General features: G+C 36.9%; 1 long non-coding RNA gene across 1 annotated transcript; it reads left to right on the top strand.

Moving 5' to 3' along the window:
* Positions 1-32938: 32938 nt before the first annotated feature.
* On the top strand, positions 32939-111553 carry LOC118148539 (uncharacterized). The gene is made up of 3 exons (XR_004735370.3): positions 32939-33082; positions 90255-90315; positions 111205-111553. It is a non-coding gene; the product is annotated as an uncharacterized LOC118148539 (long non-coding RNA).
* Positions 111554-144179: the final 32626 nt, after the last annotated feature.

Here is a 144179-nt window from a genome sequence, read left to right as displayed (position 1 = left end):
GAACCTCTGCATGGAATCTCTTGTGGGAAGTCAGAGAATATCAGGGTTTCCCAAGCCTGCACTAAACTCTCTGTCTTTGAAATAAATTATTGTTAAATAGGCAGAAGGCCTGTTTCCATTTAGGGTCAAACCAAAGAACAGAACAAAAGGATGATAATACTCTAACGCTGATTAAGTAATAGAAAAACATACACAGTCAAAATAAAATGCAGCAAAGTACAAGCATGGTTCTCTTATGAATTCCTACAACAGATTGTGATGTGATCACAATGATGAACTGTGTTACTTCAGTGAGAGTTTCCTGTGAGACTTTGAGAATACAATGAGTTAAATTTAATGTGGACTTGAGTAAGAAAAGTTGGCTATTAAAAGTAGTTACAAGCATCAAAATAGAATTTGGAGAATGCCAAAACATCAAAAGCCATGTTATCATAAACGTCTACTAAACACACTAATCAATTGACTAATTTTTACACAAAGAGAATTTGAAAAGATTGTTTTATATATCCCATTTTTATTCAGAAGATAATTTGTGTTGCCACCCAAATCTCATTCTGAAATGTAGCTCCCATAATTCCCAGATGTTCTGGGAGGGACCTGTTGGGAAATAATTGAATCACAGGGGCTGTTTCCCCACACTGTTCTTGTAGTAGTGAGTAAGTCTCATGAGATCTGATGTTTTTATAAGAAGAAACTCCTTTCACTTGTCTCTTATTTTCTCTTTTGCCTATGGCCATGTAAGACATGTCTTTTGCCTTCTGCCATGATTGTGAGGCCTCTGGAGCCTCTTTAATGGAACTGTGAGTCCATTAAACCTCTTTTTTTTTTTTTTTTTATAAATTACCCAGTCTCGGTTATGTCTTTATCAGCAGTGTGGGAATAGACTGATACAATAACTATGTGTAACGGGTAATACCAACCACACATTTTCATAGATATGTAATTATTACAAAAGCTTATGAAGCAATACTAATATCTTCCTCATTCTCAGACATGGACAAGGCAAAAAGGGGTAAAATACATTGAACAAGATCACACAGTGAGTGAGTGAGGTGAAATTCTAAGCCATGCAGTCTGAATTCAGAGTCTGAGCCCTAATTCTTAAGTGTAAAGGCTGCATTACATCATTGTCTGGAGGCTTGCTATTCAAAGTGTGGTCCATAGTCCGGCATCATCACCACCAATTAAGAGCTTGGTAAAATGCAGAGTCTCAGGCAACAACCTAGATCTACTGTACTGAAATATGCATTTTCACAAAATCCCCTGGGGATTCGTGTATGCATTAAAGTTTGAGAAGCATTACTACAGAGAAGTTCAGAACACTAATATTTTTGCACTAGGTCATGAAATATGTCTACTGAGGGATAACAATCTTTGTTGGAAAAGCTCCAAAGATATTTTCAGGTTTAATTCTCTGCTTCCAAGCTTATCTTGTCAAGTTGATCATTCCATGGTGTTCTTAAATCCCTTTAGAGATTATAATTCTTCACTCAATTTTTAAAGCGTTGCTTGAAGGTGATCCTGTCTCCACTCCTAAATGGGTTTCAAGAAAAGAACCATCCTGGCACATGCTACAAAGTTCCGTGTCTCAGAGAATGAGTAGATGCAAAGTAACAAAAGCAGAAGTCACAGGCTCAGACTTCCCCAGTAGTTTCTTTCCTGCTTAAAAAAACTATAACTAATATTTGCACTGTGCTTTACAGTTTACAATAAAATTTTGTGCACATGCGTGTGCACAAACACACACACACACACACATAATTTGAGGTTGAAATACTTCAGATTGGAATATTTACCAAGGAATACAAAGTTTCTTAGCTATCTGTAAAGTCGTGTGTTTGCTTATGAATCACTTCACTGCCCCTCTGTAAACTAACTGGCAATGAGCTTGTTCAAGGCATTTTATGTGACTGTGATCTTCAAGAAACTGTTTCAGAAGTCAAAGAAAAGCAGGCTAAAATCAAAGAAAAGAAAGCTGTATCTGTGTTTCCAGTTTTCAGAGTTCAGAATAAACTATAGGTCATACACTGAATGAGTATATTCATTAAACAACATATAAATATGGGTATACTTAAAAAGGTAAGTGAATGTTTTAGGATGTCTGCAGACATCCCTGCGGGGAATTCAGGGAGTATGTGCCAGACACAGAAGGCCAAGAGGAATTTTTTGCTAATGAGTGAGGCAGCTTCTTACAAATATTAGTTGGGGATTTCCTTCTATTATGTAAATTGAAATGCTTCTTATTGAAGGTGAAGTTCATATTTACCAAGTTTATCCTGAGTGAGTCTTATAAGATCAGAGGTTAATAGTGTGAAACAAACCTACCCTAGCGCCCTAGTTCTACATTTTATTAACTTAGATGGCCTTAGTAGTCTGCTTAATATTTCTAAGCTTCAATTTCATCATCTGTAAGATGAAGATACTAAGAGCACATACCTTCTATGTTTACTGTGAACAAAAATATAATTTAATGCACCATGGCTTGTATATAGGGAGACCTCATTAAAAAAATTTAGTAAACAGGCCGGGAGCAATGGCTTGTGCCTGTAATCCCAACACTTGGGGAGGCCAAGGCAGGTGGATCACAAGGTCAGGCGTTCGAGACCAGCCTGACCAACATGGTGAAACCCCGTCTCTACTAAAAATGCAAAAATTAGCCAGAAGTTGTGGCGCATGCCTGTATTCGCAGCTACTCAGGAGGCTGAGGCAGGAGAATCTCTTGAACCCAAGAGGCAGAAGTCGCAGTGAGTGGAGATTGTGCCACTGTACTCCAGCCTGGGCAACAGAGCAAGACTCTGTCTCAAAAAAAAAAAAAATTCAGTAAACATTTTTTGAGCATCTACACTGTAGCAGATCCAAGCACTACAAACATAAGGCACAATACCATTCCAATTCTCACAGGGCTTGTGCTCCAGCAGAGGTCATTACTGACATAATTGGATCAGCAGCTGTAAAATTGTTCTGAGAGCTTACAAAAGTATGAATCAGGCTGAACAATCTCAGAAATATTTGCCACTTCACAATACCCCTGCCTCGTGCATACACGGCAAGTGAGGAAGTGCCAGAGATGAAAGGTGGAAGAAAGTATCTTGAATACCATTCATGTGAGTTCTGGCCATTTTTTTGGCGGAAGCTTGCTTCATTTGTGAGCTAGGCACCTAAACTGTTACCAAATAATAAAGGAAGCATGAGTTTTTGCCAAAATATAGGTGCAATTTGAAGGTGGCGTAGGACCTCTTATGACCGTCTTCAGATGTGTGGGCAGGAGGAAGGGACTGCTGTCAAAGTGTTTTCTATCCCACTCAAAGAAAAGAACATTTTACCATGTCTGCTTTCTCAGAGGATATAATCTGGTAGCTATCATCTTTTTTTTCTTTTATTTTTATGCTTTTTTTTTCAGTAGAAATGAGGACAGGAAGACTGTCCTTCTGAACCTCCTCTCTGTCAAAGGACTTCTGGGGTTTCCAGCACATGGAAGAAGATCAGAAAGTCTCCATGGAACCTCTGCCAAGCTGCTAGAGTCAGAGACTTCCCACACTCTCCTGGGTCTCATCAATTCTTATCAAAGAAGCAGGGGTGGCAGGAGCCGCTTTTCAACTTCAGAGAAGGAAGCAAGTGGTTCACAAGAAAACCAACGTGGGGAAGCACAAGACTGCCGTCAAGTGACACTTATTCTGTTTCTGGGCATTGAAGAGGCTTAGGCTTGTGTGGAAATAGGTGTCAAGACCAGCAGCTCTCGGCAAAATGAGAGCCATGGGAAGAAATGTTTATTTCTGCATATACTTTGCAAAAGTTGGGTGGTTGGGGTCCAGAAATTAAGGGAAATATGTTGGGTCAGATTTTCAAGCCACTCAATCTTCCTTAGTTCTGTCTTTAAAACCTAGCCCCATTCATTCAACATATTAGATGGCCGAATGGCAAGCAAAGCCCAACCTCTGGGATCAATGCACTGAAGGCTTCTTGGAGGGCTTACAAAGCATTGCGAAGAGTTAAATGTAAATGATTCAGGAACACATGGATTCAATTTCCCTGGAAATTCACATGTGCTTAGAAATGAAGGGGGGTAGTGTCTGGCCAAATGTGCTTTGATTTATCTGACCTCACAATATACCCCTCCACTCTCTTTTCCTCCTCTCAAAATCATTCAAAACTTTGGTTAATGTCAAACCATAGCTGAGTTCTTTAGAATCTTAAAGCCCAGAGTGGTTTGAGTTCCTGAAATGCTCCACTGAGTTAAAAAGGGCATTTGGAGAGCTTTCTCCTCTTCCTCCCAGCCTTCCCTCCCCAACCAAAGGATCTCACATGATTTTCTTCTACTTAATAGGGGCGAATTAAGGCAAGGATGTGATGATGTTAGTTCAATCACAACACTAACCACCTATTGCAATGTGTGGAAGCCCTCACTTTCTGCAACGTACTTTTTCATTTACAAGATGTTGGCATTAAAAGAAAAGATTCTGCCAGTGCAAATCAGCTTTTTAATTTTTTTTTTAAGAAAACCACCACTTGGATGAAGGAGTAGAATTATGCAGGCATCATCCTCATCATCCTCATTACCATCATCAACAAACTCGCATTTATTTCGTGTTTTAGAATTTCAGAACACCGTTGTTAATCGTCCCATCTACTAGTCGTAACATACCCCTGGACGGAGTATCCAAGATGGAATCATTTAGAGCTACTTAAGGTTGTCAGGCAGAAGGATACCTTAGTGTAAGAGCTGGGGCCAGGACATCAGAAATAGAAAGCCTCAACGTCTCCTAATTTTGACTGACGGTGATAATAAAGGTTATAAGGGCTTATAAAGGTGATAAAAAATATTTGGGTAATAAAGCAGCTGGATGAAGCAGCCGCACTTTTGGTTCTTTGCCAGCATTAACTGGCTTTACCTTTGTCTTTCTGCTCCTTCTTGGGCCAGTTGGTGACTACAAACTATCTTGGGCCTGTCCTCACTCTTCCTGGCTCCCACCTGGCTAACATTTTCTTGGTATCTTTCATTTCTTCCATAGATTTCCACAGGTTATGATTTTTGTCCTAGGAGAATGTGTGCACATGGTGGCCACCAGAGGGAGCCGCTGAGCGACAGAGGATGAGAGCTGCAAGGGCTCCTGCTGGAAAACTTCAGTAGTTAATATCATGAGCCATTCTTAGCCCCTCTTTATATGCCTCAGCCATACTTGCTCCTTTCTTTTCCCGTCCTTTTTATAATTCAACCTACACTCTTTTCCCCCAGCATGTCGGATGACTGACTTCTAGAATCCTCAAAGTTCTAGTTTATCACCTTTTCGAAGAGGCCAATCTATGATCCCTAGATCACTTCCACAGATCCTTTTATGTTTTTCTTTTGTTTTGTTTGAGACAGAGTCTTACTCTGTCACCCAGGCTGGAGTGCAGTGCACTTCGATCTCGGCTCACTGCAATATCCACCTCCAGAGTTCAAGTGATTCTCTTGCCTCAGCCTCCCGAGTAGCTGAGATTACAGGTGCCCACCATCACACCCAGCTAATTTTTGTATTTTTAGTAGAGATGGGGTTTCACCATATTGGTTAAGCTGGTCTCGAACTCCTGACCTCAGATGATCCACTTGCCTTGGCCTCCCAAAGTGCTGGGATCATAGATCGTTTTATGAAATGAAGGTCCCATACTCCCTTTCACCTACAATAAACAATTCTGTTTACTTCCTTTATAACATGTTGTGATCTGCAGTGATGCTATTTATTTGTTTGCTTGCTGATGCTCTTTCTCTCTTGCTAGTACTGAGCTCTCTCGTGGCTAGTGATGGCTTTTGACTTGTGCATCACTTATTTTCTCAATGCCTATAAAATCTTTGGCATATAGTAGTTGATAAATTAAAAAAAATTACTGTTGATGGATTATTCTAGTGAGAAGTCCAAATGCTGAAGATGCTGTCTTTTTAGAGGACAGATTCTATTCATAGTATTGTCATTGAACATGCCAGCCAGTGAAGAATTCACATATCACAAGTATGATGTGTGTTACAAGAGGGGAAGTATTAAAACAGTACCATCTGCCATAATGGAAAAGTCGTGTCTTAAGTAAATGATCACAAGTCATGTCAACCAAGATTTGTTGGGCTCTGTGAGAGTGTGTTAAGTATGTAATTAGTTATTTAATTCATAACTATTTATACCCTAGGTGAATACATGTTTTTGAAGATAAATGAAAAATAAGATTTTTCCCCTATGGGTATATGAAGAGATAAAGAGAAATCAAAGCAAGAAAAATAAGGAAAAAGACAGGTGGAGGTGATTTCACCCCTTAAAATATACACCATGAATGCTCTGATATTGTGTTAAAGGTGGGTTGTAAGTTTGGTTCTGGCGTTCCTAGCAGCTTTTGTAATGAGTAAAATATGATTTAGTATGTGATTTATAGGCAGAGCCAGCCACATAATTTGCTGACCCCGGTGCAAAATGAAAATGCGGGGCCCCTTATTCAAAAAGCTGGAAAAATGCCACTAAATGTGACAAAACATGAGAGTTTTTTTCTTTTTTCCATGCTTTCACTCTCAACCTGTCATGGTGTGCGTTGTTTGTTATTTAATGGTGCACTCTCTCGGCTGTGGGGACACCGGCTGGGTGAATGCAGACTCTCACAGGCACTGGGAGACTCACTTCTGACTTGGCTCATGTGGCCCAAGTATTGCCAAGTTCTCCTCCCTGCTGGCCACCAGACCTACACCCTGTGCCTCTCTGAGGCAGGCAGGAAGCCAGTTTGCCCTTTCCGTGGCCCTTTGTCTCAACCCATAATGAATGGGAAACCTTCTAGGGACTGAAAATCCTGAACTGGAAATGAGTAATAGGCTTGCCTTACCAAATACACATAGTGCTGTCAGCCAGGGACACAGACCACCAGTGCCTTGCCCCACCCTGAGATGCCACAGGGTACACACCACCCGACCCCGACCATCCCCATGACTTATGCCCATGCACAAACCCTCCCAGTGTAAAGCAGTCACTGGCCCAGGAGAAACAAGCCAGGAAGTGCCTGGGATGCAAAGGGTCAAGAGGCATCAGCACCGTGTGGTGGGGCTGGGATGGAGGAGGTCAGGTACAGCCAGAGCAACAGAAACCAAGGCAATAAGAAGGCTCTGATCCATTCCGGGGAAACCCTAGGACATAAAGCTGTGAGATGAGGCTTTCAGCCCGCATACATCCTCCACTGTCCCATGCTACTCTACTTACGGAATACAAACTGAAAGATAAAAACCATTAAGAATTTCCAAACAGTGGCTAGTGAGCATTAAACTTCAAGCAAGGGAACTTTTTGCGGGCAAGGCCTTATGGAACTGCACAGCTCGTACACCGAAGAAGCTGGCCCTGTTTACAGTGCCTGTAGGCTAGAAACAAAACATAACACCCTAGTTAAAAGAAGCATATCTGACCTTGATGCTAGAAACTGAAAACTCAGAGAAATTTCTTCTGGAAGTCAGCATAAAGAAGACTCTCTGCTTCCAATGGTCCGAATGTTTATGTCCCTCTGAAATGTGTATGTGGACACCTCAGCTCCGACGCAATACTGTTAGAAGCCAGGGCCTTTGGAACGTGATTAGGTCATGAGAATGAAGCCCTCATGATAGAATTGGTGCCCTTATAAAAGAGACACCAGAGAGCTGCCTTGCTGTCTCACCATGTGAGGACACAATGAGAAAACACTATCTCTGGACCAGGAAGAAGGTTCTCAGTCAACTTTGAATCTCCTGGCCACTTGATCTTAGACTTTCAAGATTCCAGAACTGTGTGAAATAAATTTCTATTGTCTGTAAACTATTTAGTTTATGCATTTTGTGAGAGCCCAATGGGCTACAACAGTGATGTAATTGGCCATGTCTTTGGAATCTTTCCCTAACGCTGTAACATTACCATTTTTAAATACCTGCATACAACATCATGATACTCCTTTTCAGTAGGAAGGGACAATAGTAAACACAGAAGCCAATAAAATAAAAATCATCGGATAGTGAGTCCGCAAACTGTAGAAAACACTGGAGTAGTTTTTCATACTGTGGTCATGCCTTTCTTATCCTGCACCTACCTGCATGCCATTCACTCAACATCTTTCCATCCTTTATGTTTCGGCTTCAAGTCTCCTCTCTTAGCAAGGCGCCCCTAAGACTCCTTTCACCCTCTACTTTTCCTTCACACTAGTCACAGAATTTATGACGAATTTGTTTACATTAACACTTTACTGACCTCTCTCTAAACCAGAAGCTCAAAAGAGCAGGGTATGTTTTGTCCCGACCTTTATTTATGCTCCTGGTAGTTAACACAGTTATCCTAGCTTTTGTAGAAGGCTTGTCTCCCTGTAATGCGTAATTTTAAATTTTTAAAAATGTCTTGAACACACACGATGTGCCAGAAATATTGCAAAATCTCTGCGATAACATGATGAACAAGACTCAAGATCCATGCCAGCGGGGAGGATTCTGTTTATTTCCAGACTCGCAATCAACTTCTGTGTACCAGCTCCCTGTTCCAATCACGTACTATACCTGTCGTTCTTAAGCATATTCTGTCTATCCAACCTGCAATACTTTTTGATCAAAATATGTCATCCTTCTAGATATTTTCTTTTCTTCCTTCCTTTCCCTACAATTTTGTTTGAATTCCATGTCGTAGCGGATTTCTAGCAGTCCCTGAGATGATTTCGTCTCTTCCAGTTATAGATTTTAGTAGGGTGCATGACATTCTACCAGAAGGCTCGCCATCTGTTGGGTGTGGCTCTGTCCTACACTCTTGCCCCTGGGTAGGTGTGATGGTGCAACTTCCATATCATGTGCTCAGAAGGAAATTGTTTGCATTCTACTTCAAATCTGTTGGACTCTTTGACCTAGAACGTGAACGATTATGGTGGAAATTCAGCTTCAACCTTGCAGGCAAAAACAAGTCCCCAGGGAAGAGCCGAAAACGAAAATAAAGTTAGGACTTGGTTATCTCCCAACCTTGTCTGCTGACCTTCGTTGGGCTCTCTGGTGAGATAAAAATACAATTCCATCTTATTTAAGCCATTGTATTTTGGGTTCCTTTTTCTGGTAGTTAAATCCATACCCTAAGTAATACATATGTTTTCACAGCACGTTAGTCTGGACATAATCCATTCTCAGCTCCCTGCGGTAGGCAGAATGCTCTCCTCCCCACCCAAAGATGTCCGTGGAACATATGAATGTTGTATTACATGCCAAAAGGGACTTGGCAAATGTAATTAAAATTAGGAACCTTGACATAGGAATATTAACTTGGATTATTTGAGTGTGCACAATATAATCTCATGAGCCCTTAAAATCCAAGAATTTACAGCCTTGAAGCAGAAGACATGCAGCTGAAGGAGAAGCCAGAGAGGTTAGAGAACTGGGAAAGACTCAAATGTGCTATGGCTGGTTTGAAGATGGAGAGGTCACGTGACAAGGAGGCCATATGACAAGCTTGAAGGAACTGTGAGAGGCTCCTAGCTGAAACAGGGACCTCAGCCCTATAATCACAAGGAACTGAATTCTGCCAAGAACTCTGAATGCTCTTGGAAGAAAATCCTTCTTCAGAGCCTGCAGATGGAAGGCCAGGCAAGCTGACACCTTGAGTTCAGCCTCAGGGGACTTGAAGCAGAGGAACTAGCTGAGCCCACCTGGACTCATTTCAGATTTCTGTGAGATAACACATTTATGTTGTTTTAAGCTGCTCAATTTGTGGTGATTTGTTATGACAATGCGTGAGTTTCCTAAGGCTGCTGTAAGAAATAACAAAAACCTTGGAGGCTTAAAATAACAAAAACTTATTTTCTCACAGTTCTGCAGGCCAGAAGTTCAAAATCCAGGGGCCGGCAGAGCTGCACTCCCTCTGGAGGCTGTGGGGGAGAATTCACGTCTGGACTCTTCTGGCTTCTTGTGGCTCTCCTGCATTTCTTGGTGTTCCTTGTCTTGTGACCTTATCACTAATCTCTGCCTTTCACTTCACATAGTCTTCTCCTCTGTGTATGTCTGAGTCTGATCTCCCTCTGCCTCTCTCCTCTGAGCCCCAGGTGATTGTATTTAAGGCCCGCTCAGATAATCCTGGATAAACTCCTCTTCTCAATATCCATAACTTCATCACTTCTTTTGAAATATTAGGTAATCTGATAGGTTCTAGGGATTAGGGAGTGCATCTACCTTTGTGGAACAATTTTGTTTTCAGCCTACCACAGGTATCAGCAGAAAACTAGCACTCTGCTCATTTTAAAGACTAGGGAAGCAATGACTGAAGATGTCACATGGCCTGTCACATGGCTTGCACAGTCTGTGATGTGACTTCTTAGGGAAAAAAAAACATAGGATGGGTTTGAATACTGGTCCCATCACCTGCTCTAGGCAAATACTTGACCAGTTTTTGCCTATAAAATAGAGATAATGGTGTCTATGTTGCATGAGTATGAGTAAATTATATGGGATACTATAAAGTATCAGAGCATGCTAAGCATATAGTAGATGCTCAACAGATGGCTGCTATAATATCATTATCATTCAGTATAAAATAAGAAAGCAGTTTCTTTGTAACTTCCTGTTCCTCTGATCACTTGTAGAATTTGTCAGCTCTCTTCATCACAATTTACTGTTTTTGTCTATAAGATACGAATTAGTGTATTTACACTTTAAATAGAGCCAGATTGTAAGACGCTTGAGTCAAGAACTAGGCTTTATTTTGGCTCCAGCTTTCTCTGCTTGGTAGATAGTTAAGCAATGCTTGTGGATCGTCTTTATTTAACACAAACCCAGGTTGGGGAACAGTCTCAACACATCACACTCAATAGAAACAGATTCCATTGTGAAAGTACTGAAAGACAAGGTAGATTTTTTGAGAACTGAGTTAAACTGTAAGACTTCCCCCAAAACACCTTTGGCTTATTTATCTCTCCAAAAGTCTTTATCTCATGATAACTTATTTTTTTGTCTCTCATTTCCCTAAGTTTTGTCTTTCCTCTTTCCCAGTTTCTTCTGCTGCTGCTTCTCTCTCACCGAGATCTTCTTCTCGAAAAGCCTCACAGCCTTTACTTTTATGTACTTTGATTTAGTATCTTTTGGATTTTCCCAATACAGGTCTTCACCACTGACCATGAGCAACATGTAAATGGACTGAGTAAAGCCAACAAATAATTCTTTAGAAGGAAGATGAGTCAAAATGACAATTTTTCCCCTATTGTTCTCATTATTGTCTTAAATTTTTTTTTTTTTAAATCAGAGATAAGGAACAGAAACTCACGGCAAAAACACGAATCTAGAGGTTATTGAACTGCAAACACAATTCAAAAAACCTTATTTTGGAGCATGTTCTACTCTGGGGAAAGAAGTGCCCTGAAGTAAGTTTGTTGTTCCTTCCTGAAACTCTAAAATCCATGGAATACATGATAAATCCACCACTACCATACAGAGTCCACAGCTTGAATTTTGGAATAAGCGTATGTGCAATATCCTTCATATTTTTTTAAAAGAAAGTCACAGGCAGGCAGTTAAAAACCAATACATTTCCGGCAATTGTAAAATCCCATGTGTGGTTTTACAAACTATGGAAGACACGAGAATGGAGCAGACAGAGTGATGACCCCCAAGGCGCCCGTGTCTTAATCTCTGGAACCTGTGAATACATGGCAGAGAAGGATAAAAGTTGCAGATGGAACTAAGGCTGCTGATCAGTGACACAGAGAGCATCCTCAGTAACCAGGTGGCCCCAGTGGAATCAGAAGGGCTCCTAAATGTAGAAGGAGACATAAGAAGGAGATGTGAATACTCAAGAATGGTCAGAGAAATGCAGAGTTTCTGGCTTTGAGGATGGAAAGATGGGGCTGTGAGCCAAGGTATCTGGGTGACCTCTAGATGCTGAAAAACGCAAGTGAATGGATTCATTGCTAGAGCTTCCAAGAAACACAGCCCTGCTGACATCTTGATTTTTTTAACCTAGTATCTGTATTGGTATCAGTATCTGAGATCTGAATCTGATTTAAAACCAACAAAACTGTAAAATAAAAAATGCATAATCTTCGAATCCACCAAGTGTGTGGAAATTTTTTATGGCAGTCATTAAAACCTCATACTGAGTACTCAGTCTAAATTGTATTACTTAACTTGAAAATGCCAATGTGCTATCTTATTTATGGATGTCTTGTCTTTACACTAATTCTTCTTATCCTACTCTCTGCCCCTAGTAATCATATTTTTCTATGTATAACATTTTAGACTAGTAACAATATAAAATGTCATTTTTTTTAGAAAAAATGATAATTAACTTACAGTTGCAATTGTAAAAAACACAAATCAATGGAAATTATCCTGAAGATATGGAGTCATTTCTCTTTTCTTTAACCTAAGAAGTGGAGATGAGAATTTGATAGAAATCTGAGGTTTTTCTACGGCAAAAAAATTTGACCAATATGCATGAACCTGTTTTAAGACCCTCAAACAGTGTCTTTTATCATGAATGAGTCACAAAGAATGAAAGAGAAAGCTTTATTGATAAAGCGGCGAAGCCTTCAGAAACTCTCTTTTCCCTTTCCAATCTCCAAAAAAGGACCTGACTCATTCTATTATGAAACCCATATTTGCCTTTCATCATCATCCATAAAAAACACTAGATCACGTTTAGCTTGGGTATAGCAATTCTAAAATGTTTTACACTTAGATTTGAACTACTCTTTTTCAAAGTAGGGAAATGACGGAGAGAGGAGACAGCATCTTTCTTTCTTTCTTTTTTTTGCTTGTTTGCTTTGATGATTTTTTTTTTGCTTTTGCTTTTTAACATATCAATTTTATTTAGTAGAATAACCATTTCATCATCATTCCACAGAAGTACAACCAACAATGAATCCGTAGTTATTTCAATTGAAGAGAGAGATCCCCTTAAGACCATTGGCTGAAAAATTATTTATTGATGAAATATAAGATAAATTTTAAAATGCTGTGTCACGTGAAAGACAAAAGAAAGTATAGGGATACTTTCAACTGAGAATCCCAGTAAAGGAGCTCTGCAAGGATAAACTGGAGGCTCTAAGTTGAGAACTTCTGCCCGGTTTTAAAATCTCTTCCAAGACTTAAAAATAGATGCACAGGCCGGGTGCAGTGGCTTACACCTGTAATCCCAGCACTTCGAGAGGCCAAGGTGGCAGATCACGAGGTCAGGAGATTGAGAGGATACTGGCTAACACAGTGAAACCTATCTTTACTAAAAATGCAAAAAATTAGCTAGGCGTGGTTGCATGCACCTGTAGTCACAGCTACTTTGGAGGTTGAGGCAGGAGAATTGCTTGAACTTGGGAGGTGGAGGTGACGGTTGAGCTGAGATCATGCCACTGCACTTCAGCCTGGTGATAGAGCAAGACTCCGTTTCAAACGGAAAAAAAAAAAACGATGCATTTTCCCCTGTCTCATGCTCCTCTGTCTTCTGTTATACCGCTTCGGAAAATGCTAGTGTTTCCTTGTACACTGACTCCTTTCTCTCAACCAGCCTCTGATCTCTGTTCATTATCTGCCACTTCTCACTGCATTCACAATCTGCCAGTCTCCCAAGGAAATCCAGGATTTCCACGGTGACTTTCTTCCATGGCAGTTTATTCAAATGTGCATTTCTCTCATCTGGAAGACTCAGAGGCAACCCCTCTCCCTACCTAGTACTTTGGCTTCAAAACCTCTTTCTGGCAGTCTGATTTGTTCTCCAAATCTTAGTTCTTCCTGATATTGTCGCTGCCCTTCCTGCTTGATCCAGATCCTCTCCCCATGTTCTCTGTACCTTTGACGGTCTTGTCCTAGATGCTCTTCTGTCGTATGAAATGCAGCCATTTGTGTACCGGCCTGAAGCCTATTATGGACACTGAGTAAACTGATAGCTGGGTTGTGGCAGATCCATCTTTTTATATCACTAAAGCTGCAGAATAGTGCCTTCACAGATAACAGATGTTCAGCAAATGCTGAATTAGTAGATCGACAGGTGAAACAAAATCTGACATAATATTTTTACATTTCTCTAATTATAGACTTAAGTCCTTGGCAAATGGCAGCCTGTGGAAGGAAAATGAGGATCAAGCCCATTGAAGCCAAGTACTTCTCTTCCCCAAATACTTTCAAAGTGCTCTTAAAAGATTAATTAGCAGCTCTTTACTACATCAGCACCATAATCCCCTTTCCTAAAAGTGCCAGAGGTCACCTCAGAATTGAATGGCTGAGCAAGATTAAAACATAAGAATAAGGGACTTTGGTTAAGTTAACGGGATCACTGCTTCCTTGTCCTTGTTAAATACGGTTTCTGGACCATGACAAGAAAGCATGGTAGGGTCGGGGGTGGGTGGTCATGGGTTGAAGAGGTTAAGGGGAAAAGAAGATTTAGAGATTGATAGTAATCAGTTCATCTTATAATATGCTTCTCTTCCGATTGCCTTGCTTGAATTTTTCAACATGACTTCCTTCATTAATGATAAATGAGAGTTGCTTATCTTCAGACTTTGTGATGCTTATTTTTTTTACAAAGACACCCTTATGTGGACCTTTTAAACACTGGCAATCTCCATGCAAATAAAAGATCCCCGGAGTATTTGAGAGAAGTGGAGAAACTTTAAATTTTCTTGAATAGAAGGTGATATGAAATACATGGTTCTTCTTTGGAATTAACCATTTGCCTCTTCCAAAAGTGTCGTTACCTATAGTCCATGAATTTCCCCTTCATTTGTAGACTGAAATCTCCAAAAAAAGCCAACAAAATCATTTCTCTAGTTTATTGTTGGCTAATCGTGGTGGACTGGGAGGCTGTGGTGGGTGTTTTAAAGGTAACAACCTAGGTTTATATCCTGAGGACTCTCAACAGACCTCAGTCAAAGAAGAGAACTAGGCTGTAGGCATGAGTACTCTGTGTAGTATATACCACGGGAAATTCAGGATGAAACTGTGGGGTGTTGAGACAGAAGGAGTAGCTTGCCTGATGACAAGATTCGTATTTACATTTAGTCCTGGCTATACTGTTTGTCGGGGTCCATGACGTCCCCAGCAGCATCAAATAGAACCTCCATTTTCTTGAACCTTCTTCAGTGAGTGGTTATAAACAAATAGCAAAATAATTTAGTATGCTAAACAATTTTCTTACATCCTGAGGAGAAAATTAATACTTACTAAACCTTTACTGTGTGCCAGCTTATAAGTTTGGAACATTGCATTTTATGTAGATATAAGATTAATATTACAATGTGTGTAATGCATTTCTAAAATGTTTAAAATTTTTTATAAGGTTACTTAACAGATTTAAAAAAAACACTAAAAAATACTAAGTTACTTGCTCAAGGTATTCTACATAGTAATTATTGGAGATAAAATTCAAATATTTTGATAACACAAAGAGTTTGTGAAGGTTTCCACCACTTTATATATGAAAAAAATATATAAAGGAGTATAAAAAGTAGAGAAATTTTAAAATAAGCACTGAGAAAAATTAAGCCTACTCTTCTAGATGTAAAACAGACCAAAATTTTAAGTGTGATTCAGAGATGGGTGTGAGACGATGGGGAAGAAGAAGAAGGAGGAAGATGGAGAAACAAGAAGGGTTCCATAGTGGGACCTTTTTAAAACACAAGTACCGAAGGGGATTCCCAAAGCTGAATTTTTTTTGAAACATACCCTTTGACTTTGAGAACAATTAGTACAAGAATGCCTCTTCCACTGTCAGTAAGACCACAACTTAAGATGCCTAACATTCTGCCTTTTCTTTATTAAACTTTATGAAGCAAAACATGATTCTCTGACCGACTGAATCCTTACAGGAATTACTTAAATTACATCCGGCCTTGTTGTGATTGTCATATCTCATTTCTTTCATAGTGTTTTCTTATTTTAAGGTCCGCACAACTTCTAAGTCCAAGTTTTCAGGTGTTCCTTGTTTGCCTTGAACTTGCTTCAAGATCAATGCTACCAAATTTATTTTCACAGATGTAGCCTGGTAGGGGTTTATCGAACACATAGGAGCTTTGATTATTTGTGCTGGGAAAATTTGAAGTTTAGCAAAGCTAAACAATTTTTATTTTTTCTTTAATTATTCAGTGACAGTACTTCTCTGAACACATTCCGAATCTTCACATGCAGGATTCTCAAATATTTTTGATCCCACCTTCTTCTTACAAAGAAAAAGATCATATACTAGTGTTTTGGGAAAGACATAATGGGACCTCAGTTCTTGATCATGAGTCTAGTATACAAAGGCCTGGAAATATCACTCGATCTTCAAGCCTTACCTAGATATCTACTGGTGCTTATTTTCTGTGTGTTTTTTAGGGTTAATTTCCAGTTGAAAGAGAGGTGTGGCTAACCATTATCCCTTTTCAGACATTAGGAACCTGCTCTTTGAGAACATCCCCCTTTTCTTTCCTAGAGGATCTGAAATACCAGGATATCAAAAGTATCTTCTCTTCATTAAAAGTTTGAGTACTTCTCTTTTGAAGCCAATGAAATACAATAGGAAGACTTTTATTTGAAACATGTCGCATCAGTTGGTAACACTGTAACATCCAGTGTGTCAATCACTCTTTCTATCTATAAAGTGAAGATTATAGCTACCACATAGGGATACAGTAGGATCTATGATTAATGAATTATTTTATAATAAACAGAGACACTGCTAGTTCAATAGAGATAGCGTTTCCTTCCCTTTTCTCTTGCTCAGTATCAATGTCTCAGGACGGTATGTCCGGACCAGCCCTCCAGGAATCTGTGTCACACCAGAAACGTGAATTCACCGTGGGCTAATGCCGCTCTTTGCAAGGATTGCTTCACCAAGTTGTGTGCAGAGAAAATATTCCATCAGCCATCAAAACTAAATAATTTAAACATTCAAAAGAAGGTAACTGTTCCCAAGAAATTTATATTATAGTTGCAAACACTTGATAAATTTACATATAAAGAATATTAACAGCACAAGGCAGCTTATAATACTCAAAGAAACTTCTATCAAATCTCAGAAGATGGAGAAAATGAGGGGGTAAGACTTGAACTGTGATTTCTTCAAAAAGTAGAGCCGTCTGTAGAATCCATAAGGTTATTGAGAAGTTTAGGGGTGAAGTAGAGATTGTTTTCATGCTTCTGTGACCACTTCCATGTGTACTATTTTGTGTAGAGGTTTTGCCCCTAAAGACTCTGGTGTTTCCCGGTGGTCTGTATATGAGTTCTAAATCTGGATGTCGTCATAGATGACAGCTGGGGAGAGAAAGATTGTGGGAGACAGGGCAGAGACACAATAATGTCATGCCGGAAAGATCCCTAAGATTAAAACTGTATACCAGCACCTCTTCCAGGAAAGAAGGAAAAGTGGCTTCAGAGATCCTAACCACTCCTTCCATGGTAATTGTTTTGCTTATCTGGTTTCTAAATGCAAGACACAGGCGGCCACAGACAAGAGCTTAGCTTAAGCCAGAAACGTGGATATTTTCTAGGTTTCGTTTAAAATATGATAACAAAACAAAACCTTGGAAAGTAAGAATTAAACCCATAATAATGAAGTTTTAGAAGGCTCCTCAAAAATAAGTCATGCTAATTTGATATAGCAATATTATGCTTTTGGAGTTAAGACCGTAACATACAGCGGGGAGAGCTTGATGCCAAAACACACTATGAAAAGCCCTGCCATTCACCACATCATCACTAGAGGGGGCAGTTGCATGCAGATAGCGTTCATTCCTGGGCAAGAAGCATGCCCTTCCACAGTGCAGATTTCCCACCTCCACTAGTGGTAACAGCTTTTCGTTGCCATGGGAATCCCTAAACAAGGGGTAAATATGTCGACAATAGCCATAGACAATTTTATTTTTTATCCTTTTTTAATGCATGGCAGTCTCAGAGCCCTCCATCTGCAGCCTGATGTTGCTCACTGGCCTGTTAAGTCTGGGCAGCACAAGTCATCCATTATTACTAAATGGTATCACAGCACGCAGCTCTGTTCACACACTGTGGTGCATTGTAAAGGCCCCTGCTCTGTGGAGAGAGAGAGAAAAAAAAAACACAACTCTCTGTGCTCTTCCTTTTTTCCCTAGCCTGCTCTTCCTTCCAAGAGCAGCTGAATCTTCAAATGAGGATATGTTCTGAGTCTTTCTGTGTTGGGCTAGTAATTACTTACCACGATCAAATGTGGAGAGAACCAATTTAATTTGGGGCAAAGAAGAACTGAAAACGAGGCAAAAGGCTTCTGTGGGGCTCAAAGATAGATGTTTGAGGTGACTGGAATATAGTTAAAATAATTTGACTTATTAAAACATACACCTTTCAGCGGAGTCTGGCAGAATTAAGGTGAACAACATTGATGTCTGTGTCATAACTGCATGTATCAAGATAGCCTAGTTTGTAGGAGATACAGCTCTACGTCTAAGTCATTAGGAAGTTGCCTAGCCAGGGAGGCAAACTAAGCAGAGAATGGATCTATTCTGCCTGTGGCAAATGACCTCAACATCTTTGCCTTGATTTCCTTAGGTGTGCGCATCATTTATTATATATCTTCTTGGTGTTAGGTGCTCTGCTGGATATGAGTATTAAGTAGAGATGACCCCTGAACTTGAGATACTTACAGTCAGAAGAACTTTCACTCCCAGAGAGCTGGACCTGATCCAACAGGAAACGACGGTCGCTATGGCAGTAACACGGATGCCTAACTCACAATTAGAGAGTCCTCCTCTCCAAAAGGTCCTCTTCTAGTGCTAAATGGAGGAAGAGCTCCTTCACACAATGGGAGGAGGAGCAGGGCTTTAGACATGGCTTCAGGAGGTCAGGAATCAAGTCAGTTGGTTTGTGAAAGTACCCTTTGTGGATATGCCTGCATGTGGTCATAAAAGAACTTCAATATATATGTGCTCACTAAATGAAAACATAGATAAATGAATGGATGGTGAAATAATGAGATGGCTGATGCACTTTGAGGATTCTTGGTGGATATGTTTAGAGTAGAAAATATTGAATAGTCACTACTATATCACAGAACAGCAAATCTGGATAAAAAAATTAAAAAATTCAACACTGAGCCTTTCATGTTAGCTTACTCTCCTAAGTTTTACCTTTCATTGAGCTAAAATTTCTTTTATCACTCTAAACTTCAGAATATTTAAATCATAGCATCGATAAATATCCATCTTTAGGATGGTAAAAAACATCCATGTGAAATTTACTAGGGAGGGGAAAGGAAATGAAATAACTGGCTGTACAGTTTCTGGGAGTGGTGTTTCAAATGCCGTTTGTGTAGAGAATTGCTGGCCTTTCCTCGAAACTTCCATTGATAATCTGGGTTCCTGGCACATGGAAAATTCCCTAGTCTCCGTCTGAAATTTCCCCGAGATTGTATCCCTGGGAGCTTCAAGGACATAAAACTAAGAAGGGTGGAGGGATCCTTGGATTATGTGCCATTATCATTCAGCCCTTAGTGATGCTACTCTGATGATGTTGGCCAGTGCTGGCTTCTTCTCAAAGAGGCCTCGGGATGTCAACTTAACTGGAAACACACTCTGCAGTTACAGCCAAGAGGGGCGACCTTTCCCCAAATGGTTCTTGTTTTGTGATTCAACATGTGAGTCATTTGGTTAATAACAACTTCCTGTGTGTCCCAGACACCCCCTGGAAAATTTGGATCTTTTCTGAATTGGGGAGAAATTCTTGGGTCAGTTGCTACGGCTGCTGATTTGAGATTACTTGTCAGTGAAGTGGAGATTCTGGAGATTTTCTACGCCTATAGAGCTACAGAGGAACTGATAGTATTACAATAAGACAGCAGACGGCAGCATCAGGATATTGACTGTCAGCTATCATTGTCCAGTAAACAATTTTGAAATGTTAGTAGAAGGATGTCAGGTTACTACACTACTGCTGTGGTTTAAATGTCCCTCCCAAACTTGTATTTAAATGTAATTGCCATTGTAACAGTATTAAGAGGTGGGAATTTTAAAGGGTGATTAGGTCATGAGGGCTCTGCCCTTGTGAATAGATTGATAGGTTTGTTTTTGCCAGAGTAGTTTCCTTATAAAAGGATGAGTTTGGGCCGGGCGCGGTGGCTCACGCCTGTAATCCCAGCACTTTGGGAGGCCAAGGCGGGTGGATCACAAGGTCAAGAGATCAAGACCATCCTGGTCAACATGGTGAAACGCCGTCTCTACTAAAAATACAAAAAATTAGCTGGGCACGGTGGTGCGTGCCTGTAATCCCAGCTACTCAGGAGGCTGAGGCAGGAGAATTGCCTGAGCCCAGGAGGCGGAGGTTGTGGTGAGCCGAGATCACGCCATTGCACTCCAGCCTGGGTAACAAGAGCTAAACTCCATCTCAAAAAAAAAAAAAAAGGATTAGTTTGGCCCCCTTTTATCTCTCTCGCTTTCTGGATCCTTGCACCTTTCACCATGGGGTGATACAGCAAGAGGTTCTTGCCAGATGCTGGTCCCTTGATCTTAGACTTCCCATCCTCTAGAAGAGTAAGAAGTAAATTTCTGTTCATAATAAATTACCCAGTGTCAGGTATTGTGTTATAGCAGTATAAATGGACTAAGACGACTATTAAAAATTAGCATATGCAATTTTTCAGAGTAGAGAAATTCATTCATGCATGCCATAGACTTTGACTGCCCCCCTGCATCCATTCCACCCCTTCCTCATTATATAGTAACCACACAGTAGGGTAGGTTACTTACCCATACTTACTCATAGGAAGGACTCACCACTGGTTCTGGGGGTGGGTCTTAAGCACATAAACTGATCCCATCTCCCTTGGTACAATGCTTAGGTTAGGATTGGACATTTTGAGCAGGCTTAAGTCAACTAGAACAAAGCATTAGGAATTCTGTTACTTGAGCTAATAAAACATGCTATTTTTTTCTGGATACACAAAAGCATGTATGTTTTTCTGAAAATTATAGACAGCCATACTGTGACTACTTGGAGAGGTCAGCCGTAGGTTGAAGTTGACAACATCCAAAGAAAAGGAAAGAGAGCTGGAAATGAACTGGCAATGTCAACTAGCTCCTGGATGAAACCGAAGACCCCTTTTCTGCCATATGCTTTTGATATGAACTGAAATATTTTCTTTTTCTTTTCTTTTTTTTTTTTTTTTTTTTTTTTGAGACAGAGTTTCACTCTTGTTACCCAGGCTGGAGTGCAATGGTGCGATCTTGGCTCACTGCAACCTCCACCTCCTGGGTTCAGGCAATTCTTCTGCCTTAGCCTCCTGAGTAGCTGGGATTACAGGCATGCGCCACCATGCCCAGCTAATTCTTTTGTATTTTTAGTAGAGACGGGGTTCCACCATGTTGACCAGGATGGTCTCGATCTCTTGACCTCGTGATCCACCTGCCTCAGCCTCCCAAAGTGCTGGGATTACAGGCATGAGCCACCACGCCCGGCCAATATTTTCTTTATTATTTAAGGCAGTTTGAATTGGGTTTTCTGTTACTATTGGCAGAAAGAATGCTTACTGGTATAATTTATCAATTGATTATTCCATCATGTATTTATAAATATTTACTAGCTGTCTACTTTCTGCAAGGCATACAGACAGAGATAGTCCTTCCCCTCAGGGAGGACAGGGTATACTGAAAAGGCAGACATGTAAATGGAAAATGAATGTATGGCATGGTAAATGCTAAATTCAGGTAATATACACAAGGCACGATGGGAGCATGGAAAAAGGAACCCCTAAATATGCCTTGACGGAGGCAGTCAGGGGGACTTAGTACAGGCAAAGGCATTTGAGATAACTGCCATAGGAAGATCTGCAAATAAGGCACATAGTTGAGGCTGAATAAATGGCCAGTGCTACATTTTAAAGAATCTTTCATTTAAGATAGGAAATATTTTTTCCTTGTTGCAATGGGAAGTTATTAAATAATTTTGACCAGAGTTTTCCTTTTGAAGCCACGTATATCATGAGTTTGTAGCTTCTAAATGTGGCAAATCGTAATTCGCTGTGGTTAAGAACATGGGCATTAGACTCCTTGGTCTTACATTTTAATTCTGCTATTTCCCAGTGCTTCTGTTTTCTTATCTGAAAAAAAAAATAGATGGAATGATTTTGTTGTGAGATTCAAATAAGAACTTTTTAATACAGTGGCAGGCATATGGCATATTTACTTACTTTTTACCCACTTCCCCTTCAAAGAAAGCGGATTTTAGCTTCTAATAATAGTGTGAATGAATTCCCTTTGGCATGATGAACAAACTAAGGTTTGGAGAAAGCTGCGCTGGCTGCTTTGCCATTCAGTGTATTGCCAAAAACCTGTGACTTCATTTACAATGCTGGGCATCCACTGTTTAATGTAGCTTGGTAAATTTTTGGCCCATGCAGTTTGGCTATTTATTTACTTTTGAGAAAGAGTGTCACTTTTGTTGCCCCAGCTGGAGTGCAGTGGTTTGATCTCGGGTCACTGCAACCTCCGCCTCCCGGGTTCAAGCTATTCTCCTGCCTCAGCCTCCCTAGTAGCCAGGATTCCAGGCCTGCACCACCATGCCCAGATAATCCTTTTCTATTTTTAGTAGAGATGGGGTTTCTCCATGTTGGTCAGGCTGGTATCGAACTCCTGACCTCAGGTAATTCACCTGCCTCAGCCTCCCAAAGTGTTGGGATTATAGGCATGAGCCACTGCACCCAGACTCAGTTTGGCTATTTTTATGTTTCTGGAGCAACTTGTGCATACCCATAGATGGGGTAGCCCATTTAAGATAAATATATTCCCCCCCACCCCAAAATCTCCATATATTTAAGATAACATAAAGATATGATAAGAGGTGTATGCTTGGAGGTCTGTAATAGCTCATATGGTTTAATGAAATAGCCAAAGTGAGATGTCTGTGTAAGATGTTTCCCAAATAGAAAATGTAACCTTAATATAGATGTGTACCAGGCATGGTTGCCATTGAGCTGATGTTTATGTGAGAATGGCCGCACTGGTTGTTTATTGTTATTGTCTCTTCTGATTGATCAGGCATTCTTCGGATTAAGTGTTGAGCCGTAGCACATATTAAGTATTCTGAATATCATTTTTGCAACTAAGATTACCATTCTTTATATCTAAAACTCACATATAAAAATGAGGGGTGTTGGCAGGCAAAAACAGTGAGCTAAGTCTGTCCTAGTTGTACGTAAAGTGAGTTCAGGAAAATAGAAATCACCAAATCCTTGATGGAGAGTGTGGAAGAGGCTGGGACAGCAGCAACATCACACTGTGGGGTGTCGGCATCAGCTCATCAGAGAACCAGATTGACAGACATTTGCACCCTGTCTTCCTTCTTTCTAACTAAGCTTTTGCAAGTTGCTTAACTTCTCTGAGTCTCAGCTTAGATGGAGAATGCAGACAATAATTCTTAGCACAAATAAATGTTGGTAATTATTATTATCTAGCATGGACTCTGGCATAAAGAGTACCTGCAGATGGTATTCCTTATTCTTATTGATCTCTGACTAGCAGTATTGAGAAGACGACCCACTTTATATTGTGGCCTGTTTACAAAAGGGGTACAGATTATGGATCTCTACTAAAGTTTACTTGCTTTCCAACAGCTAGAATTTTAAAGAATGTTTAAGAAATAGTTCCATGATAGCTCATCCCATGTTAGATGTACTATATTAGTCAGGGCCATTTTATCAAAATTTTAAGAAACTATTGAGATTATACTTTGCCCCAGATGGGAAAAAAATGCTGATTCTAGTGCATGTTATTTTACTCTAACTTTATGACATCTGTAGGTTTGGCAGGGCAACCTGTACATTCTACCTGCTCGGTGAATGTTGTTGTGTATATGAATATGTGGGTAGCCTTATAACTAGTGATTAATACTAGAAATCAAACATTACTTATAAGATACAACATTTTTTTTCTTGGGATGGTTTTGCTTTTAACTTCTACACTCTTGTAATTTCCTTATTCAGTTCTGCTTTATAATATGATTATTTGTTCTTATCTTAGTTCCCTTCCTGAGCTATTAGCTCCTTGAAATCATACCCTGCATCTTACTGCTTACTGTCTCTTATCTAAAATTTCTAGTGAATAATTGATTTTCAAGAAATATCAGCTGGATCTTGAAGCAGTCTACGAAATATCATATTCAGTTTCAAGGTGACTTGTCCTTTGATGAGTGTATACATCAGTTACATGTTACCTTATTTGAGGCATGACACCGGCTCTCAGTTTCAATGATTCTCTACTGGGGCACAAGTGCTATGTCTCCTGAACTGGCACAGACAGCAAGAGAATTGCAAGTCTCATAGTCACACATCCCATACTTCTGATTATGGCAGTTGTCTGATCTAAATCACTCTAGCCTTGGCTGCCTCTCCATGGTCAGTGTCAGTAGTGTGACAACGATCAAGGCTTAGTAGGCAGGACCTAGTGCAATATTTGCCTCATCTTGTGAACTGTCCTCTCTACATCATACAGAGCAACTCTTGCCTGCTTCCATTTGCACTGATGAAGGCTTCCTATGCAGCCTCCTATGAAGTGCTTCCTGTGAAGCACTCCCTGATGAAGGAGTGCCAGCTATTGTGAATCACATAGCATGGCAAAGGGCATACAGAGATGTAGGAGTGCCAGATGAGACAGAAAGCACTTCACTTAGCTGGCGTGACCTCCCGATCTGTGCTTGCTGTGGCCTTGCCCATTCCTCTTCTTGGTATGTGCATTTGATAAAACATATTAGCCCAGAGCTGTGATGAATGGAAAGGGTCCTACATCCAAATACAGCAGGATCTTGTGAGTTGTTGATATTTAGTTCACACAGACACCAACTTCCCGGTAGTTATTTAACTCAAGGTCCCACAGAAACAAATAGGATAAGTCAAAGCAAGTATTTGACCTCAAGTCACTCCTTGTTCATTCTCATGTCTTCTACATCTCCATTTTTCTGTTTCTTTCTGGACACTGCCTATTTCCAGCTAGGAACAGTATGTTTCCAGTTAATCTGAATTATACACAAGGAAAACCTAATATAGCTTTAAAGATGTAAACCAAGAAAGACTTGGATGCTGAGTAGATTAGCTGTATTTTTAGATGATGTTTTATTTTTAAAAATTGTGTTATCCTTTTGCTATACCCTTATCATGCTTTTCTGTTCCCATAAGTAAGATAGCTTATTATTGTCAAACACATTTTGTAATATAGGGAAAAACAACAAGATCAGCAAAAGCGTAACAGGGGTTTGTGTCTTAGAAGGGTATATTCAACTTTTTTGGTTATTAATAGCTCTGAGTTCTGAGTTGACAGGTAGAAAATTTCAGGCTATGATAATCCTTAATCATCAACTTATCAATAACAGGGAATAGTATTTGAGTAGGGAAAGCTGTGTTTTGAAACAGTGAAAGTTCTTGTACAAGTTTTATTATTACACTGAGTCCTTTCTTAATGCATAAGAGGAGTTCTGGGGTATAGGACAGAACCTGATCAGACAACATAAAGTTGAATAGTATGTTTCTCCGACTAGATGGTCAAACACATAATTTTCCATGATGTTGGAAAGCAGAGGGGTCAGTGTATCTCCTGGGACACTTGGACTGTGTTTACCCAGAAAAACAATTCAAAAAATCTTTGTGCAAAAAGTTATTTGATATTATCTTATAATAGATTCCTCTGAAACATGATGTTTTGTGCAAAAGTTGATTGGGGAGTGATCTTGGGAGACATACCTATAAGGCAATAAGGTAAGAAAGTAAGGTAAGAAGAAACAGAAAAAAACTGGCCACAACACAATTAAAACTGTGCTGTCGGCTGATCCTATAGTGAGCTCTGTTGCTGGCTCAACGCTTTAGATGATCTCAAATTGAAGTGAGTTGGCAAAGCCTTCGTATCCCTCCTTCAGTCAGTAGTTTGCTGCATGGTAAGCTCTGGGAAGGGTTATAACCTTGGAAGAGGTCATTCACTGAGCCTGAGAGCAATTTCCAATAAGCATCACAGCTGTGAGTGGCCAGCAGCCAATATTACCAGCACCTGGGGGATGAAGGATGGGTGCATTGGCCTTGAAGAAGGGATTTAGAGCACCAGAATATTTATGTTAAAAAAATAGCTCTCAGAGTTTGGGTACGGAGACAAGCAGCATCAGCGTCACCTGGAAATGTGTTAAAAATGGAAATTCCCAAGACCAACCCCAGTTCTGAATCAGAAATTCTTGTGGTCGGACAAAACCATCTGTGATTTAACAAGGCCTCAAGTTATTACTGATGTACACTGAAGTTTGAGAACTACTGCACTGTATTATCTATTGCATGCACCCAACAAACAAAATTTGTTAGAATAACGTGTGTGTGTGTGTGTTTAGAACTTTTTTTCTGATAATAATATACTGATTTCTGCATCTGATTACTTGTGTTATCTCACAGACTGGAAAATCAGACATAATTTAAAGTTTTAGTCAGGTTGGCTTACAGTGGCCAATTTTCACAATCCCCAGTCAGGAGAATGTGGAATGAGATTTTCTTTTATGCTATAGGAGCATAACAGAGAAAAATAGCTAAGAGGAGAGGAGTAAGTGAACAAGATACATAGAGATGCAGGCATCATCTGTGTTCTTTCTTTGTAAGGGATTGTGAAAGTTTAATATTGTGAAAACCTCTGACTTCCACCAGGGTGAATTTAGATGGGTACCAAATGTCTGCCGTTTTGCTTTTGAGAAAAAAAAACAAATACAGTCTTCCTGTTCTTATGGAAAATTTATACAAACACTGATTGACCATAAAGATAACACCAATAGCAAACACAAAAAAATAGTACCGCCAAATGGTAGATGATGTGGTATTACAAAGTGTGGATTTTCTATAGACCATGAAAATCAGAACATACTTGTAAAATGAAGAAAACAGGAAGCCAAAGATGAAAGTGCTTGTTTATTAGATCCTGTTTCTGAGTTCAGTTATGTAGTTTATTGCAAAGTTGGTATCCTTGCCTTTAAATATGAATCAGAATACCCATGTTTTAGAAACCCCTGCAACTTTGCAGTACTTCCACACCACTTCAGTTTATCCAGTCTGGGTTTCCATCGTTTGCCTGTAAGAACTATTCGAAAATAATTAGATTCAGAGGGCAAAGGCGCTGCTTAGCCTGTCCACGCCATCTTGATCACCAATTTACTATTTGTACTGACGCTTATCTGTGTTGTTTACCTTACTCACTTTCTTTGGAGTGGTGAATGTCTCAACGTGGTCAATAACTATGGGCTTAATCCTCTCCTTTCCAAATAGCATTTGGACTTAATTTATTTTTCCAAGTACAAGCCAATTATTGGCCATTGAAGCTTCCAAAATCCACTTTTATTGTGTGAGTGGGAGGCTTAGATAACCAGAATACTTAATTAAATATAATAGTTTTTTCCAATGAATCCTCCATGGTGCATTCATGGGTAATAGCGTCCTAACCTTCTTTAACTCTTGGACAACTGGTCTGGAATTTACTAACAGGCAGGTTTAGCATGGGGACACGTTAACTCTGGTAAGTCCAAAGATGCTCTTGAGTGGCTCTTCTCATCTGTTACTATATTTTGTAGGTTCAGTTTTAGAACATTGGGAAGCATAAAAAGATTCTCACTGCTTGGAGGCTATGTTATAAACTTCAGTCTAAAGACATGCTCAGTTTATTTCATGGAAGTCCCTTTGGAATACCAAATTCTGAAATCCTCTACTAAAGAGAAAACTCACATTCTAAAGACTCTTTTTCTCCTTAAGACTTTTAAATTAAAGGATTAACCTCAAAATACATTTGAAGGACTTTCTAAAAGACAAGATGATCAAACTTAAAGAAAAGTTGTTTGAGAATCTGCTTATTTAGTGTCTCATGTTTCACTGACTGAAAGAAAACTACCCATTCATTACCAGTAATAGCAAAAATAATAATAGTAAGTTATTCGAGACTTATTGTTAGTTATCATTGGTCCAACCCCAGCAAGGAGTTGGATATTCTGAGCAACACTAGATGATAGCCCCATTAGTTCATTATGAAATAAAATAATTTAAATATTACAAAAAGTATGCCAAAGTAACAAAAAGAATACATTTCAAATGTTTCATCATTATAAAAAAAGATAAGTGGCCTGGTGCAGTGGCTCACACCTGTAATCCCAGCACTTTGGGAGGCCGAGGTGGGCAGATCATGGGTTCGGGAGTTCGAGACCAGACTGACCAACATGGTGAAACCCCGTCTCTACTAAAACACAAAAACTAGCTGGGCATGGTGGCACACACCTGTAATTTCAGCTACTCAGGAGGCTGAGGCAGGAGAATTGCTTGAGCCCTGGAGGCAGAGGTTGCAGTGAGCCAAGATAGCACCACTGCACTCCAGCCTGGGCAACAGAGTGAGACTCTGTCTCAAAAAAAAAAAAAAATAGGTAAGCAAGGTGATGAATATATTAACTTGGCTTAGTCATTTCATATTGTGCATATATATCAAAATATTACATTGTACCCATAAATATATACAATTATTATCTGTCCACTAAAAATAACGTTAAAAAATAATAAATTGCTTAGAAGAAAGAGCAATACGACATACATAAAAATTTGAATAGAGATGTTAAATACAATAGAATATATAAATAATGTACTTATTAACATAATTTATGAATAGTTTTTTGTTCATTGTTAAGAATAACAACATGCATGATAAATATACACTAGAACTTTTTCCTACATTAAATGATACAACATAGCTTAGGCCAATAGCACTGGCGGTGTAAACAGACTATACCACTTACTGGCTTGTGTGACATTGGAAAAGTTACTTTGTCTCTCTATATCAGTGTTTATTCTTTGAAAAATGGGAAATGAAAAAATACCTACCTCATTAGATTGTTGTAAAAAATTAAATGAATTGGAAAGTAAGAAGGAGTTAGACCAGTGCTTGGCACATTTTCATTATCATATAAGTGTTAGCTTTTATTAATTACATTATTATTTCATTGTGGCAGAAGCAATGCTCTGTGTTCTCTATACCACTTTGTCTTCCAGAACACTAAGTATGTGATATTTTCTAGCATCTTTTGTAGGGAGGATATTATCATACGACAGAATTCTGGCAAATGAAACAGAGTGAAATTGTATATTGTTTCTATTCTATGGCACTTAGAAGGGAGCATGCCTTTTGGATTCCTCTCTTTTCTCATCAAGGAAACTGTATTAAGATGGTTCAATAAAAAAGCTGAGTCCCATCTGTCACCGGCACATCTGTTGATAAGATACATCTGACTTTATTGCTTACTCCCATTGGGGAGATAACCTCACAATCACAATAATATAGTCCAGGATTGGTGAAAATAACCAAGGTAAGGATTTTGTCACAAAGAATTCAAAGAATCTTAGGACACAGCCTACTGATTATTTCCATTGAATAGTTGATTGGATTTTTTGGAGGTTCCTATAAGCAACAATCAAAACATTTGCTCTCTCAGGACAATAGTGGAAAAGTAAAGAAATACTAATGAAGACAGTGAAATATCAAAATCATGTTAATGTAGGTAATTAGTTGTGGTTCAGTTCTCAGGGTCCAGATTGATTATATAATTATATGATTTTGCTTTTCAATAACATCATAGATTGAACGTACCTGGATCCCTGAGTCACTAGATGGAGGAGAGATTCTACTAATTGGCATCAAACTTAAAGTGAACAATGAGTAAGCTTTTATTTTGTTAAAATGATTGAGATTTGAGAGTCCAGTGTAGATTAAATTATCCTGATGAATACATGTCAATTACATAAAATAATACATGTGAGTTATGAAATCAAAATGAAAACAAAAAAAACAAGTATTGTTATTTAGTGGATACTGTTATTTGCTGAAGAGTGAATGTGCCTCTTCAGAAGATAGGAGTAAATTTTAGCACAGTAAAACTTTGGCATACTCATAAAATTGATGGCATTCACATTATCTAAATATCTTTTTATTTGCAAACTTTTGAAGGCATATTGAGAGAACAAATCTGATTTCTATAATTTTTTTGTTTCTTAATTGATAGCCTTGGCATGCAAAGATGCGAATTTAAATTATAGAAAAACAGAAAAAGAAACAAAGACTAAATTAAAAAAAAAAAACAATAGAAGTCATAGGAAAATGGCAATAAATCTGACTTCTGCCATTGTTTATGACAAGACAACCTCAAGCCCCACCTCTTATGTTAGTATAGATTTTTATGTGGGAATTGTAACAATAGATGCTATGTTAATAGCTGCCCCACATACCGTTCCTCAAAGATTCATTTAGTCAGGTGGTGACAAATCTATATAACTACAAATAAATTCAGATTAGGTTTACAATCCAAAGGCTTAGATATATTATGTATTATAGGGTCAGTAATTCTCTAAGATGTGATCTTCTTCTTTGAGGATGGAGACATTAAAGCATGGTTGAATAACAGACACTGCCTGCTACCCAATGCTACCTTATAGCCATTTTCTGAGCAATCAAGGATATTTGACAAGACTGGTCATTTTGTGCAGGCAAATTTTTTACAATAATGCTAACTTCATGACTAATCGGGTCGCTGAGGTTTTTCCAAATGTGGGTCGGTGGTTCAGCTGCAGAGTTATTTCAATGGGGTCCTAACCCAAGAATACTTGGCAGCCTGTACAATTTTGAAATGTAGTAGTTGCCTATGATTAATGGCATCCAACTCATTTTTAAATATTATTGCAACCAAAGGAGGTTTTTTTTAAATTATGGGATTTCCTAGGTGATTGATATTGAAGTGTTTCTTTCTACTGTGTCTGAAGAGAATGCCTGAAGAAATTATGTAAATAAACTATTCAGATAATTTAAAGAAAAACTCAGGGCTGGGAACATCGTGTGTTTTCCTTGTAGCCAGCACCCAGAAATTGTATCCTATATCCAGAGCCTGTTGTAAAGCAGAAATGTCATATCTCAGTGTTTATGGAGGTATCGTATAATAAGCCTAAGGATAACTTTTAGAGTGTGAAGTAAAATATGAGGTAACAAATGATATACTAAATAGTAGAAGCTATTATTATTTTTATAAACATCCAATATACATATATTGAGTAAAAATGAAACAAACCCATACATGCCACTCTGCAGCTGCATAATCCCTGCTCCATTTGTAGGTGCTCTGAACACTAACTAACAGTGTATGATTCAATACTAAGATGAGATTCTGGATAAACACTGTGGACCTAAGCCTTTGCCTAAACCTAAATGCTTTGTTTGTTTTCTTCTTTCTGTTTCAGTATTTTTAATGAGCTCAGTTTCTTGTACTTCCAAAGAATAGGATGGTAGTAGATGACCTGATAAAATGCAGTGTTTCATCAGATCTCAAATTAGTCAAATCTGAATGCCATCCGGTATCTTACATAATGCCTGATGCTTTTTTCTTTTGACATTAATAGCTTTTTAAGCCTTTGAGCTAGAGTGTAATGGGGTAAATTAGGTTCTTCAAAAAAAAAATGGAATTAATAGGATATATAGATAGATAAGAATTTTATTATGGGAATCGACTTATGCAATTATGGAGATTAAGAAGTCCCGAGAGCTGCTGTCTGAAAACTGGAGGGTGAGCCTCTGGTGTAAGTCCTGGAGTCCTCAGGTATGAGAACCAAGACATCTAATGTCCAAAGAGAGGAGGAGATGGATGTCACAGCTCAGAGAGAGCGCGACAATTCACCCTTCATATGTCTTTTTGTTCTATTCAGGCCCTCAGTGACTTGGATGATGCCTGCCCACATTGGTGAGAACACATCTTTACTCACTTTACTGATTCACATTGCTAAACTCTTCCAGAAGTGTCCTCACAGACACACCCGGAAATAATGTTCAACCAGCTATCTGGGCATCCCTTAAGCCAATCAAGTTGACATTAATCATCACAAGTAGTGAACTTTAAGTCTGTCTGTCATAGTTGCTTGTGTGTTTCTGACACCTGTCTTAAACTGGGAAAGTCTGAAGGAAAAGAATTACATCTTATTCCTCCTCTGTTTCTCCATAGAGCTCTATATAGCTGCAGTTGCAAAGAGATGCATGGGCAGAGAGTAGAGTAGAGTGCTGCAGAAAGCAGATATTGAGGGGAAGCTCTCCTGAGGGTCCTGAAATTTATAGTTGATTTTCAGCAGATTCCTGAGGATCATGCACATGGGCTCCACAGGCATCTGAGAATATCAGCCACGTCTTCTCTTACATCTGATACTTCTTGATGTCAGGAAATCAGGCAGCAGCTTCCCCAGCCATCCCATGTTTGTATAAGCTTTTCATTTCCTGTATTATGTGTTGTCACTTGGAATACAATGAATGAGTTTTGTTTTATTAATAAAAACTCTGTTCAATATACTGAGGGAGAGAGAACCAAATGAACAGAAAAAATAAGTTGGAGATTCTCCAATGCTATATGCCCCAACATCATGTAAGATTAAAACAAGTTCTTGATAGATTCTTGCCTTTTAGTTGTAATAAATATCTGGAAGCTAAAAACTGATGATTTTAAGATTAGGTACTCAAACTACCTATGGGTACTATGCTCACTGACTAGGTGACAAATGATTTTATAGTACCCAATAGGTAGTTTGGGTACTCCTCCTACCTTCCACTCTCAAGTAGGCCCCAATATTCATTGTTCCCCTGTTTGAGTCCATGTGTACTCAACATTTAGCTCCCACTTGTAATATCAAAATAGACAAAGAAATGCAGAGCTAAATACAGTGATTCTTGCCTTTATACCGGCAACTCCAATACAAAGATCGATATGCTTTTGATTTAAACACTTTCTTAGTTACTGGTTAACTGGGGAAAGATTCACAGAGAAAAATAAAAAAAGGCATTACATAACCTTGCCATTCAAAGTCATTGTCATTGGCATCACCTGCGTGTTTGTTAAAACTAGAGACCCTGAATATCTTTAACAAGATCCTGAAGTGATTAGCACAGGCATTAATAATGAGAACCATTAAGAGGGAGGACTTGTTAAAACAGAGATCACGCAGTCGCACCCCAGCGTTTCAGATTTAATTTGTCTGGAGTGTAGCCTAGGCGTTGAGATATTTAAGAGCTCCTCAAGGAATTCCACTGTGAAGGGAAGTTTCAGAGACAGCAATACGGAGCTCTTCTGCTATACGGAGTACCTGCAGGAGATTTAGCAAGTTTGGTAAGTTAACAATAATGACTCAGAATTTTTTTTCCAGGTGCATTTTATCTTAAATAGCTCCATTAAATCCAGGTCCTGAGCTTTTCTGCAGTGACTAGGATGTTTGGACGTTCGCCAGCATTTTATAGGGTTGCCTGGCAAAACTCACTAACTATTGTCTATTTCCTCCCGAGCATTGTGCTTGCAATTAAATTATTAGCTACAAAGTAGGTGGATGCTTTTTTGAAAGTATAGAGATAGCTTTGTTGTCCGCAAAGAGCTAGTCTTTCTAAAGGCTTCCTATGATACCTGTAAGAAAGCACCACAAACCTTGCAGCTTAAAACAACACATTTATTATCTTAGACTTTTGTTGATCAGAAGTCCAAAATGAGTCTTACAGGGCTAAATTCAAGGTGTCAGTAGGGCTGCATCCCTTTTAAAGGCTCCGGCAGAGAATCCATTTTCTTGCCTTTTTCAGCTTCTAGAGGCCACCTGCATTCGATGGACGTGCAGTCCTTCCTCTGCTTTGAGAGGTGCCACTCTAACCCCTGCTTTCATCATCACCTCTCTTTTTCTGGCTCTGACTTGCTTGTCACCTTCATGCAAAGACAAGCATTTGGCCCACCCAGATAATCCTGAATAATCTCTATATGTTAAAATACTTAATCACATCTACAGAGTCCTTTTTGCCATGTAAGAAAACATGCTCACAGGTTCTAGGGATGAGACATGGATATCTTGGGGACAGAAGAGGTGTTATTGTATCTGCCACTTACAGTTAAATGTGTCAAAAAATATTGCACTCAGTAGCAATAACTTTTTAAAGAAGAATGTATTAAAACAATCATGTATGTGTGAACCAAATAATCATTGTGGTTATTTAAAATACATAGAGGAAGATTTGCATTAATCACTGCATTTTCATGCAGCTAAGATTTCTTTATTTTAATTGTTCTCACATTATTTTGCAGAAACTTCCCTCTCTATCCTCCCCTTTCTTTTTTCTTTTTGAGACGGAGTTTCACTCTTGTTACCCAGGGTGGAGTGCAATGGCGAAATCTTGGCTCACTGCAACCTCTGCCTCCTGGGTTCAGGCAATTCTCCTGCCTCAGCCTCCCGAGTAGCGGGGATTACAGGCACATGCCACCATGCCCAGCTAATTTTTTGTAATTTTAGTAGAGACAGGGTTTCACCATGCTGACCAGGATGGTCTTGATCTCTTGACCTCATGATCCACCCGCCTCAGCCTCCCAAAGTGCTGGGATTACAGGCGTGAGCCACCGTGCCTGGCCTCCTCCTCTTTCTTTACTGGACCTTACTCGCTGCCTAAATCTCTCATCCGTTTAAACAAGTTAAAGTTGTCTTCTGCTGCAGGTATTCATTATTTATTCCAGATCAGGGATTTTCAGTCTTGGTTACCCACAGCAATGACCTAGGGAGTTCTGAAAGAAATCCAGGCTCCAAGCCACGTTAATGACCAATTAAATCAGAATCTTTGGGGAGAAAACTCAAGTAGTACTGTATTTCTTTTCTTTTTCAACTTTCATTGTACATTCGGGGGTACACATGCAGGTTTGCTACATGGGTAAATTGCAGGTCACTGGGGTTTGGTGTACAAATGCTTTTGTCACCTAGTCAGTGAGCATAGTCCCCAATAGGTAGTTTGGTTACTCCTCCCATCTTCCACTCTCAAGTGGGCCCCAATGTTCATTGTTCCCCTGTTTGTGTCCGTGTGTACTCAACATTTAGTTCCCACTTATAAGTGAGAACATGTGGCATGTAATTTTCTGTTCCTGCTTTATTCACTTAGAATAATGGCCTCCCACTGCATCCGTGTTGCTGCAAAGGACATAATTCCATTCCTTTTTTTATATATAGAGTCTCACTCTGTCACCCAGGCTGGAGTGCAGTGGCATGATCTCAGCTCACTGCAACCTCCACCTCCTGGGTTCAGGTGATTCTTTTGCCTCAGCCTCTGTGTAGCTGGGACTACAGGCATACACCACCATGCCCGACTAATTTTTTTGTATTTTTCGTAGAGACAGGGTTTCACCATCTTGGCCAGGCTGGTTTTGAACTCCTGACCTTGTGATCCACCTGCCTCTGCCTCCCAAAGTGGTGGGATTACTGGTGTGAGCCACCATGACCGGCCCATAATTCCATTCTTTTCAGAACTGCATAGTATTCCATAGTATGTATATACCACATTTCTTTATCTAGTCCATCACTAATGATCATCTAGGTTAATTATTGTCTTTGCTATTATCAATAATACTGTAATGAACATAGGTGTCCATATGTCTTTTTGGAGGACTAATTTATATTTTTTGGATACATATTCTGTAATGGGATTGCTTAGTCTAATGCTATTTCTGTATACAATCTTTGAAAAAGAGTTCACAAACTTGGAGAAATCACAAATTTGGGGAAATCTCCATACTGCTTTCTATAGTGGCTGAACTAATTTAAAGTTGCCTTGATTATGTCAGTGTGTATCTCAGTTTGAAAACTACTCCTTCAGAGTTTCTGTTTCCTCCTTCAAGCTGTATGCTCTCTTCCTAATTACTGAAAGAAAGAAGAAATCTACTTGGCACCCTGTTTGCTGAGCAACCCTCTGATGTTTTGTTTTTGTTGTTGTTTTCCAGCAGCCCCAAAACAAGTTTGTAGTCAGAAGTTAACCTAGCAGTATGTACACCCTCTTGAGAGTATAAGAACTTGGGAAATGCCATCAAGATACCTTTACCCGGTGCCCCAACACTGACAAAGCCAGTAGGAGTAGCTTGCTGGAGAGGTGAGCTTTGCCCAGGTGAATGTCCCGTCTTTCTTCTCTTCTCTCTAATACTGTCCAAGGATAACTTTGGAAATTAAGAACTCTTAATCTGAGAACACTCAGGGGCCAGCTTTTTGAAAAATGGACCTGAGTCACTCCTGGAAGGAGTCTTCTCTGAACCCAGATGAAAGGCATAAGCCACTCTCTGCACAGTGTTATTTTGTTTGTTTGTTTATATGTCCTGGAATCAGTGGCATCATAAGGTTATCGATGTACTTCCGTGTGGCAAATTTGAAACAGGCATTTCTATTCTTAATTACAATAACATTTGCTAATTTTACTATGATAGGCACCCTGTTAATTTCATTACCTATGCTGCTGTACTTTTTCATGTCTTACCCCTTTCCTGCTTAAATCTTCTCCATTAATACCACCTATTGACATCTAATACACTATATATTGTATTTATTTTATTTACTATATTCCTGCTACCATTAAAAAGGAGAACAGAATCTAAGAATCTTAGTTGTTTTCCTTTCTTCTGGCTACCACTTTATCCCTAGTATCTAAAGTAGTTCCTCACACACAATAGGTGCTTAGTAAAATATATTCAACTATATGCCAAAAATAAATTTATTCATTTGACATATATTTGAACATATGATTTTCATTCATATGAATGAAGGAATGAATTTTATCCTCATAACAGCCCTATGAGAAAAGTACATCATTAGGCCTGTTTTACAAGATGGTGAAATTGAAGCACTGGAAATTAAATTCTCAACTAGAAAATGGCAAAGAAGATTCCAAATCCAGGCAGTCTGACTCTCAGTCTATCCCCTTGACCACTGCTTTATAATGATTCTTTTCTTTATCAGCTACACAATTAAACATAATTCCCTTAAAAACAGTGCTGTGGGGAGAAGCTATTCGTCCCAGTCTGGCATGGTCCAAATATTGCCTCTGACAGCTCCTAAGTAGATGTTTTCTGGCAGGTAACATGCCATCTCCGAGTTCTTAGTTCATATGTAAAACAGGAATCTACCTCTCAGGCTTATAGAAATGACTGAGTGAGAGATGGTACATTTTCTTCTTCACTTCAACAGGCAAAGCTTCCCCCACCACATGGTAGCTTCCAGTGAGGCAGGCGAATGCAGGCACTTACTAAAGCTTTCAGGTCTCCCTACATTCTGACCATGTCAGAGCCTTGGACCAAGGAAATGGTATATGACATTTGGGGCTGAGAAAGATGTTTCAGGAGACACAAGTTGACTCATCCCCATATTTTGGAATATTTTCATGCAAAGGCGAAAGAAGTGCCCTTTTTGTCCCCAAAGATGCTACTCCTATCCGCTTTTGCTATGCATGATTTTATTTAGTTTTAAATGACTCTGTGATTTGAGAGATAATCTATGGCTTTGCAGAATATATATATGGATAAAAAACTAATAACTATATATTTTTTTCTGATGGATTTGTTTAAAAATGAAATTTTAAGAAATACCTGTTGTTGCATGGTTTTTGAGTCCCCTGGCCTGCTCTGTTGAATGAAGATTTCAAAATGATTATTTGCTGTGAATATTAATAATATTCACCATAAACAACATATGGTTCCATAGATCTGAGGTGTGATCAGAACATTTTCATCACCTAAGAAAGAAATCCTGACCCACTGGCATTCACTTTCTACTTGCCCCTTGACAGCTGCTAATCTACTTTCTATCTCTATCATTTGCCTATTCTGGACATTACATGCAAATGGAATCATACAATATGTGGCCTTTTGAGCCTGTTCTTTTATGCAGCATAATATTGTCAGAGTTTATCTATGTTGTGGCATGTTTCAGTACTTCATATTTTTATTACTAAAAAATACTCTACTGTATGAATATACTGTATTTTATTTATCCATTCATCAGTTGATGGACATTTGAGTTTCTCCTGCTTTTTGACTATTATTAATAATGTATGAATGTTTCCATATGTTTTCCTGTGAAAATACTATTATTTTGGATATACACCTAGCACTGGAATTTTTGAGTCACATGGTAACTCTATGTTTAATGGTATTTATTCATTTTAGCAAAATAAGCATTGTAAAAAATTAAATTCATTACATAATTTGAGTGGCAGAATGAAAGGGAGGGTCCCAAAGGCAGACAGTTTATATTTATTATCCAATTTAATCTTCACAATTGCGGTGAGATAGACATTTATATTTATGTTTTGTAGATGAAGAGACAATCTCGGAGAGATAAATGATTTATCCATTGTCCCACACAGACATAAATGGGAACGCAGTAATTTAATCCAGGTCGGAGGGACTCCAAATACTTCCATTATTGTGTTGCTTATTATAGCACAGCATACAGCTGGTTTACTCTTATTATTTTTTGGTGGTGGTGGTGGTAGTTTTCTGCTTCATTTTTATTTACCCCTATTAGACAAATTTGAAGATTTTAAAATTTGTAACTTTTAAGCTATGTTTTCTTTACTAAAAAGAAATATGAAGTTATGTTGTAGCCAGTCTTTCTTTTTTTAGGGGGGAGGGTCAGAGTCTTGCTCTGTTACCCAGGCAATGGTACAATCTCGGCTCACTACAACCTCCACCTCCCAGGTTCAAGCTATTCTCCTGTCTCAGCCTCCCAAGTAGCTGGGATTACAGGCACACGCCACCACGCCCAGCTAATTTTTATATTTTTAGAAAAGACAGGGTCTCACCATGTCAGCCAGGCTGGTCTTGAACTCCTGACCTCAGCTTACCCACTCACCTCGGCCTCCCCAAGTGCTGAGATTACAAACATGAGCCACCATTCCCAGTCTTTCTAGGCAGTCTGTCATGTCCATGGTTTACATCATTGAGCTTCTATGCCAGACAGACAGCAAATATTTTTTTAAAAAGAAACTGATAAATAATACATGCCATCTAATAAATTATAATAAATATATGCCTATATATGATAAACATAATACAATTGGTTTTAAAACATAGCCTTGTGGCAAATATACTAGAATGCAATTGTATTCTAGAGAGGTACTTTCTCTGCATGTCAGTGTTGCACTTTAACATTTCCTCAAATTCTCCAAAATAGATGTTGACATTACCAGAGATTTTTTTTCTGCAAATGAAAATAAATGGTACACCAAAATAGTAAAATCTATTGATAATGTTTACTTATTTTATTTATAATGGTTATAAATAGCCTTAAGATGTGCTTATGTTAATAAAGTTTGCAGATTTCCACAAAGCATAAAATTTTATTTTCTCTGATACTAACCATAGTATTATAGCTCATGTTTATGAAGTGGAATTCATCAAATAAAGTCATATTTTAATTTTTTCAAACATAAGTGATAATGCTAAAAGTGAAACTTAGTGACTAGGGAAAGCTTGATATGGATCAGGCAAAGTAGCAATTAATTAATAGTGTCTATTGCTTGCATCACTCAATGCTGTTCATTTGAATATTCCTACAAATAATAAACATGTGCCATGCATTAATGTATACATTAGCATGTTAGCAAAAACTTTTTGATCCTATAAAAAATAAAGGTATTAATGATGGCAACTCATGTAGTTATATTTGAAACATGGAATAATACTTTTAGTAATTGTTTGCTTTAAGTATTTCAGAAAAAAAAATTTCAAGGAAGCATAATTGATGGGAGATTATATTGAGAAAACGTATGTCTTTGTGTTTTCTCTCTTAAAAATGTCAATTAGAAGAAGATGAATTGAGAGTTGGGAACAAAAAGAAATGGAGTAAAAAAAGGTTTTGCTGATTCACAACATAGATAACCAGTAATTACTTAAATGTTTTAAAACTATTGCTTTACAAAATCAATTTCTTTAAATATACTTTGTTATTTAAAAAATTCAGGTTCTATGTCATTCATTTATTCATTAAATCATATAAAATTTTATTTAGCATCTACTTTTTAGCAAGAATGATGCTATTGGTGATGAATACAAACATAATTCCTGCCTTTTTGGACTTTGTGGTCTGTTAGAAAATTTTTGTATCAAGGGAAAAATTAATGGAGAAGATACTTCCTCCTATTCTATGACTCTTAAAAGCATAGTTCCTTATATCCTACCTTTGAAAGCCCTTCGCTATAATGTAATTGTTCCTCTATACAAGATTTTGTTTTTTCAAATAACTGTTTCTTCTACTGAGTGGTAATTAATGACAGGATAAAGCACCTATAGTGTTCTACAGTGGTAAAGGAAAATTAAAATATAAAAAAATTGGAATAGGTCATTCCAAATGGAAAAAAATGGCCATCAAAAGCTTGCTAAGTTGTCTTTATTTGTAATCACATAAAAATATCCCTAATGATAACAATCATGTCAAGAGGAACCAAAGCAATCCACTGAAAGGCATGGGCAGGAGCCGGTAAACAGAACGCAGAGCTTAGAGGGCAAAGAGGGAAGTTGAGGGAGCAAGGTCTTCAAAAACTGATCATTCTTACAGTAAGCATTTCTACCCACTGTCACTTTCAAAGACCCTATTGCATGGTTGTACCCAACCATTTAAGTGATTCTTTTCTTAGAATCAAGGAGCTAGAAGAGCCTGAAAGAATCACAGAGATCACCTCAGCATTTATCTACCAAGGAGAGTTTACTAATAAAAACAGGGAACTAAAATGCCAAAGGGTGTGTTTTATCTTACAATTTAATTATACCATATTCTCCCTTTTACTTTTAAATTTAAGGTGCATAACTCAATTGAATGCATATTTTATTATAAATTTGATGATAGTTTTGGCATTTATAAATTATTGTCTGAAAGAGCACCAGGCGATGTCTGGTTTATTTCCTTTGGTAATTTTGCCTGCTTCTGTTTGACAGAGGCATATTCATCTCAGGTTTCTGCTTCTTGCCCCTCACAATGAATGACCTTTTTTTTTTTCAGACATTTCCATTTCCAAATGCGATATTAAGTAACTTCAATAACGTAGAGGCAAATGTTAAAAGATAAACCTCACAAAAGAGTGTTCTTTTCAACAAATATCTTTCTTAGTGACAACTTTGGAAAGATCTCTTTAGTCTTTTTCATATGCTCACACACACATATGCACACTTTTAGTTTATAGGATAGTTTAAATGACATGTGCAAATAGCATTTAGTGAATCTTTTTGACATAGCAGTTTATGGCCTATGACGTGGCTAATGGGTCTCTGCTTTCATTGTTATGTATAAAATAAAGAAATATGAACATTTCACTGCTCACTAGGTGTCATTTTTAAAGAATATAATTGCCCCTGCATTCTAGGAGTACATTTTTTTCATCAGTCTTAGTCATGATTACCAATTCAGGGGCAAAGGTATGAGATAATCTCCAATTTTGTTTGTATTGCTCACAAGTAATCAATTTCATGGGCAATATCTTTTGCATGTCAAGTCTCTCCTTATTCCTTCTTCTTTCAACCCTCTAATCAATGCAGATGGTTTTATCCCACAGGATAGAGGCTAAAAAACTATACATGTAGTTAAGAAACTGAACACAGAGTAGAGTGCTACATTTTTATTCATATTGAAATATGGGATACTGTAGCTTCTGAAATAACTTCTATGCAATACTCATGCCACACAATTTATGGAAAAAAAATAAGTCTCATGGTTAAAGAAATTTGGAAAAATCTATATACTTTCTTGCAGGCTGGATTCTTTCTATATACAGAGATGGCTCAAAGACGGGGTTTCAGATCTTTGTGTTTGTGATGAAATAGAATACTCTGTTTCATATTTGGAAAAAAAAGAAAGTAGGATGCTAAGATTTAGCAAATAAAAATATAGGACACTTGGTTAAGTTAGAATTTCAGATTAACAGGAAATACTTAGTGTAATCCTATGCAATATTTGGAACACACTTTACCAAAAAGTTATTTGGGTATCTTGTAGCTTGTCCAGTAACACTATTAGAAAGTCAGTTACATGTTAGCATTTTAACTTTTTTGTTTAATCCCTAATTTATCATTGACAAATTTAGGATTTCAGAGAAAGCAGCATAAAGAAAGGAAACACTGACAGAAGGTGATGGAGAACAATGGATGCTCTTGTTTGGCTTGACCCCGCCCCCCACAGTAAGTATGAGGTACAGTTGGAGGAAAGAAAGATAGAAAAACATAACGGATATCTGTTGGTTTTTCTTGACCAAGACCCATATTCTTTATAATGTCAACAGTACTTCATTGGAAAGCCATTCCTAGCTACTCTCAGCCCTTCTAATGTGGGTGAGGTTGATCCAAAACCAGTCGATAAAGATGAGTAACTGATTTAGGCCTGAACATCTGGTGTGCTTCTACTCCCGGGCAACAGTAATTGGTTCAGGGAAGGACTACCAGCCTTGAGATTTTGTTGGCATGTTTTTAAAAGAGACATCACTACCCCTTGGGTTGCTGTATGGGTGGGATCTGGAGCCGAGGGGGCTGGAAGCCATTTTCTTCTCTCTTTGGAGAGGCTTCCTGCAAACAAAGCCAGGACAGATGAAGAAGCCTCACCGAAGGAAAGAGGGCAAGGTCATCCATGACATCACTAAAGCACTTAGACCTGGCTGTGGCTGAGGCCAACACTGAAATTAATAAACTAAATGAACTCCCTTTTTTCTTCCTTCCTAAACTAAATGAACTCCCTTTTTTCTTCCTTCCTTCCTTCCTTCCTTCCTTCCTTCCTTCCTTCCTTCCTTCCTTCCTTCCTTTTTTCCTTTTTTCCTTCCTTCCTTCCTTCCTTCCTTCCTTCCTTCCTTCCTTCCTTCCTTCCTTCCTTCCTTCCTTCTTTCCTTCCTTCCCTCCCTTCCTCCCTCCTTTCCTGCACCTCTCCTTCTCTCCCTTCTTTCTTCCTCCCCTCTCTCTCTTTCGTCTTAAGCCACTTTGAAGTAGGCCTCTCATAACCTAAGGATTCCTAATTTCCCCATAAAAATAGTTTAGAGTTGGATTATGAAAGACATTTTATTTCAGACTAAGGATTTAGAATTTTAATCTGTCTTAAATGGCAATTGCTGAGCAGAGAAGAAATGGGATTAGAGACTTAACCTGGGAAGGCTAACAAGAGGATGCATTAGGAGAAGGATTTAAGAAAGGAGTGTATTCATGGAGGCTGCTATCGTAGGCGAATTAACACTGGAACAGAATATCAAATACCCCATGTTCTCATGTATAAGTGGGAACTAAACATTGGGCACACATGGACATAAAGATGGCAACTATACACACTGGCGACTACTAGAGAGGAGAGGAAGCAGGGGAAAGGACTCAAAATCTAATTTTGGGGTATTGATGCTTACAACCTGGATGACAGGATCATTTATAACCCAAATCTCAGCATTGTGGGACATACCCAGGTAGCAAAACTGCACATGTACTTCCTGAATCTAAAACTTGAAAATAAATAAGAAGAAAGGAGTGTATCAATTACAAGACTATCAAAAAATTCTTTGGTGAACAGGTACAGGACACTAATCTGGTATATTAGACATACATGGATACAAGAGTAATTATAGGAAGGGAATTTAGATGTGACAGCTGATTAAATGATGGCAAGGGGGAGACATATTTTTTTATTCAATACTTATTTATTAAACTTCTAAGGCAGTGAAACTTATTATTAGGGGAACATCTTAAATTGGGTCCAGCAGAGATATGAAACACTCTTTTAAAAACTATATCCCAGAGGAGTTAAAGGGGCAGAATAAGCAACTGGAGGTTTGTGGTTTTATTATTTGATTATTATAAGGTTGTTATAGCTATTGCCAGAAGCTGAGAGACTTCCTCTCTGGACCTAGGTCCTATTTATCTTGCTGAATAAGCATCCATTTTAAAAAGCACAATCATTAATAACTGGTTCATTTGTATATTTTCCTAAACCACTATAATTTCCCAGCTAACATGTATGGCAGTTAAGCTTTTAATGGCCATTTATTTATTTCTGCAATATGTTCATTTTAATGTTTTCATTGAACAGCCAGACATTTATTAGTCATTTGTTTACCATTACACAAATTTATGGAACCGTTAAATGCACCATCTTGGTGAGCTGTCAGAGAAGAGTTATTGTGCAAAGAAGCATATTGTTTGGAATTTGTTAGAAGCTCATCCCAATACTATTAATTCTGTTTATTAGAGAACTGAGACTATGCAAGTAATCTCACACAGACATAAAAACCTGACTTGAAAAACATACTCCCATTCAAATTGAGAGGCTATCTCTTAGAGAAAAAAAAGGCTGAAAGAAGGTGGTTGTTTAGTGTTGAAACCCACATAGAAAAGGAATAATAGCTAAATAGCTGAGAGTTTAATAATATGCAAGACTCTAGATATAATATTGTCTTCGGTTCCATGTTTCTGAATGGCCAGTGGCAGGTCTTTCTGATAATTTAGTCATAATTCTATCTTGGGTGACTTCTAAGAAAATTCTTCATACTGAAAATTCTGTGTGCTGAAAATTCTCTCAGCATTTCGGTAAGTTTTTGAGCTATTTCCTTGATATTCATGATTGCTAAAACATGGCATTTTGGAAACAAGTGAAAGAAATAAAGTTACAAACATTTTAAGTGAGATAAATGTGTATTTGCATCCTGTCTCTGACTCTTCCTGCTGTGTGACCCTGGAGATCAGTGTCTTGAACTCTCTGTCTCAAGATCCTCATGTTTATGTTGGAGATAGTAATATTGACTCCATATAGTGATCAGAAAAACTGATATAACACACATAAAATATTTAGAACAAGGGCTACCACAGGAAGGATTTGGGGAATATTAGGTGTTAATACTATTATTATTCTCACAATATTATTATTATTCTCATTGTTTCTCTTTAACATTATCTTATCAGAGTGATGCTTCAGGACTAATGATTTATGCATTGCTTTGATTGATTTACCACTCGATACCTACATAGCATCAAAAAACATTTCTCCAGCCATAGTTAGAACACGATGACAACAGAAATGAATTTCTGCTTTTACTCAAGAGTTAAGTTAAAACTCTTGTTCTTAATTTAAATTCAAAAGTGGGATTTCTCTGCTGAGACTCTGAGTACTGTGTTTAAAGGCCGCATACAAGGAAAGCTATTTAAATGCAGGTATCCCTCCCTGCCCACGCATGGCTCATAGGTCAAGTCTGGAACATTAGTGAATTTCCCTCTTGGTTGAGTTCCAGCCCTTGCAGCTGAGCAAGGACCGAGAATCGCTGCCTCCTGCACATTCTCACCACCCACTGCCCTTCCATTCACTGAACACAATCTTCTTGCTTTCTTTGCTAAGAAGGAAGAAGCTGTTGAGTTCTACTTCAAGAATGAACTAACATCTTTTCCTTATCGCAGAGCATCCAGGGTATTTTAAGATGATGAAGAAAAATGGAAATAAGAGTGACAGGAGCTAACCAGATGACGTCAACAGCTGACAAATTAGGCCAAATGACCTCTAATAAGAATATAAATTAAATCGTATACATGGACTTTACTTCCAGATTCTAATTCATATAAGAATAAGACTACATATTTTTTTATAATAGATAGTTATAAAACTATATATTTCATGAAGTATTCATCAGCCCTCAACTTCACGTAGGCATCAGAATTACTATTGATTCTTTTGAAACTGTAACAGGCACCTCTAAACTCAATAGGTCTGGTAGCTCTGGGATGGGCCCAATAATTGTTTTTGTTTTTAAATTTCTGCAGATCATTCTGATGCAGAGCTAGGAGTACACACTACTGAATTATGAGGATTCTTGTGAGTAAAGTTTTGACAGTGGATGGCAAACGAACCTGCCAACTAGCCTAAACTATTATAAAACAAGACTTAGGGGTTCATGAGCTAATAAAGTATAGAAGTTTTTTGCAACAACTCAAAAGAAAACCAGATTCCCCCTGAAGGGTTTCACTAAAATATGTACTCATGTCCTTCGAACAGTGTGACCATTTCTTAACCATTTAAAATTACAGAGCCAAAATGATTTCTTGGCCTGTTGTTACCTGGCAATTCTTTTCGTTAGGTCTGACAGCTAAAGTGTGGCTGAGAGAGGAGAGGCAGTTCTATGATAAAAAGGTATCTTGGCGATTCAAGGTTTCTATGTTTGTTATAAGCAACCTTAGGATTGACTGCAGTCTGCTTTTAGTATTAATGTAATAAAACCCGAATTCAAATTCTATCTCTGAGTTTTCTCACCTGCAAAATAGGATTAATAATATGTAGTTTTTAGTTATAATACAAAGATAAGAGATATAGTCTGTTGGAAATCTATTCACCCAAAATCCTAGTGTTATTATCTAGAAATCCTAAATGTACTTTGCTTAGTTTTTGGATAGGTGATAACTACTTCCATGATCATTAATACTATACAGAAACTAAGCTTAGAGAACCAGGTACTAGAAGACGCAACGAGGTATTATCACTGGTTCTAGATAAAAGTCTGGAGGTAAGGTTATAGGAAGCCACCTAAATGTGCCCAGTGAAATCCCGTTCTGTGGCTGAATCTTTCTTAATAAGGGAAAAGCAGCATTTATTTTAGCAGTTATAAATGTTACCCAGAGTTTCTGACCTTTGTGTGTCAGTTTCTCATTTTACATATGAAAAAATGCAACAGGAAAATAAAATAGGCATGTTGATGAAGACAGTAGCATTTTCCAATAGAACAGTCAAATAGAATTACCTTCTAGTTATAAACTAAAACCAAAATGAATTGTATAGTTACTCAAGTAAGCATTTATTCTACATTTCAGCTTTCTGATGCCTTATTTGGGACAAATTCTCATAGCTACATTAACTTGGCCTTCAATTTTTAAGTTTTACAAAGCAAAGATGCTACCCTTATGGATTTTGGTGAACAAGTATCCTAGTTTGCCCAGGCCAAGGAGGTTCTCAGGATGCTAGACTTTCAGTTTTAAAACCAGGACAATCCTGGGCAAATGGTAACAAGTTGGTCACCCAATTTTTCATCCAATTCCCAGTTTCAGTTCCAGTTTATTTCACATTAAAGCCTCTCCTACAGCGTAATGTACAGATAATGATGAACTAAACAACAATGTGTGCAACTGCCGCATATGTAATACATCACCCCTCAATCTCAGCATGTGCTGAGGTGAGGTTAGAAAGACAAGGCATTCCACCAAAAGAAAAAGAATGGGAAGCCTACAGATTGAATTATCAACAATCATTTGTACTTGAATATTTATGAAAATTGTTATATAATAGGTATATGTTCAAAAGTACTATTGTGTGTGGAAGTGCCTTGAAAACTATTAACCCCATATACATATTGTGTATTTTTATGATTATCACTGAAAATTTTTTAAATGTCTATTGTGAGCATTATAATTTCTGTTATTTAGCAAGTACCTATAGTGAAGTAGCTGTTACTTAACATCTAAAGTATATGTTGATGCAGAGATCATCTATTTCCAAAGTGACAGGGATTAGTCGTTTAAGAAAATGTTTACAACTGATTTTCCTATCAGTATCTAAAAAGAAAAGAGGAAATTTCACAGAGAAAGGATAAGAGCTATTGAAATGAGTTTCCTTTTAATAGCTATAGTGAAAAAGACGTCACAAACCTCTGATGTTCCTGAATCAGCAATGGAAGGGTTAATTTTATTATAGATTTCACAGTACTGGGAAGTGTCAATTGATTAAGAGTTTGCAGTTAGAGGGTTTTAGCCAGTTACCCATCTGCTTCACAGAGGTTTGTTAACACAGCTGGAAAAGATGGAGTTGCCAAAGCTTTCTTATGCCTTTCAAGTCTCATCTTTTTTTTTCTCTCTCTCTCCCAGTAAAAGAGCTAAAAAAGTTAGAATGTCTTCTCCAAGGAATTAAGCAAGGGAAAAAAAAAAGGCATTTCTTCTCTATTCCTTTACCATTGCTAGATATTATTCATACTTAAATTATTAAAATATAGATAAAATGGAATTTCTTGCAGTTTTGAATTTGCCTGTTGCGCGCTCGCTCTCTCTCTCTCTCTCTCTCTCTCTCTCTCTCTCTCTCTCTCTCTCTCTCTCTCGTAAATTAAGTCTCTTCTGCTGGTTTTCAAGAAAACGTCATCACAAATTATCAAGAGATTGCAATCCCCACCCAAAAATTCTCTCTGCAGTGGAATCTTCCCAGCCCCAGTCTTAGATTTCAAATCCTATCTTTTGCACATTGATGAGTTTTAAACCATGTATATTCCTAAAATGGAGATATTCAAGAAGACACATTCTGCCAATTCAAGTTCTGGACTGGATTCGTTACATTTTAAAATTCAATTAAGACCTGCATTACTTCCTAAACATTACTAAGAATGATGACTAAAGGGTAAAGAGATGCTGAGTACTTGCCAAAGTGTTCCCTGGTTGTTTTTAAAACAATTTGCTTAAACCAAGGAATCACGCAGGAAAACACTATCATTCATTGACTGGAATGCAAGGTCTATGTTTGTATTTTCTTATGTTAATCATGCACTCACAATTATGCTTTAATGTAGCTATTATTTTTATCAATGAAAATGCTGGTACTAAAACTCAAATTACTAAGTCACATAGCTAGTGAGTGTCAGAATCAGGTCCACAGGGTTGAAAAATCAATTTATTTCCCACTATATTATCTTGACCAAACCCCAGGATTTTCAGCTTAGAAGGTTCTAAGTCATTTTACATGTGGTAAAGTGTATCTATAAGAAAGCCTCTTTATTTTTAGGTTTAAAGATGTGTGCAATTGCAATATGCTTCAATTCCTTGTCTTTCAGTTTCTCCATAAAAAGAATAATTGTCTTTTGGATACTAAAATTTTTATTTTATTTACTTAAAAAGGATTTATTATGAGCTTGTTATGTTCCAGGCACTGGAGTAATAGAGTTCAGCACAACTATTATGACTTGTGCCCTCAGAAAGCTTAAGTTTTATTAAATGATTTGTAAACTTTAGTGTCAATTTTAAAATGCCTGGGAAAATCTCTTGATATGATGATTCTGAACTCCTAGTATAGCACCCCGGAATTTTTATTTTAGAAAGCTTTCCAGATATGTTTATTTGTGGAAAAGTTTTCAGGGCAATAGTGGAAAAGATCTATTTTATTTTATTTATTTTTATTTTTATTTTTTGAGACAGTCACCCAGGCCGAAGTGTAGTGGTAGAATCTTGGCTCACTGCAGCCTCCACATCTCAGGTTCAGTACAGGAGCATGCCACCTTGCCTGGCTGTTTTGTATTTTTAGTAGAGACAGGGTTTCACCATGTTGGCCAGGCTGGTCTTGAACTCCTGACCTCATGTGATCCACCTGCCTCAGCCTCCCAAAGTGCTGGGATTACAGGTATGAGCCACAATGCCAGAAAAGACAGATTTTAAACAAACAACCAGATTACAAATTTAATTACAAATTGTAATTACATTTTAGGAGTAGACAGGATGATTTGGAAAACATTAAAAGAGATAAAGAACTTTAACTGGGATCAGAACAGGGAACTGATTTTTATTGAGGAAGGTTGGAATTAGCTAGGATAATGCCAGGATTGGGAGAAGAATGTGGACAAAATAGCAAGTAATGAAGAATTACTGCAGATTCTGTACACAAATCTGAGTTGCAATAATCTTCAAAAATACCATCATTCTCTTTGATTTGTGCAGATATTCAGCTTTACACAGTTAAGAAGCTTCATTTCCAACGGTATCAGAACAACAAAGGAATATGTTTTCTAACTGATGGGCTTTCATAGGCTTGCTTGCATTCCTGAACAAGGCCACAACTCTGGAATTTGCTTTCAAAGATTCCCAATGTTAAACAATATCAAAAGGCCAGATAGCTCACTGTAAATCCACCAAACTCGATCCATTCTCATCGTTTTGATGTGCTGAGGAACTTGCCTGATGACTACTTCCTGTGAGAAGAGTCTGACTGATCCTCAAGTTTCTATTATGAAGTGTCTAAAAGGCTATAAATCAAATGCTTAAGATCCAGGTGGGGGTGAGCTCTCAGACTCAAACAAGTAAGATTGTGTGGTCCTCATGAATATGATCATTTTGTGTGGCCTGTTGTGTCAGGGGGAGTTCTATGCTCTGTAGAGGACCAGTCTCTTTAGTATAATCCGTTCCTCTGAGGCTCTGGAATGGCTGTGGGACCCACACAGTGGAGATGTTGTCAGAGACCTCAGATGGCTCACTATGTCCGTAGGTTTTGCACAACCCTAATATAGAGTTCATTGTGTCATGATGATACTGTCCAGCTGAATGCATGATTTGTACAGTAGAGAAATGACAGGCCTTCACAGCCAAGCCTTCTCAGTAGGTGGCTTTGAGAGGCTCAGGACAGATTGGGGCTCTAAGACACTGGGTGGAAATAGGTAACCAGATTAACTTTACAGACTGTTAAATTCTCCCCCATCCCAAGGGAAAAAAGAACACAAAACCCTACAAATATTTTATCGTCTTTCCTTCCCTCCTTCCTTCCTTCCCTCCTTCCCCACTTCCCTCCTTCCTCCCTTCCCTCCTTCCTTTCTTCCTTCCCTCCCTCCCTCCCTCTTTTCTTCCTTCCTTCCTTCCTGCTAAGGATACATTCTCAGAACACCTACTATGTGCCAGGTACTCTGCTACCCGGTGGGGAAATGGAAAACAAAGAATCCCAGCTTGATTGACCCCCACAATTTAGTCAGGGGAAACAGATGTGTAAATTAACTCAATTAAAATGACAGGCGTAATAACTGAATTAGTATAATTCAAATTAAATAAGACATATATATATATATATATATATATATATATATATATATATAAATCGGGCACTATTTAAAATGATTTATAATAGTTGATACACGTCATCCTCACGTGAATCCTAAAAGATAGTCTATAGTTGGCCTAATTTTTGAGAATAGGAAATGGAGGTATAGACAATAAAAGAAAATTGAGAGATTCTGTATTTAAACACAGGCAATTTGATTCTATAGCCAGCATTTGATCCACTTTGGTACACAACTACTATGCAAATATGAACAGAACATAGAGGAAACAGAGGAGGAAGATACTCACTCATTGGGTATCTGTGAAAGCTTCCAAAATAAGATTCCAGTCATTTGAGACTCAAATACTAGATTTAGGGTTGTGGTGGAAGAATGTAGAGTGGTGTTACCAGTATGAATAAGTTACCCTTCCTCATTTCAAGAACTTATAGGAGAGCAGGAAAGACAAACTTCAAAGAAAGGAAACTTCTGTATTATATATTCCAGACTTCACAACAGAAGACATTGTAGTAAAAGCACATTTTCACACACGATTCCTTTTTTATTATGGAGGAAACCTTTAAGTAAGTCCTCTTCACTCCCACAGCAGTCCTCTCCTTCATTTTCATTTACCAGAGTTGGGCCACATGGCATTCACCACACCAGTCGCTAATCTAGTCCACTGAATTAACGATGACTGAATTAGAGTGGCCATGATTCAACACCTGTGCAAGTATACCTTTCCAAGTTCAAGGGGGAAGAGCTGTGTGATCAGTACTGGCTTTCTGCAAGTAAGGAAGAAGGCAGGGTAAAAAGCAGTTTGGTGACCAATGGAACTGTCACCCTGTAACTCTGATACAAGTAAAATAATGCTGTGAAGATATTTATAATCCAATATAAAAATGAGTATTGGGAACTCCCAGATTGTATTGAGAGTTTCATTTATTTTATATTTCACAGAATAAAAGGATGAATGAAAGGATATTACTAAGTAAAGGGGGCAATAATTATAAAAATAATGAAATATTTAGTCACCTTTATATACTGTTGACCTTGTGCCACATGCTGTTGAAGTTTTATATATATATATATACATATACATAGATACATACATACATGCATGTAATCTATATTATATATACACACATATAAAATGCATTTGCAATATATGTGTTACTTGAATCCACACCAGTCCTATGAGCTGGGTAATATTATTGTCCTATTTTTGAAGTCAGCAACATTGAGCACAATGAGGTGGGCAAATTAACTAAAGTCATATAGCACATAAGAGGTAACTATGTTAGAGTCAGTTTCACTGTTATGCCTTATCACACCATTGAGAAACATGTCAACGCCTATTTTTAGATGTTATCTAAATAGCCTAAGACTTCAGTCAGTTAATAATTAAAGTTAAATTTGTCCTATGCTTCCACCTTAGTCAAATTCAATTTATATACTCTTACAAGGGTTAGAACACATTTGCTGAGAAAAGAGAAATATGTTAAAATATTTTATGTCTAAAATAAGGCTTAAAGCCAAGTCTGTATCACTACATTTCAGAGAGCTGAAGTTCTTTATAATGTTACCTAGGACCAAGATTCAGTCTAAGTGGAAGGATTCTCTACTGTTATTTTGACCTAGAAGAGGGAGGGGCACAAATGGGCAGGGAGAGTTTTAGAGTGTGGGGATATATTCTTAGTCTTAAACCCGCAGCTACAACCTGATGTTCTTGTGAGGAAGTTCAACAAACACACAACGCAGATCTGTCAAGTGTTCTGCCCAATGCATCTCATTCTGGGGTTCTTTGGGGTATATTTTGGACACTAAGATATGTCATTAACTGACCCTGTCACTTGTCCCCCAGCAGTCAATATCTGTGACTTGAAATAAGTATTAAGATGATGGAAACACTATACATCTACATTTCTTAGGTTATATTAAAGTAAATATATATATATATTTAAAAGAAATGAAATATGCAAAATGATAATCATTCTTTTGTCTCAAATGGTGTGATTATAAGTGATATTTTTTCACAAGGTTCTATATTTTATCTGAAGTGTGATGTTGATAATTACAAAAATAAATTTTCATTTTTAGAAATAGGTAGCATTCAGAGAGAATTTATAGGTGATTCTTACTGTGTGCTTATGATTTTCCAGGTGCTACAGTTTAAATATCATATCTCATTGGAAAGAAATGGTGTTAAAATGACACAGCTACCTAGGGTTTTATCTTTTATTCTCTTATCTTTTTTAATGCTTCCTTTCCCTGGTTCCCCCATTTCTATCCAGCCTTGACAGTAGTGTAGGTATTCCATCTTTTCTATATGAACATTAGAAGTATACAGTTGTAGTTATACAAGAAAGCCAAACTGTTATGATATATTCTTGTATTAATTCATTCTGAGGAGCCAGAGTCTGAATGCCACAGAAGAGAAAAAATTGTTAGTTGAATTTGAGACAGTTGGTGCAAACTAGTCCCAGATCTCACACCTAATGGCTCCAACCATGTTCGATTACTTGGTGATTGCATATGAAATCTGACAGTGTTTCATATGTATTTTCCCATCTAATGATTTGCCGAAGCAAATCATTAGATGGGAATAATACATTTATTTTTTAAATTAAAACTGTCTCATAAACAGATAGGTGTAGGCCTCCAGGTGAGGGATAAGTAGTAACAAGCTGCAGGGGAAGATAATACACAATTCTCTAAGGATTATAGTTAGTGAGGATCAGATACTTAGTGTGGTATAGGTATGTGGAGTGTGGGAAAAGGAGGGTAACAATAATTAGCAAATTATAAGTAATGTAGAAATATCTTTGGTTAATAAGAAGCCCACAGTTCAAAAGATTGACATTAAGCAAGTCCTCACCAGTTTGGGGATGGGGTAAGCCAGACTGGAAAGTATTTGTAGGCTATGAGAAAGAACATAGGGTTTGTGGTCATAATTATGTTTCCAGTTCTTAGATCTGCTATTTCTAGACTGTGTGGTTGGAATCAAGTCAGTGTTTAGCTCAATACCTGGAACAGAATAAAATGTATGGATTTTTAAAAATGACTTGAGCTGTGATATCAAACGATGAAAAATACTATAACATTTTTATTACAGTATGATTCTAACTATGTAAATATGGGCATGTATGCACATTTATGTGTAGATGTGCTTGTATATTTAAGGGCTCTATATATTTTTCCTTACACAAAAATATAGAAAAATATACCCAATTATTCAGAGCAGATTATGGGCATTTTAATTTTTCTTCTTTATGTTTTCCTGTTTTCAAATTTTTTTGAGCAAAGCTTTTATAACAGAAGAAATTCGTATATTTATATATGTGTATGTATATGAAAAAACAGAACAAACACACACTTGTGTAAAGAGATAGCTTTATTTTTATTATTCTTAGCTTCATCATCTTAAAAATGGTGGGAAAATTTTTAACTCATAGGGTTATTTTAAATCATTTTATAACACATTATATAACACAATATGTTTTATAAGAGGGCAGTGAGAATTAATCAGGTGTTTGGATACCAGGTCTTAGGATTATATGTTAGACTGTGAATCAGCCCTGTGATAACTCTATATACCAGTTTATCCATCTCTCCTTTCATGTATAGTTGCCTTCTTTCTCTTTTGGACCTACTCTCGTAAAAAAGTCAATGGGAAGTATCAAGTCACTCTTTGCACACAAATTGAAATATTGATGAACAGTTAAGAATGTTAGGTTTGATTTAATTGCTAAATACCTGGGTAAAAATCAAGCAACAAATAGACCATCTTTGGATTCATTGTTAGTTCTTTCCTCTCATTGCTAACCACGTTCTCTCATAATGACCGCTCATTAATTACTTCACTCACCACTTAGTCTGCAGTTTTGTGGTTACTACTCTTTCCCTGATCTATGGAACAATTAGCTAGAATTTTTATTTTTATATTAAAATTATTGTTGGCATTGCTCTTCTTCTTTAGCGGTGCTCCTATATACCATACCATCCTTAAACATCCTAAAGCATGATTTGTATCATGTCATATCCATATTCTGGTGGCTCCCATTGTCATTAGAATGATAAGAATGGAATTAAGACATAACCAATATACCATCAGGGTCTCAACAGGAAGCAGAATAAGGGGCTTCAATGAAATGACTTATTCTAAAGTATGGACAAGATAAGAAAAACAATGAAAGATAATGAAACAACTAGAGACTAGCATCGAGAGAAACTGCCTGTGTAGAAAGAATAAATTATGTTACCAGAGCCCAGTGAGATCTGAAGCCATGGAAAAGCTCCCTGCACTACAGGAACTGATGTCATGGAAGGATATAACCAACGAGTGCCCTAACAGGGAGGAAGTGGGGAAGAAATACCATGGATTATACTTCTTCCCACCCTCGAATCTTCCACCAGTTCCTTCCATTGGCCAAGCCCAACCAGAAACCAGAGGCTGTGGGACCCAGGTGATGAAGTCCATAGAAGCCAGGCTCCTTGGGCACAGAGAAAATCAAGGAAGAGAAAATAGGTTTGGGGCATGAATTAGCGGAGGCCCTACATTAAACAACCGATATAGTCAGCATATAATGTGAGGAAAATATTGCATTTTCAAAATTCTTTCAGCAGTTTTGAAAGTTTATTATCATTTTTATTTTACTACTGAGGCAGGGTCTTTCTCTGTTGCCAGGCTGGAGTGCAATAGAGTGATCAAGGCTCACTGCAGCCTCAAACTCCTCAGCTCAAGTGATCCTCCCACCTCAGCCTCCCAAGTAATTGGGACAACAGGTACATGCCACCATACCCAGATAACTTTTTAAAAACTTTGTACAGACATGGTCTCAATATTTTGCCTAGTTGGCCTCAAACTCCTTGGCTTAAGCAATCCTTTTGTCTTGGCATCCCAAAGTGTTGGGGTTATAGGCAGGAGCCACTGCACCCAGCCTGAAAATTATTATCCTTATGCTTCAGCTTGAGAAACTGATACTCATATTGGCTGAATAACTCATGTAAGTTTAGGTCTTTGGAAATTGGCAAAGCCAGTATCCAAATTAAGGTATTTCTGAATTTAAAGTCTATGTTCTTTATGAACAAAATCGTAATATTTCTAGCCTAAGATTAAAAAGTTCAAATGCCTTTCCAATCTCTTGAACTCACGTCATTAGCCAGCCAGAGTTTGTTTCAACTGAGCTTTACTTTCACTCTGTCTTCTCTTTTCCAGTGATCAAATCTATTCCTTTTTTTCTTTCCAAACCCCACTCAGATCCCTCCCTCTTTTTGAAATCTTCTCAAAGTGCATTAGCAGATTGTAATCCCTCTTTTGCCTACTTCTGTTCTTCTTAGAGTTCTCATTTAGCACTCACCCCAATGCTGCCTTGAAGTGTTGTCTGATGGCTCATCAAAAAATAAGGAAAATAAAACTCAGATTGGGCAAATAGATTGATCATGATCATGTCGCTACTAGAAAGTAGAGATGAACTTCAATACAAAGTCTTCTTAATTGAGCATAATCAGAATTGTTTTCACAATAGGATTGTAATTATAGGGATATTATGGTAATATTTTCCTAGTTATCTAATACATAAAAAGCTGCAAGTCAATTTTTGAATGAGTTATGGGAGAGAGAAAAAATTAGTGCTAAATGGGAGACTTTCAAAGTTTGTAAGCAACAGAGTAACATAAAGGAAATATGACTGGGCGCAGTGGTTCACATCTGTAATCACAGCTCTTTGGGAGGCCGAGATGAGCAGATCACATGAGGTCAGGAGTTCGAGACCAGACTGACCAACATAGAGAAACCTTGCCCCTACTAAAAATACAAAAACAAAAACAAAAAAACAAAAAATTAGCTGGGCGTGGTAGCCCATGCCTGTAATCCCAGCTACTCAGGAGGCTGATACTTGAACCCAGGAGAAAGAGGTTGCAGTGAGCTGAGATTGCACCATTGCACGCCAGCCTGGGCAACAAAAGCTAAAACTCGATCTCAAAGAAAAAGAGAAAGAAAAACAAATGTGACATAATCTCAAATATATCTCAAACCAAGATATTTTTGCACTTGCTAATTGAGGAACATATTAAACTCTGTTTGGCTGAAACTTATTGTTTAAAAGTTGAGAATACAGGATCTTACTATCTGAAAGTTGAGAATTACGGGATCCTTGCAAGGGGTTATTTGAACTGGTGTCTCTCCAGTTTTTCAGTTGTGCAAAGCATTTCTTACAGCCTCTGTAATGATGCAGCCGTGGATGTAAGTGTGAGCTAATTTTCCAACAGAGCAAACTCATCACTGCATTCGTAATGAGCCAACCCTTGAAAATTGAAGACACCAGTTTCTTTCTTCCATATCCTGCTTGGTCAGGCTGCAGACATATACAAGGCAAGAAATCACCATCTTTGCGTTCATTCAATTCCACAGTGGAAAACAAACAATGTGGCATTTTCAGGGCAAAGATGTTGTTATTGGTCCACAAAAGATCTGGGCATTAAAAAGTCTTTGAGTCCTGTCTCAAATATTCTTAGGAAACAGTAATAAACTTATAAATAAACCAATAACAAACTTTAGTTGCTTTTTAAATGTTTCATTTTTCAGGACAGATTTGCTGCAGTCTATTGATGGGAAAAAAGAACTTTTTCTAAACATTTCCACTTTGACAAAATGATTTTTAAATTAAGACCAGACGCAAGGTAATTCATTTCATTTTTTTTCATGTTTTGCTTTTATTTTCATAACAAAGCCAATTGAAAACCTCATGGACTTACTCAAAAAAATAGAGAAGGAAATATGCAAATAAGTATTTAGGAAATCTACAGATATAGAGAGAGACAGAGAATGCAAGAGAGAGCATACAACAAATTCACCTGTTTTCAGTTCCAACAGGGTTTATGGCTGCATTGAGTATCTCTTTTATGAGAGTATATCTAGGAATCAGTTAACTGGTAATAGTAACAGTGATGAACACATGATTTGAGTCTATTTATGAAGTTTCTACTAGATTTCAGATACTGTGTTAAGTACTGACATGTATTTTCTACTGTAATCATAACAGCTATCCAGTAATGTAAGTGTTATCATTCCATTGTCTATATGAAGAAACTTGAGGCTCAAAAAGGTCATAGCTTTGCTATGATCACTTGTTTTCCTAAAAAGAGCAGTCAGAGTTCAAACCCAGCTTTTTGTAATGAGCATCTCATGTTCCTAAGTCTAATATATACTTCATACTATGTAAAGCATTGTGCTAAATGTTATGAAAAGTTCAAGAGATTGATATAGAAATAGATGTGTTGGTAGATATACAGATAATTGATATGTGCAATAAATACACCAAAATGAGTAACTAACAACAGAATGTATATAGGAAGAAGTGAGATGTGTGATATAATATCCTGAGTATTACGACAGTTCACACAAGTGCAAACTAGATATGGGCTGAAAAAATCAAGATGACATTATGAAGAAGGTAAGATTTGAAGTGGCTTCTACTGGATATATATGCCTTAAATAGGAGCAAAAGAAAGGTTTGCTTGTTTGTTTTTGCTTGTTTGAGGAGGGGACAGGGAGGAGGGATAGGAGAGAGTGGTAACACAACCATGGAAGCAAGAATAAGAGCAATGTGAGGAAGGAGACGGATGATGAGTGAAGAGATAATCAGACACTCTGTTTTTGCAGTAATAATAAATATGATTACTAAATAAGTCTCAGATACTGTGCCAATTGTTATGTATCATATTTTAAGTATTAAGTAACTCTGTGAGTTAGCTATTAATTGCCCATCTTTACAAATGAGAAAAATAAGGCACATCAAGATTAAATAACTTGTTTAAGCTATGCAATGAGTGATGAAGCCAGAAAAAATTTACAATTTATTTTTTATTTACAAAACTTGGATTCTTAGCCACTCTGTAGTTATTGTCTTTCAGGATATGTGAATTGGGATGTTGTGATATTTACTCAACAGTGAGGCATTAACACTAATTTTAAAATGAGCATAATATAAAGTGAATGAGTTACAAGATATTTTATATTTTTTCTATTCAACAAACATTCACAGAGAGCCCAAGTATGAGACGTTGCACCAGTTGCTGTAAGGAGTCCAAAACAAAAGCAGTGCCTCTGACCTTGAGGAAGTTCTAGTGTATTACGGTGGGTAAGACACGTAAACTAATAAATAGCATGCCCATTATTACGTGAAAGTATCTTTAGGGAGGCAAAACAAACCCAGAAGATTGTTTCTAAAGAAATGAGGCAAATCCAAGGAGGTTTCATGAAGCTGGTAAAATCAGATATGTGTAAGGTTCTTACAGGATAGAGAGAAGCAGATTCTATTACCCAGAGAATGAATTCAGAGAGATATGGGACAACATTAATCATTCATGGGCTTATTCTGCTTTGACGAGTACATGAACACAGAAAGGGCTTCAATGGGAATGAAGGGCCTGAAAGTTTAATGAGGTCAGATTGTGGAGAGTTTTGATGTCAATGTGGTAGACTAGTCACTATGTACACAATGAGGGGTTTTAAAGACTAATGAGGTAGAAATATAAGCTTCACAAAGGAAGAGCCTGTTCAGTCTCTTCAATCCTCGCCTGGCATATATCACAGAGTAAAAAATGTTATTAACGTAGTTGGCCCAAAATCAGCTACCAATTAAGAAAGTGTTCAAGCTTGACACCTAACTGTCTTTAATTCTACTCTACTGAACTCCTAACATCACATTGGACTAACCTATTACTTGATAGGAGCAATAATTTTTTTTAACATTGTCAGTAGTTCTGTATTTAATTTTTGAGAAACCTCCATACTGGTTTCCATAATGATGGTACCAATCTATATCCTCACCAACAGTGAACACAGTATTTCTTTTCTCCACACCCGCTACAATACTTACCTCCTGTCTAGAAGCAATAATATTAATATCAGTAACATGAAAATATTCTCCATTGCACGAGCTTACATCAGACCAGAATATCCACTGACAGTTAACAGCCTAATATTAATGTGGTATATAGTAAGCACCTTATAATCTATATGGTAATCCAACACAGGCATGCTCTAAGGAAAGAGTACAAAAAGTAAAAGGAGTTCGGCAAATGTTACCCCGCCTGTTTACCAAAAACTTCACCTCTAGCGTTACCAGTATTAGAGGCACTGCCTGCCCGGTGACATATGTTCAACGGCCGTGGTATCCTGACCGTGCAAAGGTAGCGTCATCACTTGTTCCCTAAATAGGGACTTGTATGAAGTCCCAATTTGTAAGACTTTGTATGTATAGGCTTGTATGAAGTCTAACTCTTAATAAATACTTGTTGAAGAAATTAATGAGTTGCCATCACGTGGCCAAGGCTATATTTTAGGAAAGCAATATAATATCAAATGAGATATGAAAAAGGAAGACTAGAGAAAAGGAAACCAGGTAGGATGCTACGGTGTTCAATCACAGAAATGAATGGAAAGTTAAGTTGGCTTCTGGCAGTACACATAGAATTCAAAGAAAGGCTGTGAGAGTCATTGGTGAAGCAAAGTTAGAACCTAATGATCATAGGAGATGGGGAGAGAAATGAAAAAGTAATTAGATCTAGAACCCAAACATTGAGCCTAATGAGACAATAAAAGATGTAACCAAAATATTAATAGTTGGCTCTGAAGTTAATGTTGATATGTTTCTGTATTCCAAGAATACTTTTGAGGACCTCCTGTGTGCCAGGGACTTTTCTAGACACTCTACATCAGCTGCGAAACAGACAAGACAGACAAAAGTAGAATTTTGGTAAATGTATATATTTAACAGCTTAAAGGCTGAAGAACAGCTATGAAGGAACAAATGAAAGGACTTTTTACTCACTTAGAAATGGAAAAACTATTTTTAAAATCTGATTTAAAATGTCTACCTGCCTAGAATGAGATCTAGGTCTGTAAAGCTCCATTCAGCATCTTACAGTTTCTCCCTAGATTGGTCGGGAAGAACTAATCAGCCAGCATGAGCCTTCTATGAACCTTCAATTCACATGTTATAGAATTCTCATAATAGAGAAAAACTCAAAAGATGAAACTGCAATTGTAAATATTCCTTGGGAATCGATTTCTCAATTTTGCTATATTCTTTCTTATACTTACCAGTATTTTAATCATAGAACTTAGCATACAGAAAGTATCAGAATGTGGCCGGGCGCGGTGGCTCAGGCCTGTAATCCCAGCACTTTGGGAGGCTGAGGCGGGTGGATCACGAGGTCAACAGATCGAGACCATCCTGGTCACCATGTTGAAACCCCGTCTCTACTAAAAATACAAAAAATTAGCTGGGCATGGTGGTGCGTGCCTGTAATCCCAGCTACTCGGGAGGCTGAGGGAGGAGAATTGCCTGAACCCAGGAGGTGGAGGTTGCGATGAGCCGAGATCGTGCCATTGCACTCCAGCCTGGGTAAGAATAGCAAAACTCTGTCTCAAAAAAAAAAAAAAGAAAAATAAAATAAAAAAAAAAAGTATCAGAATGTGCTCATTGAATTAAAATTGAGCAATCAATGCCTGAACGTTGGAGACATGTATAGATGACTTAGGTGATGTAACTACCATTTAGCAAAATAGACTTGAATGATGAACTATACCAGCTTTCACTTAGGGGCTCAGTCTAGCGTTGACACAATCTGCTGATTACAGGACCTGCTTGACCTTCCCACACAGAGTCCCCAGAAGGTCATTGGGTTCAGTTCCCTTTTCTAGGTAGTTGAAATTTAAAACATTAAAGCTAGTGATTATCTATTCTCTTTCATGAATGTATGTTTGAAAACATCATATACATTTAAGACAAGAGTACAATAAGAACCACACCTCTACTGGTGAAATTGAGGTTTATTTTCAATTATTCTCATGCTGTGTTTGAGTATGTAAGAGAGTTTAACATTGAGACGCTTTTGGACTATAATCCTAACAGAAACCATCCATGTGCTTTTCCATTGTAGGTAATGAAATGCTGCACTTTCAGACAGGTTCATTTAGAACAGCCTTAAATTTTAAGTTTGAAAATTTGGTTTTCAAGAATTATACAGCTTGTGGGATTTAAACTTCAGATTAGGTTCTTAGAAATGTTCTCTTTTGGTTCTTCAAGAAGTGAGCTGTACGAAGACAGCACTAGCAATAGAATTTGGGTTCTGTGTCAAGTGAGAATAAAATAAAAACTGCTCTTGATTTTTTACTGAGATGTAAAAGATCTCACTGAATGTTTTCTTTATTTAGACAAGGGAGCCAAAGGCTATGTGAGCAACTTGTCTGGATTAGAAGGTTGATTGTTTGCACTCTTGTTTAGTTTTGTTCTTAATGTGGACCAGAGTGTCGGGGGGTCTTCTGTGAGTGAAGCTGAGAAGAGCAGAGTTGAAGGGTGGGACCTGGAGGAAGAAGCTGTGAGGTATGTGTGAGGGCAGTGTGTGGGGGCAAGCAGAGATCAAAGAATCATAAGCTCCTCAGCCTTCCACAGCAGAAAACCCTTTAGCAACTCTTTGATGTGCAATTTGCCCTCTGCTCCCAATCAAGTGTGTGTCTAGGGACTTGAGTGAGGAAGGATTTGGCAGGGCCATTTTAGGTCTCTGTTAGGCAGACAGTATCTTTTCAGCACCTTCTAAAAGAGGTGTGCAGAAAAATTACTATAATTCCTGACCTACAGGAGCTTACATTCTAATTGGTAGATGAAATCTGTGTGACTTCACCATTTCACTCGGCCAAGGACCTTTGACAAACAGAATTTTTAAATTGTGTCATGGTTGTCATTTCTCTACTTAACACAGTACTTTACTAAATGAATTATTAGGAATCATAAAGTACCTGAACACAGTGTTATTTTTTCCAGTAGGGTGTCCACTCTCAGTTATGTTCCTATATTGACTCTCTTTTCCTTTTCTATGATCCATTTTTGGTGCTTCATGTTTCACATTCAAAGTTGGTGTGAGTCGTGTAAGATGTTATGGTCATACTTTTTTTTCTTACTGTAAACAAAATAATTAAATCTGAATTGCCCTCTGGAAAATGCAGGTTTTGGTAGGAGAGCTTACTGCCAAATTAACTTTAAATTTGAAACCCTCGAAAGGACAAATTTGAGATTATATCACTGAAAATTTGGAACTAATAAATACCGTAACAACTTAAATGACAACGTAAGTAATGGCTGAATGGAAAAGACAAATAATTAATGTTCTCTTTTCTGAAGTAAAACAGGATTCCTGAAGATTTGCAGATATACAAATTTTAAAAGTAATACGTGGTTTCGTTTAAATCAATGTCCTTCTTCCATGAAGTTAGCTTCACATGGAGCTTATATCTAATATAGAGATGGCCCTGCAGAGAAGTTAACAAATAAATAGACACTTTTCCTCAATCAAACGAGGTCGGTCAATCTTAATTTCTTTGTTCTGACCTCCTTGATTTCCACTAGTGATATCTCCACCTACTAGGACTGCAAACACATTAATTTGCCTTTTCATCTTAATTAGGCAGTAGGACAAGCAGAGATCTTCAGGGAAAAATCTTCTAAAACTACTAGTAGCCTTAGAAGGCTGCTGAAATTAGGTATTATGACCGGTTTGGCATGCTTGTTCAGCCAGAACCATGTTCACAAGAAAGGCCTAGTCTTCAAGAGAATACTATCATTTGTCTCTGGATTAAAATGCAAAACAAAATGAAGTTACGTTCTTCACAAGGAAGTTCTACTAAGTATCATAGTTTCAAACATCTTGCAACCCATCCGCTTCTAAAACTATTTCCACTCTGACTTTAGTTCTTTCCTGGATCTTTAAGGACAAAAATTTTAATATAAGACAAAAGTCATATAAAAGCATAAGTTAATATTACTTTGTTTAGTGTATTGCACTTTAGATTTTAAAATTCCATGTATTTAATTTAAGAAATTTCAATTTTGAGAGATAAGCCAGTAATAGAAATGTACTATGAAAACAACAAAATAAATGTTATCATTCTGGTATTCTTCCATTTTTCAGTCTTAAAAGGAAAATGCTGAGGGCGTGTGTGTGTGTGTGTGTTGGGGGAGATGTCTGTGCAGATTAAAGAATTTTGAAAATAATCTCTTTTGAATGATTTTATAGTCCTCTCAGTAACTCTAATGATAATTTTATATTTCTCTTAGTAACTTAGTAACTCTGACTAATAACAAAATACCTCATATATATAATGAAAATGAGGTGAGCCATGTGAAAGAATAATAAGTTAGAAGGATTAGAATATCATTAGATTCAGAACTTATATCAAACATTTCATCAAAGACATTGTTTCAGATAGAAAGGGCTAAATTGAGATGATAATAAACTGGAGATCAAACTGAATATTAGATTGAAGAAATTGGTTGTAAGCCAAGTTTGTGGTGTGTATATATTTAGTATCTTTGTAAGAAAAGCCTATGAAAGGCAAGGTATTCCTTTGACACCAAGGAAAGATGGTATCGGTGAAGAACTGTGCCTAGGTATTTTGATGACATACTTTGAACCTTACAAACCATGTAAAACCAAAAAACTGTGTGTGTGTGTGTGTGTGTGTTGATGGGTATATGAAAATATAGGAGAGCAAGAAGGGGAACTGGTAGGCTTCAATGTGCATTCAATTTCAAACACTGAAACCCAGCCAAGAGGCCAATATGCTTAGATTGCTGGTATCAGCAATCATTCTGGGGCTTTTAAGAAATGTAACAGTCTTTAAAAAGGAACATTGGGCAATCTGTAAAAATAATCAAAGGGATGTTAAAAAAAAAGACTTGCTTTTTATCCCAATATTTACAACCAATCACTAAGCATCCTTTTTGCCCCAAGTTTTATGGACTTAAGAGAGATGGAGTGGGTTGAAGAGAAATGGAGTGTTCTAGAAAAACGTGGATGGATAGAGTCTGGGGATTAGGAGAGGAGATTAATTAATCATTTCTTTTCTTCAAAAAAAAGTGAGTTAGAGAGGTCCACCTCAATGTGGTCATACTTTAGTGTGTAACTGAAGAGCCTTCATTTTATGATACTGAAGTTCAAAAGAAAAGCGAATCTAGCCTTTAAACACTGTATGGCAAAGAAGATACACACACCAAGACCATAGTATTAAAACCAACTGAATAGAAAAACAAATCATAGTATAGGAGACTACATTTACCCTTGGATTTACTGTGAAAAAATGGCATGTGGGATCTGACGTTGAAGGCCAACAGAGAACAGATGCACTAAAGTCTGGGTTATATTACACTAATTTAAGGTTCTCTTATCTAATCATTTTCTGACAATTGCTAAGTGCCAGGGATATGATTGCCACTATATAAATATAAGAGATTATCTCAGCTTTGAGGAGAAATCTATCTATTAGACATCAAAACCAGCTTAGGCATTCCATGCCCCCTTAACTTTTGTAGAAACAGGGACAAAGGCAAATCAAATCTTTCTTAACAGAAGACCTGTATTTACCAATTTCTAAGCATTTTTACTTTACATTCCTGTAAATACAGTAGCATTTTTGAATGCTAAATTGTCTAAAAACAAAATAACAGTAGACAATAGTTTCTTTTCATTTTTTACGAGATGGAATCTCGCTCTATTGCCCAGACTGGAGTGCAGTGGCATGATCTCAGCCCACTGCAACCTTCGCCTTCCAGGTTCAAGCAATTCTCCTGCCTCAGCCTCCTGAATAGCTGGGATTACAGGAGCACACCACCACATCCAGTTAATATTTTTGTATTTTTGGTAGAGATTGGGTTTCACGATGTTGGCCAGGCTGGTCGTGAACTCCTGACCTCAAGTGATCCACCTGCCTTGGCCTCCCAAAGTGCTGGGATTACAGGTGTGCGTTTCCAGACAATATTTAGTTTCTTGACTCCTAAATGAAATAGTCATGCAAATTAACTCAATCTATAGGCCCTGTCAGGCAGAAATGAGTAAAAACAACAAAAAGATGTCATGAGGTGGAGAAGTTAACATTGCAGTAAAATTATAAGACATCTACACTCTCAAAGTTTTCATCTTTACACAGTAGAATAACAATGGGCTTTGGAGTTCAACACACATGGGTCTGAGGACCATCTCTGCCATGTGATTATAGTAAGATGTTTCCCGAGTTATTAATAACTTTGAGCCTACAGGTTTCCTAATCTGTAGAATAAAGAAAATGCATACCTCACAGAGTTGTGAAAACTGGAGCAGGCCACTTATATAAAATGCTCAGCATAGCACCTGACACTCAGTAAACACTCAGTAAAGTGCAGCTGTCTTGTTACCTTTATTTGTGACCAGTAAATCATGTAAAAGACTGAGAACTGCAAAAAATGGGCTTTTTGGCAAGGAAAGGAACACATGCTGTCTTACATGTCTTAAAAAAATATAATGTGTCTTATTTCCCTAACAAATACTTATGGAGCAAAGTGTCAAATCAGACATGTTATAGTAATAAGGGGGTGAATTTATTTTTAGATCTTGACAACTCTGAGTCCCAGCTCCCCAATTCCTCCTTTATCAGAATACAGCCGATGTGGATATATGAATCTATTTTGATTTTACTCTTTTATGATAAAATGTATCATACATTTTTCCATGTGTCTCCCTTAATGCTTAACAAAATGCGTGAAATACAGTTATTCAATATGTATTTGATCAACTGCATTTATACAAGCACTACAATATATTTAGTGCTTTTTAAATTCAATAATCATTAGGTAATTTGGTTTCTTGAAGAGAAATTGGAGAATTGGAGATCAAATTGGAGATCGTGTAAGAGAAACTGTTGTAAACTAGATTGTATGGTGCATATATATTTACTATCTGTAAGAAAATTCTACGGAAGATAATGCTTTCCTTTTGACACCACAAGGGGTGGTAGTAGTTAAGAAATGTGCATAATTGGCTGCATGCATGCATGCGTGTGTGTGTGTGTGTGTGTGTGTGTGTTTCTCAATGTTCTTCCCTTTAGCTTACACAGATTTAGTTAATACACAGGTCTAAAACACTGTGTGGCTGAACATTGAGACTATTTTTGTTTTTATGTTTATACAAATTAAAAAAGACCAAAAATTAAATTGACTTTTATTGTATATCTTCAATGATTAGTACTGGGAAAGTAAACTGCTGAGGAGTTAACCTAGAGATTTGCTTGTAATTGTCCTGTGACTGCTCCTGCACTACACCACTGCAATCTTTTGTGTATCACTTGCTTAATATGTGCACTTGTCTTTCCATCCCACTAAGTTGTAAATCTTGGGGGACAGGATTACTTTATTCATTTGTTTCCCCTTGGCTTCTTGCCTGGGTCCCCCACACCTTCATTTGTTCTTGCTTAGCTTTTTAAGCCCCTTTCTCACTAGCTTTTCCACTGACTAAAGAAAGTACAGGCTCTATTTTGTTGACATTTTTTTTTTCTCCTATAGTTTTCTTATCCAGAGAAATGGAATCATCAAATGGAAAGCGCATTTAAGTGTGAGAGCTCAGATAGGCTCAAACTGGCTCATACTTGCCTGAGTTTTTATCTTTTTTATACAGGACGTGATAAACCAAAATTCTGTTTGAAAAGAATATCATTCTACACTCGTGAGTTTATTTTCTGAAAAAGAAAGTTTCCAGAACTGGAATGCTAGATCAAATGATATGCATACTTATGGTTTAATAAATGTAGGGAGATTTACATTCCAAAATGTGTAGAAATTTCCAGACTCATCATTAGTGTATGAGAGTGCTGTTTCCTTACAATCTTTTGGGCATTTTGTGTTAACCTGATCTTAAATGTTTGACCATCTGAAGGGGCAAATGTTTGATTGTGTTGTTGCTTTTAATATTTATTGCTTGATTGTTTATTTAATTTTAAATTGACAGAAATAGTACATAGTTATGGTATCTTAACATGATGTTTTGATATGTGTATACATTGTGGATGGGCTGAATCAAGCTATTTACTATATGTATTAATTCAAATAATGTTTTTTTTTTTTTTGAGACGGAGTTTCACTCTTGTTACCCAGGCTGGAGTGCAATGGCGTGATCTCGGCTCACCACAACCTCCGCCTCCTGGGTTCAGGCAATTCTCCTGCCTCAGCCTCCTGAATAGCTGGGATTACAGGCACGTGCCACCATGCCCAGCTAATTTTTTGTATTTTTAGTAGAGACTGGGTTTCACCATGTTGACCAGGATGGTCTCAATCTCTTGACCTCATGATCCACCTGCCTCAGCCTCCCAAAGTGCTGGGATTACAGGTGTGAGCCACCGTGTCCGGCCTTCAAATAATGTTTTTTTCCTGTGGTGAGACATTTAAAATTTACTCTCTTAGCAATTACCAAATGTACAATATATTATTTGTCACCATGATGTACAATAGTTTTCTTAAACTTATTTCTCTAGTGTAACTGAAATTTTGTGTTCTTTGACCAATATCTCTCCAATACTCCCATTCCCCGGCCTCTAGTAATCACTTTTTTTCATCTGTTTCTGTGAGTTCAAGTGTTTAGATTGCACATATAAATGAGGTTATATAATATTTGCTTTCCTATGCCTGACTTATTTCACTTAATGTAATGTCTACTAAGTTTATTCATGTCATCACAAATGACAGGATTTCCTTCTCTTTAAAGGCTTAATGGTGGTAGTCTATTGTATATGTATACTATATTTTCTTTGTTCATCTGTACATGGACACTTAGGTTGATTTCATATCTTGACTGTAGTAAATAATGTTGCAGTGAACATGGGAGAGCAGGTATCTGCATCTCTTCAACATACTGATTTCATATCCTTTGGATATATGCCCATTAGTGGGAGTGCTGAATTATATGCTAGTTCCCTTTTTAGTTTTCTGAGGAGGCTTCAGGCTGTTTTTCATAGTGGCGGTGATACTTTACATTTTCACCAACAGACTGCAAGGGTTCCTTTTGTTCCACATCCTTGCCAACACTTATCTTTCTTTTTTTTTTTTTCTGGAAAACAGCTGTTCTAACAGGTATGAGGTGATATCTCATTGTTATTTTAACTTGTATTTCCCTGACAAGTAGTAATGTTGAACACTTTGTCATACAACTGATGGCTTTTTGTATGTCTTCTTTTGAGGAATGTCTATTCAATTGCTTTATTTTTTAATTGGGTTGTTTGTTTTCTTACTATTGAATTGAATTCCACATACATTTTGATATATATTAGATATATAATCTGAAAATATATTCTGTTATTCCATAGGCTATATCTTCACTCTGTTGTTTGCTTCTCAGAAGCTTTTTAGTTGAGGTAATCCCTTTTGTCTATTTTTTCCTTTTGTTGTCCCTGCCTTTGGGATCGTATCTAAAAAAATCATTGCCCAGACCATGCCATGGAGATTTACCCTAACTTTTCTTCTAGTAGTTTTACTATTTCAGGGCTTATACTTACTCTTTATCTATTTTGAGTTGATTTTTTTATACAGTATGAGATGAAGGTTTATTTTTTTCCATTACATGTGAATATACAGTTATCCCAGAACTACTTGAAGAGATTGTTTTTTTGCCATTTTGTGTTTTTGAAAATCTTCATCAAAACACAATTATCATAAATGTGTGGATTTATTTCTGGGCTTTCTATTCTCTTCCATTGGCCGATATGTCTTTTTCTAGGGCAGTAGTAGACTGTTTTGATTACTACAGCTTTGTAATAGGTTTTGAAATCAGGTAGTGTGATCCTCTGGCTGTGCTCTTTTTACTCAAGATTGCTTTGTATATTGGGGATTGTATTTTTCTAGTTCTCTGAAAAATGTCATTGGAATTTTGGTGGAGATCCTGTAAATTTTCCTCATTGAAAACGTATATACCTTTGGGTAGTACAGACATTTTAACAATAGTAATTCTTTCAATCCATCAACCCAGGATATCTTCCCATTTATTTGTGTCTTCTTCAATTTCTTTCATCAATGTTTTATAGTTTTCAGCATACAGATTTTTTACTTCCTTTGTTAAATTTATTTCTAAATATTGTGTGTGTTTGTTGCTATTTTAAATGAGATTATTTTCTTGATTTCTGTTTTAGAGAGTTCATTGTTAGTGTGTAGAAAATCTACTGAGGTTTGTTGTTGTTGTTGTTGTTCAGGGATACATGTCCAGGTTTGTTACACAGGTAAACTTGTGTCATGGAGATTTGTTGAAGAGATTATTTCACCACCCAGCTATTAAACCTAGTATCTATTAGTCATTTTTCCTGATCCTCTCCTTCCTCCCAGCTCCACCGTCTGATAGGCTACAGTTTGTACTATTCTCCTTTATGTGTCCATGTGTTCTCAGTTGATGTTCAGTTAACATCATGAAAAAAATATACTGATTTGTGTGTGTGATGTTCTATGTGTGCTTAAAAGGGAAGTGTACTCTGTTGCTATTGAATGGCATATCTGTATATTTTTGTTAGTTCTGTTTGGTTCAAATTGTAGTTCATATCCAATTTTTTAAATTGATTTTCTGCCAAGATTATCTGTCCATTGTTGAAAGTGGGCTATTGAAGTCCTCTTGTAATGTTGTATTATAGCCTTTATTCCTCCTCAGATATCTTAATACTTGATTTATTTGTTTAGGTGCTCCAAGGTTGGGTGCATATGTTTAAAATGGTTATAGCATCCTGATGAGTAGACCCTTTTATCATGATATAATATATGTTCATAATAACTTTTTTTTCTCATTTTAGTTTTTGACTTAAAGTCCATTTTATTCAATATAAGTATAGGTATTTCTTCCCTTTTGGTTTCTACTTGCATAGAATATCTTTATCCATTCTTTCACTTTTAATTTATATGTGTCCCTGAATGAGAAGTGAGTCTCATGTAGGCAGCATAGAGTTGGGTCTTGGTTTTTGGTCCATTCAGCTCTATGTCTTTTGATTGAATAATTTAATTCATTTATATTCAAGGTAATTATTGAAAGGTAAGAACTTACTACTGCCATTTGTTAGTTCTTTTCTAGCTGTTTCATAGATCCTTTGCTCCTTTATTCCTCCTTTGCCATCTTCCTTTGTGACTAGATGATTTTCTCTAGGGGTATGCTTTCATTCTTTACTTTAAAAAAATCATTCATGTATCATTATAGGTTTTGCTTTATGGTTTCCATGATAATTATATACAATATCTTGTACTTACGACAAGCTATTTTAAGCTTATAACAAATTAACTTTTATTGAGTAAAGTAACTACAGTTTTTCACCCATATTTTATGTTTTGTTGTCAAAATTTACATTTGTTTGCATTGTGTATCCTTTAATCAGTTATCTATTATTATTTTAATAATTTTGTCTTTTAGTCTTCATACTAAAGATATAAGCAATTTACACACCACTATTATACTATCAGATAATTCTGAATGTTGCTGTGTACTTACTTTTCATAGTGAGTTTATACTTTACTATGTTTTAGTGTTACTACTCTTTCTTTCAGCTTGAAGAACTCCCTTTATTTTTTCTTTTTAAACATGTCTGATGGTCATAAATTCCTTCAGCTTTTATTTGTCTGGAAAGATCATTTCTCTCTTTTATTTCTGAAGGACAGCCTTTCCAGGTATAGTGTTTTCTTTGGAGGTAGGGTCTTGCTGTGTTGTCCAGGCTGGAGTGCATGGCTCACTGCATCTGCAACCTCCTGGTCTCAATTGATCTTCCCACCTTGGCCTTCCTAGTAGCTGGGACTACAGGCAGTTACCACCACACCTGGCTAATTTTTGTCTTTTTTGTATAGATGTGGTTTTTCCATGTTACTCAGACTTGTCTCCAACTCCTGGGCTCAAGCAATCTGCCAACTATTTTTAATTGGCAGTTGTTTTTCTCCTTCATTGCTTTAAATATATTATCCTACTTTCTCCAGCATTAAGGTATCTGTGGAATAATCTGCTGCTAGCCTTATTAAAATTCCTGTTTATGGATTTGCTTCTTTTCTCTTGATGCTTTAGAAGCATTAAAACTATTTTTTAATTTTGTATAGTTTTACTTTCTTTTTTATAGTTTCCTTATATCTTGGTGTAGTTTTGTTTGAATTGAATCTGATTGGAGACCTTTGACTTTCCTGTACCTGGATATTTATCTTTCCTCCAAATTGAAAAGTTTTCAGTTATTTTTTTAATCAGCTTTCTGTCTTTTTGTCTTTCTCTTCTTTTTCTTAAGCTCCTACAATTTGAATATTTGTTTTTTAATGCTGTTCCATAAATCCTGTAAACTTTCTTTATTCCTATTCATTGTTTTTCCTCCTCTGACAATGTATTTTCAAATAACCTGTCTTCAAGTTTTTAGATGTTTTTCTTCTGCTTGATCAATTCTACTATCAAGTTCTCTATGGCATTTCTTATTACATTTATTGTATTTTTAAAATCCAGAATTTCTGTTTTTTTCTCATAATTTGAATCTTTCTTTTAATTTTATAATTTTGATAGTTTACTGTTTTTCTGAATTTATAAAATTGTTTCTCTGTGTTTTCTTAAAGTTTGCTGAGCTTCCTTAAACAATTATTTTCAGGTTTTTATTTGTCGAGTATGTTGTATATTTTCATTCCTTAGAATCAGCTACTGGGAGACTGTGTTTTTTGTGGGTGTGGTGTTATGTCTCCTTGTGCTTTTTTTTTTTTTTTCATGTTTCTTGTTACCTTACATCGATGTCTGCTCATTTGGTATAGCAGTCAACTCTTGCAGACTTTAAAAACTGGTCTGACTGTGGAAGATATTCCCCTACAGTGGTGTCCAAGGGCACTCCTTGTTGAGATGCAAAAGTTCTGGAACCACTGAGTGTGCCTACTATGTAGTCTCTGTGTGGATCTGTCTGCTAAGGTTGCTGTTGACAAACATCACAGGAATTCTCAGCATCAACACTGTGGATGTCTGCAGTCGCAGCAAAAAATTGTTGGGTTCTTTGAAGATAATAGCAATTAGACCTTTTGTTCTTTTTCTTCCACTGGGGAAGTTCTGACTGAGTGGTCAGTCTTGGAACTGGGTTCTGCTGTAGGCCTGCTTATATTGGCAGTAGTCTGATGAGTGGCACCTATGGAGCAGCTATGAGGCTGAGGCTCGAAGCATGGGTGTGTGTGGAGGAACTAATGCTCTGGAATTGGGGCAGTATTGTCACTGGTGCCCTAGTGTAGGCACCTGGCTACTGTTTTGATAACTGTATGTTATATGTGAGTGCTTATAAAGTGGCCAGGGAGCCAAGAACTGGAGTACAGGCATGTACAGATTTACAGTGGCTCCAGGATCAGGGTGGGGCCTAGCTCTCTATGTTAGCTGAGCTGGTTCCTGCAGGTACTCAGATAGACCTTCGGGGCCTTCAGGACCCAGATTGTGGACTGACTTTTTTGTGGCTCCACTGTCTGAGATGTGAGTAGGTTCAGTGCAGCCATAGAGCCTGTTTGGAGTGTGAGCACTCTCGAGGTGGCCAAGATTTGGGAATTACAGCATGCATGAGGTTGGGAGAGGGGCTTACTCTGTTTCTGAAGTAGCTTGATACTGGCTGCTTCTTGGTGAGGGAAGAATGTGCAACTATCTCTCTCTCTCTCTCTCTCTCTCTCTCACACACACACACACATTCAACAGTGGGAAAGGCTGTTAGTTAACTCCGTGGCAAAAGATGCTCCTCTGTGGAGCAGGTCACTGGGCACCATGTTGATCTCTACTACATGGCTGATACTAATATTCTCCACCTTTGTCCTTTGTTCCTAAATGTCTACTGGCATCTCAGACATGCTACTTTCATCAGAAATCCTTCGTATGTGAATATTCTGCATGTTTTTTGTCTCCACTATGTTGCTGGAGATTCTTAGTTGAGCCCTGAGCCCTCTCAGTGTTATTTTGGTTTGCGATGGCTAGCTCTGTTTGTTTTATTGTGCAGTGATAAAGGCTGGCATCTCCTAGTCTGTTCTCTTGGTAACCTCATCTCTTGTTGCTTTTATTGATATTTATTTCCCTAAATACCAAATTATTTTGAGTTGTATGTTCTCCTTACTAATTTGAAGAGCTATTTCTATCTTGAGAGTATTAATCATGTTTTATTTGTGTAGAAAATATTTTATTTTAACCTGTATTTTTTTTATAAATTTTATTAAGTTGCTTCTTCCCAAAGTTTTTTTTGTTTCATTGCCTTGTAAGTTCTTCTGATATTTTATTTTTCCTTTATATCTTTTTGTTTTCATCTCCTTTACTGAACTTCCCTCTTCCCCAAGTTAACATACATAGGATTTTTTTATTTTAATACTTTTATTTTTATGTTTAGAACTTTTGTCTTGAATTCATGTTGGTCTGTGGGCATATAATTGATTACATTTATTTTCTTCTAATAAATAATCATTCCCAAAACCAATTTTTGGTAAACCTATCATTTCATCATTGACTTGTAGGGCTCAGATTTTTCATCTATTAAATTCTACAGACAGAATGTTTTTTCTGGTTTTTAATCTTATTACTTGATTTATTTGTATATGCCTGAAAAAGTGCTTTATTATTTTGAACATAGTAACCTTATATTAAGTATAACAAGCAAAAAAGTCCTCACCATATCACCATTGTCGTGTTTTAAGACTTTTCTATAATTCCTGCATTTTTTTCTACATGAACTTTAGAATCAGTTTATTACATTCGAAAAATAATTGCAGAATGTTTAAATTGTAGGAAATGTCAAACAATACCAATGTCCATACATAGGAAAAATGGTTGAATAGTTTAGTGCACAGAGCTAAATATACATAGAACACATGTGCTGACAGATGGGGAGAAACGTATGAAAGTGGAGTTGTATCCAACTCTTGCTTATATTATTCCCAGAAAGAATATTCACTCCTTACCAGGTAGCCTGTCCTTTCCCTAGCAGCTCTGACTGTAACATAGGGAAACTGTACTCTGACTTCCCCTTCCCCTTCTCACTTTCTTAGCTCCACCATCTGGGGTCACTTAGGAGGCATTTGTTCAAGGTTCCTCTCAGTGGCCACTCTGTCCAACCTCGCCCTTCACCCCAGCTCTAGTCAGGAAGCATTTGCTTGTTTACTTATAGTTATTCAAAAGAGCCTAGAGGTTAAAAGCCTGGGTCCTGCAGCCTGACAAACCTACAATCAAATAATAGTTGTGTTATTTCGTACAAATCACTAAATATCCGTGAGCTTCCCTTGCTCCTCTATAGAATATAATAAAGGCACTGACCTCCAGAGTTATAAAAATTAAATGGTAATGACTATAAAGAGTTTAGCATGGAGTTCAGCACTTAGTAAGTGCTTGTCTAAAGTGGTGTAAATGTTCAAATGCTGTAATGAAGACTTAATTTCTCTACATCTGGAAAAGGGGCCTATGTAGTTCATTTGGAGAGTCATATAGATATTAAGCACTAATAAAGTTTGTGTCAAATTAGTTTGAGAACATAAATTATGTCGTCTTAGTCTATTCCTCTGACAAATCTGATCAGAGCCTGTTCCAGCCATGGAATCTTCCTGTGGCATCTTCACATGCTGGAAAAGGTGGAAAGGCAAAAGGACCAGACAGGCTATCTCTGTTTCTTTTATAAGGGCACCAATTCCATTCATGAGGACCCCTTATGACCTAGTTATCTCCTAAAGGCCCCACCTCTTGATACTATTGCGCTGAGGATTAATTTTCAACAAATATTGGAGGGGCACAAACATTTAAACCACAGTACATGCTTAATTGAATAGATTTACTTCGTGAAAAACTACTCAAAGTCTTTTTCATTTGTTTGTTTGTTTTGAGATAGGGTCTTACTCTTTTGCCCAGGCTGGAGGGCAGTGATACAATCAAAGTTCACTGTAACCTCAAAATCCCAGGCTCAAGCAATCTTCCTACTTCAGCTTCCTGAGTCATTGGGATTACAGCCTTGAGCCTCTGGGCCTGCCTTCAGAATCTTTAATAAGCTATTATGTGTTATTTTTTCTAAGAAGGGATATAGTAAGCAGTATGTCCTATATTTTATTTTTATCCAAGGGATCATTTTACAAAAGAGTGTTTTGAAGGATTATTATACCTAAGAACAACAGTTTTGGCTGGGCGTGGTGCCTCAATCATGTAATCCCAGCACTTTTGGAGGTCAGCATGGGTGGATCATAAAGTCAAGAGATTGAGACCATCCTGGCCAACATGGTTAAACCCTGTCTCTACTAAAAATACAAAAATTAGCTGGGTGTGGTGGCATGCACCTATAGCCCCAGCTACTTGGGAGACTCAGTCAGGAGAATCGCTTAAGCCCAGGAGGCCAAGGATGCAGTGAGCCAAGATCACACCATTGCACTCCATCCTGGGTGACCGAGGGAGACTTCCTTTTATTTAAAAAAAAAAAAAAAGCAGTTTGGGAAATGATGACCTATCGCATGTGACATCTCAATCTTCTGTATTTTGATGAAAAAAATCAAGAAATAAAACATGTCAAGGACTGGAGTTTTAGTTTTCCCTCTACAATTTACTTTGGGAAATTTATTTTATTACTTAATAATAATAACATTATTAATGTAAGGACATGGATTTGTATGGGACCTATTATATTTCAGACCTTGCTTCAAGTACTTTAAATATATTAACACATTTAAGTACTTCACTGGTAAAATGAGTGTAAGAATATTTTATTTGCTTAAAAACAGATGTAGACTCCAGGAACTAAGAATTGAAAGTCCATCTACTTCGACATGCCTATCATTTGAAAATCACAGTAGCTGGTAAATGGTAGACTAAAGTGAATGCCCTCTTAGACAATTGGAATTGTGTCCCAGTCTCTGATTCTATGACAACCACCTGGCCTTTTTTCCAGGGATCTAAATATTTAGAAGAGTTGAGAGAGGTCACTTTGCTAAGCTATACATTTCTATCCTTATGAAGTCTTCTAAAATTCCACACCATAATTTATTATTGTCCCAACTTAATGATTTCAAAATAGGTCCTACAAACTTAAACAAAATTCAGCTGTTCAAAATTTTCCCTACTAAAAATATCTTCTAAATAATTTGATTTAAGAGCAAGACATTAGAAATGTTGCCTTTTCCTATCTAAAATCAAAAGGGAAATGACAGAGCAAGAGGCTTTACAATTTTTTCCCCCTCTGGTGCTCTTTTGAACTCTTGACTCCAGGATCTTTGAGAAAAGCATTACACTAGAAATTAAAGTTCTCTAATCGGAACAAGTGGCAAAACAAGATTTTCCTTTTCAGCTCTCTTCTGGAGGGACCACTGAGGTGAGATGTGTATTAATCTCTGGGCAGATTATTATCTTGGCCTTTCTGCCAAAACTGTCAACAAACAAGGGTGCTAATGACTGCTAACTGTTATGGAAAGAAATAGAACATTCAGGATTGAGCTGAGCTAACTACATTTCATTCAGAGCATTAAATCATCTTCTGCCAGCAGCTTTCCTTTACTCTCAGCGTAAGCCAGGTTGAACCAGTGACCCATGGGATAAAATGCTTTGCATCACATTACCAAGCCAGGCAAAGTCTGAGGTGAGTCACATGGACTGGTTTCCAGCTCTTCACCTACACACCATTAATGAATGGACTCTCTCACACTTGAATGGACCTTTTTCTTTTTGGCTTTTAGGTTTAGCATCACCTTTCACTATTGTGTCCCTTGTAAACGTGGAGTCTACCAATACAAACCATAGTGGTTTATCATGGTCTACATTGCAGCATATTGTATAAATTAGGAATCTATTGTCTTCATTGTATCCTTTTTCTTACAATAAGTTGACTACTTGATATATACAGGTAGAGACAGGTTTCATTTAGATGCTTAAAGCCTCTTAGTTTGAACATCAGCCAGAATTTCCTGGGAATTGTCACTTTAAAGTATTTGTATTCAAAAGGTATTACTCATATCACCTATTAATTTTTTAAAATTCAGTGAGCCTATATTATATCATTGTTGTATATTACATAAATTTGGGGTTTCCTTATATGATCTAACTCATTCAGGAAAACATTTTTTACTTCTGTTTTAATACTCATGCCCCATGGCAGTAGTATGATTTATTTAGTAACTGATTATGTGGGGGGGGAATAAATGCTCTGAATGCCATTTAGGTGGTGTAAATAATCCTCCCATGGCCAATTTCATGCTACTAACATGACATCACTAAAGGCAGAGTGGGAGAAGATGTCTCATATCATACCAATCAATACATAGTGTTCTGATCATACAGATACAATAGACATAATTTCCTGAGTCCAGGTAATAGTAAAATGTAGTACAATAGTTAGGATTTAGAGATGTGGTAAAATAATACAGAGTATACAGTGTTAGTAATATTAATGATATTGGTATTATTAGTATTATTTATTAATTTTATTACTAATGCTGTTAACATGATTAGTATTGCGAATAACATGACTCACAAAGGTAAAAAAGAACATTATTTTTAATGTAATGTATTTAGTCCTTAATTTATACAATATAGGTTTAAATAATAGCTATGTTTGACCACCAATTCACAGAATTTCTGAAAATTGAACAATTGGTCTGAGGTTGCTACAGCACATCCCTAAAGAGAAAATGGAAACTATTTTCTATTTTATAGGTTATCTAGGAAACGATAACCTATAAGGGCATTGAACGAGAGGTGTTACTTAAATTATTCACGTTACTTAACTTCTCTGAATTTTTGTTTCCTGTGTAGTAAAAACGATGTTCTGGGGAACTTAATTTACTTGGATACTGGGGCTGTAAATAAGATCATATTTGCATCGTGACTATGCACAGTTCAACAGGCAATTAGTCTTGGCTGCTATTATTATTATTAGCAAATTTTAGTTAGACCAATAAATGCTAAGTAATCATGGGCAGTTTTTCTTCCTTATTGTGTCCTGGTTTCTTCATATGTAAAATAAGTTATATACATAATGGCATATAAAATTCCTTTTAGCTCAAATGCACAATGATTAAGAATGAAGGCTTTTTTTTTTGAGACAGAGTTTCACTCTTGTTACCCAGGCCGGAGTGCAATGGTGCGATCTCGGCTCACCGCAACCACCGCCTCCTGGGTTCAGGCAGTTCTCCTGCCTCAGCGTCCTGAGTAGCTGAGATTACAGGCACCCGCCACCATGCCCAGCTAATTTTTCGTATTTTTAGTAGAGATGGGGTTTCACCATGTTGACCAGGATGGTCTCGATCTCTTGACCTCGTGATCTACCTGCCTTGGCCTCCCAAAGTGCTGGCATTACAGGCTCGAGCCACCACGCCCGGCCAAGAACTAAGACTTTAAAGTTAGAGGGCCAATATTCAAATCTTATAAGCTATATAGCTTATATAATTCATCTCTCTTATCCTTTGTTTCTTTATTTGTAAATCAGGAAGTAACACAAGAATTTGTTGCACAGAGATTTTAAAGGCTGAAATGAGGTAAACACTGAAAAAGATATTAGCCTACTGCTTGGTATACAGTAGGTACTTTAAGCTATTTCATTAATAGTATTAGTGTTGTTATAGTATGTAATAGTGTTAATAGTAGTATTTTTAGTATATCACATTAAATTAATATAATATATAGTACTGATGCACTATATACTAATGTAATATAGTATATCTTAGTAACATTATTAATGATATTATTAACATTATTTTAATATTATTAACAATACTATTAGTATTTTTTTTTGAGATGGAGTCTTGCTCTGTCACCCAGGCTGGAGCAGTGTCATGCTCTCAGCTCACTGCAACCTCTGCAACTAGGGTTCAAATAGTTCTCTGCCTCAGCCTCCTGCATAGCTGGGATAACAGGCGCCTGTCACCATGCCCGGCTAATTTTTGTATTTTTAGTAGAGACGGGGTTTCACCATCTTGGCCAGGCTGGTCTTGAACTCCTAACTTTGTGATCCACCCACCTCAGCCTCCCAATGTGTTGGGATTACAGGTGTGAGCCACCACACCGGCCACTATTAGTGTTATTAATAAAATGGTCCTCAAAAGTACAAACATTAATTTTTTTATATATGGCATACCTTTCCTAGCCAAATCTCCATCCAAAACACATGTCCCATGGCTTCCCAAAATTAATATTAATAGTAAAATGTGTAACATTTTCAATAAATAAGTACTATTGGGCATTTTCTAGGTGTCAACCAATGTAATAAGTGCTTCATATATAAGTTAATTCACCTCTTTGAAAATTAGTTTCATCGTTTATAAAATTACTCTAATACCTGTCATGTAGAGCTGATGAGAAGGTTATAAACATTATTATGGGACAAAGTAGGCCTAAAATAAATAGTAACTAGTAATAATAACTATAATCCTGATAGAATTACTTTATAGATTGTAAAAATATATTTGTAATTCCTAAAAATTACTACCAATAATGCCTACTGTGTATTAAATGCAAATTAATGGTGACTGTCATATAATAAAATTAAACAATGGACATTTGTCATGAGTAATAATTTACCATTGAGAATAGCTTGGTGGTTTAGGGTGGAGTTGGAAAGAAATTCAGAATGCTGAGCTGAAAAGCATTTTTGGAAGATGCTGATGCTGTGCTTTGATTTCTTGCTCCTGAAATGGAGGGTCTGAAACGGAATCCACCCTTGAAGTGTGAGAAATGGGATTGAATGCTTATAACAAGCAGAAAGAGTCCACCCAGGGTCCTGCAACTGGGAAAGGCTTAGACATTCTCAACACTGGGCTTGCAGGTGCTACTACTGTAAGGAAGAGGAGTTAGCCTAGCATTGGTACATGTTGACAACGCTAACAGTCTCTCTAGACTATTGGTACTGAATTGGGACAGCTGGGTCTTTGGGAGAATCTGTTGAAAGCTGTGAGATTTTTCTTGTCATTTGTTTGATGGTACCATGTCGTCTGCTATTTCAAAACACTTTTGCTTCTTCTTTGGTATCTCTATGTGTATTATTAGCTGTAGCTCTGTCCAAAACATTATCAAATTTTTAAGGGTCCAAGTTTTCATGTCTTTGTGTTTATCCATTGTACTTACTATGACTCATTTTAATAATTCCTTTCAAAAATCACCCCCAAGTCAGTCCATATGGCCTTCTGATCTCATACTTAGCAATAAACAAGGGGGCACATGGCTATCAAGTGAAGTCTTTCAGGATGCTCCAGTTCCTTATCCTACTGCCCCTAGAAGGAACATACATCACTTATCCAAAAGTCCAGTTAGGAAATGGGAGTGATCTCATCCTCTCTTGGCATTGGCTGACACCTCCTTGGAGAAAAATTAACTAATAAACTCTGGCTTTCCCTTTCAATGGCTCCGTAAATCATGGGTTTGCTTTTTAGAACAAATTTACAGTAAATGCTGTGCATACCTGAGAACAGAGAGGCCAAATAGATCTATTTCTAGTGTGTGCTGTTAGGAATCAGATTCTTGAGGGATCATTTATCTGGCCTATTTGAACCTGGCTTCAAATACAGGGTAATGTTCTCTGCCAAATCAAAGATTGTGATTACATTCATGGAAATATAAGTCCTAAAGGAAGTCTCAGAAAGATAAATAAATTTACCACACAAGAGACATAATCACATCTATATTATGCAAGTTGGTACACACTGATAAACATAAACATATTAATATAAATGTGCATGTGTAACATACCCATATTAAATTTCAACAACTCTGTTAATCAAAAAAGCCAAATAGAACAATAAGAACATTACATTTGCTCATCATATTGAAAGGTAAAACAAATAATGCCCTGTGTGTTCTCAAATGTGGTAAGAGGGATTGTTCATGAGTACTGTATGTGAGAAAGTAAATTTTTACTATCTTTTAAAAGGCTACTTAGAAAAGGAAGTCAACTACTTCAAATTACATATAATATATAGCCTTTGATACAGCAATTCCTCATCTTTGACTCAGTGCTCAGGAAAAGTACAAAAACAAATGACTGCATAATTTGTAGTAGTAAAAAATTTGAAAACCCATCTTAAAATCTGACATTAGCAATAAACATAATGTGTTTAAAGACAATTTAATAATATAAATTACTCAAGGTAAAAATAATAAGGGTGAAAAATATAGAGAGAGCTTTATAATCTTAACTACATTAAAATATGTGAACAAAATGAGAAGAAAGTTATTTCTAGCTAGTGGGATAAGTCATTTTTATTTGAGAATTTCTTTAATGTTCTTCATAATGTATGTATATAATCAGAAAAATGAAGGTAAAAAAGAATAGTTAGTGTTCCTTTGGACAAATATCTGGAAATATATGTAGAGAGACATAATAGAGAAAACTAAGGCATAAAAAAGATATAAATATTTGTGTAAATTGGGCTGACTCTCTCAGAATTGATAGCAAAATTGCCCCCTTTTTGTGTGTGTTTTCATTTCAAAAACCCAGGGAGCCCTGTCTGAGTTATATTGAGTCTAAGGGGAAAATGTTAAATAAGAAAAGATGTCATTTTTAAGGAGAGTAGTTTCAAATAGTTTTGCCACAATTAAAAATGTGTCTTTGAAATGTTTAATTTTTCAAGACAAGGAAGAACTGTCACCTCACATTGCTTGTGAGTCACTGCACATCTGGTACTTTTTCCCTAGGATAAGAACTACAGTGAGAAAAAAGAGACAGAAGAGGATGAACGTTGCTTTGGAGTCAAATTGCAGATTTTTTTTTCCATGTTTACTGTGTTTGAAAAAAAAAAGGGAATCAAGTTCCCCCATTCATGATTACGAGGCATTGCATCCTGCCATATTTTCCTTAGTACTTATGTTCAATCACCTCTCTATGGAGGTGGTTGTGCTTTGGGTAATATATCAACTTTATAAAATAAACTAATCCAATTAGCCTGCATCTTAATTTCTTTGAAGGTTCCCCTGACTTATTTGAGTGCTAAAATCTAGAATTGGGCATCCTCCTTGCAGTTGAAATGCCACAGTTTAGACCAACTAACCTTAATAAGTAAATAAGTAGGTAAATGAATGAATAATGAATGGCTCAGAACAGCAGTTTTATGTCATCATAAATTGCTGAGTTAGCTAAGATTTAGGCTTATTTTTGTTTTCATTCTCATGAGGCATTTTTGTAGTCATAGTAAACTCTTTTTCTTATGTCATAGGCAACATATTCAGTGATTTTCTGCTAGAGATAGAAGTGTTCCATGATACTCAGGGCAATGATATCTGCTGGCACAAGGAAAAGGAAGGTGGGATGGAAAAAAGGGTTTGAATGATGGATTTTTTTCATTTTTCTTTCTAATTCCAACTTTTTTTTCTCCCTACTGTTGGGTATCTTTCACACATGCACTGTACCTTTATACAACTTTACTCATGTCAAAAATAACTTTTTTTCTTGAATCTTTCAAGATGAAAAACATAACTTGTTTTTCTAAAAAATAAACGCTATGACTTTCCTGTCATCTTTCCTCCCTCCCTCCCTTCCCCTTCCTTCCCTCCTTCCCTCCCTGCTTCCTTCCTTCCCTCCCTCCCTCCTTCCCTCCCTCCCTCCCTCCTTCCTCCCTTCCTTCCTTCAATTTTTAAATCACTTATAATGGTTAATATGCTTATTAACCTATTATATGCCTTAGCAAACAGTTAGTAAATAAAATTGAACAAGACAAACCCCTAAGCCTTGAAGAGTTTATAGTGAGTTACAGATCACAAAAAATTAAAGGGGTATTTACCAAAGAGTAATATTTACCACTATCACTTTTAGTAGAAGTAAAGTGTGCTCTGGAAGTACTCAGGCAAGGACACTTAACACAGACTTGACACAGAGAGAAGTAGTAATATTTATCATCATTTAAAATGTTGAGTCAATGGCACTTGGGTTTCGAAAAGAAAGAGAAAAGAAATCAAGGATGCCTCATGCTATTCAGAGACAAGAGGAAGAGACAGAGTACCAGCGATAGAGAGATAAAGAGAGGGGGTGGGCAAGAAAGCACGTGTGGCTCGGTTAATAACCAAAAGTAAATTCAGTTTGACTACGCCTTTCACACAGTTTATGCCATATTAAAGAATTTGGAATTTAGCTTGAAGTTTATAGACAGGAAATTTTAACCAGGAAAAAGCCATGCCCACATTATCACTTTATTTCACTCTAAGAATGAATCCGAGAGAGATGAGATTGAATATAGAAAGTTCAACTTGAATTTTTTTGTCGTTGTTGTTATACTCCAAGCAAGAGGTGATTGTGGCCTGAACAATAAAAGTAGTAGAAATCATGAACAAATTACAAAAGTATTTAGAAGAGAGCATTGTGAGGATGTGGTAATTGGTTGTAGGTGTTGAGAAAGGAGCAAAAGGTAGTAATGAAAATGGCAAGATTTATGGCTTAGGCAACTGAAAGATTGATAGATGGCATTCACTGATATTCAGAACATAGAAGAGACAGTTTGTGGGGGATGGTAATGAGTTCAATTTTGCATATATTGAATATGAGATTCTTAACAGATATCCAAATGGAGATATATAACATACATCTGAATATAAAGGTCTTATGCTCAGGAGGGATATCTGGAGAATAAATTTGGAGAAATATACATGATTGAAGTGAAAGGAATCATGAAGTTGCCTGGGTAGAATTTATAAACTGTAAAGAAAACCTAAGACAGAAGCCTGAAAAATACTGAAGAGAGAGTTTATTTCATGAGAAGATAGCCACCACTTGCCAAAAGTCTGTTGATGACTTTGACAAAATCCATTTTAGGGCACAGATGGCTGGATGTTGAGAACCAATAAGCCCAGTAAGATGTGGTATCCATGGGTTGATTTATGTAGATGTTTTGGACAAATTTAATCTTAAGTAACGAAATTCTCCAAGTTGTTTTGGGACAGGTTAGCCAATATAATTTGTATTTAAAGCAAAAATGTCATTCTCTCCTTTTCGATTATAGTTCATTAAGGTCACGTTATTTTAATTATTTGAACATTTTCTTTCTTTCTTTTTTTTTTTTTTTTTTTGAGACGGAGTTTCGCGCTTGTTACCCAGGCTGGAGTGCAATGGCGCGATCTGGGCTCACGGCAACCTCCGCCTCCCGGGTTCAGGCAATTCTCCTGCCTCAGCCTCCCGAGTAGCTGGGATTACAGGCATGCGCCACCATGCCCAGCTAATCTCCTGTATATTTTTTAGTAGAGACGGGGTTTCACCATGCTGCCCAGGATGGTCTCGATCTCTTGACCTTGTGATCCACTCGCCTCGGCCTCCCAAAGTGCTAGGACTACAGGCTTGAGCCACCGTGCCCGGCCTATTTGAACATTTTCTAATACAATCTGGTGATGACCATAGGCTAGCTAATTAAGAACTACGCTATGGTTTTTAATGTGGGTATTTGCTAAATTCCACCTTGCGTAAAATGATTTGTTTCTAGGCCTCTGGATTATTTTCCTGAGAAAAAAAATAAATGGTTATTTTTTTCTATTAAAGATAAATATTTTCCTCTAACTAAAACGTTTAATTCTGAAGTGCAATAACCAATGTGAAGTTTACTCTAACAAAATAAACATACATATATTCAGTCCCTGGAGATTGACAAAGATTAGTAAACAAAACTAAACACACAATTAGATTTCCACTCATAAATTTAAAAAACACAGTGCTTCTGAAAGAAGAAAGAATATTTAGTGGTTATTTGTTATTTTTCTTTGAGTAATAAGTGTTAATACAACATGGTTGAAGCATATTTTAGTATTTGGTTTTCCAAAGATGGCGTGGGAATGCGTAGTTAAATGGAGAGCACGGCCAGCTGTTTCCTCAAGATACAAATATCCCAAAAGAAATTTGGAAATGCTTCTTACGTTTACTTGGGAAAATTTTGGAGGCAAACTCACTTTATGATTATATTTTAAATTTCATGGATATTGAAATTGTTTCAATATTGCCTACAAGATTTTGAGGAAGAACATTTGCATTCCTTCTTGAATCTAGACGCCATCATTCTTCAAATATTGGTTAATAATTCAGAAGAAAAAAGAAGCCCCTTTTCTTTGCTTATGCAACAGATTTTTATACCAGAATCTCAGAGTGTTTCACACAAATTAATTCATGATCCAGTCCCTTTAAAATTCTGAATGAGGATTAACAAGATTTCTACTCCGCACTTTGGAACATGGAGTTTCTGGAACCTGGATGTAGTGAATGAAACGTGCCATGGCTGCCAGCAAATTTGCAGATGAGCCAAGAAGAGAAAACAAGATTTCTGCTTTACTGTTTTAACCACCAGACACACAAAAATTTATCGACATTAAACAATTTAAAAAACAGACGAAAATGTTGTCTAAAAGAAAACGCTCTTTACTAAATTCGGCCTGTGTGAGAACTGGAACAAATTTCTATACTTCGAAACTTTTGGTGGTCTCAGTTCCCCATCGAGGGTAAATTGTTTTCTAAGATTCCCTCTAGATCTGATATTCTAAGTGTCTATGGACCTTATTTTAGAAAATGGGTCCTGTCTGAAAATAAGAACAGTTCAAAATATTTACAGAAATCGCGTAGCAGGATGTCCTTGCATGTCTCTTCACTCGTCCTCTGGCAATATTTACAGAGTTCTGTTTCTTCCTCTGTAACCCTCAAAACAAATTCTTTTTCCTTTCAAATTGCAATTTCCCTAACTCCTTTTCAACATACACTATGAATAAAATTAGTTACTTAATCTAGATCACCATATAATTCGCCACACTTTTTATCCCTTTCTCTAGGGATAAAGAACATAGGAAAAAGCAAAAGGATGAAGAATGCAGATCTTAAAATCATGTTTCCCAGGAATAAAATGTAGCTCTATAACTTATTTAGTGTGAGACTTTGGACAAATTAATCAAGTTCTAGTTTCCTCATCTGTGAAAAGGAGAAGATAATATACTTACCAACAATAAAACACTTTTTAGCGCAAAACTCAATGCATAATATGTTTAGAATTTAACACAATGCCCAGTGCATAATAAACAGTCTTGTTTGTCCTTCAGTTATTTTCTTCCCTTTCTCTGATACATGTCTACACAGACTCCATCCTATGCCATCTTTGTCTCACAGGATCTGGAAGCCTAGAAACTACAATACCCAGAATCCCTTGGTTCCTGTTCTCTTGTTTAAATTCCTTTATTGAGAATCATTTGCATTAAATTTTGAAGGTAGAAGAAAAGTTAATATAACCCCTTCCCCAGGGGCAAGTAGGAGCACTTACTACTCATGCATTTACTGCCTACTACTACCGTGGACAAATATGAGATTTTGCCAGTGACTTCTAGGAATTCTCTCTAAAATTATCATTTTGGGAAGTTGGGCAGCCAAGATCCATTGGCAGTGGCTTCTAGAAAATCTTGTCATATGTTAATTTCTTGGGGGGGGGGAACCACAGTAATTTAACTTAAACTTCACTTCTTCATTCCCGGAAGTGGTTTTGTAATCTCCTAATTAGTTCTCTGAATTAAGTGCCTTCGAGCTTGAGTGGTTTCTGTTTTCTTGACTAATCGTAGATGATATATTTTTCTCCTTCTAGTTCTAATTATTGGATTCTATTGTAGTTTAGTAAATAAAAAGGAGAAAGGAGCATAATAGTATTAATAGTAACTGTGAACATTTAGTTCTTTCCTCAAATGACATCTTTTTAGTAAGTGCCTTCTGACTATTTTATCTTTGCCTCCATTTCTCTGCTTTTAAAAAGCCTCCATTAGCATTTTTTAGTATTTTATATAATAGTAATCTTACTTACCTTGTTTATAGTATTTCTATATAGGAAATTATTATACTTATATAGATAAAGATCCTTTTTTACTGTTTCACTGTTTAATACCCATTTCTTAAAAAATTATCTCACATGTAGTAGGCACTTAATAAACATTTGTTGAGTTAATGAATAGAGTACTTATTATGTACCAGCTTTCTTCTAAGTGTTGCATGTATATTATACTAATTAATATTTCTTTTTTTTTTTTTTTTTTTGAGACGGAGTTTCGCTCTTGTTACCCAGGCTGGAGTGCAATGGCGCGATCTCGGCTCACCGCAACCTCCGCCCCCTGGGTTCAGGCAATTCTCCTGCCTCAGCCTCCTGAGTAGCTGGGATTACAGGCACACGCCACCGTGCCCAGCTAATTTTTTGTAATTTTAAGTAGAGACGGGGTTTCACCATGTTGACCAGGTTGGTCTCGATCTGCTGACCTCGTGATCCACCTGCCTCGGCCTCCCAAAGTGCTGGGATTACAGGCTTGAGCCACCGTGCCCGGCCCACTAATTAATATTTCTAATAAAACCTATTCAATGACTATTACTAGTATGCCCAATTTATAAAATCAAAGATTTAGACACACGTATAGTGGAACAAGTCTTTTAACTTGAACTGGCTACCAAACCTTTGCTATTTACCATGATACCACATTGAATACCTACTATTTTTCTAGTACTGAGCTAGGTAGTTGATATTGCCTAAAGTCTTATAAAAATGCCATGTGGTATGTATGATAAAATGAGAAAACTATGTCCCACAGAAATTAAATAATTTTGTACACAATGATATAGCAACTAAATGTGCAGTTCAAATCCTCACCAAGCTCTGTCTGCCACTAAAAACTATAGGTTCCTTCCAAACTAGGGGACATTTTCAGAGGTCCTCAGATGCTTTGTTCTTGATTTTGGATGAAACATATGAAAAAAAGTGATGGTATATATACTGCCCAGGAGTAAAACCAGAAAAACTAGAATGAAATTTGCATATACTTGTATTAGAATAGACGCATTTTAGTATAAGGTACATCTGATTGCCAGATACTAATATAGCCTTGGCTAGAACATATTACTTTCATTAAGAAAACTGTTTCCAGAGTGTGAGCCTATTTAGCTCATAATAGGACACAGTGTCAGTACCAGGCCCCCAATTCCAAAGCTCAGCAAAAGCAAAACAAATTTCTAATATGAGGCATTTTTATAGGATGAATGAACAGCTCATATTGTTATGGTAAGGCCAATTTTATAAAACTTGGAAAAGCAATGTGGGCCCTGACTTACTCTCCTTTCTTTTGTTAGGCACAAAAAAAATTATAAGATGTAGATAGTAATGCCTCTTTGAAAATCTCTAATGGATGCTTCTTTGTAAGACAATCTGTTCTTTATTCAGTGATTATAGACACATAGGAGAAATAGTTCAGTATAAAGGAGGAATAAGATGCTTGAGATTGCCACTGGAATTTTTATTAAGCAAGACAAAACAAAACAAAAAACCTTATTATATAAAGCGGTAACTGCAGATGGGCATTACTCATTGACGGTAGTCATTCATTTGCATGGAAGAGGATTATATTAGGAAATGAAGGGTCCTTTCTCACCAGTATTCCATTCCTTCCCAGATAGCCAGTATTTTCACACTCCAGTCATTAGAATGTGCTAACTTGGAACTTATGAATAAGAAAATTATTTTTATTCTTCTTTAAATATATTCCTTACTTTTACAGTTCTAAGAGAATCCAGTAGGCGTTTACACTCTCTCATATAATATTTACTTCTGCTATAAGCTTATTTTTTGCTTGACAATTATTTCATTTGTAGGGACCAAAAAATTCATTATGCAAGGAAATACTTTTTCCTTTATGTGATAGTACTGTTGTTCAATATAGCCATGTCTTTTGAGAGGTTTTAGAAGATTGAAGTCATTAGGAGTACAAAACATAGCTTAGTACTTGATCTGTAGAAAGATTTCTAAGCCGGCAATCAGAAGACCTACAACTTGACTCTGGTTGTTCTGCTAATTAAGAATGTAACCTCAGACAATGTCTTTAATTTTGGTCTTCAAAAATGCATTCAACTTTTTTGGTCTTCTTTTTTAAAAGATGGAGGAGACTCTTTAAGTTCTTAGAGTGTATTAGCTTACCACAAAAGAAAGAGAAAACAAAACATATGGCAGAGGAAAAAAATTCAAGATTGGGGAAGTTAAAAGGTTTATTTAACACATCAGATTTTTATATGTTCCCAAAACAATTTCTTTTTTCATTTCTGCCAGGCCAATAATGACCAAATAAAGCCAAGGATGGTGCAGTTCATCCAATAAATAATAATATCTGAGCTTAATTATGAGGACAGTTCTGTAAAATATTGAGTTTGAGGCTTTGTAGATTGTACTGTTGTCATCTTATTTATAACTTCATACAGGCTTCATGATGCATGGTCTATATATTTACCTATGATAATGTAGAACCAGGATCTTCATTTGGTCTTATAAAGAACTTGGCAGCATGTGTGCATTTTCCTGGGAAAACAGCATTGTAATAATGGCATAAAATTTAACAGACCACAGCCAAGTGATACATAAGATGTTCCCCACTGGAATAGTGAGTTAGTTCAGGTCAATTTGGGAGTCCTACCATTATGTTAAATTTTTAAAACCAGTAAAACCATTCAAGTCAATTATTCTTATAAGAGACAACTGGTTGGTAAAACTGACCATATAATGGCTTTGAGAAGGAAAGATTACATCTCTCCCTTCCCTGTTTCTGCTTTATCCAATAAGCACAGTGGGTTTGAGCTCAAATAAATATCTACAAGAATAAATGACATTGAAACAAGCACTGTATGTACTATGCTTTTTGTAAACTGCCCTCTTTGAATTTGTGAAATAGCTTGGAACAAGTAGGTGGCATGTGATGCTAAAATGCTTTCTCATGCTTTGGCATTAAGGAGTTTCCACAGTTCTCAATTGGTGATAATCATAGGGTGTGTTTGCACAGTTCAGACTTCACTAGAACACTTTCTTTGGAGGAAAACTTTGGGTGATTTCCCAGGTTCAATTTTTTTTAAATCACTAAACTGTGGTTTTTACTTGCAAATTAACGTGTGTTATTGTGTTACAATTAAATGTTTACAGCTTGGAAATTATTTTCCTTTTCATTGAAAAACACTTCTGTTTATTTTTTCTCTGTAGGTCAGAGGAAACCCAATCCACATTGGAACAAGGCTTCTTAAGACATGGATATAATTTGGTGGTAAGATGGATTCGAGGTTATTCCCCTGAACTTTCTCACTTTCGCCTCCTCCTTCATGCACTCATTTCATCATAGAGGTAGAAATGTTAAGCAATACAGTCAATTATGTGTTAGTGATCTCAAAGAAACCTACACTAGGTACTTCTTTAAAATCTAAATTGGCAACATAATAATGGGCTGACTTCAGGGTTGCTAAAATTTACCACCACCACATGGTAAAAGAAAAATACTATAATCCTAGCAAACGGGTAAATTACATTTTTTAGGAAAGCATTTTAAATAATCTGAGAAAGGCTGTGGTAAACTCAAAATGAAATCTAGAAATAAATATGTCATTAAGTGATTCCAATAGCTTTATAACTTTACTTTCACGTGGTTTATTTTACATTATCAGAATAGCCTTATGTAAGCCAAAATATGCCTGAAGGCTAATTCAAGAAATTTTTTATTTTTTATTTTTTGGGACTATCTAGCTCTGTCACCCAGGCCAGAGTGCAGTGGCGCAACCTCAACTCACTACAACCTCCGCCTCATGAGTTCAAGCAATTCTCCTGCCTCAGCTTTGCGAGTAGCTGTGATTACAGGCATTCGCCACTATGCCCAGCTAATTTTTGTATTTTTAGTAGAGACCTGATTTCTCCATGTTGGCCTGGCTGGTCTCGAACTTCTGACCTCAGGTGATCCACCTGCCTTCGTCTCTCAAAGTGCTGGGATTACAGGCATGAGCCACTGAGCCTGGCCAACTCCAGGAAATTTTAACTAAGTTGTAGTAGGGTGTTCTTAGTCTTTGCTGTTTTACAGAGGAACACAGTGGGAAGTGGGAGAGAAAAATCTTCTAATAGAGAACTTACAGTGAGTTATCCATCATACTTATCTTTTGTTGTTGTTCTAATACTACCTTTAATTTTAATCCTTTCAACGAATTTACTTACCACCTACAACATCTGAATTCCTCGTGACATGTAGCCTCAGGCTGCCTATTCTTTAGAATGAGGCCACCTGAGGGAGGGAGAACTATCTGTGTACAGACTTTGGAGAGGTCATCATCTACTTGAATAGTCTGTAAAATTGGGAGCATGTGTGCATTTTCCTGGGGAAACAGCTGAAGGTTTTCGTAGTCCTCAAAAACATAGCTTAGAAAAGGTTAAGAACTCTTGCTTAGGTAGAGTTAAGCACTAGTTTGACACCTAGTTCAAAGTCCTCAAATTTTATATGTTGAGTTACCTCTTCACCCCACATCTAATAAGTTGCTTAGATTGTGTGCCATAGAAGTACTTGCCAATTGAGAAATATTAGTGGGATGGCAAAGAATATCAACCACTCAAAACAAAGGCTTGTATACCACTGTCTGTTCATGTTTAATGTCTATGACTTTTCAAATTTTTTGACATGTAGGAAAACCTCCAGGATACAAAGAAAAGTAGAGTAGGAATCAGCAGTTTTCACTACAGAATCCTCTCCCTTTTCTAAGTGTCCACCAAAGCAGAGGTTTATGAACCCCTGGGAAAAGGAAGAAAGCTATTGCCAGAGTATACCTTGTTCTCTCAGCCTATCAGAATGTCAAGGGCCTGTGACTCCATTAGACAAACAGAACTGCAATGGTGTCATTGAGATAATATGGCTTCAAATATTGCTTTCTAAGTGGCCCTAGCCTTGCTTTTTGTAGTATATAGTCTTCTACATGCACCAAGGACAGAGAAGTTGTTCTTTTCAACACATAATCTTGACTTAGATGATCATCCAGGTCAGTTACAATTAAGGAACAGATGCTGTACATATACCTAATTTAAGATATATCAAAATACTGGGGACGCACCACAGTTGGTCCTTCAGGCCCACTTTACTAACAGACTTTGATTCAGCAAACCATTTACTTTGCTAGTCTTTTATCTTTTATAAAGCATCTTGTGTCTTTTTTGTTTTATTGTTTTTTTTTTTTGTAACAGGGTCTCACTCTGTTGCCCAGGTTGGAGTACAGTGGCACAATCAGAGCTCACTGCAGCCTTGACCTCCGAGGTTCAAGCAATTCCCTCCACCTGGGCCTCCCACAGTGTTGGCATTACAGGCATGAGCCACTGCACCCAGCCCCTTGTGTCTTTATGTACCATTTTTTTCCTACTATAAATGCTCTCCTGGGCCTATCTCTGTTACCACACAATTGACCTCAAAGTTTATCTATACCTCCTAGGTGGGAGTTCTCTCATAGAGAAAAAAACAGGACTGGTTAGAAGATTAATTACTTCTAACATTATTTTTTCAGTAACCATTTCTGCCCTTGAGATAAAATCTTACACGAAGGCCCAATAAAAAGAGTTAAATAAATTTTTTAAAGCAGCTTTGTTTTAAGGATACAGTGGCTTCCAAGTGGGTAAGAATGGCGAGCTTAAATTAGGGTTCTGGAGGACCTAGTTAGAAAAGAAAGCATTAGCAGAAATGTTACATGTGTAAATTATTTTAAAGTACGTCAGCAGATCTTATGTGGAAGAACATGCATAGTATTTAGTTTAGCCTATAACTCAATGATTCTAGTATTTAATGAAGAATGCACAATCCAGAGATTGTCTATGAATGTGCTCCTCAAGACCCAGAACTGAATCCTGGCCCTCAGGAAGCCCGTCCTCCAAAAGTGGCTACTTCAACTGCTTTCCTTGTATCTGGGTCAATAACTACTCCTTCACTAATTAACAGACTGGGTGTTGGAAATGGGACATTTATTGGTAAAAAACTGTGGATTGTTGCCCAGAATGATAAATGTCAAAACAATAGGTCCTCTTTAGGGAAATAAAAAATATTCAATCTATGTGTACTGGCTAGCCTATTTAGAAGATACTTCCCATATATGCATGAACAATAGAAATGGAGGGAGGGTTTGTGACCTACACCCTTGGAAAAGATGTCCTAATCTAAATCCGCAAAGATTCCCGTGTTCAGCCTTGGATTCTGGAGGATTCCGGTTGTCTGATTCAGCTGTCACAGTGACAGAGTCCTGCCTCTGGAATGTTGTTATGTCTGCTTCTAGAATATTGCTGTCTGCTTTAAGGGAACTTTCCTTGCAATTTGCAATCATAGTGCCTAAAAGGACAGTGAGCTGAGATTTCCCTTAGACAACAGAATAGGTTATATGAGTAGTTTTTGTTCTTGTTTTGTAAGGATTGTTTTGTATGTGAGGCAGAATTTAGACTGAGACCCTGTTTCTTCATAACTGGAGTAAGGTTATAGGTGGAGTAGCTAGCTCTGACTCACCTCATATTCATAGTTAGTCACTAGCAGAGACCGACGCATCATAATCAAGTTGGCTAAAGTTCATCTTCTAAACTTCTTTGATTCAAAGAATAAGAGCACAGAAGCACAGTATTTATAAACTACAAAATGATATTATTTGACTTTGATCCCAGTTTGATCATTCATGCCTGCCATTATCCTGCAATAATTGTTTTGATGGCAAGAGTACTTCCAGCATCACCTGATAGTTACTTTAAAGCATTTACTAGACATTAGAAAAAAGTACGTGATCTTCCTTCATAAATCTAATATTTATTGATGAGATAAGATATTTATGCCAAAAAAGTGCTTACAAAATGTAAGGAGGTATATAGTGAATGAAAAAAATAGTAAATACAGTAATGATTCAAAGAGAGAGATGAATCTGTGACTATTTGACCAAGGAAGCTATAAATATTGAAGCAGGTTTGTCACATACTTGGGATTTAGACAGGACTTAATAGAGATAAGAAATCACTTTTAACCAGCCTTTGGTGACAAAGATGGGTTAGGTTGAGCTTATGAAGTGCCCTGAGATGCCAGCTAAAGAGTTCAGATTCTAGAGTATTTTTTGGTTTCAAGAAATGTGCCTTGTTTTGGGTGGGATGCAACTTAAACTTTTTGAAATGGTAGCAACCCAGTCTCAGTAAAATGTTACTGGGGGGATATTACACTTGTAATAAGTCTAGTCAACAGAAGGAAAATGAGCCTTCACACTCTAAGAGGTGGCAGGAAGTTAGTCCCCTCCTCCTATTTAGATATCTACTAGGAAATAACTTTTGGTCATTTTCCCAGAACAAAGTACAGGCTGTGATTTTTAAGTTAACCTGACCAGTGTTTTCCCAAGATAGGAAATTAGCACTGAAGTTAATGAAAGGTCAGAGGTTAGAACTGTAAAGCATCTTCCCCTGAAAGACACTAAAATTTCAAATGTTTGTGAAGCTTGCCTATTTTCTCCTCCCTGTAACTCATCTCCTTCTTCCACCTCTCCCTAACCTTTGTTTTCCTATCTCATTAATCTTTTATGAGCCTGTCTTAAATAGATGGAGCAAGGATGGAGCAAGGTTGTAAATTCCCCTACACTGCAATCAAATATATAAAGGAAATGTGGGTTTAAATTTTCTGCATGACTAGTCTGATCTCCAAGAGTCTGAATTCTGTTGAGTAGATGACTTGGACATATCAACTTATTCCAGGTAGATGTATTCCAGCCAGGTATTCTCAGTCTGAATAGTGCAAAAATAAACTATTTATCTACTAAGATGATTCAAGTAATATACAATATGTTAGTGTTCTTCCTCTCTTTCTCTCCCTGAAGTCAATTGTGATTATAAGAGGATGAAAATTTAAATAGCATCACAGCAAATAACATGATTGTGTTAGTTGAAACCTTTGGAAAGTAGATGCTGAACCAGAGTGGGAGTTCAAGGGATTTATTGCAAGGCAAAGCCACTGAAAATGAAAAGGTGAAAGAAGCAGAATTGGAAATGTGACTCCTTGAAAAGAAAGATGGAAGGAAGCAGACCTGGGCAGAAAGACAAAGGCTCTGCCCATTCAACAGCAAGTTCTCGAGAAAAAAATGATTTTTAGAGGGATCCCACATTTGGCAGAAATAACCAGTCAGTCATTGCAAGGAGCTACCCAGGAAGAGTGTTCTCTTGTTTCAAAAAGGTGATACATAATTCATTATGCAGGCTGTCTGCTCACTGCACTTTTTACAATGGAATGAAGAGTTCTCTTTTATTTGATGATTTAATAAGCATGTTTTATTTTAGTTTGGTTCATTTTTTAAATTGACAAATGAAAAAATGTATATATTTGTGACATACAACTTGATGTTTTGATACATGTCTATCATGTAGAATGATTAACTAGCATATTCATCTTTTCACATACTTATTGTTAGTTATAAAAACATTTGAAATCTACTGTTAACAATTTTCAAGTATATTATGCATTATAATTAATTATAGTCACTGTGCTGTACAATATACCTCCAGAACTTATTTCTTCTGTATAACTGAAATTTTCTACCCTTTAACCAACATCTCCCCATTCCCTTCCCTCTCCCAAAGCTCCTGGAAACCACCATTCTATTTTCTATTTTGGTGAACTCAACATTTTTGGATACATGTAAGATAGATGATATTGTATTTGTCTTTTTGTTTCTGGTGTATTTCACTTAACATAATGTCCTTCACGTTCATCTATGTTAACACAAATAACAGAATTGTCTTCTTTTATGGGTCAGAATAGTATTTTATTGTGAATATATACCATGTTTTCTTTATACATTCATGGAGACAGGTTGATTCCATATTTTAGCTATTATGACTAATGCTACAGTGAATATGGAGTGCGTAGGGGCAGATGCCCATTCCACATACTGATTTCATTTCCTTTGGAAATATACTCAGTAGTGAGTGGGATTGTTAGATCATATGGAAATTTTATTTAAAAATTTTTAAGGAATCTCCATGCTATTTCAAAATGGAGAGTTCTTTCTTGAAGGTTGGTCGCTATCATAGCTGCTTTGGACTCCTGGGTTTTTATTGTTCTCTGCCTCGGTTGTTTTTCCTTTAATGTGACACTGCTGAGGAGCAACTGGTAGCATTCTTAGGAAATCTACTCCTCTCTCTTAATGAGGCTGGCATAATTTGGGATCTTTTCTCCTTTGTCTTGGTCAGGACTCATTGATCTTTTCCAGATATTTGGCCCTACCTTGGCTTTCAGTATGCTGTGACATTTTCTAGTGAGATCCCTAGAGAGATCTCAACTAACCTTTACATACCTTCAAGGGAACCCCATGGAAAGCCATGAATTGATTATACATGGAATGTATTATTATGCCAAGAAAAACAGTTGAAAAATAAACTATCTAAGGTGACTCAGATAATATACAATATGTTAGAGTTATTTTTTGTACTCTTTTTTTAATGCTAGCCCATTCCAAATGCTATATGAGATGTATTTATACCAAAAAAACAAAAAACGAAAAAAACAAAAAACAGGACTAGTGGCTTCCAGCTTTGCCTGAAGCAGTTTTCAACTCTGCAGCTGTCTCCATCTGTCTCCAGCTTTGTAGTGGTTTCCATCTCTGACTCCAGCAGTTGTCAGTTCAGACTAACTCCAGAAGTTTCCAGCTCTTATCAGCTGAGTTCTTTCCAGCTACAGCCAGGAAAAAAGCACTAAGTAGGGGAGAGAGGATCCAAGATGGCCAAATAGGAACAGCTCTGGATTGCAGTTCCCAGTGAAAACTCAGAGGGTGAGTGATCACTACATTTCCAAATGAAGTTTTACTGCCCACAAACTAGGAGATTCCTGGGCAGAAAATTGTCACAAGTCTCCAGTGCAGCTGTTTCAGCCAGCACAGTGGGTCTCTGCACAAAAAGTCACACAAATCCTGGTGCCATTTCAACTGGTGACTGGAACACCTGAGAGACAGTTGCCCATTCAACTGAAAAAAAAAAGGGCTGAAACAGGGAGCCAGGTATCTGGCTTGTCTGGTCCCACCCCAACAAAGACCAGTAATCTAAAATGCTCTGGATTGAGAGTCTCACAGCAAGCACAGCTGGACCTGGGATGGTCCAGCTCTGTGAGGGGAGAAAGGCGTCCACCATTACCGAGGCAATTCACCACTACCGAGGCAGACTGCCATTACCAAGGCAGTTCTAACTATACCCCTATAAACAAAACTCCAAGGAAGTTCACACAGCAACTGGGAAGAGCCCATGGCAGCTCAGCAAGCAAGGGAACAAGGCTAAATGGAGAATGAGTCTGATGAATTGACAGAAACAGGCTTCATAAGGTGGATAATAACAAACTTCTCTGAGCTGAAAGATCATGTGCTAACCCAATGCAAAGAAACTAAGAACCTTGAAAAAAGATTTGACAAAATGCTAATGAAAGTAAACAGCTTAGAGAGGGATATAAATGAATTGATGGAGCTGAAAAACACAAGAGAACTTCGCAAAGCATACGCAAGTTTCTATGGCCTAATCAACCAAGCAGAAGAAAGGATATCAGAGACTGAAGATCAACTCAATGAAATAAAACAAGCAGGCAAGATTAGAGAAAAAAGAGCAAAAAGAAATGAACAAAGCCTCCAAGAAATAGGGGATTATGTGAAAAGACCTAATCTGCATTTAATAGATATACCTGAATGTGACCAAGAGAATGAATCCAAGCTGGAAAACACTCTTCAGGGTATTATCCAGCAGAACTTCCCAAACCTAGCAAGGCAGGCCAACATTCAAGTCCAGGAAATACAGAGAACACCACAAAGATATTTTTTAAGAAGAGCAACCCCAATACATAATCGCCAGATTCACTAGGGTTGAAATGAAGGAACAAATGCTAAGGGAAGTCAGAGAGAAAGATCAGGTTACCCACAAATGGAAGCCCATCAGACTCACAGCAGATCTCTCAGCAGAAACCCTACAAGACAGAAGAGAGTGGGGTTTAGCATCCTTAAAGAAAAGAACTCTCAACCTAGAATTTCATATCCAGCCAAACTAAGCTTCACCAGCAAAGCCTTTATGAACAAGCAATTGCTCAGAGATTTCATCACCACCAGTCCTGCTTTACAAGAGCTCCTGAAAGAAGCACTAAACATAGAAAGGAACAACCAGTACCAGCCACTCCAAAAATGTACCAAATGGTAAAAGCATTGACACAATGCAGAAACTGGGTCAACTAATGGGCAAAACAACAAAATGCCAGGATCAAATTCAAACATAACAATATTAACCTTAAATGTAAACAGACTAAATGCCCCAATCAAAAGACACAGACTGGCAAATTGGATAAAAAGTCAAGACCCATTGGTGTGCTGTATCCAGGAAACCCATCTCACATGCAAGGATACACATAGGCTCAAAATAAAGGGATGGAGGAAGATCTACCAAGCAATTGGAGAGCAAATAAAAGCAGGAGTTGCAATCCTAGTCTCTGATAAAATAGACTTTAAACCAACAAAGATCAAAAGAGACAAAGAAGGGTATTACATAATGGTAAAAGGATCATTGCAACAAGAAGAGTTAATGATCCTAAATATATACAGGCCCAATATAGGAGCACCCAGATACATAAAGCAAGTTCTTAATGAACTACAAAGAGATTTAGACTCACACAATAATAGTGGGAGACTTTAACACTCCACTGTCAGTATTAGAAAGATCAATGGGACAGAAAATTAACAAGGATATTCAGGACTTGAACTCAGATCTAGACCAAGCAAACCTAATAGACATTTACAGAACTTTCCACCCTAGATCCACAGAATATACATTCTTCTCAGCAATACATCACACCTACTCTAAAATTGACCACATAATTGGAAGTAAATCTCTCCTCAGCAAATGCAAAAAAACAGAAATCATAACAAATAGTCTCTCAGACCACAGTGCAATCAAATTAAAACTCAGAATTTAGAAACTAACTCAGAACCACACAACTTCATGGAAACTGATCAACTGGGTATCACATGTTGACTGGATAAGCAATTAAATGAAGGCAGAAATAAAGGTGTTCTTTGAAACCAATGATAACGAAGACACAATGCACCAGAATCTCTGGGACACATTTAAAGTAGTGTCTAGAGGAAAATTTATAGCAATAAATGCCCACATGAGAAGCAAGGAAAGATCTAAAATCTACACTCTATTGTCAAAATCAAAAGAGCTGGAAGAGCAAGATTTTAAAAAAAGACTCAAAAACTAGCGGAAGACAAGAAATAACAAAGATCATAGCAGAACAGAAAGAGATAGAACACAAAAAAACCCTTAAAGAAATCAACAAATCCAGGAGCTGGTTTTTTGAAAAGATCAACAAAACAGACAGACCACTAGCCAGATTAATAAAAATGAAAAGAGAGAAGAATCAAATAGATGCAATAAAAAACAATAAAGGGGATATCATCACAGATTCCACAGAAATACAAACCACCATCAGAGATTACTACAAATGACTCTATGCACATAAATCAGTAAACCTGGAAGAAACTGATAAATTCCTGGACCTAAACCAGGAAGAAGTCAAAACCCTGAATAGGCCAATAACAAGGGCTGAAGTTGAGGTAACAATTAATAGCCTACCAGCCAACAAAAACCAAGGTCCAGATGGGTTCACAGCTGAATTCTACCAGACATACAAAAAGAAGCTGGTACCACTCCTTCTGAAACTATTCCAAACATTCCAAAAAGAAGGAATCCTCTCCACGTCATTTTATGAGACCAACACCATCCTGATATCAAAACCCGGCAGAAACGCAACAAGAAAAAGAAACTTCAGGCCAATATCCATGATGAATATAGACGCAAAAATCTTCAATAAAATACTGGCAAAATGATTGCAAGAGCACATCAAAAAGCTTATCCATCATGATCAAGTAGGCTTCATCCCGGGGCTGCAAGGCTGGTTCAACATATGCAACTCTATAAACATAATTCACCACATAAACAGAACCAAAGACAAAAAACACATGATTATCTCAATAGATGCATAGAAGGCCTTTGACAAAATTCAACAGTACTTTATGCTAAAAACTATCAATAAACTAGGTGTTGATGGAACATATCTCAAAATAATAAAAGTTATTTACAACAATCCCACAGCCAATATCATAATGAATGGGCAAAAACTGGGAGCATTCCCTTTGAAATCTAGCACTAGACAAGGATGCCCTCTCTTACCACTCCTATTTGATATAGTATTGGAAGTTCTAGCCAGAGCAATCAGGCAAGAAAAAGATATAAAGACTTCAATTTGGAAAGGAGGAAGTCAAATTGTCTCTATTTGCAGATGACATGATTGTATATTTAGGAGACCCTACCATCTCAGCCCCCAAACATCTTAGCCCCAAATCTCCTGAAACTGATAAGCAACTTCAACAAAGTCTCAGGATATAAAATCAATGTGCAAAAATCACAAGCATTCCTATACTCCAAAAACAGACTTAAAGAAAGCCAAATCAAGAACGAACTGCCATTCACAATTGCTACAAACAGAATAAAATACCTAGGAATACAACTAACAAGGAACGTAAAGGACCTCTTCAAGGAAAACTACAAACCACTGTTCAACAAAATAAGAGAGGACACAAACAGATGGAGAAACATTCTATGCTCATGGTTAGGAAGAATCAATATCGTGAAAATGGCCATACTGCCCATAGTAATTTACAGATTCAATGCTATTCCCATCAAGCTACCAATGACCTTCTTCACAGAACTGGAAAAAACACCTTAAACTTCATATGGAACCAAAAGAGAGCCCGCATATCCAAGTCAATTCTAAGAAAAAAGAACAAAGAGGGAGGCATCACGCTACCTGACTTCAAACTATACTGCAAGGCTACAGTAATCAAAACACCATGATACTGGTACCAAAATAGAGATATACACCAATGGAGCAGAATGGAGGTCTCGGAGGCAATGCCACACATCTACAACCATCTGATCTTTGGCAAACCTGACAAACACAAGCAATCGGGAAAGGAATCCCTGTTTAATAAATGGTGTTGGGAAAAATGGCTAGCCATGTGCAGAAAGCAGAAACTGGACCCCTACCTGACACCTGATACTAAAATTAACTCCAGATAGATTAAAGACTTAAACATAAGATCTAACACCATAAAAACCTTAGAAGAAAACCTAGGCAAAATCATTCAGGACATAGGCATAGGCAAGGACTTCATGACTAAAACACCAAAAGCATTGGCAACAAAAGCCAAAATAGACAAATTGGACCTAATTAAACTCCAGAGATTCTGCACAGCAAAACAATCATTAGAGTGAACTGGCAACCAAAATAATAGGAAAAAAATTTTGCAATCTACCCATCTAACAAAGGTCTTAAATCATCTTATATCCAGAATCTACAAAGAACTAAAACAGATTTACAAGAAAAAAACAAACAAGCCCATTCAAAAGTTGGTGAAGGATATGAACAGATATTTTACAAAAGAAGACATACATGAGGCCAACAAACAGATGAAAAAATGCTCATTATCACTGGTCATTAGAGTAATGCAAATCAAAACTACATTGAGATACCATCTCATGCCAGTTAGAATGGCAATCATTAAAAAATCTGGAGACAACAGATGCTGGAGAGGATGTGGAGAAATAGGAACATTTTTACACTGTTGGTGGGAGTGTAAATTAGTTCAACCATTGTGGAAGACAGTGTGGCAATTCCTCAAGGACCTAGAAATAGAAATTTCATTTGACACAGCAATCCCATTACTGAGTATATATCCAAAAGACTATAAATAATTCTACTATAAGGGCACATGCACACGTATGTTCATTACAGCACTGTTTACAATAGCAAAGACATGGAACCAACCCAAATGCCCATCAGTGATAGACCAGACAGGAAAACTGTGGCACATAAACACCATGGAGTACTATGCAGCCATAAAAAACAATGAGTTCATGTCTTTTGTAGGGACATGGATGAACCTGGAAACCATCATTCTCATCAAACTGGCACAAGAACAGAAACTCAAACACCACATGTTCTCACTTACAGCCGGGTGTTGAACAATGAGAACACATGGACACAGAGAGGGGAGCATCACACACTGAGTTCTGTGAAGGGAGGCTGGGTGGGGACAGTGGGGGGTAGGGAGTAGGTGAGGGTAACATAGGGAGAAATGCCAGATATAAGTGATGGGGATGGAGGCAGCAAACCACATTGCCATGTATGTACCTATGCAACAATCCTGCATGTGTTTTACCAGCACCCCAGAACCTAAACTGCAAAAAAAGTATATATATTTAAAAAACAAACAAACAAACAAATCAAAAAAGGCTCTGTGATTGATCTAAAACTTAAATCTAACTGGTGCTCTATGTTTTCATTTGCTAAGTCTGGCAACCCTAGAAAATAGTTCTGTATCTTTCATTAATCACAGTGAATCACCCTACTTGGTGCAACTACTTCCAGATTGCTGAAAGGTTAGCTTACCAGAGATTGCCTTTCAACATCCAAAAAGAAGGACAGCAAAGCTCTTTTGCCTTTTGGATGACCACTAACTTTTCTAGCCTATTTTTTCCTCTCTCATGAGGGAGCCTGGGAAAAACTTCTAATCACCTTTCTCCTTTTGTTTTCTCTCCCTTCTCTTCACAACAATTTATTGGGATCACAAAGGGTAGGCTTTGGGCCCTCTATTTTCTGTATGTCATAATCAATTTCTTCTTACCTGGCACTGTAATCTAGTAAATGAGCCTGCCTTTTCATCACATTCAAAATAAAGTAGAAGAAATGTTAGAAAATCTTTTCTTCCTCAACAAAATTCAGACATCATTACTTTTGTCATGCTAATGAGATCAAGAACATCAGGTTTCATGCATTAATTCATCCATTTAATAAGTTTTAGGTACATACCATGTGCTGGACACTCTTCTACTTGGTAAGAAAGAACAGTGAACATAGAAACCTGGTCACCCCTCTAGTGTAGCTTTGAATCTAGAGAATTTAAGACTCAAAGCAGATGAACACTTGTTCTAGGCAGTCCTGGCCCTCCATTTTCCTAAAGTAATTACCCTTATGGTTCTACTTTGGTAGTAAAAGATTAGGTAAAAATATTAACAGCAGGGGGAAGAGGGGGGATAAAAAACAGGGATTTGGTAGTTGGGAAAAAAATCTGAATATTTTAGAGATATAACCTCTCTTTATGGGTGCTATCATGGTCTTTAGTATAGTTGGCAAGCCCAAAGCATAGTTAAAAAGGAGAGTTATTTGTGTAAATAAATAAATAAGAACAAAAAGGAATTGAGAAAAATCAGAGAAAACAGAGGATCTGTAATCCTTGGTGGAAATAAATGTTCAATCATTTCATTAGGTGTAACTTAATGTCACCAGAACCATAAATTACCTAGTGGAAATTTTAGTGTTTTGTACTTAGTTTAATTCAATTACCTACTGAGTTATGCAGTGATTGTTGATCACTGACTGTGCGCTAAGGAGAATGAAAAGCTCTGATGACATAATTATGTATGAAACATGCCCTCTCTGCCATAAAAGAGTTGAAGACGTGAAAAGAAGACCTATAAAAATTGCTAAAATAATAAGGAATACAATGGACGTATGAAACAAGGTTTCTTTTTAGTTCTTGGATGTGCTTACAGAATTAGAGCTGTCTTCACAGAAGTCATAATGCTTATTCCCACATGTAGAAGGGTACAACTTTTCTAGCTGACGAGCGTAGGAATGAAAGGAATTGTGAACATAAAAATTAGAATTTTCCAAGGTCTAAGGAACCTGTAAGTAGTTCTGTATAATTACAAGGGAGTTACGTGTGAAGGTTTTATGTCAGAAAAAAAAGAGAGGCCACATTAAAAGTTCAACATTTTCCCTAAAAGTAATGGGTAGCTAAAATGTAATTCTGAGCAGGGAAGTAATATAAATACATATTTTTGCAGGAACACTCAAAGTACTCACCTTAATAGTTCTCAAACTGTAGTCTGCATCTGAACCAACAGGAGGGCTTACTCCCAGGATTTCTGACTTGGTATGTCTGGATGAGACCTGAGAAAATTATTCATAACAAGTTTTCGGGTGATGCTGATGTTGTTTGTCTCAGGACTATACCTTGAGAACTCCTGGAACAGAAGATAGAATGGAAGCAGGTAGGACCCAACCAGTGGCTATAACTCAAAGTCATCCCTTTTTGATAGAAAAGTTTTGCTTAATCTTCTCAATAACCTTTAAAAGTTAGTCTTTGCCATTGGCAAAAGTTCTTTACATTATTATTGCCCCTTTTAAAAGAAATACATCATCTACATTTTTTTTTTGGACGGAGTCTTGCTCTGTCACCCAGACTGGAGTGCAATGGCATAATCTTGGCTCACTGTAACCTCTGCCTCACAGGTTCAAGCAATTCTCCTTGCCTCAGCCTCCCAAGTAGCTGGGATTACAGGTGCTCATCATCATGCCCAGCTAATTTTTGTATTTTTAGTAGAGATGGGGTTTCTCCGTGTTGGCCAGGCTGGTCTTGAACTCCTGACCCCAGGTGATCTGCCCACCTTGGCCTCCCAAAGTGCGGGGATTACAGGCATGAGCCACTGAGCCTGGCCCATCATCTACATTTTTAAAGGCTAGGAAAAAGGAGATTTTTTTCAAAAAACAAAACATATAAACGTGTGTGTGTGTGTGTATTCAATTTGTTTTTTTCTTTTTCTTTTTTACTATTAGAAGTGAGCACCACATGGGTGAAAGTAAGGACCAGAGTTAAAAATGTGATGTTTCCTACACGGCCTATGTATTCCCCTACATGCTTCAATACACCTTTTAGCTTTCTGGAGGATTAACTGTGCTTACACTATGAAGTCATAGAATGATGTCATCCTAAGCCCACCCCCCTCACCTCAAAACACATACAAAAACCCAGTGTGCACGTGATTCCTCTGCTCTCATCTGTTGGGGTAACCCAGAGAAGCCTTTGTTTTTCTGAGTGGGTGGGCTCCTTGGAGGTCATTAAACCTTAATGACCTTTGCTTCCACAGAAGAGTATACTCTGCTGGGCTGTCAGACCAGGACACTGACTCTCTTCCTTCCCATCTGCAAGGACAGTCCTGGTTCCGTGAGCCTGGAGTTCATAGCTGCTCCCTATATAACTTGAAAGGGAAAGAATGACAAAAACCACTTGTACCAGATACAGTTCTGTCCTGACAGTCTGGCTTATGGAGTCTGATTTCGCACACAAACGCTTAAAGGACTTTCAATTTCCCTGTTCAGAGCTTACATGTGAACCACATTCAGTGTCAGATAATGGCATGCATATTAACATAACTTTGCCAGTGAGAAACTCGTTAAAAACTATAAAGCAAAAGTAAATTATCTAATGCAGCTGTGATATGGTAGAAAGAGTATTGGAATTGCAGTTTTAAAAAGCTGGTTGTGAGTCCTCAATCTGCCCAATAATTTAGTTGAGAGAATTTGGGCAGGTGATTGAGCCACTTCATTTTCCTCCTAGGTTCGAAGGGCACAGTAATACCTGCAACACAGTGCACATCCAGTGAGAGAACACAAGTGAATGTATATGGTGTAATATACAATATGTAATGTATCCTATATTATGTGCTACATATTACACATTATAGAAATATTACATCATCCATCCTTCATTCTCAAACTCACTATGACCACCTAATCCTAGCCACTATTTCCTCTCTTATGTTAGAAGGCATAGTGATAGTTACATCATATTAGAGACTCCGAGAGAGACTACATGTAAAATCACTTTATAAACTATAAAATAAGGCATATATCATGAGTATTAGTACTTTAATATATTAAAACATAATATGAATAATATGTGTTCTGTTATATAGTAGATACAATATATTATGTGCCATATATTATACATTAAAACCTATAATATATTATTATTTATTATATTTTATTAATGTTTTATCTATGCCCTTTTATATATGAGGACATATTATATATGTGTTGTTACATATTATTGTTGTTATTTGATATTATTATAGCTATATTTTTCAGGCAATCGAACCATGAGATGAGGCTAAATGATTTTTTCTTTTTTTGAGACGGAGTTTCGCTCTCGTTACCCAGGCTGGAGTGCAATGGCGCGATCTTGGCTCACCGCAACCTCCGCCTCCTGGGTTCAGGCAATTCTCCTGCCTCAGCCTCCCAAGTAGCTAGGATTACAGGCACGCGCCACCATGCCAAGCTAATTTTTTGTAATTTTAGTAGAGACAGGGTTTCACCATGTTGACCAGGATGGTCTCAATCTCTTGACCTTGTGATTCACCCGCCTCGGCCTCCCAAAGTGGAGGCTAAATGATTTTAAAGTGGCTTTTACTTTTTAAAATAATAACTGTTGTTGAGAAAAAAACTTAGACAGTGAACATAATCAAATGCTTTTTTTTTTTTTTTTTGAGATGGAGTCTCACTCTGTTGCCCAGGCTGGAGTACAGTGGCATGATCTCAGCTCACTGCAACCTCCACCTCCCAGGTTCAAGTGATTCTCCTGTCTCTGCCTCCCGAGCAGCTGGGATTACAGGTGCACACCACCATATCCAGCTAATTTTTGTATTTTTTAAGTAGAGATGGGGTTTCACCATATGGGCCAGGCTGGTCTTGAACTCCTGACCTTGCGATCCACCTGCCTCGGCCTCCCAAAGCACTGGGATTAAGGGCATGAGCCACTGCGCCCAGACTTCAAATATTTTCAAAAGCTGTGTGAACATAGTAATTTTACTGAATGTACCAGAGTCCGAAGAGCAGAGAGATTTGCACAATCATTTTGTTGGATCTTATAAAAACTGTTCAAAAAGTAATATTCTAAAAACACTGTGCTTCAGTCTACAAATTGGGTTCAGTGTACACTGCTTGGGTGATGTTTGCATCAAAACCTACAGATCACCACTAAAGAACTTATTCATGTAACCAAATGCCACCTGTTCCCCAAAAATCTATGGAAATAAATTTTTTTTTTTAAAAAAAAGAACATGTTTTCAAAGAATATGTAAGATAACAGTAAAATGCCAATCATAAATAAATAAATAAATAAAAGCAGCACTGGGCTTCTATAATTCCTATCATTTACAAAGTCATGAAGATTAAAATGAATTTGTTCTAAACGTTTTTATTCATATGGTCTGGCTCCAAACTTACCTAGAGTGGACTTTGAGATTAATTATCCCCTTAGAGTTTACTTATCCTCATTCATGTGTGATGTGCACTATCATTTATAACTTGATGTTTGATGAGTTAACATTCCAACCGTCTGTGTTTTCTCTCCACCATTAAGGTACACAGTCAACAGGTGGTAGCAGGGGCCTACAAATCTTTTGTAAGGGAAACTCTCCATGCATTTTCCGGTATTATTACAAAAGCAAGAACATCATTATTTAAACAGCTAAAATAGAAATTATTAAACTGTAAAACTAAACCTATAAATTTCTGCCATGTATCTATTTACAAGATCTAGAAACATCAGGCATTATCTTTGACATTTTCCTCCACTGCAGGTCATAGAGAATTTAATGCTGAAACCGTCAGCAGTTGGTTTTTCTCTCTAGGTGTTTACATAGTCCACCCTCTTTTTTCAGTCTCCACTGTGGCCACCAAATCTGGCTACTGTGTCCTCTGTCTGGTCTGCAGCAGTCATCTACTGAATGTTTTCCTATCATTCCCTCTGTTCTTCTCAGTGCCGTTACCTTTTTACCCCAGAAATATGCCCTTTGAAGGCTTGTCTCTGTTCTTGGAGCAAAACCCCAAACCTTTAACTCAGTCTACAAGCCTTTCAATGGTCTCCCATGCCTACCTGGGAGTGTCACCTGCAACTGGCCCATCCTCATTCTTTATTCCTGCAATCCTTATTTTCTCCAAAATTTTCTCCAAAAATTTTCTTCTGTAGGCCAAAGCTCCTCCACCTCTGCCATCTGCTCTTTGTACATGTTTCTTTCTCTGCCTGTAGGATCTGCTACCTCAACTCCTTTTTATCTGACTGTTATCTAATTAGCCTTCACATTTCCTCTCATGCGTCACTTCCATAGGATACTGTCCCTAAATTCCCGAGACAATTAAACGTCCCTTGTTAATGAACTCACATAACCAACTTCATCACCCTCATCACCCCTGGATTTCATCTAATTAATTATAGACTAACAAACTATTCCTACTCAATGTGTATCTCCAACACAAAACAAAGCACCTGATTGGAACCATCTTGGGCAAGTCAGGATGAGCTGGCGACCCTAGTGTGTGCTCAAAAATGTGTTTTTAAAAATGAAGTTTAAGGAGCAGAGTTCTTTTGCTGAAGCTGCCGCTTTTGTTAGCAATCCTTAATTATCGAGGTCCTAAACTTATCTCTTTTTTTCTTCAAATTTAACAAATGAAATAGCTTATTTCTACAGTAATTTCTTTTGGGTAACTTTTATAAATTTTTACAGAATTCTCAGATGGGTTTCAGTTTACCAGCTGGTAGAATTTATTAGGAAGTAATTTTGAATAAAACCTAGTACTGCCACGAAGAAAAAAGTTCATGTTTTACTTCTACCCCTCACTGTATGACCTTAAAGAGACTCAGTGTATTGTCGCATCCATAGACCTAATAATTCTGAATTTAAAGGATTGTAATAGCAATCAGATTCAACCACGCATATAAAATACCTAAAATAGCATTTGTGTTATAGTAGACGTTGAATGCATTTATGATTCCCTCTTTAATCAAGAAGTTTCCTGACTAGAAAAGTGAAAACACTGCTTCCTTTCACTTTGTACATTTATGAGAGCCATAGGTTCACTTACATAGAGCACAGTATTTCTCTTTATTGTCCGCTATCAACTCGAAACCCTTGTGATTTGGAAAGGAGTCTTTATATATCGCTGCCCAGGGAACGTTTTAAATGAATTTTTTTGTTGTTTTCTTCAAAGACATATGTAAAGTGCTTTGGTGCTTTTAGGTAATTTTATTAGTAGATGTTCAATTTTCATTAAGACATGATACACACGATGGGGCAGAGGCCGCATGCCAGCTGCAGAGAGAGCAAGCCCTTCCCTGTTTCAGGTGACAGCTCGTGCTTTTATTTCCAGGAGACTTCAAGGGGAAGTTCTGTGGCAGTATTTATTTGGTTTATGGTAACCTCTCAGATGTATTGCATCTGCTCTGCAGTAAAGGATGTGGGCTCCCTTCTGGTGACTCACTGCCTGATTCAGACAACAGGCATGTTTGTATTCCTCGGCTTTGATCTTTTCTGCCTGGTATCTCAATGAAGCCTTTCTTGTGGCTTCAAAGCTAAATGGCTTGTTTGGTTTCCAGTTACTAAACAGCTCTGCTCCTGTCACTACTGGGATTCCCCTATCCTTGATTCTGTTCTAACACCTTCAGTAGAAGAGCTGTAGGGATCCAAGACAAAGTGGAACTAACATGTAGAAGTCTAATACGGTGTGCAACAGAGGGCACTAGTGCTTCCTGGCGTGGTGCACGCCAAGAGTCAAGTTAACCCTATGGTGAGACCTTGGGATTGAGGTTAGAGGGTCAATAGAAAGAGAGAAAATGATAGGAAAAAATGATATTCTTAAAAGAATGTCTAGTACTCTGATTAAGGATATGGATGCTGGATTCAAACAGCCTGGGCTGTGAACAATTCATTATTAGCTGTTGCCAAGCCTAAGATTTCTTGTCTATAAATGAAGGGTGATGATAGCACTTACTTACCTTATTGCGAGTGTTAAATGAGAAAATAGAAATAAAATGCTTAGTACAACATTGCACACATACCATGACTCAGTGAATATTACCTTTTGGTTATTAGTAGTAGTGACGTGTATTTTTATCAATACTTAATGTGCAAAAGAAATGGTCTCTCTCATTCTCTGTCTAGGGAAATGGAATTGATTCATAAAAATAAAATTCAAATGTCTATTGCTGTGAATATTCTCCAATAGCTTTGTCCTCATTTATAGCAGGTACTCAAGCTACACAAATGAAAACATAGAGTACTTTAAAAAATTATTTAGTGTCTTTTCATTCTTCCTAAATCTCATTATTTATTAATCTACAATTTGATTACAGGACAAATTGTAGTCTGAATTAGTTATTTGGTTAGCTGGCTAGTACATGAGACTGTGAGCTCCTTGAGGTCAGGGCTCCGGGACCCAATACACTGTATCTCAGCTCCTGCTACAGACACTTGACCATAAAGAACAGTATAGTACAGTGACTAAGTGCTCGTGGCCACCACTTTACAGCTATGCTTTGAGCTGCTGCAGGCTGCAAAAGATTTCTTTCCCTCAGTTTCCTCACCTAAGAAATAGGGATAATTAAACTTGATGCTTGTCAGCTGTATGAATAAAGAAAGCTAACGTGTAAAGTACCTGAGATGTATCAATTGCTCAGTTAACTGTTGTCAATATTACAATAATATAGACAAATGGCTTGAGCCCTAGGATTCTGGTAACTGCCATGTCCTTTGATCACTACTTTGGGTTCCGGTTCTATTCTACTTTCCTATTTTGTACTATATTTAATCTACCAATTTCATTAGGCTCTATAGAGGGAGACAGTGCAATAACTTCTGAATGAATAAGTAGCTAAACAAAGAAGATGTAGGGATTTTTGGGTGTGTGTGTGTGTGTGCGTGCACGTGTGTATAAAACAATAATATATCCATGACATCTGAATGCCAGTAGGTTCCTTACTACATTTTGCTTAGCTTATATGACAAATAGGACTTCTCAGAAAGTTTTATTGACTAGTTTTACAGTTCTGTAAAATTCCTCTGTTACAATTCCAGTGCTTTTGAAACCTCCCTCCTCCCATATCCTCTTTTCTGAACTCTACTTCTGCAAATACCTGGTGCTATTTCAGAACTTATTTAGTACTTAAAGCAGAGAAACAAATAGAATATGTTCTAATCTTATCCCTTCTGTTTTATTTCTCCCAACGAATTGGCCCTATAAGGATTTCCCTTTAAAAAGTGACAGGGGTAGTTTTTCCTAGTCCTATAGCTGTTTTATAATTTCATCTTATTAATATCTCACTAATAATATATATTATGAGATCAGATTTATAGAGATCATGAATTATCCCTAACTCCTTCTTTAATACAACCGAGTGACCTATTCTCTTTTTTTCTTTTGCTGCAGAGCCTCTCTCAAGAAAGACTGAGTGACCTGTTCTTATCATCAAATATGGATTCTTTGTATTGGCTTTTTTAAAATATAGAGATTTATTTATTTATTTACTCATATTGGCCTTTTAAGTATGAATTTTATTGTGTGTTTTGCTGCATGATGAGCAGCCCTCCTAAGTTAGCTGAATAAAAAGTCCAATTAAATGCCCTGAAACAAAAGATTCAAATCTTACTGTTTTTCAAAATAATATTTCCTAGTTATACCCCATGGAAGAAATAATCACTAAAGATTATTTTTAATGTACTTTTAAACTCTCTTTTTTAATTTCAATAGATTTAGGGGTTCAACATATAAAGATTCAAATAAGGCAAAATCCTATGATGTGTTTGCATGTATACAATTTCTTAATTAAATGAAGAAATTTGACAAATGAGAAGGTATTAGGAATAAACTAATATTAGATAACATTAGGTGATAGAAAGACATTAGAAGGGTATTAGAAAAAGAAAATAACTTTCCATTTTCTCTTTAGGGCAAAATACTAGCTCAGGTCTTTCATATTTTCTTAATAATTATGTGAGGATGATATAAATTATAAATTATATAATTATTCCACATTAGTGGTTCTCATGGTTTTTGTTCAGGACTGTATATATATTTAGTATGGAGAAACCAAAGATATTTTGTTTATATAAGTTGTATCTATTAATATTTAGTGTACTCAACATTTTTAAAAACTGAGATTTAAAAAAATTTGTTTAATTATTTTTAATAATACTGGTTTACTAAATGTGAATATAAGTAGCATATATATCAATAAATAATACAATTCTTAAAACAAAAACGATTTAGTAAAAAGAGTGGCATTGTTTTATATTTTTGCAAATGTCTTTAATTCCTGGTTTAATCAAAGACAGCTGGATTCTTGTGACTGCTTCTGCATTCAATCTGTTGCAAGGTGTTGTTTCGGTTAAAGTATATGAAAAAAATCTGGCCCCACACAGACATAGTTGGAAAGGAAATAATATTTTTATAGCCCATTCAGATGAATGTACATGTTCTTCCTTGGTACTAACTCTACAGTTTCTTAAAGGTTAATTGCAATGTGCAATTTGAAATCAGATTAATGAACTTTGTATACTTGGTTCATCTACAGCACAATGAGTGTGGAAAAGGCAAACCATGTTTTAGTAATACTGTAAAGATATTTTTGTCCTTGTAGTTTCCATAAAAGGGTCCCAGGGATACATATGGCTTCCCAGACCACACTTTGAATCTTACAGCCATGCAGCAGTATAAATTTATAATCTTATCTTGAGACACAAAGAACCAGCACTATTGAGAAAATAATGCAAGAAGCCATTAGGTAACTTGCCTAGACTTTGCCCAGCTAGCTAACCCAGGAGGGAAACAAAATTTGAATTCAGTCTTCTCTATTTCTCTCTCTAGTAAGCCATATGCCTTCAAAAACTGCAGAAGTAAGTGAGGAAAGACAGAGGCATACAGTGTGATTTTTCCCTGTAGACCATATTTTTTCAGAGATAAATTGAGTTTAACAGCTACTGAGCACCAAGTTTTAGAAAGACTATGATTGGTGTTTTGGCATTGCTATAAAAACACATTGGGTGAGAAGGCTCCTCAGTGGGAAACAAATCCCAAGGTGAAATTTAAAGAAAAGCATAACTGAGGTAGAAATATAAAGGAAGAGTTTGGGAGAGAGACAAGGATAGATTAGGTAGTCCACAACTGAAGTTGCAAAATCCCAGAGAAAGGTTGATGATTTCATTTCAGAATGAGCCTGCCATTGTATGCCCCAGGACTCAGAGGAGATGTCTGCAAAGGTGAATGAAGACCTTTGCTTTACTGAGCTATCTGTCCTCTTCTCTCCTTTTAGATTTTCCAGTGCGGGACAATGAATAAGCAGGATTCCTTGAGGTATTCACAGTGTCTTCATCGTCTTAGCACTGTTCAAATAAAGATAGCAGAAAAGTTAAACAGAATAAAGGTAATCAAAGAAATCTAGAACTCAAAAGTATCTGTGTTAGTTTAGTGTGTTTAATATGGTATTGTGATAATATGCAGCTATAACATAACAGATTTCCGCTTTAACCAGAAGGTGGGAAAGAAAGCCAGCATCTACTGAACACCGTCATGCCTGCCACCCTGTTCCATGCTAGGGATAAATAAATGAAAAACTCAGTGAATACCAAGAGTGTCCTCCACGTCACCCTAGCAGAAAAACTGGATTCCCTGAGAATCCAGGCGTGATGGTGTTCAGTAGATGCTGGCTTTCTTTCCCACCTTCTGGTTAAAGCAGAAATCTGCTATGTTATAGCTGCATATATCACAATACCGTATTAAACACACTAAACTAACACAGGTGCTTTTGAGTTCTAGATTTCTTCGATTACCTTTATTCTGTATTACCTTTATTTGAAATTTTGCACTATTCCCATGAAATCTATATAACAACTATAGATTTTTCTAAATTGAAAACTACTTCTAATGTCAAGAACTAAAAATTTTATATGCCATGATTGTTAAGAAATAAATTGTTAAGAATAAATTGTTAAAAATAAATTAAGAATGTTAAGAAATAAACATTTTATATGCCTGTATTTTTGTCTATTTGTTTCTTTTCAAGAAAATATGGAAGCCAAAACAGATAGTTCATAAGGCAAATCTAGGTAGGTTTCTATTTTTTATGTTAGTTTAGCAAATAGCATAGCTATTTTCAAGAAAATATGGAAGCCAAAACAGATAGTTCATAAGGCAAATCTAGGTAGGTTTCTATTTTTTATGTTAGTTTAGCAAATAGCATGGCTATGCTGTTATGTTGGGAATAAAATTAGAAACCAACAACAACCACATAAAGTTCAATTTGGTTTGTAAAATTAGATTTGGTTAAAATTTAACTTTACTAAACCAACTGTAAATAGAACTTTTAAATAGGCATTTAAAAACATTTTAATTCAAGGCAGAAATATAATGAGGGAAAGGAGAAAGCCATATGTTGATTTGAGGGTTTTTTTTTTTTTTTTTTTTTTTGAGGTGGAGTTTCACTTATGTTGCCCAGGCTGGAGAGCAATGGTGCAATCTTGGCTCACTGTAACCTCCACCTCCTGGATCCAAGCGATTCTCCTGCCTCAGCCTCCCAAGTAGCTGGGATTACAGGCATGTACCACCATACCCAGCTAATTTTGTATTTTTAGTAGAGATGGGGCTTCACTATGTTGGTCAGGCTGGTCTCGAACTCCTGACCGCAGGTGATCTGCCCACCTTGGCCTCCATAAGTGCTGGGATTACAGGTGTGACCGCCGCGCCAGGCCTGATTTGAGACTTCTAAAGACTAGAGGAGCTTTACAATATATTTTACAACTACTAAAAGTAAAAGCTGCCATATAGTTCTCTATGATTAAGTTTGTTGTCTCCTGTCTGTCTTCCTGGATTGAAGGAAAATTTAACAAAATAAAAATAAGTTTGTTGTCATTTCTATAGTAGCAAGCTTTTTTTTTTTTTTTTTGAGATGGAGTTTCACTCTTTTTGCACAGGCTGGAGTGCAATGGCATGATCTCGGCTCACTGCAACCTCCGCCTCCCGGGTTCACGCGATTCTCCTGCCTCAGCCTCCTGAGTAACCAGAATTACAAGCACCCACCACCTCTGGCTAATTTTTGTATTTTTAGTAGAGACGGGTTTTCACCATGTTTGTCAGGCGGGTCTCAAACTCCTGATCTCATGATCCACCCATCTTGGCCTCCCAAAGTGCTGGGATTACAGGCGTGAGCAAGCACTGTGTCTGGCTTATAGCAGCAAGTCTCATAAAGCTTTCCAAATATTGTTTAAAATGTTGCAAGTAACCAGATAATGCTAGTGATCAAGTATACTACTAGTCTGTAAGCTTCCCATCGATTGAAATCTGTTCAGTATTTTTACCTCTGTTCAGTATTTTTGCCTATGGCTTTACATAGTACCTGGAACACAGTAGTCATACAATTTTTGTTGAATGTTTTCAATTAAATGTGTAAAAGAGTACTTTTTTATTATTCCTTTTTAAGAAATTTAGAAATTGATAAATACTAAGCATATTTTGGCCAACCTTGACGCAAGGTTTTACTGCCTAGGTAGGCACTACCTGTAAGTCAGGGTTGCACTAAATGGGGTTCTCCACAGAGTCAGAGAGGAGAGATCCTGGGGAATCAATCAGATGAAGGTAAGAAGGGTACTGCCCAAGGGGTCCCTGGTAAAGCCACAGGGCTGAAAAAGAAAGAAGAAAACCATGTCTAAGAAGATTGCTGAGTCTGGAGAACAAAATAGCCAAGAGAAAATGAATAAGTGAGATGATATTTAGAAATTGAAGAGGGGGGATAGCCTGTGAGATCAGTAGGCAAAAAAAAAAAACAGGGAAAATTAATACATTTGGAAGTGAGCAGGATGTAAATATATGCTTGGTGAGCATGCAGTGTGCTCTTCCTTTTATATGGACATGTCTACATCTTCCAAGAGATGGAAGAACTCCAAGTTTCACTATGCCAGACCAGATACCCCCAGTCATTCTGCTTAGTGCTTCACTGGAGGAGAATATTTCTGAAAGCCAGATACCACCTTCTCTGCTTGTGATACTAGGTAAAATTAGAAGAGTGTCCTTTCTCCTAGCATGATTCTCTTCTTCCAGCATATCCTCTTTTTCCCTGCCCTCAGTAAATCAGTGGACGCTCCTGCTTGTGAACCTCCTCAATCCTGGTGGAGATACCCAGACAATGTATTTAAACCCAGAATGTCTCATGCTATCTTAAGCCTATCAACTTAGATTATTTTTTTTTCACTTAGAGAACAGATTTAATACTGTTTATTTAAATATCATCCAGGCATCTTTCCTTCACTTTCCAAGTTAATAGGACCTGAAAAACATGTAACACCTTCTTTATAAAAAGACTTAGCATATGAATGAACAAATGAATGAATGGATGATTTTCACTAAGGGGAGAGGTGGTAAAGATAACTTAAGATACCTTAACACCTATACCCTTTGCCCAAATATATGAAGATGCTTTGTAGTTTCAAGCGTGATGATAATGATATGAGTAAGGAAAAAGTATTAGGTTGGTACGAGAGTAATTATGGTTTTAATAGAAAAAGATGACAACTTTCGTTGTGTCTTGTCAGAGCAAACTGATGACAGAGTGCCTATATCTGAGTACTTGCTCCACCACTTACATGTCCTTTGAACTTGTTAAAGAAAGGGAACAAGAGTTCACCATCTATCTTTTAGCTATTTAGAAATATACAATATATTTTAACCTGCTATTTAGAAATAGACAATACTTTAGTCACCCTGCTGTGCAATAGAACACCAGAGCTGATTCCTCCTATCTAACTGCAACTTAGTACATATGGGTGAAAATTCTCCTCTTTCCCAGTCCACCATCCCACCCTGCTTCTGGCATCCACCATCCACTCCCTATGTCTATGACTTCAACATTTTTAGATTCCACATATAAGTGAGATCACATGACATTTGACTCTGTGTCTGGTGTGTTTCACTTAATATAATGTCCTTTAGGTTCATCCATGTTGTGACAAATGACAGAGTTTCCTGATTTTTATTGGTCTGATTTGCTCTTTCCATGATATATACGTGTATTAAAATATCACTTTGTCCTTTATAAATATACACAATTATTGCTTGTCAATCAAAAATAAAACTAAACAAAGAACTTCACCTTATAAGGTTTTAGAGAGCAATAGCTGGTACAGAGTGTTTGCTAATATATTAGTTAATATGAAGACTATCAGAGTGGAAACCCTGGTCTCTACTTTCTCATAAAAAACAAGATATTTGGAAAGATAAGACATAAAAGCTCAGTCATGGAGAAGTGGCTGTCTAAAGGTTCTCATACAAAAAAGCCCAGTGCTGTTCAGAGCTTGTGCTTAGGGTGCATTTGTTTGTTCTAACACTGTATCTCTATTAGCTCTTTAATTCATTTTGAAGTTTTTAAGTTTTACAGTGACCATATCCACAAGTACATGCCACCTCAAGCCCCTACCGTATGAGTCAATCATGACTTGATCTCGTGTAAAACAATCTGCTTTTCTTGTTTGCTGTGTGTTTTAGGCATGGTGTATACAGAAAGTTTTGTTAGATTCTTCAACAAAATGACTTGGCTGGCATTCATGTAAGATATCCAGGAAAAGAACAATTTGTCCTCCTTAAGTACCACTATTTTAGTAAACGCAAATCACTAAGTTGGGCTTAAAATTATTTGCTTTGAAAAGGCTGTGGTTACAGCACCCTCACCTCTAAGAAATAGACCACTGCTTCCAGAGCTGTGCCAGAAACTCATCTTTTCTCTCTCTAGGGCCTGACTTGAGGCTGGAGAGAAAGGGGGTTCCTGACAGAGGGCGGTATACCCATGCCAGTCTTGTCTTTCTCTTGGGTTTTGGGGTAGGAATTAATGGGTGTTCGTTCTCCATCCAACAGTCCTCACAATCGACCAGAAAATGAGAAAATGTGCTCATCGTAAAGTCTGGATCATTGCAGCTTTGAATCAGAGGACTGGTATTTCTCTTGTGGATTTCAAAATACACACACACACAAACACACACATCACTAATACAGGTTTTAGTTTAAGATGTTAAATGACATTTCTCTCTCTCTTCATTTCCTATATTCCCCTCCTGCCAACTACCACCCTTTTTGGCCTTTTATTTGTTTACAAGCCTTGCATTTCAAGCCACTGAAGAATCCAAATCTTGTTCACTAGAAAATTGACTTTCCATTAAGGAAGGAAATTTATAGGAGCAAAAAAGCTTAGCAGAACCCATTCTAAATAGCTTCATCTCCCAGTGATTCAAGGAGCTGGCACTTGGTGATTCCTCACATTATTCTCTGAATGCCATGACCTATATGTCAAAGTGAGAGGATGCTTGTGGATGCTTCTTGTCTTTGAAAAGTAATGCTCCAGGGACAAAGAGGTTCTTTTTTCTGGGCAGTAACGATGGCCACGAGGTGGGAGCCATAAACCAGGCAAGCCTGGGCAGTGTGCATGCTGACATTTTCCATTCCTAATGTCCCACAAGTATTTCAGCTTCAACAGAGCCTCTGTGCAGATGAAAAGGAACTTTTTTGTTTCTAGATTTTGTTATATTATGTTTGAAAATTCCTACCAGCCTCCCAATTGCCCATATGAAGATAGACTGGCAAAACTCTTTTTTACTACCTTTATATCCTCCCATTTTACAAGCAAAAAGGATTAATACTATTAGTGTTACTTCCTGTGGGTGAATAAAATTCATGCTTCTTCTTTCTCCAGACCTTTTTGTCTGTACATTTAGAAATCCCAGCAGCTATTGTTCAGCCTGGGCTGCCCACAACCCATCCCTAAGCAATGTGCAAGCAGGCAGATTAGATCCCAGACATAAAAATTAAAATTTTAAAAAATTTAAAAAGCATGGTCAACTTTTATCTGAAAGAAAAGAACAAACATTTTGCACAAAGATGGAGATATGTTGGTTTCTTTTTTTCCATCTAGAGATAGTCAAGACTTTTATCCCCTTTGCTTGCTCCCTCCAAACCCCCAACTTCCATTCCTAAGTACCATATTATTTGGTGGAAAAGTCCATTCAGAGCCCTTTCTTTCCTAGCTGCATTCCTCTCTCCCTTCTCCCTTCCTTCCTTCCACCTTCTCTCTTTCTCTCTCTCCCATCTTCAAACGTTTTTTGAATGTATGCTCTGTGATAGACACTGGGCTCAATTATAGGAATAAAGCCATAAACAGTAAGACACAGTCTCTTTACTAATAGCTTATAGGCTGGATGGTAAGAACTTTTAGATAAATAATTATATACATATTATGCTATACATAAATATACCAGTGATGGCTGGGTGTGGTGGGTCACACTTGTAATCCCAGCACTTTGGGAGGCCGAGGCAGGTGGATCATCTGAGGTCAGGAGTTCGAGACCAGCCTGACCAATATGGTGAAATCCTGTCTCTACTAAAATTACAAATATTAGACGCACACGGTGGTGTGCGCCTGTACTCCCAGCTAAATCTGGAGGTTGAGGCAAGAGGCAAGAGAATTGCTTGAGCCCAGGAGGTGGAGGTTGCAGTGAGCCAAGATTGCACCACTGCACTCCAGCCTGGGTGACAGAGTGAGACTTCATCTTGAAAAATAATAATAATAAATATAAATAGATATACTAGTGGTAACTGCTATGAATGCAAAATTTAGGGAGTTATCCATCACCCAAATCAAGAAAGGCTTTTTCATGTCCCTCTTGATCAGTACTCCTTCCATCAAATATAACCATTATATTGACTTTTATCACAAGTGGAATTGCTAAGTTATCAGGTATGGGGTGTAGCTTTAGAAATATTGCTGTACAGTTGTCCAAAAGGAGTTAGACCAATTTACATATCTACCAGCACTATTTGAGAGTTCCAGTCATCCACCTGTCTCATACAACATTGTATTTTCAACTTAATTATTTTACATTTTCACCATACTGGTGACATATGTATAGTATTCTTCTTTGGGTTTTAATGTTCGTTTGCCCAGTGACTGATGACTTATTTATTTTTAGGTTTTTGGCAATTTGAATGTTCTGCTTTATGAAGTTTCCCATTTCTAAAAAATGTATCTGATGTCACCTGCTTTATAAGCATTTGTTATGTCATCTAGGTCTTTTGTTGACTGTCCTACTGCGACAAGATTTTCCCATTCTATAGTTTGCCTTTTTACTCTTGAATTTTCATGAATGGGATGTCTTATTTTAAAAGTCAACTTTTGTAGTCAACTTTTTTAATAAAGTCAATTTTTCCCCTTTGTGATTAGGACTTTAAAAATTATGTTTGATCAGACTTTTAAATTCTTTGAACACCCAAAGAAATTCACCTATCTTATTATTTTATTTTCTGAGTCAGCATCTCACTCTATCCCCAAGGCTTGAGTGCAGTAGTACAATCTTGGTTCACTGCAACCTCTGCCTCTTGGGTTCAAGGGATTCTCATGCCTCAGCGTCCTGAGTGACTGGGATTACAGGCATGTAATACCATGCCCAGATACTTTCTTTACTTTTAATAGAGAAGTGGTTTCACTATGTTGACCAGGCTAATCTGAAACTGCTGGCCTCAAGTGATATGCCTGCTTCAGCCTCCCAAGTGCTGAGATTACAGTAGGGAGCCTCTGCTCCTGGCCTCTTTATTTTTATTTATTTATTTTTACCTTTTATATATAGAGCTATGGTCTGTCTGGAATTTATTTATTTACTTTTACATCTTTTTTATTTATTTAATTTTGGTCAGGGGTGAGAGAGACATCAATATCTTCAGCACTGCAGATTGCAAAAATCATCCTTTACTCACTGCATGGCCTGGTACCTTAGTCATAAATCAGGTGACTGTGCGTTTCTTCATGGACCCTCTATTGTCTTTCATGCTTCAGTTTATCTATCCCTTTACCAATGCCACTGTACTTTTAATTGCTGTAGCATATTACAGTAATTATTTAATATTTCATAGTAAAAGTTTTACACCTTTGTTCTTCATTTTCAAAATGTTGTTGGCTACTGGAGATCTTTTGCCTTTTCTTTATGGTTTAGAATCTTCTCAATTTTGACAAAAAAATAAAGTTGCTTGGATTTGGGGTTTGTTTTTTATCTAGCGATAAATTTGAAAATAATTTACATAATTATGATAATGAGTCTTGCATTGCATGAGCAAAATTTATCTCGTTACTTTTTGGGGATTCTTTAATTTATACTAGTTTTATTTCCTATACTGTTACATGTAGAAATTGGGCACATAGTTGTTTGTTTGTATCTGACCTATTTAAATTTTGTTGATTACATTATAAAATTTGTCATTTAAAGATTTTTGTTTTCTAAGTTCTTGTTGCTGTTGCATAGTAATATAACCCCTAACATCCACCTTTTCTAATTGTTTACATGGTGAGGTATTTTTTTGCCATTTCTCATTACATAATCGTGTCATCTCAGAATAAGGACAGTTTTATCATTATCCCTTTAATTCTGATGCTTTTATTTTGCTTGTTAATGTCGTATTGGCTATGCTCTTCAGTACAGTGTTGCATGCAAGTAGTAGTAACAGTTCTTATCTTGCTTACAAGCTCAGTAGGAAATAATTCCAGCTTTATTATAAAGTGTAGCATTTGCTGTTGCTTTTCATTTCTATCATTTAACAGGATAAGGATATTACTTGCTATCCTGGGTTTTCTGAGCATTTTTATCATAAATGCATTATGAATTTGGTCAACTGTGTTTCTGCATTCATTGAGATGACCGTATGATTTTTACGCTTTATTCTGTGATATTATAATGAGTTGACTTGATTTCTTTTCCAATGTTAAATAGCTATGGCTTTTGTGCAATAACCCAATTGCGTCATGATGTACAATTTCTTTTGTGTATCACTAGATTTGATTTGCTAATATTTTGCTTAGAGTTTCTTTCTTTTGTTCATCAAAGATTAGTTTTTAATATTCATATTTTGTATTGTCCTTTTAAGATTCACTGGGAAATTTTCCTTCTTTTGTTAATTATCTAAAAGAGGTATGTAATATTAGTTTATATCTTACTTAAATGGTGGGAAAAATTCACCACTGAAACCATCAAAACCATAGATGTATAAATTGAGACCTAGAAGATAACATTATTTGCCCAAATTCACTCAACAAATTAATGGAAGAATTAAAACAAGAATCTGAGTTTCTAAACTTCCAGTTTACTACTACACTAACTCTGGTTCTCTTTTCAGGGCTATTTTTATGGTACAGAACAATCAGGATTTGTTCTGATTCTAGGTGTCTTAAGTAAAATGTTTAATATATGGTATTAGATTTACATATCTGTTAACAGAAGTCATGATGGTTAGAAAGACCACTTTCTGCAACCCTGGAAGTCCACGGATAGTGTAAAAGTCACTAGCCACCAATGTTCTCAGTTTTCTGTAGTATTGAGGTGGCAGATTCTAAGAAGGAATCATGGATTTTCAAAATGAACTGCACACCCACTGTCTGCTATGGCCCAATTAACTGTCTACAACTGCTGCCATAAAATAATGGTGTTCTCTTCTGCCATCCAGATCTTACACGAGTGCCTCCCTTTGGCCAACCTAAGAGGACACTGTTGGCAAAAAAAAAAAAAAAAAAAAAAAAGACTGGAGAATACCATTTCCAGGCATCGTGTCTCTGAGGCAAAATGAAAAGCTTAGTAGAGCAGTGATATTTGTGAGTAACAACAAGCAATATCTGGCATACTATCGGAGTTGTAAATACACATTGTCCTCAATTCTTCTTAATGTACTTTTTGAATGCAGTTGAAGATGAACAATAAGGATAAATAATTTTATTATGTCAACTGTTTAATAAAATCAATTTCCCCTCTTAAATACTTTCCTTCTTCTATTTACCCTTTTAAAGTTGTGGTTTCAATGTTTTTGCAGCAACCATTGGTCAAGTAAGTAGTGACACTATCAGATTCTTATGTGCCTATATAAATCATAGATGCAAAATGATGTGTTCTGTATGATCACACCCTCTTATTTACATACTTGTAACATGCCACCTGAGTTTTTCCATATAGACGATAGTTACCCAAAGGTGGCACCTGAATGTTTATATGGCTATAAAACAAAAAACGGCCGGGTGCGGTGGCTCACGCCTATAATCCCAGCACTTTGGGAGGCCGAGGCAGGTGGATCATGAGGTCAAGAGATTGAGACCATCCTGGTCAACAAGGTGAAACCCTGTCTCTACTAAAAATACAGAAATTAGCTGGGCATGTTGGTGCACACCTGTAGTTCCAACTATTCAGTAGGCTGAGGCAGGAGAATTGCTTGAAACCAGGAGGCAGAGGTTGTGGTGAGCTGAGATCATGCCATTGCATTCCAGTCTGGGTAACAACAGTGAAACTCCGTTTCAAAAAAAAAAAAAAAAAAAAGAAAACTAGGAAGTTTGACATTATTAATCTCTATGAAATTATTTAACTTATTCAGGACAAACATAAATTTTCATGTAGCCATGTCAAAATAAGTAATATGCACAGGTATGTAAGTAATACATTCCTACATTTAGGGTAAGAGGAATCTGGAGAAAATTATGAATCTTCTCTCAGAGGGAAAATGTATATAGCTATGTAAAGATAAAAATTTGCTTATGATTTAGGAGTCAAGGATTTCCTCTTCAGTCATGAGCTTCTTTAATCCAGATTGATAAGCCCTGATAACAAATAATGAAAAACAATGACCAAAATAAACTGCATTCAAATTATATACTTTAGCATTTTTTCCCTAAATATTTTAAATTTTTTTAAAAAATTAGTTACTTCACATGGCTAGCCAGTTTTCTCAACACCCATTATTAAACAGGGAATCGTTTCCCCATTACTTGTTTTTGTCAGATCTGTCAAAGATCAGATGATTGTAGGTGTGTGGTGTTGCTTCCAAGGCCTCTGTTCTGTTTCACTGGTCTACATCTCTGTTTTTGGTACCAGTACCATGCTGTTTTGATTCCTGAAGCCTTGTAGTATAGTTTGAAGTCAGGTAGTGTGATCCCTCCATCTTTGTTCTTTTTGCTTACGATTGTCTTGGCTATGCGGGCTGTCTTTCAGTTCCATATGAAGTTTAAAGTGCTTTTTTTTTGTTTTTTTTTTTTTTCCAGTTCTGTGAAGAAGGTCAATGGTTGCTTGATGGGGATAGTGTTGAATCTATAAATTACATTGGGCAGTAACTAACACTAAAATTAACTCCAGATGGATTAAAGATATAAACATAGGACCTAACACCACAAAAGCCCTAGAAGAAAACCTAGGCAATACCATTCAGGACATAAGCATAGGCAAGGACTTCACGACTAAAACACCAAAAACAACAGCAACAAAAGCCAAAATAGACAAATGGGATCTAATTAAACTTAAGAGTTTCTGCACAGCAAAAGGAACAATCATTACAGTGAACTAGCAACCAAAAGAATGAGAAAAACTTTTTGCAATCTACCCATCTGACAAAAGGCTAATATCCAAAATCTACAAAAAACCTAAAGCAGATTTACAAGAAAAAAAAAAACCAAACAAACCCATTCAAAAACGGGCAAAGGATATGAACAGACACTTTTCAAAAGAAGACACTTATGAGGCCAACAAACCTGAAAAAAATGTTTATCATCACTGGTCATTAGAGAAATGCAAATCAAAACCACATTGAGATACCATCTTATGCCAGTTAGAATGGTGCTCATTAAGAAATCTGGAGACAACAGATGCTGGAGAGGATGTGGAGAAATAGGAACACTTTTACGCTGTTGGTGGGAGTGTAAATTAGTTCAACCATTGTGGAAGACAGCATGGCGATTCCTCAAGGTTCTAGAAATGGAAATTCCATTTGACCCAGCAATCAAATTACTGGGTATATACCCAAAGGATTATAAATCATTCTATTATAAAGACACAAGCACACATATATTCATTGTGGCACTGTTTACAATAGCAAAGACCTGGAACCAACCCAAATGCCCATTATGATAGACTGGACAAAGAAAATGTGGCACATATACACCATGGAATGCTATGCCGCCACAAAAACTGATGAGTTTGTATCCTTTGTAGGGACATGGATGAATCTGGAAACCATGATTCTTAGCAAACTGACACAGGAACAGAAAACCAAGCACTTCATGTTCTCACTCAGGGGGTATTGAACAATGAGAACACATGGGCACAGGGAGGGGAATGTCACACACTAGGGTCTCTTGTGGGGTAGGGGACTAGGGGAGGGACAGTTGGGGGTGGGGAGGTTGGGGAGGGATAACACTGGGAGAAATGCCTAAGGTAGGTGATGGGGGGATAGAGATAGCAAACCACCATGGCATGTGCGTATGTATGCAACAATCCTGCAAGATCTGCACACGTAACCCAGAACTTAAAGTACAATAAAAAAAAATAGTTACCTGACTTTTGGGGATTAATATCTTAATCTTCATATTTTATTTATGTGTAAAAATTGTCATTTTAACATAATTTATCCAATTACATCCAATAAGTATAATGCTATTACACTGGTGACTGTATTTGAACACTCACTTGTGTCTTTGTATATTTATTATCTTACTTAATTTTCATGGTCATACTAGTAGTTTTCTATTTGGATAGACAGGAACAGTGAATTTTATATAGGTGATGTGAATCACAAGTTTACACGTCTCTTCAGTGTTGGAACAAAGCTCTGTTCCTGAGTAGTCCCCGTGCGGACCCCATCTTCCTAATCATTGTGTGCAATTGCCTCCCAGTGAAAGACAGTGGCATGAGTAGAACCAAGATTTAATGGAAAGAACGCAATATTTGAAATCAGATAAACCTTTTTTTTTCTAAATTCATGTTTAAATTAACAGACAAACATTAAACATTTTAATGGTGTATAACACGTTTTGATATATGTCTACACTGTAGGATGACTAAATCAAGCTAATTGACCAATTACTATCTCACATACTTATCCTTTTTTTTTTTTGGTGGAGGAGAACAGTTAAAGTCTACTCTTTTAGCATTTTAAGTATATAATACATAGTTATTAACTATAGTCATCATGTTATAACAGATTATCTGAACTTATTCCTCCCTGAAATTTCATATGTGTTGACCAGTGTCTTCTTACTCTTCCCCCTAGTCCCTAGTAATTACTATTCTACTCTATGTATGCTTCTGTAAATTTGACTTTTTTGGATTTCATATATGAATGAGATCATAAAGCATTTGTCTTCTATGTCTCTCTGTGCATTTAGCCTAATGATCTTCAGGTTCATCTATGGTGTCAAAGATGACAGGATTTCCTTATTTTTTTAACGCTGAATAGTGTTGCATTGTGTATATGAAAGACATTTTCTTTATCCATTCATCCATTGATTAACACTTAGATTGATTCCACATCTTGCCTGTTGTGAACAATGCTGCAATGAACATGGAAGAACAGATATCTCTCTTTTTGGTTTCACTTCTTTTTTTATTGCCTTTTAGGTTTTGGGGTACATGTGAAGAACATGCAAGACTGTTGCATAGGTACACACATGGCAGCGGGATTTGCTGCCTTCCTCCCCTTCACCTATATCTGGCATTTCTCCCATGCTATCTCTCTCCAACTCCCCACCCCTCTCTGTCCCTCCCCTATTTCCCCCTACAGACCCCAGTGTGTAGTGCTCCCCTCCCTGTGTCCATGTGTTCTCATTGTTCAACACCCACCTATGAGTGAGAACATGCAGTGTTTGATTTTCTGTTCTTCTGTCAGTTTGCTGAGAACGATGGTTTCCAGGTTCATCCATGTCCCTACAAAGGATACAAACTCATCGATTTTGATGGCTGCATGATATTCCATGGTGTATATGTGTATATGTGCCACATTTTCCCTGTCCAGTCTATCACCGATGGGCATTTGGGTTGGTTCCAGGTCTTTGCTATTGTAAACAGTGCCACAATGAATATATGTGTGCTTGTGTCTTTATAATAGAATGATTTATACTCCTTTGGGTATATACCCAGTAATTTGATTGCTGGGTCAAATGGAATTTCTATGTTTAGGTCCTTGAGGAATTGCCACACTGTCTTCCCCAATGGTTGAACTAATTTACACTCCCACCAACAGTGTAAAAGTGTTCCTATTTCTCCACATCCTCTCCAGCATCTGTTGTCTCCAGACTTTTTAATGATCACCATTCTAACTGGTGTGAGATGGTATCTCAATGTAGTTTTGATTTGCATTTCTCTAATAACCAGTGATGATGAACATTTTTTATATGTTTGTTGGCCTCTTTTATGTCTTCTTTTGTAAAGTGTCTGTTCATATCCTTTGACCACTTTTGAATGGGCTTGTTTATCTCTTAGACATACCGATTTCATTTCTTTTGGCTATGTACCCAGCAGTGGGATTGCTGAATCATATGGTAGTTCTATTTTCATTTTGGGAGGGAACTTCTATACTGTGTTCCATAGTAGCTATACTAATTTATATTCCCACCTAAAGTGTACAAAGGTTTCCTTTCCCCACATCCTCACCTACACTTATATCTTTTTGATAATAGCCATCCAAACAGGTGTGAGATGATATCTCATTATGGTTTTGGTTTGCACTTCTCCAATAATTTGATTTAAACATTAAATTTTTAAATTTCAAATTATGTATACCTTGAACTCACAGTCATTTAACCTCTTTGAACTTTACACAGGGAAACTTGTTTAGAAAATTATAGAACTCATTGTGTCCAGTGTCAATTTGAAAACTCAAAATTTAAATAATTTCCTCTCCCTGAACACTTTTTCTGAACATGGTAAAGGGAGATAAATAACACAAGGTAAAATAAAATTATGACTTATTTATGTGATTTAAAACCACATACATTATATCACATTTTCCCAAGCTATGTCACACAAACTATGAGAACTTCTTGAAATATTTCCTTAAGTATATTAGTTTTTAAAGAAGCCCAAATACATACAGAAAATTCTGTTCGTGTGTGTATGTGTTATTTTTGGATAATTACAATGAACATTAAAATATTAAATTCATCTCTGAAAAGTCCCACAGTTAAGAAATAGCTTAAATATTTTTAGCCTAGGCCTCTTTTTCCAACTTATTTAATCAAAAATTAAAGTTTAATTTTAAAAAGAATCATTTGACACCTGTTACTCAAGTTCTGCGAGATGTATTTTGGTAAATGACGCTTTACATACTTTACTCAAGCTGTGTGTCTACTTGCAAAGTACCGAAATAGCAGTTACCTCATTTTTAAAATAGAAAAAAAGATGGAAATCTGCTTCTTAGTTATTTTAAGGGCTAACTAGAAAAATTCGTTATGAACATTCCTTATGCCCATAACATTCGTTATGCCCTCAAAAAAGACATACCCCGTTATTGATGCTTCTGGGTGATTTATAAGCAGTGCTTGGCTGGCTCAAGGAAAAGAATAAGGCTGAGCTTGTGTTTTTATCCACAGATGTGTTTTAGTCACAGACTCCAATACCCCATCCACTATTGAATCACAGAAAGATGATTTTGTTTGGTTTCCACCTAAGCCCCCTGAGTCACTATGATATTTTCTAGGAAGTAATAAGTGTTCTCATTATTTAGCTCCCACTTGTAAGTTTCTCACATTAGTTCGCTAAGGATAATGGCCTCCAGCTCCATCCATGAATTACAGTATTTAATAAGATTATTTTTTGAGGCAAATTTAAAATTTCTTTTTCAAATTGGCATTTTTAATTACTTTTTTGACAACTTTGCCCTTCTTGCCAAGAGACTATTAGCCTAATTAATTTCTGTGATTGTTTATGAAATATTTATTATGTATGCTATAGATGCTGAGCTATGTGAGTTGTAGATAACTGAGCTATGTATTAAAGATGAGGAACCAAGTCAGACACTTTCTGCTCCTGCAAGTCTACAATCTAATTTGGAGACAGGTATTACTCAAAATAGCAGATAAAAAATGGCTTCCTTAGTAAGAATAGGTACACAGTGTTCTGCAAAATTTCAACTGAGTAATTGGATTTACTAAGGGAGATCCATGAGACTTCCTGGAAGATATAATAACTGAGTCCTGGGCCCCAGAATGAAAATATCAGATAGAAATGAGGTAAAGAGCATCTCAGGTTGTGGAGACAGCACGTGCAAAGTTCCATGGTGGGAAGGAGCACAGCATATTTGAGAGCTGTTCAAGTCCAGAGTGTCCATAGTAGAGAGAAAAAAGTCTCAATATGGATGAGGCTGGAGAAACAGGTAGAGACCAATTTATGCAAGGCTATGTTAAGTATTGCATTATTTTATCCCTAAACGATGGGAAACCATTAAACTGTTTTAGCATGAACCCATATGCATTTTGAAAAGGCCACTCTAGCTGCAATGTAAATGATGGACTGGAAGGGCACGTGAGTGGATGTCAGTGGATCATTGGAAAGAGAAATGAGTTGTAATTGCATCAGGATGATGGTGTTACAGACAGAGAAGTGGAGGAACTAGACATGTATTTAGGATGTAAAATCAGACTTTCCACTTGATAAAGATGGGGCTAAGGGAGAAAGACATGCCAGAAATGATTTAAATGATTCGATATTCTATTTTGTGGAAATAGACACATAGAATAGGTCTAAGCTGGTTTCAGATTTAAGACTTCCTGGTAAATTAGGAAGGTATAGCTAAAGTGTACAAATGGCTAAAGGTCAAAGCATATGGTTCACTAAAACAGCATGGGTGTCAGAAACAAAAAAGTCTGGGGCTCACATTCTTTTTTTTTCTTTTTCCTTTTCCTTTTTTAAAGCCCTGGTCTCAGTTTGGTCTATTTTACATTTAAGACAGTGCTACTCATCTCATGAGATTTTTTGTGTGTGTGTGTTTTAGGTTTTGGGGTACATGTGCAGAACATACACGATAGTTGCATAGGTACACACATGGCATTGTGTTTTGCTGCATTCCGCCCCTTCACCCACATTTGGCATTTCTCCCCATACTATCCCTCCCCTATTCCCCCCAGTAGACCCCAGTGTGTAGTACTCCCTTCCCTGTGTCCATGTGTTCTCATTGTTCATCACCCGCCTATGAATGAGAATATGCGGTGTTTCATTCTCTGTTCTTGTGTCAGTTTTCTGAGAATGATGTTCTCCAGATTCATCCATGTCCCTCATGAGATTTTTATAACTATTTAACAAAATCTGATATTGACTGCCTCTGGCTCAGTTATTGGAGGATATGTGGCTTGAGAACCCCTGATTCACAATAACCTGGAGAGCTGGTGAAAAGCGAATATTCCTGGACCTTTCTCTGGATCCCACTTAGTCACACTCTGTGTTGAGGGGGCCCGGGGATCTGCATGAGTTCTCCAGACACTTCTCTGGATTTAAGTTTGGGTTCCACTAGGTAAAAACTAAATAAATCTTGATGTTTTTATTTATTTATAGCCTGTGTTGAAATTAATCATCTTCTTTTTAATGCATACTTACCCCTTGTGTTAGGTCTGGTTATCTTGCATTGTGTGTTATGTGTTGGGCCATATATGAGTTTTACACAAAAAGTTCTTTTTTTAAAAAATAAAAACTTCTTGTTGCTAATGCAAGTGATTTCTTAAGCTGTATCTCATATTAGAAACAGATGTTTGTAAAAACCATTGCCTAAAGACATTTTTTTACATCCTGCAAGATCTTCTTTGTTGTTTTGTGTTCTTTCTCAAAATTGATTTAGCTTTTCACCTCTTGGTATATGTTTGTCTATATTCAACACTGAAAATACATGAGTATGGTAAAAATGCTATTTTCCCCTCTTCCTTCCTGAACAGGGTATAATATATGTTATTAAAAAAGAACTATTGTTTGTTTTATATCTAACAAACATTGATAAAAGCAGTCAACATCTTCAGTTCTGACTTAAATCAACTTCAACTATCTGTTAGTTCTCTTACATAAGGCATGCAATGTATTCTAGAATTAGCTGTGATGTAGTTGGAAAAATAGGAGATATGTATGAAAAACAATCTGGTGAAACCACTAAAATTAAAGTACAAAATATCAGAAATAAATAATTCACTGGATGAATTTTCAGAAGATTGGCCACTGTAAAATAAAAAATCATTGAACTTAAAGATAAATTAATAGAAATTATACAAACTGAAGAATATGCTTTTAAACAAATAGCAAAATTGCTGAAGTGGTGGAAAAATAAGAGACATTTTGAAAAGGCAAAATTAGTTTTTGGAAAAAATTTTAAAATCTTAACAAATAAGACTAGTTGAAAGATGGAACACAAATGTTTATTTTTGACAATGAAAAAGACATTACTACAGATCCTATAGATATTTAAAAGTTAAAATAACTTTATAAAGAACTTAGGCTGATACACTTGAAAACTTAATTTAAATAGGCAATTATTTGAATATGACATCAAACCTGATGAAAAAATAAATAAAAAATATAAATAGCTCTACATCAGATTTTTGAAAATAAAGCCACTACTGCAATGTCAAGGAGTTTCATTGGTTTTTCTACAAAGCATCTAAGGGAGAAATAACATCAATTCTAGATAAATTCTTTCAGAAAATATAGCAATAGAGAACACTTTCCAGCTGGTTTTTAAAATTTCATCCAAATCTGGATTATCAAATCTGACACGGATAGTACAAGCAAGAAAAATCACAGACCAATATTTCTAATGAGCATAGTTGCAAATATTCTTAACTAAATATTAACATATGAATCCTAGCAATAATTTAAAACAGCAACATACAGCCAAATTGGGGTTTATTCCAGGAATACAAGTTTTGTTGAATAGTCGAAATTTAATTAATGCAATTCCCCAAATAACAAGGGGGTTAAAATATAGAAAAACAAAATGATCATCTTAACTGGATGAAGAAAAAGCATTTTTAAAATGTCCACATCTACTCACGATAAAATATCTCAGCAAAGGCCAATAAAGAGAAACTTCATTAGTCTTATAAAAAGGGCCTCCAAAAAAATCTTAGGATAACATGATATTTAATAGGGAAAAGAGAGCACTTTTCTCATAAGACTGGGAAAAAGCAAAGATGTTTGTTTGCACTCTTTTTATTCACCATTGTACTATAGATTCTAGCCAATGGAATAGGACAAGAATAACATGCAAAAGAAATGAAGATTAGAAAGATAAAATTTAAACTTTATTTACAGATGAAACAATCTTGTGTAGAGAAAATTCTAGGAAATCCACATATAATCTACCAGAACAAATAAGCAAATTATTAATGTTGCAGGATAAAAGGTAAATACAGAAAAAAATCAAATATCAAATGTATTTCTATATAATAATAGTTACCAATTAGGAAACAATATTTTATAATGTTATTCACAACTGCATGAAAAAGTATAACACACTTAGGAATGCAATTTTAAGACTATGTGCAAGACCAGTGCACTGAAACTTATAAAACACATTTTTTGAGAGAAAACTGAAAATACCTAAATGAATGAGAAAATATACTGTGTTGGTGGATCAGGAGACCAAATATTATTAAGATGTCATTCCTTTTCAGATTGAGCTTTCGGTATTCAATTCTGTACCAGGAATTGACAAGCAGGAACTGAAAAGCCAATTATAAAAAATATGGAAAACAGGTTTGAGAATAACTGAAAGAACAGAAGAAAAGGAAAAAGTTGGAGGTATCACACTACCTGATTTCAAAAATTAGTATATAGTTAGAGTAATCAAAACAATAGAATTTTAGCTTAATAGAAGAGAATAGAGAGTTCAGAAATAAATCTCAGCATTGTGGTCAACTTATTTTTATAAAAATGCCAAGGTAATTTAAAAAGGAAATGATAGTTTTCTCAACCAAATGCTACTGTAATAAGGATTGATCTCCATATGGAAAAAATAAGATATTTCAACCTCCACTACAAAAATACATTAAAATTAATTTGAAATAAATGCTCGAACTAAATATAAAAGCCAAAACTGTAAACTTCTAGGAAAAGAAAAAGGGAGAAAGCATTTGTGACCTTAGAGTTGGAAAATATTCATTAGATGGGACATAAAAAGCATAAAGTATGTTTAAAAAGGAAAAGTTGGACTAAATTAAAAACTTTTGCTCATCAAAAGACACTCTTAAAGAATGAAAATACATTCACAGATTGGGAAAAAGTGCCTGACAAATATCTGATAAAGGATTATATCCAGAAAATGTAAAGAATGCCTATAAACCAACAATAAAAAGAACAACTCAATAAAAAAAAATTGGGCCAAATACTTGAAGAATGACTTCTCAGAGAGGATATATGAATGTCCTATAAGTGCACAAAAGGTACTTAACATTATTAATCATCCAGGAAATGCATACTAAGATAAAACAATAGGCCTGGGGTGATGGCTAACACCTGTAATCCCAGCACTTTGGGAGGCAGAGGTGGTTAGATTACCTGAGGTCAGGAGTTCGAGACCAGCCTGGTCAACATGGCAAAACCCTGTCTCTTCTAAAAATACAAAAATTATCCAGGCGTCATGGTGCATGCCTGTAGTCCCAGCTACTCAGGTGGCTGAGGCAGGAGAATCACTTGAACCTGGCAGACAGAGTTTGCAGTGAGCTGAGATCTCACCATTGCACTCCAGCCAGGGCAACACAGCAAGACTCTGTCTCAAAATAAATCAATAAATAAAATAAAAATAAAATAAAATAAATAAAATAAAACTATAACACATTTCACATCCAACAGGATAGCTGAAAGTAAAAATCGGTAATATCAAGCCTTTGTGAAAATTTAGAACAACTGACGTGATAGTTAAATTGTACAATAATTTGCAAATTTATTTTGACAGTTCATTGCCTTAATCTTTTAACTCAGAAATCTCATTTCTTGAGAAATGAAACATATGCCTACCATTAGGACAAAGGATGAACCAATTGTGGTAAACTTATACAATGAAATATTACTCAGAAATACCTATAAGACAATCTTCAGCATAATTATTTCTTGTGTGCCAGTAAATGGATGCATTATTCTAGTTTATTTTCCATTTGCTCATACAACAGTACTTAAGGATCAAGTTGGTTCTTCATATATATTCCATAGGGAATACTGCTAAAATGCTTCCCAAATACCTATTAATTCTATCTTCTTTCCATGTATATTGCTACCACTTTAGTGCCAGCTGCTGTCATATCTTACATGGATTACTATAATAATTACTTCAGTTGAGGACTTTTTCTGTTCTCCTCAGTGATCCAGATTTTAGTCATATCCTTCTTGCGGCTTCTCTAATATGAACCTTCTTTCTCTCATCACTCTTCAAACTGAGCATGGCTGATGTATTGCCTTTCAGACAGACTCACACCAAGCATTCCTTGGGGTTAGGATAGAGGGTACATGGAAAGCCACAGACATCATGTCCCAATGACCAGCTAACAAACTATTAAATGGACTGTATTATGTCATGTTAATCCTCCAAACATAACTTTGTGACAAAGAAATTAAATTGCACATACGTAGAGCTACAGAGTTCATATGATTGCAGGTGGGTGAATAGACAAGTGAATCTAATCTAATTACTATTACACATGTGACAGTGTTCAAGCTGACGGGCTGACAGTGTTTAGGTGAGTGATAGAATAAAGGCATACATACTTTATAAACTATTGTATAATAATTCCGCAAATTTAAATTTCTTGCTTTCACTTTAGCAGTATCATTTATTGTATTGTTTTAATTAATATGTTTGTATAATTTGGAATATATTGATATGATTAAAAGAATTAAAAATAAAATTCATTTTTTGCAGTATACAGTATTTGAATATATGTGACTATATTTTTTTAAATTGTAAAAAAGAATAAAATTCAGTAATATCATCATGCTTTTGAAGAGTGATTTTTCACTGTTTAAAGTTACCTATTAAAATTAGAAAGACAAGAAGCAAATAATGGCCAATAATGATCAATTTAAAATAAACATTATATAACATTTTTTTTTTTTTTAAACGGAGTTTTGCTCTTGTAACCCAGGCTGGAGGTTGCGATCTCGGCTCACCGCAACCTCTGCTTCCTGGGTTCAGGCAATTCTCCTGCCTCAGCCTCCTGGGTAGCTGGGATTACAGGCACGCGCCACCATGCCCAGCTCATTTTTTGTATTTTTAGTAGAGATGTGGTTTCACCATGTTGACCAGGATGGTCTCGATCTCTTGACCTCGTGATCCACCCGCCTCAGCCTCCCAAAGTGCTGGGATTACAGGCGTGAGCCACCGCACCCGGCCTATATAACATTTTAAATATATTTGTATAAGCATTTATATATTTTAAATATATATTTAAATAAATATTAAATAACAATAAAAATACAACATTTTGCAATTCTAAAGTTCAATGACCTTCCAGTTACCAATATAAAGAAATGGTATAAGACTCCATGCATATTACATCTAAACCTACATATATATACACACACACGCACATATATACACACTCATCTATAGAACTCATATGTATATGAGTCATATATTGCAATATACCATCCTAATTCTTAATTTTTTTTGAAAATAGCTATAGAAAATTTAGAAGAAACATGTAGTATAGGAAAATAATTCTTTTTCTATTAGAGGATTTGGATATTTGTTTTTAACTGACAAGAATTTGTCTTTTTTCTTACCTAAGCAAGTCAGCTGCTCAAATATTCTGTAGACTCCAACACGTTGTTCACTTCTGAAACCAACAGTGAGCAATGCACAAATCTCCACTCTCTTTTTTTGAGGACATAGGGCCAAAAGAGATAAAGAAGACTTTTCCTAGAAACTGAATGCCATTAGTCATGAGGGTAGGTCTTTAAAATTAAAGCCCATGCCGTGCCTACAACGATAGATGCAAAGTTGGACATGCATTCATTTATTTGTGTGTTTTAAATAAATGTGTGTATGTATTATAATATGCAGGCTCTCAAAAGCACAGAGCCTAAGGCAAGGGGTCCTCTTGCCCAGGTATAAGTTACTACAGTCAAACCAAAATACCTTCCTTGACCTTCAGTATAACTATTGCTTCTTCTCTGTCTCCTTGTCACTTTCTATCATTCTCTTTTATTAAATTTATACTACTTCTCATGTGAAATTACCTTATACCTTTTCCTTTTAATCTTATTCCTTTCCATAAAATAGAAGTAATTCTATGAGAGGAGACACTTTTCCTGTGTTCACCAAAGTAATTATGGCAACCCAAAGCTTGCCACGCATTAGACTCTCACTAAATGTTTATTGAATGAAGAAATGAATTCTAACTTTGATTTATTGTGAATCGGAAAGAACAACGCCCCAAAAATGAATCATTCTCTTCTCATGAATATGCTCTTCCCCTTTTTCCAGTTTTGAAATGTCATTTCCCACGAATATGGCCTTTCATTCTTCTGAAATGGGTATTAGTGTGAAAGATGAAACAAACTACTGTTCCTTGAAGTAAGGGGATATGACATTGTCAGAATGTGTAATAGAGGGCATCATGTACCATTTCTCTTCCTAATATAAGTCACCACATTTCCTTGTTCTTTACAAGTTCAAACTAGTGAAATTTAAGAATTGCTAATTCCCAGAGGCTGCTAACAGTGTAGGGAGTAGGGGATAAAGAAAAGTTGGTGAATGAGTATAAACACAGGCCGAAGGAGGAAGTTCTAGCATTAAATAGTGCAGTAGACCAACAATGTAACAACAATGTATTATGCGCTTCAAAATAGCTAGAATATTTTAAATGTTCTAAAAAATCAAATTAAGGTTGAAATCACAAGACTTCCTTGTTCTTTATAAGTTCAAACTAGTAAAATTTAAGACTTGCTAACTTCTTACTTTAATCTTCAGAAATATTCAATACAGTTACCAGAGGCTGTGAACAGTGTAGTGAGGAGGGGTTGCAGACAGGTTGGCCACTGAGTATAAACAGACCAAAGGAAGAAGTTCTAGTATTAAATAGTGCAGTAGAGCGACTATAGTTAACAATAATGCATTATATATTTCAAAATAGCTGAAAGAGATGATTTGAAATGTTCTAGAAATCAAATCAATTGAAATTGTGAACATAGAAAGAAGGAGAATAGTTACCAGAGGCTGGAAAGGGGAGTGGGGAGAGACAGGGATAGTTAGTGGGTACAAAAAAAATAAAGAATGAATAAGAACTACTGTATGATAGCATACTAGGGTGACTATATTTAATAATATAGTACCTTAATTGTATATTTGAGAATAACTTGAATGTAGTTGGATTGTTTGTACCTCAAAGGAAAAATGCTTGAGAGAAGGAATATCCCATTCTTTATGATGTTCTTATTTCACATTGCATGCCTGTATCAAAACATCACATATACCTCATAAATTATATATCTACTATGTGCCCACAACAAGTTTTACAAAGGCATGGCATGCATATAACTATGTTGACAATCCTGCAAGATTTGCACATGTACCCCAGAGCTTAAAGTAAAATTAAAATAAAAGAAATATTTGAAAAAAAGATAAAAAGATAACAATAAAGCAATAAAAATAATGCAATTTAAAAAAGAATAAATTTCAAAAATGAATGATATATGTATGAGGTGATGAGTAACCTTGATTTAATTATTATAAATAAATTGAGTTCGTGTATCAAAAAATCTCATGCATACAATAAATATGTATAATTATTATCAATTAAAAATATTTAAAAACTAAAACATATCAATTTTGTTTCCCTGAGGCATCAAAGGGTTCTTACAACAATATAGCAAATTTCAGGGAGATCACAGACTCAAATATGTGATTATTGGAATAAGCACAACCCAAAATTTAGCTTTGTATTTATCTGCTGAATAGGAAGTTGCTAAAAAATGCAACAATGTCAAGATTATTTCAAACAGGAGGTTTTGAAAAACAACTGATTTCACATGCTCAATAATTATTTGTACAGCAAGATAAAATGTTGACTTCTATGTTTCTTAACTATTTCCAATGCATATCTTCCCAGGCTACATCTGGAAAATTTAATCATTAGCCTCTGTTACTGTTTGTGTCTGAGAGTAATAATAAGTTTAAGTAAGAAAGTCCTGCCATAGGATCTGAGTCATAAATTTAACTTTGCTATTTGCACACACACATATGTACACACATGCACAAGAGAAGTGAGGTTTCATTGAGTGTGTGTAAACCATGACTATTCATCTCCTCAAGCATTTTTACATGTGAGAGAAAATGTGTAATTTCCAGAAGAAATGGGAACTGAGAGCCTTTGAGGTAGTTTCTTTCAGCTTTTAGTTAGATAGGTAAAAAGAATAAGGTTAAAAGAAGAGCTCTAATATTTTAAAAGTATACAGATACATGAACACAAATAATATACAAACATACACATGAATTTTTCTCAACTTTGCTGATTTATACAGGGCTAAATAAGTACTTCAGCAAATAATAAGGCCAGGCACAGTGGCTCATGCCTGTAATCCCAGCATTTTGGGAGGCCGAGGCAGGTGGATCACTTGAGGCCAGGAGTTCAAGACCAGCCTGACCAACATGGCGAAACTCCTTCTCTACTAAAGATACAATAATTAGCTGGGCCTGGTGATGGGTGCCTGTAATTTCAGCTGAGACCTAGAATTGCTTTAACCCAGGAGGCAGAGGTTGCAATGAGCAGAGATTGTGCCATTGCACTCCAGCTTGGGTGACAGAGAGACTCCATCTCATAAATAATAATAATAATAATAATAAATATTTAGTACAATAAATGCCTTATTGAAGTAGATAAGATGGAAAGTGACTGGCACTTTGCCTAAATGAGTTCACTAATTTCAGTCATTTGGATACCATCTTCCTGATATTTACTCTTTTTGCATAAAGGAACTATAATTTCTTTAATGTTCTTTCCATATATTGACCCACTATTTTGTATTTTCTATCATGAAAGAAATATTTTATAATAACTGTGTGTAAAACACATCAATTGCCACAAAGAAAACTGACTGAAAATAATTGCAATAGAAGCAGTGTTGCAGAGTTTTGGCTCAATGTTGTCACCTGCCCCTACTCTCAATTTGAAGTCTGATCCCTCTGGGTTAGAGAAGAGAGTTTAGCAATCCCAGAGAGTTGTGAAAGACTCCTGTCACCAGACTGAGGCTTCTGCCTGATTTGATCAGAAGTTCAAAAGAAATTTAAAAGGGAATCATTGTCTCACGATGTAATTCACAACTATTTTTGTTTTCAGTTTGTCTTCTCTGTTTTTGTGTTTCTCTGATTGCATTTTTGTATCTTCCTGTAGTACCTTGAACATTTTCTAAACTTTCTTTTTCATTCATCTATACTGTTTTGAATGTAGTGCAATTTTTAATTACACAATTTTGGTTGATCTGTGTTATTTGGTTTATCTGTGTATTACATTATATAGATATGTATATATGAATTTATCACAGTCTACTTGTGTCATCATTTCACTAATTTCTGTGAAAGTATACCTGTATTTACCTTTAATTTCCCCATTTATAAAATAATTTTCTTAAATATTTTTTCTTTGCATTCATTCAGAACCACAGCAGAAAGTTTTATAATTTTTGCTTTGACTGGCATAACTTAGAAATCATAATTTAGAAAATTGAAGAGGAGAAGAAAAATCCTTTGTAGTATACATAGTTTTGCTAACAGTGTTCTTTCTCCCTTCCAAGGTTTCTTCTCTTTTGCTTTCTTTTGTTTAGATACCATCCTTTAGTCATTCTTCTTAGGCAGGTCTACTGGTGACCAATTCTCTTATTCTCCTTTACCTGAGAATGTGTTGATTTCCCACTGCATTTCTTAAAGACATATTCAGAAGGTTTAGGATTTTATATAGAGAGTATAGCACTCTCTCTCTATAGATATGCTATATATGTATATATATACATACATATATATGTTTATCTATATATATATTTAGCACATATATATGTGCTATATACATATATATACATATGTGTGTGTGTGTGTGTGTGTATATATATATATGTATGTATAGAACTTTAGGTTCTGGGGTATATGTGCAGAACATGCAGGATTCAGGTCTTGAAGAACATCGTGCCATGGCCTTGTCACCTCCATGCTTTCTGATGAGAATTCCACTCCACTGTCATTGAAATTCTATTTGACCTATAGGAAAGTTATCATCTCCCTCTGACTGTTTTCAATATTTTTTTTGTTTTTAGTATCCAGAGGTTTAATTACACTTTGTCTAGGCATGGATTTCCCAGGGCTTATTCTATTTGGAGTTTGCTTCTTGAGTCTATTGGTTTATGTCTTGGCAAATTTAGGAAGTTTCTTTGAGTACTTCTTAAAAATGTGCTCTTTCTCCTTTTTTTATGAAACTCCAGGGATGCCAGTCTTAGGTCTTTTGCTATTATCCCATAGACCCTTGAGATTCTGTGTTCATTCTCTTTTCAGCCTATTTTCTATCTCTCTGTTGTTCAGATCAGGTAACGTCTATTGTTTGTTCCTCCAGTTTGCTGATTCTTCTCCTCTGTCTTCTATATTCCATTGTCAAACACATCCACTGATACTTTACAGACAGTTCCTGACGCATTTTTGGATTAAATGTTGCCAAAATGATACACATTTAGTATGCTCCTCCACTTACAAAGGGGCTAAGTTCGGATAAACTGTTCCTAAGTTGACTTATGATAGGTTTATTACTATGTGACCCTATCATTAATTGAAGACATTTGTAATTTATTATATATGTCGATTTTAGTATCAATTTTAATTATTACTTTGGTTCTTCTTTAATCTGTTTTCTTGCCGAGGATTTCACTGTCTAGCATATTTCTAATTGCTCATTGAAGCATTTTTATGCTAGCTGCTTTAACATCTCTGTCAGCTAGTTCTATCGTCTGTGTAATCTCTATCTTGGCACCTATTGATTGTCTTTTTTCATTTGGCTTCAGATCCTCCTGGTTCTCAGCATGCCTCATGATTTCATATTGGAATCTGAAAATGTAGTATAAGATTCCGGATTTCATTTGAAGCTTTGGTTTTACCTGGCATTTTCTGATACCACCCTCGCTTCAGAAGAGGAGTGGCACATGGTTTACATCTAGGTGGAGATAGAAATCCAGGTTCCTCACTCAGCTTGACTGCTGGTTCATTTTTAATTGCACTATTTTGCATTTTCTATCACAAAAGAAATATTTTATAACACCTGTGTGTAAAACACATCAATTGCCACAAAGAAGTGACTTTGAAAATAATTGCAATGCAAGCAGTGTTATAGAGTTCCGGGTCAATGCTGGAGGTGAAGATTCCTGATTCCCATCTGGCCTCCCCTGACACTACCATGGTAGTGGCCTCACGACCACTGGTGATAGTGGAAATCGTGACTCTTTACCAGTCCTCTGTGATACCACCTCAGTGGCTAGAAGCAAGGTGCCTCATGACTGTGATGTGGTAGTCCAGGTCCCCAGGAGTCTCCACTGATAGTCCCCACTTAGCCTTCCTTCTCGGACCCCACATTGGTAGAGCTTCTGGGTACCTCATAACAGCCTCAAAAGTGTGGAGGTTTAAATTTCTCAGGTGGCCTTTGCTGTTGTGAGTGGAGGAAGTTTCCAGAGGGGTGTCCAATCTATTGGCTTTCTTGGGCCACATTGGAAGAAAATGAATTGTCTTAGGCCACTCATAAAATACACTAACACTAACGACAGCTGATGAGCTAAATAAAACCACCCTAAAAATCTCATAATGTTCTAAGAAAGTTTAAGCATTTATGCTGGGCCACATTTAAAGCTATCCTGAGACACATGTGACCCACGGACCACAGGTTGGACAAACTTACTATACTTTATAGTAAAAGTAGTCTTACCTATTTAAGGGGGAAGTGCCCATTTAGAAAATGATTCATTAAAAGGGAAGTAGATCCAAATGACACAGTACTTTAAAAGACATTATGAGTGAGAGTAAAAAATATTACAGAATTTAGGCAAACACACTCAAAGTTGATGTGTGAACTAATGGCGTTTGAAATAATTTGGGATTATAAATTGGAATGGGGCTTTATTAGGAGGCAGAACTGAGTAACTTAAACCATTTTTGTGGCCATCTGAATTAGAAAAACAAATTAGAGCTAATCCTGCCTGACCAGCTGTAGCAATCATAAGCTGATCTGCTGCAAAAACACAATCGCGCCAGGCATGGTGGCTCACACCTACAATCCCAGCACTTCGGGAGGCCAGGGCAGGTGGATCACGAGGTCAAGATATCGAGACCGTCCTGGTCAACATGGTGAAACCCCGTCTCTTCTAAAAATACAAAGAAATTAACTGGGCATGGTGGTGCATGCCTGTAGTCCCAGCTGCTTGGGAGGCTGAGGCCGGAGAATTGCTTGAACCCATGCGACAGAGGTTGTGGTGAGCCGAGATTACCCCATTGCACTCCAGCCTGGGTAACAAGAGCGAAACTCTGTCTCAAAAAAAACACAATCTCAGTGGCTTAAAACAGTGAAGATTTATTTTTCACCTGCCTATGTTCTGCTGTGTATCTGTCTGGAAGACTCTCCAAGGAAGATGTCTTTCACAAGGTGGCTCAGTTTTGTATCTCCATTTCAACATCAGCTACCACCACATATCATCAAGCTAAGAGAACACTATCAATTAATAATTAAAAGAGTAGTACATCATATTTACTTAAATGTCATTGACTAAAAGGTACCTACCTGACCTGACTCAAGAGGCAAGTAATTGTAATCCCTTTCTGCAGCTAAAAGGAAGAGATCCATACATATTGGTGAGCACCGTCAATATCTACCACACTAATATACCTTCCTTGCTGGACCACTGTAAAGGGTAAAAAATGAATAATGTATTTACAGCAGATTTAGCAGCTCACTCCCTTTGCCGTATTACTGAAGCAGGATTTATTTAAGTATATAGCAGGTATATGCTTAGAGAAGACAAACCCTCTTTTGCTCCTGGAAGTGAATCTCAATTAGTCTTCTAATAATGGTAATTAATTCTTCTGGCTAATGAGTAGTGAGTGACTTCTGCTGTACATTTCTAGAAAATATCTATTGCCTTTATTGAGGAACTTACAGACAAGATATATCCTCTTTTCCCCTTCGTCCTTTCTGACCCGGTTATAAAGACTTGAAGGTGGGAGTTGCAGTATTCACCTTGTGACTATGGGTAGGGGAGCTAGAGGACAAAATCCACCATGCTCAGAGAGGCAGAGCAAAGAGGTGTTAAGAATTTGAATCCTTGGTGGTGGAGGCGAACCGCTGACCTTGTATATGGACTATGTTGCTACATGAGATCGCAAATTTTCTTTGATGTTTGAGTCTCTTCTAGCTAATGCTTCTCTCATTTTGGACAGAGTCTGGGGGAACATCTTAGGAATTACTATAAATATATAATAATCCCAGCACATTGGGAGGTGGAGGCGGGTGGATCATGAGGTCAAGAGATCGAGACCATCCTGGTCAACATGGTAAAACCACGTCTCTACTACAAATACAAAAAATTAGCTGGGCATGGTGGCGAGTGCCTGTAATCCCAGCTACTCAGGAGGCTGAGGCAGGAGAATTGCCTGAACCCAGGAGGCGGAGGTTGCAATGAGCCGAGATCGTGCCATTGCACTCCAGCCTGGGTAACAAGAGCGAAACACCGTCTCAAAAAAAAAAAAAAAAAAAAAGAATTATTAGACAAGCCATTGAACATATTTGCCTAGTATGAAAAGCTTTTTTCAATAACATATGAATGTATATTATTTTCTCAATTTTGTCTCCAGTAATAAAAAGAAAATAGCAGCATAGCCCCATCTCCCCATCTTTAGGGCTGTGATAATTTCCTGTCCTAAATATAAACAGTTTCATGGAACTAGATGGTTCTTAGTAAAGGAAAGTCCACTGATGCTTCTGCTTTTAGGAACTGGAAATCTAGAGAAGTTCTGTTACAGAGGCCAGTTGTTGACTGATTAGCAAGTGGTAACATCACTGTGTGAAGAAAGGGGTGGGTTGTTTTATGAAGATCCCCAAGGCCTGACTCTTCTGGCACCACTAAGTGCTGGTGCTCCTCCCTCAGCATTAGCTTTAGCCTTTGGAAGGTTGATACTCCCAATGGGTGAGCATTGACGTACAGCCGAAATAGTGTGAAGTCAGTAATGCACTTTTAATCATCTTGGAATTTAGCTTCAAAGCTAAAGCCTCAATTAGAGATATTAAAGGTAACTTAAGCATGACTTAAGTAATTCTTCTCTACACTCTTCTAGTATAAGCAGAGCCATTTTCATGTCAGGCCCTTTAAAATCTACTCAGAGAAGTGTTAATCAATTCGGTTATTTATTCGTCATTTATTAGGTAGAATGCTGGCCCTTTTTCAACAAGATAAGGTTAACGAGACTTGGTCCTCGTCTTCAGGGAGGTCACAAACAGTTCATCAAGGAATGCAAAAAAAATAAATAAATAAGGGCAAATGATACAAGAAGAGAAATTACAAGGGTTTCGGGAGGGAAGTAAATAAGGTAAGAAGAGG

This window comes from Callithrix jacchus, chromosome 16 (genome assembly GCF_049354715.1).
Source record: "Callithrix jacchus isolate 240 chromosome 16, calJac240_pri, whole genome shotgun sequence".
In the NCBI taxonomy this organism is placed as follows: domain Eukaryota; kingdom Metazoa; phylum Chordata; class Mammalia; order Primates; family Cebidae; genus Callithrix; species Callithrix jacchus.
The sequence above is the reverse complement of the archived record's forward strand: the minus strand, read 5'-3'. Positions and strand labels throughout refer to the sequence as shown.